We start from the raw sequence: 109,015 nt of genomic DNA on the forward strand, positions 1-109,015 counted from the left end.
CCCAGGTCCCCAGAGCATTACCATGGGTTTCTGGATTACTAGTCCAGTGACAATACCACTTCGCCACCACCTCCCCACAAGAAGAGGAAAAAGAAAATTTGAAGGGGAACAGAGAGGAGGCATGGGCCTGCCACCGGATGAAGTGCCCTTGCAGGGAGGGACACAGACAAAACAGGTCGAATGGCCTCCTTCTGTGCTGTCACCATTCTATGATTCTACGTTATTGTCTACATACAATTTTTTATAGACCGTTTGGTGTAGTGGGTTATTTCACTCCACAAACCAGATGCTAACTGATGGCCTCCACTTTCAAAGTCTGTACGAGCCTTGGGACTCTTAAAACTGTGAACTCTTTACTTTCTGTTCAAATTGGCACTTTCCTGTGGTATTTGTCTGGAGTTTCAGTTAGTTCGCGTCCTTGACGGGCAGATGGTTGTTTTTGGCGCCAAAAAGCTGAAGCATGATAGGTGCGGGCGGGCGCGCGGACATTGGAACCTCGCCCGGGGCTCGCGCGCTTAACGGTTGAGGAAGAAGCGCGAGCGCAGCTCGGGGAACCGGTGTAAGGCAACGCCATTTCATCCAGCCGGCTGCGGAAACTGTTCCCCATGGCTGCAGCAGAGTCCGGCTCCTTACACACCGGGCCCGGTGGAGCCGTGTTCTGGGTGCTGGCGGTGGAACGGTATCTTCTGGGCGAGCCCGGATCCAGCCGTTATGACTTGACCCTTTGCAGGGAAGGGAACGGGGAGCGGGCCCCGCTGAAATGTTTACTGTCTCCGCAACTGAACCGTTTGGTGCAGAGAAACTTGCTGCGCTCGGGCTGCCAGCTCAGGGCGAGCCGCTTCTTGGTGTTGACGGACGGGCTGAGGGTGCTGGAGAGAACTGAGGTGCTGAGGGGAGCCGCTCCTCCACCCGCTTGTGTCGCCGTCCTGCCCGTCCCGCGCCCTTTGCTCTGCTGCACCAAGTACTACCTGCCTCTCTGGGAGGAGAGTGACTATTATGGGGAGGAGTGGATTGGGCAAACCTGCAGTCAGGAGCTTGTCAACCTGGAAGGTGTGGTGTTCCATCACGATTTAAAATCCAGAACTTGGTCAGTGTAAGGTTAACAAGTCTCCTGGATGTAAAGATTAATAAATAGGCTGATCACGCAACCCAGGAGAAAGACCAGAAGGGCAGTAAATATGATATGTCCTTTTTTGTCATTGAACACTTCAGTTTCTTGATTATAAAAATATCACAGATGGTGGGGTGAAGGCTGTTTGACTTAAGCATTGTGGTTGGAGACACACCAGTTCATGTGATGAAACCTGCAGGAATACATCCAACTAGAGTGGGCAACCTTGTGTTGGTATTAACTAACTAACTATTCTCATGTAATTTACTGATTATTCAATAAACCTGCTATGGTTAATACACAAAGTAGTGTTATCCAATACGCTTGCCAGTCGCTACATGTGGTGAATTGACCACAGACATGGCGAATTGATGCTGGCAATTTTTAGAGCTGCACAATACTCGGTTGTGTTTAAATTGCAGTGGCGGGTATGAATCACTCGCTCAACCACTATTTGTCATTAGTCCCTAATTGAGCAAGGTAGAATGAGCCACGTTGCTGTTAGACAGGAGTCACATATTGGTCAGACCACACCTATGTTTATTTGATTATCATTCCTGTGTCAGATTTCTAGTGACCTGAAGCTGAAGGGCCACTTGCTCAATGAAACATGAACAACCGTCTACTGTTTGCTATCTTCTCTGTTCCTGTTATCTCTGGGTGCCTCTAAATCACAATCTATTTAGACCTGTGGGACTGCTGTGAAGCACTGAAAGCAGGGCAGCCTCTGGAAGGACAACATAGTGGTTGCTCTATTTTCTTGCGAATCCAGTGACTTGGGAATGCTAACTGAACGGGTTTTGTTCAGCTGATAGTAGGCGGTCACAAAACAGTTGAGGCGTGTGAGTGCCACAAAGTGTTGAAATGTACCATTTTGGCAAATGGGCGGTGCAGCGACATCCAAATATATTCAGCCTTTATCTTAATAGAGCTGTTGATATTAATGATTGGAAGGAATAGGGTGCTATTGATGTGAAAGAAGGGATTACTGGAGGTTGGCCATGAGCCAAAGATCTGTTAAATAGCTGGACACTGTGTTTGGAAAGGCAGGTGATAGAGCATAAGCAAGGCAAGTTTCAGATCGCAGAAGCCAATATGCAGAAATTTGCCAATTCTTCCCTTGCCCTGAGTCTCCTAATATATATCAATTTTGATAAAATTGAGACCAGTTTACTCTTGAAGAAATTTATTTTTTTGAAATAACTGGAGCACACTGTCAAAAACAACATTTCAGTTAACAGATTGTGTGACAACCAGTACAGTGAGGAAATTTTGTAATTTCTTTAAAAGGTTTGTGGAATCTAATTGTTTTAAAAATATTTGAAAAGGACTTTTAAGAGTTTGCATCAATTGTAAAGGGGTCAATTGTAATTTTCTTGGATAATAAGATATACTGGTCCATGTGACCTGGTGACCTTTGACCTGGAAGAATTCCAACAGAAAGGGAGTTAAAGAAACCATGTATACGCAGACAAAAAGGAGAGTAGCAGAACTGAAGCAAAAGAGCTGGAGGGTGAAGGCGATCAGTGCACAGATGCAGACACAAAGAGAAAGCAGACAGAGAAGAGGAACACAGAGAATTCTTGTGAGGAGAAAACACAAATCATTCTCAGGAAAAGGTCAATTTTTCTGTTTGGCAGAAAAGAGGACAGGAGCCCTTGGAACTACCATGTGAGCTGGCTGAAAATGCCTAAAACCTGGAAAGCTGCGAATAGCTTGGAGATGCTAAAGAGCTGGGTGTTTTCCGAGAATTGGCCAAACTGTGAACCAGGATGTTATTGATTGGTCAGTTGAAAAGGAATTCTGGAAAGCTGCACCATCAAGACTGCCGTGACCTGAGGAACAGAGGGTTAATAGAAGCGTGACGGCCTGATGATGATAATCATACCCGTGAAATTCGAAGATGAAAGCTGTTGTTGGATGAGACTCCTGACCTACCCTGCATGAATAAAGAACAGCATTTTGTGGCACTGTGCAACTGTGTAGTGCCACATTTATGCAGGGAGTGATGCGGGCGCTTGTGGTCCTGCAGGATGTATCTTGTATCACCTATTTAAAGTGAAATTTACTTCTTTATTTGAAGTATCATTCGCCTGTTAATTCATGTTTAATTTATGCTGATTCTGATTCGTGTTAAAGTAGAAGTTACAAAAAATGAAATCTTTTTGTTAATTTCATCTTAGGGGGCCATTTGGTTATTTTGGATTGTGGTTTCCCCATGGGGATTGTAACAATTGACATCACCCTTTCAAATTGTATACAGCAGGCTTGCTTTGCTAATAGTTGGATTGCAAAACCTCTTTGAAGCTGTTTTCCCTGTTCTGGCACGGAATGTATCAGTCTTGAATATTGACCGTTTAAAACCTCAAACCTACTTTCTAAAGATTATACATTAGTTTTGTTAATACTCTATACATTTTGTAATGTGGCAAATATGCTGACCCGATCAGCTCTATTTTGGTGAGCATCGAAATCCTATTGGACAACACTGACATAGAGCCATATTTGCTGTGAGTGGGACTTGCCCATAGACTTTCTGTGGGGCTTTGCAAGGTAAGCTGCAGCTAATGGGACATCTGAAAAGTTATGTCCTCTACAGGACATTTGGGACCTACATGAATTGGGTATCTCCATAACCAATCAAACTGGCAAATTGTTGATGAGCAGCGCAGGAAGTATATGTTAGAATCGTGAATTCAATGTCAAATCAGGTACAGAAAACACAATGAGGGAAAGTTTGTATTAAGAGAGAGTACAGGAGCTTAATGCCATTTGGAACTTTTGAGTGGGGAGCCAGATGGCAAGGTGATGTCTTCACATAGCTTCACAGAGGAGCAGCACTTGGACAGTAACTTCTGCGTGTTCCTGTTTCACTGCGTTTTTCCACTTGGCAGGAATTGCTGTCCAGTTAATGCCTAAATAATGGTGAACCACCATTTGCTTCACTGTTATTTCCACAGTTATATCTGGGCCATCGTCTTTTTTGTTAAAAGTTTGGACGTGGAGGTTTAGAAACAACTCAGCCATCGGCAGTGGGCTCAGTAATTTAATACTAGAGCTAAGTATGCCTACAATATTCCGGGGCACTGATGGTGATTTACTAGTCAGTCTAGCTCACTGAGAGAACTTGAAGGGAAGACCTACCTACTTAGCCCCAGATAATGAACACTGCGAGGAAATGTTCTAATGTGCGACCTGTGGACAAAGCGCAGGAATAGGTTGTAATGGTTAGGCCAGTTAGATTCCAGCAAAAACCTCCCCTACTCCTTCACAGTTACACTGTGGGGGGAGTGGTGTTGGGGGAGTGGGGTGACAGTGACAGTTCTAAAGCCTTGGCCCTATTGAGCTGTGCCTGAATATTCTGGATTTAGGGAAGTGCTGTGTGTGGACTCTACATTCAGCACACACAAACTCTGATTGTGTGGAGTTATTTAGTAATTTTTTTAGTAGACTCTTGGATAATAATGGTAATTGATTTCAGTGTATGTCAGACAGCCAGCAGACAACAAAAAAAAATGCACATTATGACATGAAGCAGTGGAGCAGATATTCAAATATTTCTTTCAGGTGCTTATGTTTGGCTATTTGCAAGTCAGTGCTGATTCCAGCATAGGAAAGAAGTTGCATTTCCATAGTTCCTTATCCTGTCTCAGAAACATTGTACCTATAATGAATTCCATTGTACGGTTGTACAGTTTACTATTATGTGGATGAATGTGACAACTATCTTGCATAAAGCAGTTTTTCTGCACCTAAAAACAGAAATACTGGAAATGCTCAGCAGGTCTGGCAGCATCTGTGGAGAGAGAAACTATTAACATTCCAGGTTGATGACCCTTTGCCGGAACTGCAAGTGCTTAGTGATGTAACGGTTTTAAACCAGGCAAGGAAAGGAGTAGGGTGGAAAGAACAAATGGCAAGGTCTGTGATAAGGTGGAAGGTAGGAGAGATTTGTTGACAAAAGAGATGATGGTGAAAAGCAAAACGAGATAATGGGATAGTTTCTCTGCATATTGATTGAGCGAGGAATGTTGGCCAAGTTATCAGAGCAAAGTTTTCTTGCTTTCCGTTGAATAGTGCTATTTAACATCCAGTTATCTGGTGAAACAAGCAGATGGGCACTTGGTTTAAAACCTTGCCCTGTTTTAGCATTCCCTCAGACTGCACTAAGTGCCACCCTAGAGTCATAGGCTATTTGCCTGGGATTTTTTTCATTCTTTCGTGGGACGTGGGCATCACTGGCTAGGCCAGCATTTATTGCCCATCCCACTTACCTTTGAGAAGGTGCTGGTGAGCCGCCTTCTTGAACTGCTGCAGTATATGTGGTATAGGTACACCCAAAATGCTATTAGGAAGGAAGTTCCAGGATTTTGACCCAGTGACAGTGAAGGAATGGCAGTATAGTTTCAAGTCAGGAAGGATAGTGTGTGGTTTGGAGAGGAAGTTGCGGGTGGGTGGTGCTCTCATGCATCTGCTGCCCTTGTCCTAGGTGGTAGAGGTTGCGGGTTTGGAAGGTGCTGTTGAAGGAGCCTTGGTGAGTTGTTGCAGTGCATCTTGTAGATGGTACACACTGCTGCCACTGTACATTGGTGGTGGAGGAAGTGAATGTTGAAGGTGGTGGATAGGTTGACAAAGTGGGCTGCTTTGTCTTGGATGATGTAGAACTTCTTGTGGTGTTAGAGCTGCACTCATTCAGACAAGTGGGGAGTATTCCATCACACTTTTAACTTGTGCCTTGTAGATGGTGGACGGGCTTTGTGGAGTCAGGAGATGAGTTACTTGGTGCAGAATTCCCAGCCTCTAACCTGCTCTTGTTGCCACATTATTTATAATACTGGTCCAGTTCTGTTTCTGGTCAATGTTAAACCTCAGGGTGTTGTTAGTGGGGGATTCAGTGATGGTAATGACATCGAATGTAAAGGGAGATGGTTGGATTCTCTCTTGTTGGAGCTGACCATTGCCTGATACTTGTGTGGCATGAATGTTACTTGCCACTTATCAGCCCAAGCCTGAATGTTGTCCAGATCTTGCTGCATATGGGCATGGGCTGCTTCAGTATCTGAGGAGTCGCAAATGATGCTGAGCATTGTGCAATCATCAGCGAACATCCCCACTCATGATGGAGGGAAGGTCATTGATGAAGCAGCTGAAGATAGTTGGGCCTAGGACACTACCCTGAGGAATTCCTGCAGTGATGCCCTGGGACTGAGATGATTGACCTCCAACAACCACAACCACCTTCCTTTGTGCTAGGTATGACTCCAACCAGTGGAGAATTTTCCCCCTTATCCCCATTGACTCCAGTTTTGCTAGGGCTCCTTGATGCTTTGGAGAGAAATTTGAATCTATAACCTCCTGGCTCAAGAGAGGAGGGTGATAGCAATGGTAGATTTTAAAGTTAACCAGAAATTTTCAGGGAACAACATTTTTGAAATTTTACTTCAGCCTCCCACTGAGGCTGTAAGCTGAAATTTGTGGTTCAACCAGGCAGAATCCTGTTTACACTGCTTGGTTCCAGGAAGCTGGAACTTTAACCTGTTCAAGAGAGTTCGCCAGCTCCTTGGGTAGGTACATGGGCGGACCGCCCTTGCAATAGTTGGAAACTTAATTGTTTAGAGAACGGAATTTGCAGATTTACATTATTAATTAGATTTGATACCTCTCTGGATTTTCAGCTTTTACATGCTCTCACCAACATTTTGGTTTGACTATGGTGAAACAAGCAGGGAGATCAGAGTGGGAAGAGCAGCATCAAGAGTAAGAACACCACGAGATGAGCGGGAGGTTAAAAAAGTGATGGCAGAGCAGCACTGAAAGCAAGTGCACAGTGAGATCATTGGGGAGATAAAGGAGCGGTGGCGGCAGCGCCAAGAGCTGGAGCACAGTAAGACTAGTGGAGGATAAAAGATAGAAGCAACATGAACACAGTGAGATCAGCAGAAGGTTAAAAGAGTGGCTACAAAGCAGCACTCAAAGTGAAAGCACAGCAAAACCAGTGGGAGGATAAAGGAGCTGTTGAGGGCAGGGGTGGGTGTGGATTCAGAGCTGATTGACCACATTCAAAAAATAAATCAAAGTGTGATGCCACAGGGAAGCAGTTAAGTCTTTGGTTGATGAGTATTATTCTCTTTTCTCTTTCTAAACTAGGGTATTTGTTCAAATTAGGAACTGGGAGGTTAAAAATTTCAATCAGGGTAAAAATAACAGTAGGTTAATTAATAAGAATATAAACAGAGAAGGTCTAGAGGCATTGATTAAAATTAATAGTTTAAATAAGATACTAACTAAATTGTTAAAGAGGAAATACGATGTTTTATTTTTAAGATTATGGATGGCTGTCTGAGACCCAGTGCTTGCAATTCCTGTGGTACTTGGGAACTTCAGGACACTTCACATGTCATGGGGTACCACGAGTACGATGTGTCTCCAGTTGCTTCAGCTCGGGCTCAGGATTTCTGTTCTTTAGTGGCAGTTGAAGTCACTGTGAAGCATCAGGGAGGATGAGAGTTTCCTGCGTTCAGGTGGCAGCCACCCAACAGACAACAGAAGTTTAGGATAGTAGATGGTAGCCATCAAGAAGCAGAAAGTTTGGGGTGTGTGCCACACTCAAAAAGATACTCAGCATTGGAGACAGCTGGGAGTGGCAACAACTGGAAGAAACAAGATAAGCAGACAATCACATTGAAGTATTCTCACAGCAGCAATTAGTAGTAAAAACCATTGATTTCGTTCACTTTTAATCCTTAAATTCTATAAAGAAAAATAAATAGGACATGGATTAAGGTGGAAGCTAAAATATCAAACTAAAGACTATTTGTTATAATGGAAAAATTTAACATTCAAATGTAAAATTACTTTCAGTGCCAGTGAGGCTGTTTAGCAATAATTATCAATGTTGGACTCCGTATAAAAACCCAGTTACATTTCATTCTACAAGGAATTTTTCCACGGGTTTTTACAGTGAGACTAACAGTGTAAGAGTGGAAATGCTCATCAGTTCAATGTTTTTCAGTTGACTGCAATCTGGGGAGACCTCAACTGGAGAGGCATAGAATCACTGACAGCAACTTCTGTTTTCTGTGTTTAACTGCATGAGAGCATGCCAGAAGTTACTCTCAGTTTGAGAGGTGTAACAACTGTGAATATGGCAGTTTTGCCGTCATTACCACTGCAACATCTGAGCTGGTATGTCAGTATGATGTATTTTAGCACTATTCTGCTATACCATTGATTGAATTAATGTTCCCACATACTGTTCCCACTCATGAAAGGATCGAGAATGAGAGGACACTGATTTAAAGTAATTGCCCAAAGAAACAAAAGCGACATGAGGAAAACTTTTTCATGCAATGCGTGGTAGGGGTCTGGAATGCACTGCCTGAGAGTGTGGTGGAGGCAGGTTCAATCGAGTCATTCAAAAGAAAATTTGGCTGTTATCTGTGAACAAAGAATGTGCAGGGTGCCAGGGAGAAGGTGCAGGAATGGCACTAGCTCAGTTGCTCATTTGGAGAGCAGGTGCAGACACAATTGTCTGAATGCCCTCCTTCTGCATTTGACAATTCTGTGAAGTGCAATTCAGACCATGGCACTAATGGGCAACGGACTGCACAGGAAGGAGCAGCACATCTAGGGGTGCATGTGCATAGATCTTTGAAGTTGGCAGAACATATTGAAAGAGAGTGATAAGTAGACGCACTGAATACAAAAGCAGGAACCTTATACTAATCCTTTGTAAAGCTTTGGTTAGGCCACAATTGGAGTATTGTGTCTAGTTCTGGTCACTATACCTTAGGAAGGATGGTGAGGGTCCAAAGAAGATTTACCAGAATGGTTCTAGAGATGAGGGATTTTTACTACAAGGTTAGTTTGGAGAAGCTGGCTTTGTTCCTGTTGGAGCAAAGAAGATTGAAGGGAGACAGAGGTGTACAGGATTATGACAGGCTTGAATAAGGTAGACAGGAAAAGTTGTTCTCATAAGCTGATGGTACAAGGCCTCGGAGACACAGATTTAAGGTTTTGGTCAAGAGATGTGGGGGAATGTGAGAGAGAACTTTTACGCACCAAGTAGTAATGACCTGGAACTTGTTGCCCACAAGGCTGCAGAAAGTAGAGATGGTCAATGGTTTCAAAAGGAAATTGGATTGGCACTTGAAAGAAATTAACTTGCAGGGCTGTGGGGATTGAACCAGGGAATGGGACTCATTGGATTGCTCCACGGAAAGCAGGCATGGGCTCGATGGCCAAATGGCCTCCTTCTGTGGCGTATATGACTTTGACTACCTGCAAGGAAATCAAGCCCCTTTTCAATTTACATTGCCAGTTCAGCATCTGTGCAAAACAAAAATTGCTTTGTACTAAGTACACCCTAAGTGCCACTCAAAGGATACCTCTTTCAAAGAGATGCACAGGCAGAATCTACTGAACAACCTCCTTTGTGCTCATCATTTTATGATAAATATTTACTGTTGATATAGTTTATGGAAGAGATTTTCTGTCAAAAATGCAAGTTTTATTTGACCAATAATTAGTGTGCAAGAAACAAAGCTACTGTTTGCAGCAACTCCCAGTTAACTGACATGAATACAACAGTGTGCATTTATATAGCTTCTTTCATACAGAAAAATGTCCCAATGCATTCACAGAGGTTTAATCAGACAAAGATGGGCACGAGACCAAGAGTAGTAACTAAAAGCTTGGTTGAAAAGATGGAGAGGGAGGCTGAAAGGTTTAGGCAAGGATTTGCAGTGTGGTGCCAAAAAGGCCGAAGACATGGATGCACAAGGCCAGAACAGGAGGAATGTAGAGTTTGTGGGATCTGGAGGAAGGATTGTAGCGCTGGATGGTTATACCGGTAGGAACAGGCAAGACCAAAAAGAAACTTAAACATGGGGATGAGAATTTTACACTTTTTGCATTGGGAGATGGAAAGTCAATATAGTTTGATGAGTGAAGGGTTGATGAATGAGCAGGACTTAGTGCAGGATGAATATAGGTAGCAGAGTTTTGGATAAGTTGAAAGTTAGTGTGGAGGATGGGAGGCAAACAAGGCAAACTTTGGAACAGTTGAGTTTGGAGATGGCATAGGCATGGATGAGCATTTCAGCAGCAGAGAGAATGAGGCAGAGACAGATGATGTTATGGAAAAAGAAGTTGGTGGTCTGTGTGATGGAGGCAATATAAGGTGGGAAGCTCAGATTGCAGACAAATATTTTGCAGCCTCTGCATCCAGTCTTGCTCAGTCTGATGCAGTGGCCATGGAAGCAGATGGAATCAGTGGCAAGGTTACAAAGTTTGTAGCATGGGCCAAAGACTGGCATTGGTCTTCCCAATGTTTAACTGAAGAAAATTGTAGTTGAACCAGGGCTGGATGTTGGACAAGCGGTATGACAGCACAGAGAGGGGCTGATATGGGTAAAGGCGACATAGAGCTGGATATCATCAGCACAAATGTGGAATGTTTTTAGATGATTTGACTGATTTCTACATTTTAACCACTCAGTATGCACATGCGTGTGTGTGTGTTGGGGGGGCAAGGTGTGGGAGGCAGCTGGAAGTGTTGTTCACATCAAGATCTTAGACTTTGATTAACCCACTTACAAACAGAAATTAAGGAATCAAGCTTGCATGGATGCATTCTGTATTTATCAGTTGCAACACTGACATAAACCAGCATTTATTTATGTAAATTTTCAAATTTGTCGTAGGTCTGAGGATAATTACACTAAAGGAGTTAGAAAATACCTGGAGAGGAAGGTTGAAATTGGCTCCACTGTTGGTGAGAATAATGTATAAATCCAGATTACGGCATTATGGACGAGCTGGCAAGAACGTTGATTGGCCCTATCAGGCAAGGCCCTATTAAGTATGCTGCTCCAGAAAAAATTGTTGAAACGGCTACCTTGTGATAGGACCAGTTGAGGATTTCAATTGGCTGGAAATAATATTGAACATTCTGGCTAAGAAACAAATGGTTTATAGTAATATATAAAATAAATTATATTAAACAAAAATTTTATTGTAGAATGAGATACATAACATCTTGTATTAGAATGACTACCCCTTAATTAACTACCATGCTATCATTCACGTGCTGTGGCTTGAGCTTTTTGCATTCAATTCGTGCTTACTGCTTGGTCAGGACCTATAAAACTATAATTGCACAAAATGGAAAATATTATTTCAGTAAATGATGTGTCTTTATGTTTTAGTATATGAAGTAAAATAAACTGGCCTGTGTATGTGTTCCAAATTATAACAATTTTAGGTAGTGATGGTGTGTTCAAGAACAAATGAAATTATCTGTAAGTGTTTTCATCAAATTCAGCAATTAAACATTTTTTTTGCATAAATTTCACCAAAAGTTTACAGATACCAGGGTAGAAACATGACATAACTACAGCAACTTGCATTTATATATATTTAATGTCATAAAATGTCCCAAGGCTCTTCAAAGGCGCATTGTCAAATTTGTTTGGTAATGAGTCACATAACCTATTAGGACACATGAGGAAAAAAAAGAATGATTTGTGCTTATATAGCTCTTTTCATGACCACTAAACACTTCAAAGCACTTAACAACCAAGTGGAGTCACAGTTGCAGGAAATGTGGCAGCAGATTTGTGCACAGCAAGCTCTGTCAAACAGCAATGACCAGATAATCTGTTTGGTGATGACGTTTGAGGGATAGATTTTTTTTTCATCCAGGACATGAAGGATAACTCCCCTGTTCTTGTTCAACTAGTGCCATGCAATCTTACATCCACCTGAGAGGGCAAATGGGGCTTTGGTTTAATGTCTCATCCAAAAGTTACAGCATACAGAATGAGGGCTTCTCTTTAAGACAATGTTAAAGTATTACCCTGAGGATAGTACTTTGTTCTAGTTTGTTTATAGATAGTTTGTTCATTTTTGTTTATGTAACACTTTTTAAAATTGCATACCACTGATCCCATTTTTGCGTTTCAGATGGTGCAAGCATTTTCCATTAACAAATTAAATATAAAACCAAATTAAGGTGGATTCTTATGCTTCCCCACTCCCTTTGCCCTACCATTGCACAGATGTGCCAGAAGCTCTAAAGGTCTGTAATTAGAAACATAGACAGATTTACAGCACAGAAGGTGGCCACATATCTCATTGTGTCCATGCTGGCCAAGAAAGAGCCATCCAGCCCTAATCTCAGCTCTTGGTCAGTAGCCCAGAAGGTTACGCCACCTCGTGTTTTTTTTTAAATGCAACGAGGGTTTTGGCCCCTACTACTTTTTCAGGCAGTGAATTCCAGGTTCCCATTATCCGCAGGATGAAAAGATTACTCCTCAAATACCCTCTAATCCTTCTACCAATTACTTTAAATCTATGCCCCCTGATTATTGACCTCTTTGATAATGGAAATAGGCCCTTCCTAGCCACTCTATCTAGGCCCCCTTATAATTTTATGCACCTGAATCAAATCTCCCCTCAGCCTTCTTTGCTCCAAAGCAAACAACCCAGCCTATCCAATCTTTCCTCTTAGCTAAGTTCTCCGTCCTTGGTGACATCCTCATAAATTATCTCTGTACCATCTCTGGTGCAATTGCTTCTTCCCTGTAATGCGGTGATCAGAACGGTATGTAGTATTTTCGCTGCGGCCTAAGTAGCCTTTTATACAGCATATCCTCCCTGCTGTTATACTGTAGGCCTCGGCCAATAGAGGAAATTATCCCATATGCCTTCTTGACCACCTGATCTACCTATTCTGCTATCTTCAGAGATCTATAGACATGCACAACAAGGTTCCTCTGTTCCTCTGCACTTCTCTGAATTCCACCATTTACTGTGTGTGCCCTCGACTTGTTTGTCCTCCTCAAGTACATTTCTTCACACTTCTTTGGGTTAAATTCAATTTGCTATTTTTCTGTTCACCTGGCCAGTCCAGTGATCTCTTCCTGAGGTTTAGTTTTCTTCCTCACTGTCAACCGCATGGCCAATTTTTGTATTATCTGCAAACTTCTAATTTGTGCCCCCTATATCTCAGTTTAAATCATGATATCTACCATGAACATTAAGGGACCCAATATTGAGCCCTGTGGAACCTCACTGGAAGCAGCCTTTCAGTCTTAAAAATGGCTGTTGACCATAACCCTTAGCTTCCTGCCACAAAGCCAATTTTGGTCCTAATTGCCACTTTCCGTTGGATCCCATGAACTGTCAATTTTCTGACCAGTCTGCCATGTGGACCTAGACAAGCCTTGCTATGTAGACTACATCAAATGTGCTACTCTCATCAAGCTTTCTTGTTACCCCCTCAAAAATTCAATTGTTAGACATTAAATTCATGCTGGCTGTCCTTGACTAATCCATGTCTTTCTAAATGACAATTTATAATATATCTCAGAATTTTTTCCAATAACTTGCCCACCGCTGAGGTTAAACTGATTGGCTTGTAATTACTTGGCCTATCCCCATTTCTTAAATAACAGTACAACTTTACCAGATTTCTGGCACCATGCCTGTAGCCAGAGGGGATTGGAAAATTATAGAGCTTCCTCTATTTCTTCCCTTGTTTCCCTTCGCAGCCTGGGATACACTTTATCTGGGCCTGGTGACTTATCCACTTTCAAGGCTGCAGAACATCTTAATAGCTCCTCCCTTGTTATCTTTATTGTATCTAACATTTCACATTCCTCCTCCTTAACTACAATGTCTGCTTTGTCCCTCTCTTTTGTGAAAACAGACGGCAAGTATTCAGTAAGAACCATGCCGACATCTTCTGCCTCTACAAACATCGACTCTAATCGGCCCTACACTTTCCTTAGTTATCCTCTTGCTCTTTATGTATTTATGAAACATTTGAGTTTTCCTGTATTTTACTTGCCAATATTTTTTCATGCCTTCTCTTTGCTTTCTGTATTTTTCTTTTTAATTTCATCCCTGCACTTTGAGTACTCCAGGCTTTCTGAAGTATTGAGCTTTTGGCATCTGGCATAAGGGGTGAAATTTAATGCTTGCTCTGTATGCAGCTGGAAAACGGTGGGGGGCGGGGAGCATATAATAGGGTGGGAAGGTGTGGGTTGGAGGCCCCATTGCCTTTCTGACTCCCTCTGAAGGGTTGAGGATGGCTGAAGGCCAATTGAAACCCTTAAGTGGCTACTTAAGGACCTCATCTGCAAGGGCAAGGCCATGCGGAAAACCTGCCTGTGATATGCCTGCAGCCTGGCAGAGGATTACTCTTACTTGGGCAGCCTGTGCCCAATGGAGAAACCTTCTGGGGCAAGGGCCACACATGCAGGAAAATCCCCGCCTGTTCTTTAAACTGAACTTCCTTCTCCCCCTCAGTGAGATCTCCCTGACTGGCCCCAGTGACCGCGCCTCACTTGCCTTTCCCCTAGGGCTCCAGCGATGATCTTCAGCTTGGGCTTACTGCACTACCGGCAGTGGTCACCGCTCCTGGTGGTGTTGCTGATATTGGAGACCTTCAGGTCTCTGGCCAGCAGCTTTTGGAGGCTGTACATCCACCATTAAGACCCCAAGGACCCCATCACCATCCAGGTAAGTGACTGATTGACATTAAATTAGGTCATGGGAGGGGGGGAGGCAGGAATGGCTGCAGTGGGACTGCCATCCCAATAAATTCTGCCCGCGCTTTTTTTTGTCTTATTCTACTCTGTATGCTCTTTGGTAGCTAGAGGCGATCTAGATTTGGGAGTTTCACCCTTTTTCTTGGAGGGAACGTATTCCCTCTCTAAACTTTTCTGTCTCTCTACCTTCCTTAAAACTTACCTCTTTGACCTAATAAATCCTTCCTTTGCTTGGTGTCATTTTTTTGACTTCCAATGCTCCTGTGAAGTGTCTTGGGACATTACTGCCTTAAAGGCACCTTTAAATGCAAGTTGTTGCTTTTGCTATATTTCTGATCAAGCTTTACATCATATTTTTTTTTCTAGGCTTACTTTGAAGTTGGTGACTGTTCAGGTATGATGTCAGTGGTTCTATGGAACTCCTTATGCCCAAGATTCTTTAGGAGATTAGAGGTTGGGACAGTAATAGTTATACAGCAGTACGTTGTGAAGGATGCATTTCGGATGAGAACACATCCTGTTTCGTACTACCCCAACTTAAAAATCTATAAAGAACAAGGTAAAGTGATAGTTTTCCATATGTTTGTAAATAGTATAACATTAAAGGAGGATTCTGTTTATTAAAAGGGGCATATAAACGTTTATTTCTTTGTTTACAAGTCTATGACACAATGATGCAAAAAAAATGCTTGAATGTGACATAATCATTATAGAACTACGCCAGAGGCCATTTTCCCATCATAAATAATGTTTGTCGATATTTTTTCATGATGCCAGTGATCTGACAGATTGGAGATCTGTCTTTTTAATTATATTTTGATACACTTTTTATGGAATTTTGGTAGTTGGTAGCCACTTTAATTTGTTTACTGCTGGCTGGAAGCAAATTGCTTCGATGGACACCTTAAATTGAATCTTCTGTATTAATATCGCTTAAAGGAGAGCAAATGGGTCGCCTCCAGTTGGATTGCTGAACAAATGTCAGTTGCCACATAGAAATACTTGAATAGGTTAGCCACTTAATCAGCCTATATGTTCTTGATTATTACACTCACAAGGCCATATTCTATAACTTCCTTTTATCTCCCATGAGCCATATTCTGTCATTCTTGCTTCAACCACCATCTCATTCAGCACCTGACTTTGGAGGGGAAGAAAACTCTCCCTAGTCACATTACAATGTTTTAATTAAGACATTAAAAGGATAGAAAAGACAATTCAGTTGATAAATTTAATCAATATGCATTTCTTCAATTTGGATAAACCTTACTTTTGGCCACTCAAAATTTCAGTTATTGAGGGGGAGACAATGGGAGATGAAGAAAATAAATTCAGTATCCATAACTTATGTCAGCTTTTTTCCATGATAAATTGTCATAGAATTTATAACAGAAAAGTGACATGATAATGGGACGAAAATGTAACAATATGAAGTCAAATGGCGCTGGCAGAAAATGTGGGGCATACCTGGGATTTTTTAATAGATAAGAAAATAAGAAATAGGAGCAGGAGTAGACCAAATGGTCCTTTGAGCCTGCTCTACCGTTCAACATGATCATTGCTGATCTTCTGCCTCAACTCCATTTTCCTGCCTGCTCCCCATTTCCCTTGATTCTCTGAGAGACCCAAAATCTGCCTATCTCAGACTTAAATATATTCAACAATGGAGCATCTGCAACCCATGAGGGTAGAGAATTCCACAGATTCACAACCCTTTGAGTGAAGAAATTTCTCCATCTCAACTCCAAATTATCGGCCTCTTATCTTGAGATTGTGCCTGTGTTCTAGATTCCCCTTCAGAGTCTTGTATATTTCAATGAAATTACCTCTCATTCTTCTAAACTCCAAACACTACTCAGCAGATTGTGACCCTGAGGTTACTCTAGAACTAGGTCCCACCAAGTTGTGTGTTTCTGGAGGGTGTGGGTGAGTGCTGTGACGAGTCTTCAATGAGGGTGTCGTGAGATTCTTCTTCCGAGGTGTCTTCAGGGCTTGAATTGAGGACCTGAGTTGTGGACCCACTCAGCTGCTTCCCAGATGTGCCTGCAAAAGCAAGGAGAGATAATTAGTGCATGGCAGGGGACTTAAGAACAGGGGAACTGACTCACAGCATAGTTGTCTGATGGATGTTGCACTGCTGGGCCCTCACTTAGTTGAGCACCGCCGACCTTACCGTTAGCACAGGAATGGTCCAGATTGTCGCTGGCCAGCTGGATGACTCTATTTTCAAAGTCTGTGAAGACCTTGATGTCAGGCATTCCTCCACCAATCTGTGACCTTTCCCTTTTGTTGTGTGCCATCTTGTCATGCATGAATACAAATGGAGAAAATGTAAGCAGGATGCCTGCCAGGCCGGATGATAAGGATGCCTGACATGTGTGCATGGTGAGTGGTGCCATGGATGGGATGAGGACATGATCTGCAGGGCAGATGAAGGTGTGTGCAGGAGAGTGAATGGTGATGTGCGTTGAACTGGCAATGAGTGACATCCCTGTGGATGCGTGATGGGTTTGTGAGTATGTGAGTTGAGAGTGATTAGAAGAGTGATCTACCCTGGTGATACGGAAGAGATCATTCATCCTCTTTCATCACTGGATGGCTGTCCTCTTTTGCAGGGCGTTGGCGCTGACCACTCTGCCACTGCCTCCCAAGCTGGACTTGTCACCATGTTTGCTGGTCTTCACCCAGAATGGGGGTAGAGGGCTTCGTGGCGGGCCTTCACTGAGTCCAGTAGGCGCTCAAGGGAGGCATGCTAAATTTGGGGGAACATGTTCCCTCCCTTTGACAGCCATGAGTTCTAGTAGCTTCAGATGCCTTAGAGAGAGCTAGCTCTGTGCAGGGATGTGCTTTAAATATGGCGCCCAGATTACTGAAGGCCTGGGGTCACAGCAGGGCGGGCAAATCAGAGGCTGCCCCGCCAACGACCCGGCGCGTTTCCCAGGAATGCATTATTCATGAGATGGGGCGTGCCGGGAATGGGACGATACAGCACGAAAACCCGCCATTGCGGCCACAGCGTAAAATGTCCTTTTTCTCCCCCACTACCGCACTTGGTGCAAATCTGGGACGATTTCCCCCCACTATCTCTGAAGTTATGTCTTTTAGGACCCTAGATGTAGGCCATCACGTCCTGGGAATTTGTTCGATTTTAGTTCCTTAAGTTTTTCCAAAACTTTGCTGATATTAATTACCTTAAGTTCCTCATTCTTATTAACTCCTCCGTTACCCTGTATTTCTGGTATGTAAATTGTATCTTCTACTGTAAAGACAGACATAAAATATTTGTTCAATGTCTGTCAATTCCTCATTCTCCATGATAATTTCTCCTGTCTCTGCCTCTAAGATGCATATTGTGAATGTTTTCAGTGACTGGCTCATAAGAAGGACACACTTAATTACATAACTGCAATATATTAGCATAAATTTATTTTGACCATCCGCAATGAATGAGGAGCACCACATTTTTCCACTTATATTAATTTGTGAGCAATGCTGCATTTCAGTATATTAACATTAAGTAGATGAATACCACATATATTCTAGTTGTAGCTATTCTGTTTGCATTTCAGATATTTCTTTGAACCCTTGGAAACCTGCAGCCGCTATTAAGATTATTCCACCAAAACAAGTTCAGCCTGAGTGGAGGCTTCCTGATATTAAGTATCGTTTTATTACAAGGTAGCCTATCAGTACAATGCTTCTCTAAATGTGTACTCTCTCACTCATTTGTAGGATAAGAAGTCATTTTGGTTGAACTAAAATATGGGGTAGAATTTTATGCTCCCCGGGGGTGGGTTGGCAGGCAAGGGACATTAAATTTAGCTTAATGCCATGGGTGCCTTTATCAGCACCTACCCACCTTCCCCTGAACCCACTGCAATTTTACACATAGCGGGGAAGGCATTGGGCAACCCACCTGCCCTTAGGCCAGTTGAGTTGGCACTGACCAATTAATGGCCACTTAACGGCCTCTACCCACTCCTCCACAATTTTTCCCATGCCAGGCGGAGGCCAAGTTTGAAGCCTGCCAGGTACCACTTGGACTAGCGGTGGTAAGGTTGTCGGGGAGGGTTCCTCCATTAAGGCCCATCTGAGGCCTCCCCACCTTCAAGGTCTGCACCCCCCGCACTCCCGGGTTTGTACCCACCAAATTTCATCAGAGAAAAAGCCTGTGCAAATTTACATCTGTAACATGTCTTTCTACATATGTATATATCTGCATTTTTAATTAATACTCTTTCAATCTTGGCCTGATTATTATCAATACATATGGAAATTTTCATTTTCTTTAAATTCTGATTGAGAATATTCCAGACATACATGAAACTGAAAGTATTGACAATGAATGAAGGTATCCGTTTTTTATGTGAATATAACTTTAAACTTTAATACTTTAAACTTTAAAATTTAAAAGAACTTAACAGCTTTCAGCCATCAGCTGTTCCCTGTTGGCTAATGCAGCTTGGTTTCAGGCTGCACAACCCATAGGCATTGACATGAAGTTCTGGGAAAAGAAGATGTGAACATTAATCCAAAGTAACAGGATCTGTAACCAATAACTCTTTCAGGGAAGATGTTTTATTCAGCTGAAAAAGGGATTTTACTGGGTTTTTTAAAAACCCTGTCTTGCAGCAGACTCAGGTGCTTCTCTTTATCTCCACAATTTTGCTCAAATTGTGATAAAGGTAGATTCTTTATTTAACAAACATTCATGTTGTGAATTTTCCAGTTTTATGTTTCAAATTTGTGCTTTGTTCTTAAAACGACACTCAAATTGAATGGTTCTGGTATTGAAGACAGCACTGCTTAGGTTGTTATGATGGGCAGTAAACCCATTGTCTCAGCACAGCTATACATGTTCAATGATTTTTTTTATGTTCCTGCGTCACTTTAGATCCTGCAAAATTTGGCTGGAATTGCATTCCCCATGGCCTTGTAACAGTCCCACTAGGCCCCACCCATTCCCTGTGATGCCGCAGTGGCCCTGAGCAGATTGCTCTTCCTTCCCAAGCTGTTGTAGAAGCCTCATCCACACCTTTCCGCTCTTAAGTAGCATATTCCCACCCTCTTTTTCTGTTGTTTCGTTCACTCAGTTTGCCTTATTGCCACCTTGGTCAGTGGCTTTCAGCTTCACTGATTTGATATCTGACTTGCATGCTCAGCCCTCTTTCTCCCCAGCCTGCAGTTTATATGAGCAGAGAGATAAGAAGATGAAAGAGAGAAGTATATGTCGTGGTAGATGGTAATATCACATTATCTACCAATTAAGACAATGAGTCTTACTGCTACAACCCTGGGTAATGCTATCATTTAATGATATATTGGGCAGTAACGGCACAATTAATATGGGACATAAGTTCCACTTACGTGAGTGATTTATGATACTGAACTTGAGAGAATACCTTGTACAGATCCAAAATTTGCAACGGTCTTTATAAGGAAGATATTTTGGAAGCCTTTGTTAGTTTATCATTCCCTTTGTGGAACTGGGACTCCTGAATTTAATGTTTTGCCTTCTTAATATTTTTGAAAATCAACTACCAGTTGTCTGAAAAGGTCGAAAAAAATAGGTTGAACAACACTCAATGCTTTAATAATATATACACTATATAGATGTTAATTATTTAGTTTCAAGTGTGAAAACAGATTTAGTTAACAAAAATCATTTTTCATTAAGGACAACTTTAGTTATTGTTATAGTTTGCAAAAGTCATACTTATAAAGTACTTGTAAAGCACTTCAGTAAATTAACTTCATAATTTTGTAAGCATTGAATTAGAATTTAAAATAAATTACAAGGATTCTGAGAATTTCTTGACATTGTCCATTTAATAAGTAGCTTATATTTTGTTATATACATGACCGTGGGCAGGATTTTTAGGTCGGCGAATGGGGGGGGTGGTGGGGCCCGCTTGCCAATGCGTAAAATGACGCGGGATGACGTCAGGCGGGGACGCAGCCAAATCAGCTGCGCGCTCACCGACCTGTCAAAGGCCTATCGAGGCCATTGACAAAGTCATTAGCCTCATTAATGGACCTGCCCATTCAACCTTAGGGTTGGCAGGTAGGCCGGCAGCCCTGGCGAGCTTCAGAAAAAGCATGAAACCTCACCCACGGGCGGGATGAGGTTTCATGAGGGTTTTTAAAAATTTAATAAATGTTTGATTTAAAGTGATGGACATGTGACACTGTCACATGAGTTGGGACATGAGGGGACGTGTCAGGGAAATTTTGTTTTGGTACCTTTACCATTTTTACATTTGGAGCCGATCTCCCTGAGGCAGCACTTAGTGTCAGGGAGATGAGTGCGCTCTTTCGCGCACATGTGCAAAAGAGCACACTCTTGGCTGAGGGAATCCCCCCGGCCGCACAGGGTGCGCATTGCGCTTCCTGATGGACGTCACGCTGGGCGGGCCTTAATTGGCCCGCCCATGTCAAATGGCGGCGTGCCCCCGATTGAGAGCGCTGATTGGCGGGGCACCTGCCCACGCCCGCTCCTGCACAACCCCCCCCACATGGGGGGAAAATTCTTTCCCATATACTTTACCAGGAACTGAAGAAATGGAAAATTTTGTGCTATTGAAATAGGCATCGGTGTTTAACATTCCCTTGGGTATTTAAGTAATAAAGTACAAAATATATTGTCTGTTTAAGAACTCTTATTCTTAAATATAAAACAACATCTTTTATTTTCAGGAATCTATTGGATACTGTCCCTGACACCTATGTTTGTGATGTCATAGGCCTTGTCACTTTTGTTGGCAGATGTGAAAGAATCAGAAAAAAGGGTAAAAAAAAGTTCCTACTTGAACAGGTTCACTGTTTACTGGCATCTTCTAGACACTGTGGAAGTATAGCTTACATTCTAGCATGATTTGTTGAAACTGCGTGTGAGGACTTATTAAAATATTATGACATTAATGATAGATGGCTCTGCACATGCTCTCCTACAGTTATATTGTATGACTCTGATTGTTGTTATAATACTAGGCTGTTTTTTAGGAGAAGCGTATATCACTATGTCTGCATCAACATCTGCCAAGATTTTCAATATGTGCAGGATGCAACAATTCATTCATATTTACACTATTGTAAATTGCTTGTCAGCTAAAATTGACACTGTGACTTGCTAAGTTTATCTTGAGTTCACAGAAGTAAGAAATAGCTGCACTGTGTTTCTAATGTTTGAAACAAAATACGCGAGCACAGTAAGCTTAAGAAATTCAGGCACGCTGGTTGATCATCTCTGAGCACACATCAGCGCCAAAATATCCATGACTTTAGCTGACGATGAAATGCGCCAACATCAGTCAACATGGATCTCCTTGTACCTTTTGTACCAAGAGTTCACAAATTATGTCTATAAAGGTATCATCAGCAGCACTGACCAGTGCCTTTCTCTGTACGTCCAAAATTAGACATAGTCCACTAGCGTCTGTAGGCATCTTTTCCCTGTTTAGAGAGAGGCAAGTGGTTATGACTTAGGGGCACCACTCCATACCAAGCATGGCTGATCAGGAATCTCTCCTACTCTTACCACCTGCCATGGGTGTGTTGGAAGGATTAGCATATTGATTATCAACCTGTTTGGCCACATCATGAACACTCCTTCCATGGCCAGCAAGCCCTGAAGTAGGACTTGAACCTGGAGCTTCTGGCTCAGAGGCAGGAGCGCTACCCTCTCAGCCACAAGACCGCTTCCTTACTCTCCATGAATCAAAATTAAGCATCCAATCCCTCCAAGGAAGTAATGAAAGGTCTAGTGATATAGAGCTCCCTCAGAGGAAACTTGAAGCTTCGTGGTCTTGGCAACATTCGCGACAGTTTTGCTGAAGCAGTCCCAATGCTTCACTAGTGATGCTTTAGACTCTTCTTTCTCAAGGCAGTAAAAATTAAGAGCAAATAGCCTTCTCAGTGCATTAAAAAGACTCTTAACAACACAATAAAGCAACTTGAATGGTTTTGAACTATTTACTTGCAGCCTCTTACCTAGAAAAAATGGGTAAGCCTGACATGATTCCTGCCTGCACAATTAATTTCGGCAAAAAGTGAAGCCTGACAGCAGCAGCTAGGGGAGGCAATGGCGTAGTGATATTGTCACTGAACCAATAATCCACAGACCCAGGGTAATATTCTGGGGACCGGGGCAGAATTTTTCTCTCGCGGGCAGGCGTGCGCCCGACTTGAAAGAGAATAAAATAGTGCGTGATGATGTTGGGCGAGCGTCCTGACGTCTACACGCACTCTCACGATATTTCACTTGGCGGGCACACTGCGGCTCTCAGCCTATTATTAAATTGAATTTTTCGCTGCCCGTCCAACCGTTCGATTCACGGGCGGGCAAATAGGCCAAGCAGCCTTTGCAATTTTTTGCAAAACCTCATCCACAGGCAGGATGAGGTTTCGAGTAGTGATTGGAAAAACAATAAAAACTTTTAAAACTTATTTTTAACTTGTCCCTGCTCATGTGACAGAGTCACATGAGGGGACATGTTACCCTTATTTCTTAATTCTTTATTTTTAATGTTAAAAAACTTCAACTCCCTGAGGCAACTTTGTGCCTCCAGGGAGCTTTCACTGCGCGCACTCCCGCACGTGCACGTACTTCAGTGCTTGCGCATCTCCCTCCCCCACTCCGGCAGCACTGAGGCTCCCAGCACGCTTTTAACACTGGATGGCCATTAATTGGCCAGTCAGTGTGAAATCGTGGTCGGGGCCCAATCCTGGGCAGCAGTCGGTTTTTTGCGGCCGCTCCCAGCCTGCCCGCCCAATGAGGTAAAAATCCTATCCCAGGGCTCGAATCCCATCACAGCAGATGGTGGAATTTGAATTCAATAAACATCTGGTATTAAAAGTCTAGTGATGACCATGAAACTATTGACAATTGTAAAAACCCATCTGGTCCACTAATGCCCTTTAGGGAAGCAAATCTGCTGTCCTTACCTGGTCTGGCCTACATGTGACTCGAGATCCACAGCAATGTGGTTGACTTTTAAATGCCCTCTGAAATGGCCTAGCAAACCACTCAGTTGTATCAAGCCACTACAGAAAATTGGATAAGGAATGAAACCAGATGGACCACCCAGCATTGACTTAGACACCAGAAACAACATTGGCAAACTTAGTCCTGTCAACCCTGTGAAGCCCTCCTTACTAATATCTGGGGGCTTGTGCCAAAATTGGGATAGCTGACTCACAGACTAGTCAAGCAATAGCCTGACATAATCATACTCTCAGAATCATACCTGACAGATAATATCCCAGACACCACTATCACCATCCCTGGGTATGTCCTGTCCCAGTGTCAGGACAGACCAAGCAAGGGTGGCAGCACAGTGGTATACGTTCGGGAGGGAGTTGCTGTGCGAGCCCTCGACATCGAGTCTGGGCCCCATGAAGTCACATGGTATCAAGTCAAATGTGGGCAAGAAAACCTCCTGCTGATTACCACGTACTGCCCTCCCTCAGCTGATGAATCAGCACTCCTCCATGTTGAACACCACTTGGAGGAAGCACTGAGGGTGGCAAGGGCGCAGAATATACTCTGGGTAGGTGACTTCAATGTCCATCACCAAGAGTGGCTTGGTAGCACCGGTACAGACTGAGCTGGCCGAGTCCTAAAGGACATAGCTGCTAGGCTGGGCCTATGGCAGGTGGTGAGGGAAAAACATATTTGGCCTCATCCTTACCAACTTGCCTACCACAAATGTGTCTGTCCACGACAGATCGGTAGAAGTGACCACTGTATAGCCGTTGTGGAGACGAAGTCCCGTCTTCGCATTGAGGATACACTCCATCGTGTTGTGTGGCACTACGACCATGCTGAATGGGACAGATTTTGAACAGATCTAGCAGCTCAAGACTGGGCATGTATGAGACGCTGTGGGCCATCAGCAGCAGCAGAATGGTACTCAACCATGATCTGTAACCTCATGGCCCAGCATATCCCCCACTCTACCATTACCACCAAGCCAGGGGATCAACCCTGGTTCAATGAGGAGTGCAGGAGGGCATGCCAGAAGGAGCACCAGGCACACGTAAAAATGAGGTGTCAACCTGGTGAAACAACAATACAGGACTATTTGCGTGCCAAACAGAATAAGCAGCAAGCGATCAACAAAGCTAAAGGATTCCACAATCAACTGATCAGATTTAGGCTCTGCAGTCCTGCCACATCCAGTCTTGAATGGTGGTGGACACTTAAACAACTCATTGGAGGAGGAGGCTCCACAAATATCCCCATCCTTAATGATGGGGGAGCCTAGCACACCAATGGAAAAGATAAGGCCGAAGCATTTGCAACTGAAGGGTAACTAGGGATGGGCAATAAATGCTGGCTCAGTCAGCAAAGCCCACATCCTGTGAATGAATAAAAAAACACCCATCTTCAGCCAGAAGTGCCGAATGAATGATACATCTCGGCCTCCTCCCGAGGTCCCCAGTATCACAGATGTCTTTAGCCAATTCAATTCATTCCATGTGGTATCAAGAAATAGCTGAAGGCGCTGGATACTGCAAAGACTGTGGGTCTTGACAATATTGCGGCAGCAGTACTGAATATTTGTGCTCCAGAACTTGCCGAGCCCGTAGCCAAGCTGTTCCAGTACAGCTACAACAGTGGCATCTACCTGGCTATGTGGAAAATTTCTCAGGTACGTCCTGTATACAGGAGAAATCCAACCCGGCCAAATAACTGCCCCATCAGTCTACTCTTGATCATCAGCAAAGTAATGGAAGGAATCATCAACAGTGCTATCAAATGACACTTGCTTAGTGATAACCTGCTCACTGATTGTCAGTTTGGGCTCTGCCAGGGTCACTAAGCTCCTGACCTCATTATAGCCTTGGTTCAAACATTGATAAAAGTGTTGAACTCCAGAGGTGAGGTGAGATTGACTGCCCTTGACATCTAGGCTGCGTTTGACGGAGTGTGGCATCAAGGAGCCCTAGCAAAACTGGAGTCAGTGGGAATCAGGGCGAAAACTCTTTGGTTGGTGTCAAACCTAGCACAAAGAAAGATGGTTATGGCTGTTGGAGGTCAATCATCTCAGTTCCAGGACATCACTGCAGGAGTTCCTCAGGGTAATGTCCTAGGCCCAACCATCTTCAGCTGCTTCATCAATGACCTTCGTCCCATCATAAGGTCAGAAGTGGGGATGTTCGCTGATGATAGCACAATGTTCAGCACCATTCGCGACTCCCCAGATACTGAGGCAGTCCATGTACAAATACAGCAAGACCTGGGCAATATCTAGGCTTGGGCTGACATGTGCCAATAACTTTCACACCACACAAGTGCCAGGCAATGACCATCTCCAACAGAAGAGAATCTAACCGTCACCCCTCGACATTCAAGTGTTGTGGCAGGTGCTGAAGTACTTTTTGATAACTTCAGGCTTCTACACCAACCAGTTGCTCCCAGGCATGGGTGCACTAATAATAATTTCCTTTGGAATGATTGGAAGAATGATAGAAGCCACGCAGAGCAGGATAAAAAGGGGAAGAAGCTGGAGAAAAGCTCTCTGCAGGCGGTCATATGTACCCAGGATATTTAGGGAGCAATTGTCCTACTTGAACCATAATGAAGAAAAATATTGGAGCAGTCTATGCTTCACCAGGGAGATAGTCACTGAAATCTGCCAACCACTGCAGCCACAACAGCAAGCTTGGAGCAGGGCAAGGGCCAAGTTTCCAATGAATGTGAAGGTGGCTGTGCTATGAACTTTTGCATCTGACTCTTTCCAGGTTTGTGGTGGAGATATTAGAAACCAAGCTACATTTTGTTCTCTTTTACCAGGTAAGGCACATGGAACGAGCATGAGAGTTTGTCCGTATTGCAGGCTTCCCTGTGGTGCACTTGCTTTGCAGATGCCAGATGTCAACTTTGCCATATGCTGCAACTGAAAAATTTTACTCCCTCAACATCCAGCTGGTGTGTGACCATAAGCAACACATCATGCAGGTCAATGCCTGGTATACTGGGAGTAGTCATAATGCCTTCAATCTGTAACAGTCCATCTGTTGTGCCAGTGGTATTTCCGCCATTATTGCAAACCAAAGGCTGGCTCTGCTTGATGAGGGCTATATGCTGACGAAAGTGCTCTTGACTCTGGTTCACAATCTTTGCACATGTGCAAAGCACACAAACAATGAGAGACATTTGTGTCTCCCTAATTGTGCCTTTGCCTGTTCCTAGTCCTCTTGTGCATTGTTTACCCCATTAGCTACAGCATGGTGGTGGAAGGCTGCTGACTTTAAGTGGAGAAGACTACAGATGGCCTTGGATGATGATCTCAATAAGCTATGGTCTCAGAAGGCTGGCTGACAGGCAACAGCAAGGGCACTGGAGGAATGACAAGTGGGAGGATAAAGGTTGTCAGCCTGAGCGAGAACAGCAGGCCTGTGCTCCATGTAGCCACTGCTATGTCCTTGGGGTGGCCCCTCAGCAACCCTAGTAATCTGTTGGAAGACAGATTGCTGAACTGCTGTGACACTCTGCAAGTCCTTTTGAACACTGTTATCCACAGTCATGAACTTGCATAACTTCAGCCGGAGCTTCCCTTGCAGCACTCATTCTTTTGCTGCTTATGCCATAAAGGAAGCTGTGGCGTAGGCCACAGCTGTGTTAGTTGATTAGTCACTATTTCTATGCTGGAAAAGATGGATTCCAAGCTCTGCACAAAGCCTAATATGAAGTTGGTGCTGGAACGCTCCCTTCTCCTTGACATTGAACGCAGACTTTCTGGTAGGCTTCCCAAAGCACCAAGCATTTTATTCTGCATACCAATCAGCCATCTTCTGTAGTTTGGCCCACCCAAGGGCTTACCTGAGTCCCCTGCATCAGAAATAATTTGTGACCTTGCCCTCTGGAGAGGTGACATTTGTGATATCCTTGCCACCTGCCTGGCTGAAGTGCACTTGTGCATCTCACCACATTCAGATCCTGCCTCCATGGTATCCTTTAAGTTATACATAATGTCAGTATCTGAGCTGGTGGCTGCATGTGTGAAATCAAGTTATGGTGTGCTGTCATCACCGCTCTGTTCCAGGAGTTCCTCCATTGACTGGCCAGGTTGCACTTCTTATGCATTGGGAAGCAAAAACGTACAAGGGTAAGATGGTGGTGAGGGGAGGGAGAGAAATTAAGAGCTGCATACTTACACTATCTGCAGCTTGTAAGTCTTGAAGGGGAAGGGGGATGTGAGAAGAAGGAGTAGGACTGATTATACCATCATCTTCAATGGTTTCAGCATTGCTGCTGACCATGGCCTTAGCAATGGCCCTTTTGATAATTGCCTACATCATCTCCTCTTTGGGGGTTAGAGCATATAAATGTGTTTCTCCCCCAACATTTAATTCCTGCTGTCTTCAGTTTTGTGTTTTTCTCCTGCAAGAAGGAAATGTGCCAGTAAATGTTGTGCAATCTGTTTGGCTGATGTGGTTGGCATAGAAAATAGGAGCAGGAGTAGATGATTCAGCCCTTCGAGCCAGCTCCGCCATTCAATATGAACATGGCTGATCCTCCATCTCAACGCCATACTCCCGCTCTCTCCCCATACTCCTTGACGCCTTTAGAGTCTAGAAATCTATTTCCTTCTTAACTATATTCAGTGACTTAGCCTCCACAGCCTTCTGTGGTAGAGAATTCCATGGGTTCACCACCCTCTGAGTGAAGAAGTTTCTCCTCATCTCAGTCCTAAACGGCCTACCCTATATCCTGAGACTGTGGCCCCTTGTTCTAGACCCCAAAGCTGTCAGTGTGCGCAGACTGCGAGCTGTGAATATGAGATCTGCAACAGTGTTAAGTGCATGGAATGAGATGAAGCAAACGGGACATTCTCAGCACATTCTCCAACTATAATGCACCTCCCTGCAATGCAATGTAACTTTAAATAGTGCTGGCAAGTATCGATTTTGGGCCTCCTGCTGATGTATGCATGCAATCAACAGCATGTTTAATGCTGGCTGCATACAGAAATCATGAAAATGAGCAGGCAGAATGAAGACGAAGTGCTGTCTGCATTAAAGGAACGGATACATGTTAATCATGGTATTGCAATTCCACTCCCATTTTAGGGGCTGTCCAATTTAAAACTTCCCCTGTATTCAGGGCCACATTGCAGCTGATTCAGTCATGTATTTGCATATGGGTTGTCAAGTTTTTGTAAAAGAACCTTTCACAGGATTCTTTGAACATATGAATGAAAAACTGCAATTTTAGCATTAAATTTGGCACAGCTTCCAAACTGCAAGCCTATATATTGTAACTTAAAATATAGATCACTTCTATTTGATTTGCCATATTAACTTTGTGGTCAATAGGACTTCCAGAGTAAATGCCAGAAGTTGTTTAATTTGGATCAAGAAATTATTGTTGCATAATTTATTTTGCCACATAACTCATAACTGGGATTTAGCTTCTACCATGTAAATACTCAAAAGGTCTAAATCATTATATACCATGGCATTGATAAGCCATACCTTTTCAGTGGGGCAAGAACCCAGGCCAAACCACTGACAACAAGTAGCAAATAGCCAATTGCATACTGTGCATGGATACATTCTACACTGCTGCCATGTTGCAGGGAAGAAGACCAGGGTATAAGTGAAGGGTTACTCCCCCAGTATCTCTCAGCCAGGTTCCAGTTAATCAGAAACACAATGCTGCATATAGATTAATCTTGACACATTGATTGAACGTTACTGTCTAAATTTAATTCCAGCACACAAGACACCTTTAGCTGAACAATTCTGTGCCTCTGGTGTATAAGATCTTGACCTTCCTAAATTAGGACTACTTTCTACTTACAATCTTCCTACAGTGTGTTCAGGATGCAAAATGAAGAATAGTTGCTGTAACATTTTCTTCAATCTTCAAATACTGTATGTTTCTAACATTATAATCCTGTCCATCTGTCCTTGAAGAGGTATTGTTTTCATTAGGGATAATTATTTGCTTACGTTGAGTTTAGTTTCAAGCCAGAATAGATTGGCACAATATAATGGCCCTTGGAGCTTTATGTGGCATAGGAACACATTGCCCATCATGACATTTCATGCATTTTTTAAACTTACATAGTATGTGAAAGATGGTTATCAGTTAAAGGATGAAGAAAATCCTACAAAATTGCCTATTCTTCTGGAAGTACTGACATTTTAAAAGTTTCTAATCATTTATCTTTTCTAATATATGTAGAAGACGGTGATGATTTTTGGGTTCGACGATTTGTTGAGATGGTAGATGAAACTAGTGCAAAACCATTTATTCTGGAACTTTATTGCACTTCCCAACCAGAAATTTACAATCAACTTCATCCAGGTAATGAACCTTGGAAGAGTTTGTCACAACTTAATATTTCTTATTTGTTGTGCTGTAACCATACAGGATAAATTTCCAGGGCCAGTGCAGTTTTGACAAATGGCCATCTGATACTTCCCAAGATATATTGGCATCAAACCTGGGATACTACTTCATTTCTTTTCTTCTGCTGATATCAAAGCTTTCTTCTGCTGAGAACTAATTTTAGTTATTTAGTGCATAAATTCCTGATTTATTTCATTAACTTTTTTAAGCCACTTCATTATTATTTGTTAAACTTTTAACATGTTCCCCCATGGTTGCTAATAATGCTTCCCTCTTCTTACTTCCCTCTGCCCCTTTGCTTACAAAATTGTCATCATGAACACCTAACTTGAAAAAAGTATCCTTCACTCTTGCGGTCACCAAACAATTTTTTCTCCATGGTCCTTGAATATGTTGAGACCTTCCTAATTAGTGCCATTCTCCCCAGTTTGAATCTTCCCACACTATTTAAAACTTTCTGTCCCATTTAGTGCCATCAGCTGAGTTTCCAACCCCATATATTCTCCATCAGAAAACCCACCTCCAGAACACTGCCTTCCTGCACTCCACTTCTGTGAAGCATTTTGGGATTTTTTTTTCCCACATTTAAGGCGCAACTCAGTTAGTTCCACTTGCCTTGGCTTTTCCTTGCAGCCCTTCAAATCTTTCTCTTCAGATAATTATCCAATTCCTTTTTGAAAGCCATGATTGAGTATGCCTCCACTATACTCTCAGGCCATTCCAGATATGAACCACACGTCATCTTTGATTCTTTTGCCATTCACCTAAATCAGTGTCCTCCACTAATGAGAACAGTTTCTCCCTATGTACTCTGCAAAGTTTGAAATTGTGCCCTGCGCATTCAAGTCTAGGTCATTAATATAGATCAAGAAAAAAAGTGGGTTAAATCTTCCATTGGTGGCAAGGAGTCTCACCTGCTGGCTGGAGAGCCGGTGAAAGACGCACCCTGCCTCTTCCATGGAAGGTCTGCTGGACCTTATGCCAATCAGGCAGATCTGGGGACACCAGTGGGCCTTCCTCCAAAATCAAGTCCCCAGAGGCAAATGTCCCACACACCAAGAGCTGCTGGCCAATCAGAGGCTGGCAGTTTCTGTGATCGACAGTGCCACAGAGGAGGCTTTGGCTGTTGGAACAGCAACCCCAGGACCTAGGAGAAAGGTAAGAAATAGAGATTGTGGAGGGGGATTATGTGGGTTCCAGGGTGGGAGCACTGGGGAGAGGGGGGCGGGGGTGTCAGAAGCAAGGGGGTGATTCTCAGCGGGTACCCTCCTGCCCATGCCCTTGATCAGGCACTGTGCCTTTAATTGAGGTACCCCCCCCCACCTCACAGGTGACAGGCAGCCCACACTCTTTCACCAGTTGTGCATGCCACACGTTGGCAGGCCCACCTGGAGCTGGGTTAATCCCAGCAACAGTGGGAAGAGACCTGTAAGTGGTCATTAATTGGCCATTTAAGGTTTTTAATTTGTGGTGGAGCATGAAGGTCAACTATGGGCCTTCCTGACCAAAACTTAATTCCAGCAGAGGTGGGAAAATGGTAAGGTTTAGGTATGCCATCAGTCCTCCTAAATAAGTGCCCTTCCTGCCTCCGAGCTCACCACCTCCGGGAGTAGAAGATCCCACGCAGTGGTCCTAATACAGGCCTATGGGGAACCCCACAGTATATCCTCCTCCAGTCCAAAAAACAATCGTTCACCAGTACTCTCTGTTTTCTGTCAGTCAGCTAACTATGTATTCATGTTGTCACTGTCCTTTTATTCCATGAGCTTTAAATTAGCTGACAAGCTTGTTACGTGACATTTTATCAAATGCTGTTTGGAAATCCCAGGATGCCAGATAATCCACATTATCTTCACTTACTCTCTGTTACCTCAAAAAATTTCAATCAGGTTGGTTAAACAAATCCATGCTGGCTTTCCTCAAGTAATACACGTTTGTCCAAGTGACTGTTAATTTTGTCCCGATTATCATTTCTAAAAGCTTTTCCACCACTGAGGTTAAACTGACTGGCCTTTAGTAGCTAGATTTACCCTTACACCCTTTTTGAACAGTGGTCTAACCTTTGCAATTCTCCAGTCCTCTGACACCTCTCCATGCCTAAGGAGGATTGGAAGATCATAGCCAGTGCCTCCACAGTTTCCATCTTTCCCTCAGTATCCCCGGATGTATCTCATCTGGTCCTGGTGACCTACCAACTTTGAGTAGAGCCAGTTTTCCTAATACATACTCTTTATCAATTTTAAATACATCCACTATGTCAACTACTTCATCTTTCACTATACTTCATCTTTCACTATGACTTTGGCAATGCCTTCTTGGTGAAGAAAGATGTCAAGTACTCATTTAGTACCTCAGCCATGCCCTCTGCCTCCATGTGTAAATTCTCTTTTTGGTCCCTAATCGTCCCCACCCCTTTCTTTACTCCCCTTATACCATTTATACACCTGTGAAGGCTTGTATTCCCTTTTATGTTGGCTGCCATCTATTCTCATACTCCCAACCTGACATCTGCCATGCAGCCCCTTTTTCTGCTTCATCATACCCTCTTATCTTTTTCATCATCCATGGACCTCTGGGTTTGGTTGCCCTACCTTTCCCTGTACCTGAACCCATCTCCTCTTTCAAGACAGCCCATTGTTCCATTACAGTTTTGCCTGCCAACCTTTGATTCCAATTTACTTCAGACAAATCCGTTCTCACCCCACTATATTTTTACTCTAGATTGCTGTTTGTCATTTTCCATGACCAACATAAACTTTATGATGCTATAATCATTGCGCCCTAAATGTTCCCTTACTGACACTTGATCCACTTGACCCATCTCATTCCCCAGAACCAGCTCCAGCAATGCTGGGCCAGAAACAGGCTGATCTTGAAAATTCTCCTGAACACACTGCACAATCCTTTCCCATCCTTCTTTTGTACCACTCAAATTTCCTTGCAGATTTGTTCTTCTATATCTTTCCCATCACTTTGGTGGTCTGCAGAAACCACCTGGGAGTGTAATGGTACTCTGTTGTTTCTTAGCTCAAACAAAATTGATCTATTCCTTGACCCCTCGAGGCCACCCTCTCTTTCCAGCACCCTCATACTCTGCTTAATCAATACTGCCATGTCTCCTTCATCCTTTCTTTCCCTATTTTTCCTGAATGTCTTGAACAGAATTTTCGTCTGGTTATGGAGGCACATTTTGGTGCATGAATGGCCACACTTTTTTTGAGAAAATCCAACTTTCCACTGTATGCCATTTTCCCCTGGCCTTTTTGTGGATTGGGACTACCTAGGCCCATATTTTTGCTCCTGAGTTGGGTGCACTGAGATAAGAGAATTCCTGGCTCTGCGAACTCGACATTTTAAAAATGGCCACCTGCAGGTCGGATTTTCGTTCCGGATGGGCTTGGGAGGACGGGGTTTGGCGGGGGTATGGGGTGGGCTGGATTAGATTGGAAGTTGGGCCCGCTACCCTCAGAACAAGTGCAGGGGCTGCCATTTGCGTAGGTGAGCTGGGCAGAAGGCCCAGTTCGGGCATTGTGTTGAATTAAATTTTTTAAAAATGAAAAAACAGCTCACTCCCCACACATTTACATGCCATGCTAACCTATTGCCACCTCATTCCTCCACCCACTCCCATAGCCCTTTACCCCCATGCCCTTCTACCCAACCCCATGGCCTTTCATACCTCTTATGCCAACCCATGCCCCCCACTTGACCCCCCCGTCACCCCTCATATTCTCTATGCCAGCCCATGCGCCTCTACCACCCCACGGCCATTTATAACCCTGATGTGAACTTAATGCCAACCCATGGCCCCCACCCACCACCCTTTGCCCTAACCACCTCTGTGCCAACTCGCCTAGTATCCTTTGACAGTCCTTGACAGCTTTACAGTTCTCCGACAGCTTAACAATTGCTTAACAGTCCCTTGACAGACTGACAATTCCAGTGAGTTTATGCACAATCATGTTTACTTTTAACAATCCCAAAGGGTGACTTAGCTCTTCCAAAGGTGTGCTGGGACCAGATCTAAAGGAGTACCTTACTTCTTCAAAAGGGCACCCTGGCTATCTAAACGAATCCACCAAGTTCAGACCTCCTCTTACCTGGCCTAATCTGCGCACTTTGAGTTTCACACTCTTGGCCTACCAAAATTCCACTTCAGTAAAGGCAGCTGGCGATTTAAATGGCCAGCTTCCACCGTAAACTGCTCATATGCGAACCTGGGCTTGATTTCACCCCCGCGAAAATAGGAAATGCTGTGTTTGGGAGCAGGACTTAGGATTTCAGGTCGTTTCTGGGATTTTCACCATGACAGAGAGGCTTTCTGTCATGATGAAAATCTGGGTTCTGGGCCAGAATTTTCCAGCCCCTCACACTGGTGGGATCTTCCGGTCCCGCCGATGTGAACAGAGATTTCAATGGCTTGCCTGCCCCACTGCGGGGGTCTGGAAAATTCCGGTCCTAGTGTGCAAAATGCATTAACCTGCTCCCTGCTGTTGTCAGCAAGTTGGATTTCCTCCCACACACCACATTTGTCTGGTGGTGCAGGGTTTTGGAAGCCCATTAAAAGCATGCCAGGTTTGAGAGTTTGTGAAGAAAATGGAAAAACCTTCTGAGGAGTTGGGAACATTCTGAAAGGTAAGTGTAAAATGTTTTCACACCTTCAAATGTCACTAATAGACGCTGTAGTGTAATGTAGTTGTGTTTTAAAGCAGTGATTCGTCATGGGGATCTGTCCTTTAAAGATAAATTGACCCTTATGTAAGACTCTTAAACGGGGGTCTCACTTACCTCTAAGGTCTGGACCCCACAATAAGTATCAATGACACAAAGCAACTTTGGATACAGTTTCCACTTTATATGGAAAACCTTTATTAACCCACTAAGCAATAGTGTATACTTACAAAATCAGTTGCCTATGAAGACCCGTGTGCAAGAGCTTGTTCCCAGGTGGTCAGTCTGCTGAACGAATTCTTCCTCATGTCTTCCCATGACTGACCAAGTCACACTTCCTGCAGCAACAATGTCGTTTTAGGCCCTGGCCCACTTTCTGACTCCCCTTTCTGACCCTGGTCCCTGGACATATAAGGTAATACCTCGAATTGGGTCATCCGATTGGGTTTCAGTGCCTTATCAATCCCACCATGGCTGTGCAAGACCACCTGCATGTGACCATTTCCTGCTCTCAGCAATGGGGGCATCTCCAACAATGTATGTAATATATGCATCTTGATAAGGCAGGAAGAAAGCCATTCACATATATCCAGAGAGGCCATTGTCTATGAAAGCTATTGTAGACAGAGTGATCCACTGCCTCAAATATATGTCCTGACATGTCTGTGTGTGTGCCCCTGTTCATTTAAACTGTCTTTTAAAAAAAAGTTTTAATAAGTTCACTCTGAGCCCCAGCGACGATGTCTTTGGTCAGAATTCTTCTCTGTTCGTCCTGATATCCTCCTCACTCCATGTTCCCACCACCTGGTGAGCTCCACATGCTGGTACACACCACAAATGGGTTACATTTTACTTACGAACAGAAATACAGGGGATATTAAAAATGCCTTGCAGCATAACAGAAATACATGATGTATCAAATTGCCTTACAGCATCCACCCTTAAGTATATGATTTCGCCTATGAACATTACTAAACTTGCGAATCTAATCCATTCACCTTATTCCGTCACCCTGTAATATTCAGCTGTCCATGAGCACAAACATTCAATAATACCTGCACACCCAGTCTAACAGGACGAGCTGGGGTTAATCAAAACGTCCTATCCAGGATAGGACAGATCAGATCCTCGACTTGGTATTCCCAGTATATGGTTGTGGCAATATTTCCCCTTTCTTTTATATACCGCATATGTAGCGAATTCTACTCCCCGTTCACCATGATTGTGCAATTGGGTCCTCCCTGATCCCAAGTGAATCCGCAAGTTGGTACTGCATTTTCAGTTAGATCAAACAAAAGTATCCCCTTTCTGAGCATACCCAGACAAATCCGAGGCTACCCATGTAATCCTATCCACTTGTGCCACATACCTAGCGTGTTGGTCGTAACGTGACACATGACCCTGATTTTCGACCCCAATGTTTTCAACCCTGGAAAGAGGATTAGGCTTCTACCCTTCCTCTAGGATAGGATAATACAAAACTAATCCTAGCCTGCCTATGCTACTGTTCCCAAGATGGTACTCATGTTTCATGTATACCTGCACCACTCCTATGATTTTACAGAAATCAGTGGTAAATTGGTAAGTGGACATAGCTCTAAGATGTTTATTAGTAACCCAGGAGGGCAATCTCCTATCCACAGTCCTTTGGGCATTTTCACGGGACTGTTTCACCAACCAAGAGCCATATGTTGTGGAAGCATCATTTTCAGCAGCTTGCACAGAGACATTTTTATCCCCCTTTAGAATTTCATTCATGCGTTGGGCATGCTCTTCCTATTCCTCCACCACATCTTGGAAATGAACAGTCATTATTTGATCTTCCTCTAAATCATTCTGTTCCATATCATTCATTTCATTTAATATTTTCCTTAACCTGTTTCTAACAGTTTTTACCAATTCTTCTTAAGTAGCTAAATCTAAACTGTTTATGAGTCATGCCCTGGTGTTATTATTCAAGCTACGTCTTACCCACCCGTGAGTGAGATTTTGTTTGACTCTCTCAACCCCCATAGAGCCTAGTGAGTTCATCATCATCTGTTGCAGTGCTGGTTCGTCCCCAGAATTCTCTCAAAACTGGATGCAACATTCATTGTTACAATGTTCAGTTTTATGTTTACACCATGGGGGTAATTTCACATTCACTGAATTAATCATCACCAGCAGTACCTCATGGTGCACGTCATGATATAGTACCTTTCATGTGGGTATACCAGTCAATTCTTTGTGCCTGGGATATGTTTGGGGCATCTTGCATTACCATTTGTGCAAGGAAAAGCTGGGATCTTCCTAGGCAGTGTCACACTGATGCCCCGCGCTCTGCTCATCCTGCTACTTAAGCAGCATTTTCCTGATCTTTATCCTTGCACGTTTAGATGCTTACCTTAAGCTGCAAATTGCTTCCAACAAAACATCTTGTTGACTCCCCTGGTGTCGCCAAAAGCACCCACTGTTTCATAATCTATCAGTCTCTACATTCCTGACTATATTACTCTCAGACCTGAGGACATTTTTCCCTCCCCAAAATATTACCTCAGGCCTACATCTATCTTCTGTATATGAGGAGCACTGTATGCAAAATGGTTTTCCCATTCCACCTCTACGTCAATTAGACTCAACCGTATTCTTGGAACAAGTGTTTATTATTCCCCCTCCTAACCACATCCCTTGTGACTGTCACTTGGGATTCTCCCTTCCCCTTTCCTGAGGCACAAGAGATGTAACTTTCGCACAACAGACCAGGAGTTGTGGGTTTCAAACCTGACTTGCTCCCCTCTCTTCAATGGTTGTTGTGCCGGTTCCTTCCCTTTGCTGTTTGTTCTGGCCATCTCTTTGTCGCCTTGAGCCACAAGGGACCCGTTTACAGAGAGTCTCAGATTTGTTGGGTTAGGATCACCACATGTGCAACAGGGGAGCAACTGAAGCCAGATAATCACGCACCATGGGGTCACTACTGGGTATTTGCAACCATCCCTCCGGATCACAACAAGCATATACTGTTGTGGTTCAATATCTTTCACCTCCTTCTCCAAATGCAACTATTGTTAAGATTAACTTCCATCATGTTTTCAGTAAAACAGAAAACAAAACAAAATTTTGCTCTGTGAGCAGATTTGGTCACAGGCATATTATAGTTACTTATTACTTCATACAGTTTTGCTCATATATACATACATATTCGAACTTCCTCACTGATTTTCTTTGTACTTGCCCACTCCTCGCTCTGGGGGCACCAGAGCGGTTCACTACTGGCTCCTCTCTCTGGCAGTACCAGAGTGGGGATCTTGACCAGAAGCTCTCAGGGTCTAATTCCCTCAGATCCTCTGCTTCTTGTTCATCTTACCTGCTGCAGGGGTCTCACAGGTGGTAGTGAGTTTGCATTTGCATCATTTACACCATCACCACCGTTATCATTATCACTCTTGTGTTGTGAGATTTGTAGGGGCTCCTCACAATCCCACATTATTGGCATGATTTGATCCACCATGCACATAACAGTCTGCTGTAGGCAAGATGCCTTGGATTGTGGATTCAAGTTGTTTCCTTCTGAACAAAGAAAGACTTTTTAAACTTGTACGAATTCCTTTTCCCAACCATTTCAGAGCAAGAATTCCAATGGTTCCCTCAAAAAACTTCTGTAAAAAGTCTCTAACCCGAATTCCAATTTACACCATCAAACATTAAAAATTACCCTGTTCTCACATGTGTGAATTTGTATCCGGATTAGAATTTCCACACTTTTATCAAAATACTCTGGAATCATGATTCTGGCCAGTAACCAAGGCTCCAGGTTCATAACTTGAAAATTTGACTTTATTAGTTACCCTTCTTCTGTTGTTGCCATGGCATCTTATTTTTGAGTGGGTATCTGGGCCTGCAGCTCACCAACCTTTTCTTACCATGCTCCCATGTGTTCACATATGTGCACTGTAAACCTCAATTAGACCTTATCTTCACTTAGCATGATCCTACCTATCGCCTTACAATTTCTTACTCTAGTGCTATCCGTCTCTCCCAATCCTTTGTGCATCATGTTTTTCCTTTCTAACAGTGCAACCTAGTTCCCATACTCCTGCCAAGTTAGTTTGACTCCACCAACCCCCCCCCTCCCACCAGTGGCATTAACAAATTACCCCACCATGGCATTGGTCCCAGCCCCATTGATATGCAACCCTTTGGCCTAGAACTGACCCCAATGACCCAGGAATCTAAAGTCCTCCCTCTTGCACCATCATTTCAGCCACACATTAATTTATTCTGTGCTCCTACTCACTAGCGTGTGGGACTGGGAGTAATCCAGAGATTATTACCTTTAAGATTCCTGCTTGCTCGTCTCCTTCCTAGCTCCCTAAAACCTGCCAGCAACATCTCATCCCTCTTTCTCCCTGAGTTGTTGGTACCGATATGGACCACAGCCACTGGCTGTACAACTACTCCTCCTCCCCCTCCCAATCTCTGCAGCTGCTCATGACATCCTTAACACTGGCAATAGGAGGCAACCTACAATCCTGCATTCATATTTGTGGCCACAGAAGCATATGTCTGTTCCCCTAACTATAGAATCTGCCATTACTACTGCTTTCCAAACCTTCCTCCTTCCTCCCTGTCCAGCTGAACTAGCCATCGAGTCATGGTCTTGGCTCTGGCTGCACTGCCTGAAGGAACCATCACTCTCACCAGTGTTAAGAACTGAATATGGATTGAAAAGTGGGATTCATTCAGCGACTTACTGCACTACTGGTCGTCTTTGACTGTTGGTCATTCGTTCCCTCTCTGCACGTCCTTAAGCTGCGGAGTGACCACCTTTCAAACAAGCTATTCATGAAACTCTCAGCCTCGTGGACATCAGCTTTGCCCAAACTCCAAAGCCTGGAGCTCAAGTTCCTCCAGCTGACAACACTTTCTGTATATGTAGTTGCCCCGAGCACAAGAAACATCCTGGAGTTTCAACATAGAACATGTGTGTGTGTTGTTGTCATTGGATTCTTGTGTATCTTGACAGTTAAATTAACAGTTTAGCTTTTGATAAACTCCTTCATTGCCTTCCAGGAATAGTTTAGGTTTTGTGTCTTTTTCCATTTCCTATTTAAATATTTCTTACTGCTGATACATGGTTCTGTTTTGCAATTTTTCCATTGATTTTACCTATACAAGGTCTCCCTTTATCTTGCTTTGTGTTACTTTTCCCAGTCAAATATCCCTGTCAACAATGATAACTTATAAAGTGCCTTTAACATAATGAAACATCCCAAGACGCTCCAAAGGAGTATCACAGATTCACAGAGTTGGTACGTCGCAGAAGGAGGCCATTTGGCCCATCATGTCTGCACTGGCTCTCCGAATGAGCAACTTAGCGAGTTCCATTCTCCTGCCTTCTCCCCGTAACACTGCACATTCTTCCTTTTCAGATAACAGTTTAATTCTCTTTTGAATGCTTCAATTGAACCTGCCTCCACCACACTCTCAGGCAGAGCATTTCAGACCCTAACCACTCGCTGCATGAAATAGTTTTTCCTCATATCACTGTTCCTTCTTTTACTTTAAAGCTGTGCTCTCTTGTTCTCGATCCTTTCATGAGTGGGAATAGTTTGTCCCTATATACTCTGTCCAGACCCCTCACTGAGCCACATAAGGAGATATTAACTCTTATGACCAAAAGCTTGGTCAAAGAGGTAGGTGTCATAAAGGAGGAAAGCAAGGTAGAGAGATTTATGGAGGGAATTCCAGAACTTGGAGCCTGGGCAATTGAAGGCATGGCCATCAAATGTGGAGCAATTATAATTGGGATTGCATAAGAGGCTAGAATTAGAGGAGCAGAGATCTCTTGGAGGGCTGTGGAGTTGGAAGAGATTACAGGGATAGGGGCAAGTCCATAAAGAAATTTGTCAACAAGGATGAGAATTTTAAAATCAAGATGTTGCTTGACCGGGCGCCATTGGAGATCAGTGAGTCCATGGGTGATGGGGGCAGGACTTGAATTTCCTCTTTTCTGTATTGTACTGAATCTAATTATATTGTGGGTATTGTTTCACATTTAGCGGCCTACCTGCTCTACTTCATTTCCCAGAACCAGGTCAGGTTGTATCTTCCTTGATAGAGCAGCAATTTATTATCTGAGAAGACACTCCCAAGCACTGGTGCAAAAGTAAAGCCCCCCTTTTCATCAGAGTGCATCTTCTTAACCCCAGTCTATTTTTGGTTAATTGAAACCTCTTAAAATTTGTGATTTTATTAATAAACAACTCTACTTTCTCTGCACACTTCATCCTCGATTTCCTTTCTAATTTTTGACAGTCTTTTAAACACTACAGTATTGTGATTAACCCCATTACTATTCCTCATCAGAATCCAGGAAGAATTTGGAGCAGTTCAATTTCAATTTAATTCCTCATGCTTTATTGCTATGCTATTATCTCTAATTAATGCTACCATGGCTCCATTTCTTCCTTCCCTGCCCTTTCTGAAGGAATACATCTATGGTGGCTTAAGTTTTTGTTTTAATCAATGATTTAGGTTCCTCAGTTTTTTCCTTGGAGCCTGAGCATTGATGTACATGCATAGGAACAGGAGTAGGCCATTTAGATCTTGAGCCTGTTCCACCATTCTCTTTGCCCCATATTCCTTTACATCTTTGATTAACAGAAATCCATCACTCTCAGATTTAAAATTGACGATTGACCTAGCATCAATTGCTTTTTGTGGAAGAGAGTTACCACCCTTCGCAGGTGGAGGTTTTTCCTAACTTCACTTCTCAAAGGCATGGGTTTAGTCCCCTGCCACCCCTGAGCCCTAGACTCCCCGATCAGCAAAAAGGTTTCTCTTCATCTATCCTGTCTGTTGCCTTTAAATCCTGAAACTTCAATCAAGTCAGTCCTGAACCTTCAAAATTCCAGAGATTACAACCCTAATTTGAGCAATCACTCTTCTGAGTTTAGGTATCATTTTGGTAAATCTACACTGCGCCCCCCCTTCCAAGGGCAAGATTCCTTCCTAAGGTATGGCCTAACCAAGGCTTAGTATCTGCAGCACGACTTCTACTCCCTTGTATTCTAGTTCTCTAGATATACAGTCGTTTTCATTATTTTCTGTACCTGTTCATGACATTTTAAGGATTCCCAAGTCTCATTGGACCTACACTGTTTCCAGCTTTTCACCATTTAGAAAGTACTCTTTCAATCCAAAGCGAATTTCCTCCATTTGCCGCAGTTTTGCCCATTCTGTTAACCTGTTACTATCTCCATGAATTTTTATGTTTCCATCTGCTTATAATGCTGCCGATCTTTGTGGTGTCAGCAAACTTAAATGTGATTTTCTATCCTATCATCTAAGATAGAGGTGAAGATGAAAAGGAAGAATTGTGATTATGGCAGGTGTCAGGTAGAAAATACAATGGAAAATCAAGCTGAATATAGAAGGACCATAGGGGAAGTGAAAAAAGCTTATAAGAAAAGCAAGGAGAGAGCATGAAAAGACACTGGCAGCTAACATGAAAGGAAATCCCAAGGTCTTCTATAAGCATATTAATAATAAAAGGGTGGTAAAAGAAAGAGTAGGGCTGATTAGGGATAAAAAGGGGGACTTGCATGTGGAGGCAGGAGAAATGGCAAAGATATTGAACAAAAACTTTGCATCTGACTCTAGAAAGGAAGAAGATGCAACCCAGGCTGAGGTGAGAGAGGAGGTAACTGGTACACTCAAAGAATTTACAGCTGAGAAGGAGGAGGTTTCAGAAAGGCTATATTTTCTTAAAAAAGAAAAATACCAGGACCAGATGAAATGCATTTTTAAAAATTCATTCATGGGATGTGGGTTTCGCTGGCTGGGCCAGCATTTAATGCCCAACCCTAGATGTCCTTGAGAAGGTGGTGGTCAGCTGCCTTCTTGAAACGCTGCAGTCCATGTGGTGTGGGTATACCAACACTGTTGTTCGGAAGGGAGTCACAGGATTTTGACCCAGCGACAGTGAAAGAACGGCAATGTATTTCCAAGTCAGGATAGTGAGTGACTTGGAGGGGAACTTCTAGGTGGTGGCGTTCTCATCTGTCTGCTGCCCTTGTCCTTCTAGATTGTAATGGTCATGGGTTTGGAAGGTGTTGTTGAATGAGCCTTGGCGAATTCCTGCAGTGTATCTTGTAGATGGTACACACTGCTGCTACTGTGTGTTGGTGGTGGAGGGAGTGAAGGTTTGTGGATGCGGTGCCAATCAAGCAGGCTGCTTTGTCCTGGATGGTGTCAAGCTTCTTGAGTGTTGTGGGAGCTGCACTCATCTAGGCAAGTGGGGAGTATTCCATCACACTCCTGACTTGTGCCTTGTAGATGGTGGACAAGCTTTGGGGAGTCAGGAGGTGGGTTACTTGTCCTACTATTCCTAACCTCTGACCTGCTCTTGTAGCCACAGTATTTATATGGCTAGTCCAGTTCAGTTTCTGGTCAATGGTAACCCTCAGGATGTTGATAGTTGGGGATTCAGTGATGGTAATGCCATTGAACATCAAGGGGCGATGGGTGGATTCTCTCTTGTTGGAGATGGTCATTGCCTGACATTTGCATGGTTTAAATGTTACTTGCCACTTGTCAGCCCAAGTTTGGATATTGTTCAGGTCTTGCTGCATTTGGACATAGACTGCGTCAGTATCTGAGGAGTTGTGAATGGCGCTGAACATTGTGTAATCATCCCCACTTCTGATCTTATGATGGAAGGAAGGTCAATGATGAAGCAGCTGAAGATGGTTGGGCCAAGGAGACTACCCTGAGGAACTCCTGCAGTGATGTCCTGGAACTGAGATGACTGACCTCCAACAACCACAACCATCTCCCTTTGTGCTAGGTATGATTCCAACCAGCAGAGAATTTTCCCCCTGATTCCCATTGACTCCAGTTTTCCCAGGGCTCCTTGATGCCACACTCAGTCAAATGCTGCCTTGGTGTCAAGTGCAGTCACTCTCACTTCACCTTGGGAGTTCAGGTCTTTTGTCCATGTTTGAACCAAGGCTGTAATGAGGACAGGAGCTGAGTGGCCCTGCTGGAACCCAAACTGGGCATCAGTGAGCAGATTATTGCTAAGCAAGTGCTGCTTGATAGCACTGTTGATGACCCCATCCATTACTTTACTGATGTCCAAGGGTACTGAGGGAAATGAGAGTGGAAATTGCAGAGGCATTACTGATAATCTTCCAGTCTTCTTTAGGCCCCGGGGTGGTGCCAGAGGATTGGAGAATTGCGAATGTTACACCCTTGTTCAAAAAGGAGAGCAAGGATAAAGCCGGCAACTACAGACCAGTCAGTTTGACTTCAGTGGTAGGAAAACTTCTGGAAACTATAGTCTGGGACGAAATCGGTAATCACTTAGGCAACTGCTGGATAATTAAGAAAAGTCAGAATGGATTCATGAAGGGAAAATCACATTTAACTGACCTGCTGGAGTTTTTTTGAGGAGGTAACAGAGAAGATTGATGAGGGCTGTTGATGTGGTATATATGGATTTTCAAAAGGCATTTGATACAGTGCCACACAACAGACCTTTGAGCAAAATTCTAGCTCATGGAATAAAAGGGAAAGTAGGCACTTGGATGAGAAATTAGCTGAGTGACAAGAAACAGAGTAGTGATAGATGGGATTTTTCACATTGGAGGAAGGTTTGTAGTGGAGTTCCCCAGGGGTCAGTGTTGGGACCCTTGCTCTTCCTGACATATATTAATGGCCTAGGCTGTGGTGTTCAGGGCATGATTTCAAAATTTGCAGATGATACAAAGATTGGAAACATTATTAACTATGATGAGGATTGTCTTGAACTTCAAAAGGACATGGACATGTTGGTGGATCGGGCAGACAAATGGCAGATGAAGTTCAACGCAGAGAACTGTGAGGTGATTCATTTTGGCAGGAAGAATATGGAGAGACAGTATAAAATGAAGGGAGAAACTCTAAAGGAGGTGCAGGAACAGAGGGATCTCAGTGTATATGTACATAAGTCATTGAAGATGACGGCATGTTGAGAAAGCAGTTAATAAGGCAAATAGTATCTTGGGCTTTATTAATAGGGCATTGAGTACAAGAGTAAGGAGGTCACATTGTACTTGTATAAGACACTAGTTAGGCCTCATCTGGTCCAGTTCTGGGCGCAATACTTGAAGACATTGTAGAGAGTACAGTGGAAATTCACAAGAATGATTCCAGGGATAAAGAGCGGTAGCTGTGAGGATAGATTGTAGAGGCTGGGGCTGTTTTCCTTGGAGAAAAGAAGGCTGAGAGAAGACTTGATGGAGGTATTCAAGGTCCTGAGAGGTATGGACAGGATAAATAGTGAAAAACTGTTCCCACCCAAGAGAACATCAAGAACTAGAGGGCGCAGATTCAAAATAATTGGCAAAAAGGAGTAAAAGTGATGTGAGGAAAAATCTTTTCACCCAGAGGGTGGTTGGAGTCTGGAACGAACTTCCTGAGAGGGTGGTGAGGGCAGGTTCGATTGAGGTATTCAAAAGGAAGTTGGATTGCGATCTGAAAAGAAAGAATGTGCAATGTTACAGGGATAAGGCATGGGAGTGGGACTAGGCCGAATGTTCTTTCAGAGAGCCAGTGCAGACACGATGGGCCAAATGACCTCCTCCTGCACTGTAAGGATTCTGTGAAGTCATTAATAAATACGGAGAAGAGTTGAGAACCTAACACAGATCCTTGTGGTACACCACTAGTCAACCTGCCAAATAAGGCACCTGCCTTTAATCCCTACTCTCTGTCTCCTGCCACTCAGCCAATTTCCTAACCAAGTCAATAATTTTCCTTCAATTCCATGAGCTTCAATTTTTGCTAGCTGTCTCTTCTCGGGGACTTTATCCAAATGCCTCCTGGAAGTCCATATAAATAACACCATGGACATTCTCCTGTCTACTAGTTTAGCTGTGCCTTTAGAAAATTCAATCATGTTTGTCAGGTAAGACCTACCATTTACCAATCCATGTTGGCTCTTTAATCAGCTGAAAATTTTCAATGTATTCAGTCATCCTATCTTTACTTTCGGACTCTAATAATTTCCGGACACAAATCTTAGGCAACTCATCTATAGTTCCCTGGTTCCCCCTCTCACCTTTCTTAAGTCATGAAGTGATATACACAATTTTCCAACACAAGGGCGGAATCGCCCATGCCTGCTGATGTCGGGCATGCTCAGCGGTGTGAGCGGACAATATGGTGAGAAGGCCAAAAATCCGTTTTACAACATCTTGAAACCAGTGTGCGATTGTCTGCTCAGCCTGTCAATGGCGGACCGCACTCCCCGCCATCGGATGTCAGGAACCAGCTTGTAATAAATCTACATATCATTATAAGGCCTGTCCTCAGGAATCATCCCTCCCACTGGATTGTCCGTCCACGTCAGTGTGATTGCACGCTGGTGCAGAACATGTCTTGGCAAGTGTGACGTTCAAAAGCCAGGACTTACCGCCAGGACCTTGTTCACATTGCGTATGTCCAAGGAGTAGAAGATGGTGGAGCCCGACAGCAACGGCACACTGGATGAACGTCCATGGCATGCTTGGTGGATTCCCTTGGACATGGCTCTGCTGCGAAGCAGCCCATGGAAGTTGGAAAGTCACCATTGAGGATCTCCTCAGAATGGCTGATGGTCAAGGGGGTAGAGGGAAAGATCCAGCTGTGCTTGGGAGAGGAAGATGTACCGGGGGGGGTGGCAGAGGAAGGTCTAGGAACGACTGGGAGAGGAAGAGGTGTCAGGATGGGGTGAGGTTGGGATAGGGGGAAATGAAGGTGCCTGGGGTGGGAGGGAGGGAGCAGGGCTTAATGGGGAGAAGATGGCAACTAGGGAGGTAGGTGTAAGGGAGGTGGAAGTTGTAAGGAAGGGGTTTGGAGGGGTGAAGGAGTGTGGAGAGGGGAGGGAGTAAGGCTGGAGGAAGGATCCAGGAAGGGGTAAGGACTAAGGTGGAGGAAGAAATAAGGTTGGAGTATTATGACACAGCTGATGGTAAAGGCTGAGTTGTTCAAATTCCAGAGGGAATCTTGAAACAACTGTCATAACCCATTTTTGCAATTTGTATGTTTCCAGATGCAGTGGTAGTAATTCAGTAGTAATAAGACCACTGAGTCTCGAGAGGTTTTTTATAAAACTAAATTAAACATTTATTAATACAAAAGAAGTTGTAAGCACATACATATGTCTACAAAATTACTATTGTTATAACTGCAAAAATCCACTACTTAATCTGACTTTGTTACACCCCCATTAAGGCAACAGTAGATCTTATAGATTTGAAGAGACACCTGGCAGAGCACACCCTGGACAGTCGCATTCAAAATGAGTTTCTTTCAGCTCTGTGCGCTTGCAGACACCAGCTTGAGGCTTCTCACACTTGTTGGATCTTAAAATGCCTCTGCTTTACCCACAATCTCCTTTATACATATCTTTCTCTTTGAATGTAAATTTTCCATTGTATCACTAGGCTTTTAATTTTACTGCTTCTAACAATAACATCCTTTCATTCCACCAATTTTATTAGTAAGATGAAAAAAAATAAACATATTGCTTGGTGTCTTCGAGCTAGGTTCAAGATTTCACCCATTCTTTTGAATGGTTTATTTAAAAATGCAAATTGCACCCTTGATACCTATGCTTCTGAACTTCCCCATGTTTTTCTAATTACCATTTCAAACCTACTTATTTCTACACATCAAAGCCTCTAGACCAGCTGGCTTTAATCCAGTTAAGACACACACATAGACACAGACACCACTAAACCTTTATTTAAAAAAATAATTTTCAATAACATAATAGACGTTAATGACTTTTCATGACAGGAGGAAAAAGTAAGGCTGGAGGAAAGAGTGTGGGGAGGGGAGGGGGAAGGGACTAAGGGTGGTAGAAGAAGTAAGGGTGTCTGAAGGGGGAAGGACTAAGTGTGGGTGGAGTCCGGGTGGGTGTGGTGAAGGACCAAAGGGGTAGGAGTCCAGGGCAGGAAAGGGTACCAAGGGGGAAAGAGGTCCAGAGGGGGGGATGTCCAGTTGAACGTGCAGAGAGGGCTCTGATGAGCCCATGACTGCTTCCTGGGGAGCGAACTGAGGGTGGGTGTGCAACGAGGGAATGGTGAGAATGACCGAAGGCAGAGTGAGGCAGTAGAGTGGGAGGGTGGGGGTTCGACTGGAGCAGTAGAAGGTGGTTGGTGGGGACTTGGAGGCAGACACGGACCCTGGGAGTGGGAAGGAGGTCGAGAGGTGAATGGGGGTGGGATTTTCAGGAAGGATGGGAACGTGCACGTTCACCTGGACATCGCTGAAGGAAAAGGGTTGTGGCTGGTAGGTCACAGAGGGGAGGTGGAAAGTGATGCTAGCTGTGGTGGGGTTGGGGGTTGTGAGGTCAACACTGATTGGGATAAGGAAATGGGAGACTGCGAAGGGGAAAAGACGGGATTTACGAAAAAGTGAATCAAGACCATGCTGTCTAAATCGAAAGTAAAATAACAGTCATGGTGGGTGAGATCAGGTGCTGCATGGGAGTGTGATCATTGGGTGGGCAGTGATGCAGGTCAGCTCGGGTGGACAACTGAAAGTGAACCCCAGTAGGCAGCATTCAAAATGCTCAGGACATTGAGGTTAGTATGATATGCGAAGGATCGGTGTACATGGGAGACTGCTTGCCCGAGGCTCTGAAAGGCCCTGCCACACACACACACTTCTCCCTCCAGAATCACTCACTGGCCAGCTACTCCCTCTGCGCTGACAAGGTTAAGGGGCTCACAGGCAAAGGGGACTCGGAGGGAGAGGACAGCCTCTGAGATTCATGAGTGGGTGACCCAGGGGTGTCCAACTGCTGCTCCTCTTCCTCCCTTCGGGTGCCTGCAGGCACCGGCCTGTCTCATCAAGTGGAAGGAGCACTTGGAGGGACGCTGAGGTGCCCAGTTCCCCCTCGTGTTGCCACTGCAGGAACTCACCTATGGCTCCCGCGATGGAATGCAGGTCTGTACACATCTCTGTGTTCTGCTGGACCAGGGCCTCCATGGTGTCTGCCAATCTCCCCATGGAGACCTCCATACATGCTGATGTGGGCACCACTTCAGAGAGCAAGCGGACGCACCCTTCCGACTCACGGGCAACTCTGTTGAGGGCTTCCAACAGCTCTGCGTGATGTTCCCATGCTTTCTGATGACTCTTCAGGATGACTTGGATGGCCAATTGCAGAGGCTCATCATCTGACTTGGACCTCATAGATGCCGGTTCCCCAGCAGTCCTCCGACTACCGGGGAGTTCGGCTGAACCTGCCTCCTTCTGTTGCAGACTCGTGTCTGTGCGGTGACCACCAGATTGTGAACCCGAGCCTGCTCTGGATCTAGGTCCCACCGAGGTGTGTCTCTGCACTGGTGCAGGGTGTGTGTAAGTGCTGTGACAGGTCTTCCAGGCTGCTTATTTCTAGCTCTTCAATGGAGGAGTACTCCTCTTGGTTGGAGGTGAGGACCTGGATGGAGCTGAGCAACTGACTGGCCGAGGGTGTCAGTCGCTTGGCAGATCTCCCTGTGAACCAAAGTAGAGGTAAATAGTGCATGGCAGCACAGTTAAAAGCAGGAGAGAGAGAACTCACATTTGCGTTGAGAGAGGGATGATGTGGTGTAGGATCCTTACCATTGCTGCAGACATGGTCCATGATCTCACCAGTCAGCGCAATGGCACACCCCTCAAAGTGAGTGAGGAGCCTAACGTGGGCCACTCCACCCCAGGCCTGGAACGTTTTCTTACTGATGTGAGCAGGCTTCCCCTGCATGAAAACAGATGGAGAGTGTGAGAGCAGGACACATGACACTGGTGGAATGTTTGTGTGGTGAGTGAAGCCATGGACAGGATGAGGACACGAGCTTGAGAGGGTATGAGCCTGATGGAAATGTGAGCATGTGTGAGAGAGTTAGTTGTGTTGTCCCTTGAGGTGTGAGATCCCTGTGGATGTGTGATGGACTTGTAAGTTTGTGAATTAAGAGTGATGAGTGAGTTACCCTGGCAAAATGGATAAGACCATTCATCCTGTGTGGCACTGGGTGGCTGTCCTCTTTTGCAGGGCATTGGCAGTGACCACCGCTGCCACCGGCTCCCATGCTGGATTGCTGATGCAGCTGCCCATCCTGCGGCCAGAGCAGGGATAGAGGACATCATGGCAGACCCCCACGGCGTTCATAAGACGCTCAAGGGACGCAGCACTGAAGCAGGAGGCTGCAGCCTTTTTGCTTTTCAGGCCCATCCTGTCTTCCGGCTTTCTGCTGGAAGCACTTGAGAAATGTGCGCGTGACTGCACTTTAAATATGGCACCCGGCGTGATGAAGCAGCAAGATGGCAGCGTGGTGGGTGAATCAGAACCTGCCCACAATGGAAACAGCATGTTTCCTGGGAATGCATAATTAATGCGGCGAATTTGGGACGATACGGTGTGAAAAGCTGCCATTGGAGCCGGTGATGGCACTTAGTGCAAATCTGGGACAATTCCGCCCCAAAGGAATGCTTTCCAAATTGAGAGAACTTCAGAAGATTATAGTGAGGACATCTGCAATGAAACCATCTGGTCCCGTGGCCTTGTCACTCTTCAGTGTCATTATTTCCTTCATTACTGTTGTTTCGTGTGCATTAATTTTGGAGAGTCCTTGTCCCTGATTAAATATAAGTTTCTTTGGGATTCTGGCATGCTGAGTTCTTCCTCTGCTGTAAACACTGATGCAAAGTAATTATTCAACATGTCTGCCATTTCCTTATTTTCATTGACAACATCACAATTGTCAGTTTTCTGGGGGCCCACATTGCCCCTGACTGCCTCCTTTTTCCTAATATAATTGTAACAATTTTTTGTTGATTTTGATACCCTTGCAAGTTTCTTTTCATACTTAATTTTGTAGCTTCTACTTTCTTTTTTGCCACCTATTGCTTTTCTTTGTATTTTCCCCAAGCACCAGGACTTGTGCTAACTTTTTGCATTTTTGCATGATTTTTTCTTTAGTTTTATATTGTCTCTTAACTTTGTCCATGGCCGTCTTTTTTGGCAAGTGGACCTCTTGCCCCTTAGGGTATAAACTGATTCCGTATTGCATTATGTCATGTCAGTGCAGTCATGAAAATATTAGATTTTTTAAATAACTATTCCTTTTAAAATGGATCTTGATGAACTGTAATGAAAGCAAAATACTGCAGATGCTGGAGATCTGAAATAAAAACAGTGCGTAAAAAATTCAGCAGGTCTGACAGCACCTGTAGAGAGAGAAACAGAAATGCTTCGAGTCCAAATGTGACTGTTCTCCGGAACTTGGGAGTTAGGAATTTAGGAACACACATCAGCCTTATCAAAATTGAACTACACTGATTACGGGCAGAAGGGAAAGGGAATTGGGGGCTTCAGTCTATCTCTCACTCCTGCCTGTACCAATTAAATTCTTTGTTGAACACCTCCCACTGATCTTCTGTCACTTTACCCATTGACAAATTTGACTAATTTACTATGGCCAGTTTCTGTCTCATCACATTGAAGTCAGCCATACCTGAATCTAGAGTCTCAGTAGCTGTTTTGTGTTTATCTCTTTCAAACATTATGTTGAACTTGACCAAATTATAGTTGCTATTGTTTTTATTTTGTTCTTACATCTTTAGTAATTCATGGCTGTTCTTTTGTAGCAAGAAGAGCGCTTGACCATTAGGAGTACAGACTGATTCTGTGGGCGGAATTTCCCATGCCTGCTGGCATTGGGTGTGTTCGGTGGTGTGAGTGGACAATATGGCGAGAAGGCCAAAAATCATGAAACCAGTTTGTGATCGTCTGCTCAACCCGACAATGGCGGGCCGCGTTTCCCGCTATCGGACGTCGGGAACCTCATTGTAATACATTTGCATACCATTATAAGGCCAGCCCACCGGATTCATCCCCCCATGCTGGATTGCCTGTCCATGTTGGTAGGAAAACACAATGGTGCAGAACACGTCTTGACAAGTATGACGTGCAGAAGTCGGGACTTACTGCCAGGGCCTTGCTCACATTGCGGTCATCTGAGGAGCAGAAGATGCTGGAGCCCCACAGCAGCGGGACCCTGTAGGAATGTCCATGGCATGCTGAGTGGATTCTCATGGACATGGCTCCACTGCGAAGCAGCTCACAGAAAATGGAAAGTCACCCTTGAGGGCCTGCTCACAACGGATGATGGTTGAGATGGTGGAGAGGAATATCCAGCAGCATTTGGGAGAGGAAATGTACCAGGGGGTGGGAGAGGAATTCTAGGATCGACTGGGAGAGGAAGAGGTGTCGGGGGGGTGAGGTTGGGAGGGGGGGAACAAATGTGTCAGGTGGGGAGGGGGGGAAATGAATGTGTCAGGGGAGGTTGAGTGAGGACTACGAGGGGAGGAAGGGGTAACGGGAGAAGATGGCAACTGGGGAGGTAGGTGTAAGGGAGATGGAAGGTGTAAGGGAAGGAGTTCGGAGAGGGGAAGGAGTCCAGGGGGAGGAAAAAGTGTGGAGAGAGAAGGAGTCCACTGGGTGGCAGGAGTCTGGGGGGAGGGAGGAAGGAGTGCAGAGAAGGGAGGAAGGAGTGCAGGGGGGGGACGCGGAGTATGGGTGGAGGAAGAAGTAAGGGCGTCTGAAGGAGAAAGAAAGGGGGAAGGAGTCTGGAGGTGGGGGGCATTTCCAGGTGAATATGCAAGGGAGACTTCTGATGACTCCATAATTGAGGGAGGGCGTGGTATGAGGGAATGGTGAGAATTACCCCGGGCAGAATGAGGTGGAGGGTGAAGGTTCGATGGGATTGGAAGAAGGGACGGTGAGGGTGGTTGGTGGGGACTCGGAGGCAGACACGGACCCAGGGGGTGGGTAGGAGGAGGTCCAGCAGGTTAATGTGGAAGAGGGTGGGATTTTCGTCAAGGAAGGGAGCTTGCACGTTCCCCGAGACACCCCGAAAGAAAACGGTTGTTCAGGACAACGGTTGTTCAGGCCGAAGGCTATTTGGGGAGACAGGGGTGGAATGCAGTGGGTGGACTCGCTAAGCCTGTCAATGAAGCTGAAAGACACCATTACACATTATTTAGTGAAAGTGAATATATTTCCAGATTGTAAGGTGACAAAATGTTTTCACCCATGCAAACAACTGTGCTCAGAATTTCTTAACTTTTGAACGCCTTAGACTTCTAGTTGCTACCCTGACATCCACAGCAGGCATGGAGACAGCCTGTGCAATGATTGGCTCTGATGCCTTCGGCGAGGGTCACCTGGAGAGTCAAGGCCTTGCGTGCCCTGGCTTGCTTTGGCTGTCCTCCCGTGCATCAGCTGCTCCTTCTGCAGTGACAGATGATGAGGTTGAGGGGATCACGGGCAAGGGGGACTTGGAGGGTGAAGGCAGCCTCTGAGATTCCTGAGTGGATGGACCAGGGTTGTCCAGCTGCCGTTCCTCCTCCCTTTGGGTGCCTAGGGGCTCCAGCCTGATTCCTCAAGAGGAAGGAGCACCAGGGGGGATGTTGTGGTGCCCCATTTCTCTCTCGTGACGTCCTGCAGGAACTCACCCATGGCTCCCGCGATGGAGTGCAGATCTGCACACATCTCTGCATTCTGCTGGACCAGGGTCTCCATGGCATCCGCCATCCTGCCCTGGAGACCTCCATATGAGCACATGTAGGCACCACTTCATCAGAGAGCAGGTGGACGTACTCTGGGACTCCTCACCATCTTGAGGCCATGCACAGATCAACATGTGTCCCCACACACACCCTGGGTTACCCTCCTTCCCCAGTATAGCCCTCGCCCTGCAGCCTCTTCCCTTGCCTGAGGCCACTTCTCCCCATTCGCCAAGCAAGCCTTAGCCCCTGCAGCCATACAAAGCCACCCCTGGCCTTATGGCTGGCGTGACACCTGCCTGTGAGCCCCCCTAAAAATGATGTGGTGCTGCCTGTGAAGCCTGGTGCTGAAGACTGAGTGCTGCCTGAAACAAGATAGGCAAACAAACCTGAAGTGCAGCTCACCAAGTGTGCATCGCTTGTGTGCTGTTGTGAAACACGTCGGTGTGTTATCACGTGAGTCTGGCGGGCTAGCCTTATAATGATATGCAGATGAATCACAATGAGGTCCTGACGTCCGATGACGAGCTGAGCAGACGATTGTAAACTGGTTTCATGACATCGTGAAACTAATTTTTGGCCTTCTTGCCATATTGTCTCCTCACTCCACTAAACATGTCCACGCTAGCGGGTACAGAAAATTCTGCTCTTAAGTTCTTTTTGAATGCCTTCTACTATTTATTTGGTTTCACAGCTTTTCTTTTTATTGTCTTCCACATCATAACTTTATGTTTATTAATTTCTCCTGGTTAACTTTCCAATTGTTCTACGTCTTTATTTTGACAAATGAAAATTGTATATTTAATTCATATTTTATTGGGCTGTGGTAAATCTTGTAGCAGTTCACAGGAAAGCAAGAATGATATGTGTAACAAGGTACAATATAACACGAATGTAGAATCAACAATGCTGAGCAGTGAAATAAACAATCCTCTAGCACTAAGATGCTACCTCATTCACAGAACCCTTCCCTCATTTTTTGCCCCCATGATATGCTGCTCCATGTTATATACTGTTGTTTTGAATATAATCTACTGATTAAAGATGGTGGGGCTCTTGTTGCCTTGGGTGCAATGGATAATTCAGACGCAACTTGCACCCGTTGTAAAATACAGCCAGGATTATACGGCCCCGCCGTGGCATGTCTCCCCCCAGCGGATGCGGCGAGCCATTTAAATCTCCATTCAGTTCGGCAGGACCATAATATCCCACCGGGCGGGAGGGGCCGTAAAATTCTGGCTATGTTTTTTTTAACCCTGAGTTTTCACCCAGTGTTTTAAAAAAATTTTTTTAGAAAAAATACTTTTCCAAGAAATTTCTTGATACATTTAGAAGTGAGAAAATTGATTTATTATCAATAAGTTACATTTTAAATCACAGTGTCAGTTCACCACCTGTGAGTAACCTGATTTTAAATCACTAAAAATGATTTTTAAATAATATACAAATCTGTTTTCTCTTTAGATTGTGGACTGCAGTAAGGTCCTTAGTAAATTAAAGAAAAATAATTCAAAATCTTTCAAAACGTGTCTATTACTGTCCTCCCATGCAAATGTTCCATCTTAATTTTTGGAGCCTTTCCAAAGTTCCGATATTAGTAGAAACTTCCAATGTTGATTTAATTCACTGCAGTATTGAGGGAGTGCTGCACTCTCGAATGTGCCTTCTTTCAAATGAGATGTTAAGATGTTTCAATTGAGGCCCAATGTCTTCTCAGGATCCCATGATTGTATTTCAAAGAAAGGCAGGGGAGTTATCCCTGGTGCCCTGGCCAATATTTAACCCTCAATCAACATCACAAAAACATATTATCTGGTCATTAGCACATTGCTGTTTGTGGGAGCTTGCTGTGTGCAAATTGCTGGCTGTGTTTCTTAAATGAAAACAGTGACTGCACTTCAAAATACTTCATCGCTTGTAAAACACTTTGGAATGTCCTGTGGTCATGAAAGACACTATATAAATACAAGTCTTTATTTTTAATCAACCTGGGGTATGGTTAGTTTTGTGGGAAGCGCTGATTTCTAATGTAATATTTTTAAAACTAGTGTAAGAGATTGTGAAAACTAGAGTTCCACTAAACACAGTTTGAGTTTAAAATTCCGCAACCTTTTGGAACTGGTTACACTGATGTTGGGGGAGTTGCTGTCATAAACCAGAACAGTCAAGCAGAAATTCTACGCCAGTATATTTATGAACTCCTTAGTGTGGTTTTGTTTTGGAATGTTTGTACAGTAATAAAGCAATTTAAATAAGAGAATGTAATAATGTCTGAAGTCAACTGCATACGTCATTCAAACTGGAATAACCTGATAGTTTGTGATCGAATTGAAGTGATGTGGAGCTGTTTTTTGTCATTTCAGACTGGGGAATGCAGCCTCTTGAATGTTTATGTCATGAATGTTTATTCTAGAATAGACCTAAGGTTTATACCAGTTGTTCACTTCTTTTTGTGAATGTTCTTTTAGTGACTTTCTTAGTGTGCACTCAGATGAGGGTTGTCAGGAACAAATTCCATAACGGATGTAGCATTGCATATTTGACTTCATCCAGTGAGACTCAGATCTATACCACAGGTAAACAATAGCCAAACAAAACTGTGTTTCATATTGTTTGATTTGATTATATTCATTGGAATAATAGCACTTAACAACAAAATATGTGCTTTATAAGTGTGTTTAGGGCAATGTACCTTTATAATGAAAATACATTAGATGTCAGTCACCACCAAGTATTTACATTTAAAGGTGTAATGGAGTTATTGCATCAGGTTTGCCAGTAATATTTCACAAAATAGTTGTGCATCCATCAGTATAACCTTGCAATGTTTTATTTATCAAGTATCGGCCTTAACATTTATGTAGGAATTCCCATAGTACCTTCTCCAATTTCTATTTATATAACTGACATGTGAATGTTATGTTAATTATACAAGTTTTTATAAATAATTTCCTTTCAGGAATTTTTGTGCATTAATTCATTATAAGATCAGCCAGCTAAGTTAGCAGCTTTATTTCTTTTTCTGCCATGCTAATTTTGAAGGAAAGCACTCTGATCCTGTTTCAATTGAAGTTTTATATATTTTATGAAAGAAAATGGTACATTTTAAAAATTCATTCAAAGGATGTAGACTTCGCTGGCTAGGCCAGCATATATTGCCCATCCCTAATTGCCCTTGGGAAGGTGGTGGTGAGCTGCCTTCTTGAACCGCTGCAGCCCATGTGGTGTAAGGTACACCCACAGTGCTGTTGGGGAAAGAGTTCCAGGATTTTGAACCAGCGGAAGTGAAGCAACAACGATATATTTCCAAGTCAGGATGGTGAGTGGCTTGGAGGGGAACATCCAGGTGGTGGTGTTTTCATGTATCTGCTGCCCTTGTCCTTCTACATGCTAGAGACCGCGGGTTTGGAAGGTGCTGTCTAAGGAATCTTTGTGTGTTTCTGCAGTGAACCTTGTAGATGGTACACATTTCTGCCATTGTGTGTTGGTGGTGGAGGAAGTGAATGTTTGTGGATGGGGTGCCAATCAAACGGGCTGCTTTGTCCTGGATGATGTCAACCTTGAGTGTTGTTGGAGCTGCACTCATCCAGCAAGTGGAGAGTACTCCATCACACACTTGACTTGTACATTGTGAACAGGCTTTGGGGAGTCAGGAGGTGAGTTACTCACCGCAGGATTCCTAGCCTCTGACCTACTGTCATAGTCACAGTATTTATATGTCTAGTCCAGTTCAGTTTCTGGTCAATGGTAACCCCCAGGATTTTGATAGTGGGGGATTCAGCAATGGTAATGCCATTGAATGTCAAGGAGCGATGGTTAGATTCTCTCCTGTTGCAGATAGTCATTACCTAGCAGCTGTGTGGTGCGAATGTTACTTGCCACTTGTCAGTCCAAGTCTGGATATTGTCCGAGTCTTGCTGCATTTTCCCATGGACTGCTTCAGTATCTGAGGAGTCATGAATGGTGCTGAACACCAGCGAACATCCCTACTTCTGATCTTATGATGGAAGGAAGGTCATTGATGAAGCAGCTGAAGATGGTTGGGCCTAGGACACTACCCTGAGGAACTCCTGCAGTGATGCCATGGAGCAGAGATGACTGACCTCCAACAACCATAACCATCTTATTTTGTGCTGGAATGACTCTAACCAGCGGAGAGTTTTCCCCCAATTTCCATTGACTCCAGTTTTGCTAGGGCTCCTTGATACCACACTTGGTCAAATGTGGCCTTGATGTCAAGGGCAGTCACTCTCACCTCATCTCTGGAGTTCAGCTCTTTTGTTCATGTTTGAACCAAGCCTGTAATGAGGTCAGGAGCTGAGTTGCCCCCCCCGAAACCAAACTGAGCATCAGTGAATGGGTTACAGGTAAGCAAGTGCTGCTTGATAGCACTGTTGATGACCCCTTCCATCACTTTACTGATGATTGAGAGTGGACTGATGGGGTGGTATTTGGCCAGGTTGGATTTGTCCTGCTTTTTGTGTAAAGGACATACCTGGGCAACTTTCCACATAGCCGGGTAGATTCCAGTGTTGTAGCTGTACTTAAACAGCTCGGCTGGGGATGCGGCAAATTCTGGAGCACGAGTCTTCAGTACTATTCAAAAACAAAAATAACTGGAAAAACTCAGCAGGTCTGACAGCATCTGCGGAGAGGAACACAGTTAACGTTTCGAGTCCGTATGACTCTTCAACAGAACTAAGGAAAAATAGAAAAGCAGTGAAATATAAACTGGTTTAAGGTGGGGTGGGACAAGTAGAGCTGGATAGCGGGCCAGTGATAGGTGGAGATAACCAAAAGATGTCATAGACAAAAGGACAAAGAGGTGTTGAGGCTGGTGATATCATCTAAGGAATGTGATAATAAAGGTACAGATAGCCCTAGTCGGGTGAGGGGAAGGGATCGAAATAGGCTAAAAGGCAAAGATAAAACAATGGTTGGAAATACATTTAAAAATAATAGAAATAGGTGGGAAAAGAAAAATCTATATAAATTATTGGAAAAAAGGGGTATCGGAAAGGGGGTGGGATGGAGGAGAGAGTTCATGATCTAAAATTGTTTAGATTTAAAGTCTAAAACTCAATATTCAGTCCGGAAGGCTGTAAAGTGCCTAGTCGGAAGATGAGGTGCTGTTCCTCCAGTTTGCGTTGAGCTTCACTGGAACAATGCGGCAGGCCAAGGACGGACATGTGGGCATGAGAGCAGGGCGGAGTGTTGAAATGGCAAGCGACAGGGAGGTCTGGGTCATGCTTGCGGACAGACCAAAGTCTGCGTTTGGTCTCTCCAATGTAGAGGAAACCGCATTGGGAGCAGCGAATGCAGTAGACTAAATTGACGGAAGTGCAAGTGAAATGCTGCTTCACTTGAAAGGAGTGTTTGGGCCCTTGGACGGTGAAGAGAGGGGAAGTAAAGGGGCAGGTGTTGCACCTTCTGCGGTTGCACAGGAAGGTGCCATGGGAGGGGGTTGAGGTGTAGGGGGTGATGGAGGAGTGGACCAGGGTGTCCCGGAGGGAACGATCACTGTGGAATGCTGCCGGAGGGGGTGAAGGGAAGATGTGTTTGGTGGTGGCATCATGCTGGAGTTGACGGAAATGGTGGAGGATGATCCTTTGAATGAGGAGGCTGGTGGGGTGATAAGTGAGGACAAGGGGGACCCTATCATGGTTCCGGGAGGGAGAGGAAGGTGTGAGGGCGGATGCGCGGGAGATGGGCCGGACATGGTTGAGGGCCCTGTCAACCACCGTGGGTGAAAAACCTCGGTTAAGGAAGAAGGAAGACATGTCAGAGGAACTGTTTTTGAAAGTGGCATCATCAGAACAGATGCGACTGAGGCGAAGAAACTGAGAGAATGGGATGGAGTCCTTACAGGAAGCGGGGTGTGAGGAGCTGCAGTTGAGGTAGCTGTGGGAGTCGGTAGGCTTGTAATTAATATTGGTGGACAGTCTATCACCAGAAATTGAGATAGAGAGGTCAAGGAAGGGAAAGGAGGTGTCAGAGCTGGACCATGTGAAAATGATGGAGGGGTGGAAATTGGAAGCAAAAGGTGTTCTGCAAAGCGGTCACCCAGTCTGCGTTTGGTCCCTCCAATGTAGAGGAAACCGCATTGGGAGCAGCGAATGCAGTAGACTAAATTGAGGGAAGTGCAAGTGAAATGCTGCTTCACTTGAAAATTCACTACCGACTCGCACAGTTACCTCGACTACAGCTCCTCACACCCCGCTTCCTGTAAGAGTCCATCCCATTCTCTCAGTTTCTTCGCCTCAGTCGCATCTGTTCTGATGATGTCACTTTCAAAAACAGTTCCTCTGACATGACATAGGAGTGCCTACCTTGAAGAAGTATTGCTCATCTCTCCGACAGGATTTCCATCTCTCTTTTGCCTTGTTCACCTTCATTGCTTTCCATTTCTCTCCTGGTGTTTGACAAGGTGTTTACTAAAACTCGCTTTCACAGGCATATTTCCTTCCTCAGTGACTGTCTCCGTCTCCGACTAACCCCATGTGGATTTCAACTGAAGTTCTATCCCTCATGTTTCAAACCCTCCCAGGATTACAGGTATCTCCGGGACGTACAACGCTCCTCGGACTGCTGTTCTCATCGCATCCTGAGATCCACACTCAGTGCCATGCGCCGCCATATGAACACACTCGAACTCTCCCTCCAGCAGCATCGCCGCATCCTATTTCTAAGCTGTCCGTGCCCCCAATTTCATTTTATTCTTCTCTCATCTGACGCCTCAACAAAAAACTTTGTCTCTTTCTTTCAGGTACAAAGGAACGCAAGCTCCAACAACTCATCAACACCAATGCCCATCCAGGACCCTCCACCCCTGCCTGTCCCTCTGTCCCCATCCTGTCTTTCAATCTCAGCTCCGGCCGTGTATTCATCATACCCGCTGACCTTCCCCTCTCCGATGCTGAACGTTCAGTGCTCAGCAAAGGACTTAGTTTCATACCCTTGCGCCCTCATCTCAATGAATTTCGGGCTCGGCACGATGCGGAACTCTTCTTCCGCTGCCTTCGTCTCCGTGCTCACTTCTTTGGGCAGGAGTCCTCTCCCCGTTCAAAGGATCCTTTTACCCGCCTCCAATATTCTCCCTCCACCTGGACCCCTCCCTCTGGATTCTTACCTTCTCTTGATCTTTTCATTGAGAACTGTCGGCGTGACATCAGTCGTCTCAATTTCTCTGCTCCTCTCACCCACTCTAACCTGTCTCTCACTGAACTTGCTGCACTCCGTTCTCTCAGGTCCAACCCTGACATTGTCATCAAACCTGCTGACAAGGGTGGTGCTGTTGTTGTCTGGTGCACTGACCTCTACCTCGCAGAGGCTGAGCGTCAACTCGCAGGCACTTCCTCCTACCTCCCCCTGGACCATGACCCCACCACTGAACATCAAGCCATTGTTTCCAGGACTGTTACTGACCTCATCTCCTCTGGAGATCTTCCTTCCACAGCTTCCAAACTCATAATCTCCCAACCTCGGACGGCCCACTTCTACCTCCTACCCAAAATCCACAAACAGGACTGTCCCGGCAGATCGATTCTGTCAGCCTGTTCCTGCCCCACGGAACTCATTTCTTGCTATCTTGACTCCATTCTCTCTCCCCTTCCCACCTACGTCCGTGATTCCTCTGACACCCTACATCATATCAACAATTTCCAGTTCCCTGGCCCCAACCGCCTCCTCTTCACCATGGACGTCCAATCCCTCTACACCTCCATCCCCCACCAGGATGGTCTGATCGCTCTCCGTTTCTTCCTTGAATAGAGGCCCGAACAATCCCCATCCACCACTACTCTCCTCCGTCTGGCTGAACTTGTTCTCACACTGAACAATTTATCTTTAAACTCCTCTCACTTCCTTCAAATAAAAGGTGTGGCTATGGGTACCCACATGGGCCCCAGTTATGCCTGTCTCTTTATGGGGTATGTGGAACATTCCTTGTTCCAGTCCTACTCCGGCTCCCTCCCACACCTCTCCGGTACATTGATGATTGCTTCGGTTCTGCTTCATGCTTTCGTCTGGACCTGGAAAAATTTATTAATTTTGCTTCCAATCTCCACCCCTCCATCATTTTCACATGGTCCATCTCTGACACTTCCCTTCCCTTCCTTGACCTCTCTGTCTCAATTTCTGGTGATAGACTGTCCACCAATATTAATTACAAGCCTACCGACTCCCACAGCTACCTCAACTACAGCTCCTCACACCCCGCTTCCTGGAAGGAGTCCATCCCATTCTCTCAGTTTCTTCGCCTCCGTCGCATCTGCTCTGATGATGCCACTTTCAAAAACAGTTCCTCTGACATGTCTTCCTTCTTCCTTAACCGAGGTTTTTCACCCACGGTGGTTGACAGGGCCCTCAACTGTGCCCGGCCCATCTCCCGTGCATCCGCCCTCACACCTTCCTCTCTCTCCCAGAACCATGATAGCGTCCCCCTTGTCCTCACTTATCACCCCACCAGCCTCCGTATTCAAAGGATCAGCCTCTGCTATTTCCGTCAACTCCAGCATGATGCCACCACCAAACACATCTTCCCTTCACCCGCCCGGCGGCATTCCACAGTGATCGTTCCCTCCGGGACACCCGGGTCCACTCCTCCATTACCCCCTACACCTCAACCCCCTCCCACGACACCTTCCCATGCAACCGCAGAAGGTGCAACACCTGCCCCTTTACTTCTCTTCTCCTCACTGTCTAAGGGCCCAAACACTCCTTTCAAGTGAAGCAGCATTTCACTTGCACTTCCGTCAATTTAGTCTACTGCATTCGCTGCTCCCAATGCGGTTTCCTCTACATTGGAGAGACTAAAGGCAGACTGGGTGACCGCTTTGCGGAACACCTTCGGTCTGTCCACAAGCATGACCCAGACCTCCCTGTCGCTTGCCATTTCAACACTGCGCTCCGCTCTCATGCCCACATGTACGCCCTTGGCCTGCTGCATTGTTCTGGTGAAGCTCAACGCAAACTGGAGGAACAGCACCTCATCTTCCGACTAGGCACTTTACAGCCTTCCGGACTGAATATTGAGTTCGACAATTTTAGATCATGAACTCTCTCCTCCATCCCACCCCCTTTCCGATACCTCTTTTTTCCAATAATTTATATAGATTTTTCTTTTCCCACCTATTTCCATTATTTTTAAATGTATTTCCATCCATTGTTTTATCTTTGCCTTTTAGCCTATTTCGATCCCTTCCCACCACCCCGTCCCCACTAGGGCTATCTGTACCTTTATTATCACATTCCTTAGATGATATCACCAGCCTCAACACCTCTTTGTCCTTTTGTCTATGACATCTCTTGGTTATCTCCACCTATCACTGGCCCTCTATCCAGCTCTACTTGTCCCACCCCCCCTTAAACCAGCTTATATTTCACCTTTTTTCTATTTTTCCTTAGTTCTGTTGAAGAGTCATACGGACTCGAAACATTAACTGTGTTCCTCTCCACAGATGCTGTCAGACCTGCTGAGTTTTTCCCAGGTATTTTTGTTTTTGTTTTGGATTTCCAGCATCCGCGGTTTTTTGTTTTTATCTCCAGTACTATTGCCAGAATGTTGTCAGGGCCCATAGCCTTTGCAGTATCCAGTGCCTTCAGCCGTTTCTTGTTATCACGTGGACTGAATCGAATTGGCTGAAGACTGGTACCTGTGATGCTGGGGACCTCCGGAGGAGGCCGAGATGGATTATACACTTGGCACTTCTGGCTGAAGATTGATGCGAATGCTTCAGCCTTATCTTTTGCACTGCTGTGCTGGGCTCCTCCATCATTGAGGATGGGGATATTTGTGGAGCCTCCTCCTCCGGTGGGTTGGTTAATTGTCGACTACCATTCACATCTGGATGTGGCAGGACTGCAGAGCTTAGATCTGATCCGTTGGTTGTGGGATCGCTTAGCTCTATCACTTGCTGCTTATGCTGTTTGGCACGCAAGTAGCCCTTTTTTATAGCTTCACCTCATTTTTAGGTTTGCCTGTTGCTGCTCCTGGCATGCCTTCCTGCACTCTTCATTGAACCAGGGTTGATCCCCTGGCTTGATGGTAATGGTAGAGTGGGGGATATGCCAGGCCATGAGGTTACAGATTGTGTTTCTGCTGCTGCCGATGGCCCACAGCGCCTCATGGATGCCCAGTGTTTAGTTGCTAGATCTGTTCGAAATCTATCCCATTTAGCATGGTGGTAGTGCCACCCAACACGATGAAGGGTATCCTCAATGTGAAGGTGGGACTTCGTCTCCACAATGACTGTGCAGTGGTTACTCCTACCGATACTGTCTTGGACAAATACAACTGCGGCAGGCAGATTGGTAAGGATGAGGTCAAGTATGTTTTTCCCTCTTGTTGGTTCCCTCACCACCTGCCACAGACCCAATCGAGCAGCTATATCATTTAGGACGCTTCAGCTCATTTTAGCTACTCTTTCCTTTTTTAAATACATGTAGAATTTCTTACTATCTTTTTTATATTTCAAGCTAGCTTTCTCTCATACTCTAATTTTTCCTTTTTCTTAGTCATTTTTTTCTGGTTTCTAAAACCTTCTGACCCACTACAAATCTTCACAGTACTGTATACTTTTTCTCTCAATTTGGTGCTATCCTTTGCTTCCTTTGTTAGCCACTGATGGAACGTCCTTCTCATAGAGTCTTTCTTAATGGAATGTATCTTTCTTGAGAATTATGAAATATCCTCTTAAATGCCTGCCACTGATTCTGTACTGTCTTACCTTTTAACCTATTTTCCCAGTTCACTTTAGACAACTCTGTCCTTATAGGGCTGGATTTTCAGCTCGACATGCAGGCATGCGCCCGACATGCACGAGCGTGAAATAGTACGTGATGACGTCGGGTGAGCGTCCCGATGTCATCACGCACTCACACGATATTTCGGCCGGCAGTTGCGCGCAGCTGACAATTAAGAGGGCTGTTAAGCCCATTAATAAATTAATTAAACTGAGTTTTTCCTTGCCCATCCAACCTCACAGCTAGCGGGCGGGCAAAAAGGCCAAGCAGCCTTTGGATTTTTGAGGAAACCTCGTCCACGGGCGGGATGAGGTTTCCGATGTTAATGAAAAATGAAATAAAAATTTTTAAATCTCATTTTTAACATGTCCCTGGTCATGTCACATGAGGGGACATGTTTACCTTAATTTTTAAATCTTTATTTCGGATGCTAGAAATCTTCAGCTCCCTGAGGCAGCTCTCTGCCTTCAGGGAGCTTTCACTGCGCGCTCCCCTGTGCTTGCGCTGACTTCCGAGCTCGCCCTCCTTCCGCACCCAGGCAGTGCTGAGTATTTCAGCACGCGATTCTTGCTGGCTGGTCATTAATTGGCCAGCCAACGTGAAATCGCAGTCGGGGCCCAACTGCGGTAGCAGACTGTTGCGCAGCCACTCCCCAGCCCGCCGCTGCGCCTGCCTGATAAGGTGAAAATCCTCCTCATACTTTTTATTTAGGTTTAAGACAATAGTCTTAGACCTACATTTCTCATCCTCAAACTGAATGTGAAATTCTATCATGTTCTGATCAGTGTTACCTAGAGGCTCCTTCACTATGAGGTCATTAATTAATCCTGTCTTTTTGCACATTACCAGATCTAAAACAGCCTGCTCCCTGGTTGGCACTAGAATGTACTGCTCTAAGAAATTGTCCCAAATTCACTCCATGAACTTATCTTCCAGGCTACCTTTGCCAACCTGATTGTCCAATCTACATGAAGATTAAAATCACCCATGATTATCGCTGTACTTTTCTTACAAGTCCCATTATTTCTTCCTGTATATTCTGTCCTATAGTGTAACGGCTGTTAGGGGACCTATAAGTTCCTCCCACATTTGACTTTTCCTCTTCACCATTTCTTATCTCTACCTAAACTGATTCTACATCTTGATCTTCTGAACTAAGGTCATCTCTCTCTACTGTACTAATGTCATCCTTAATTAACAGAGTTACCCACTACCTTTTCCCATTTTCGTGTCCTTCCAAAATGTTAAATACCCATGAATATTTAGGTCCCTACCTTGGTCAACTTCCAACCATATGTCCGAAATAGCTACCAGGTCTTGCATATTTATTTCAATTTGGGCCACCTTTTCTTCCATTTTATTACAAATGTTGCGTGCATTCAGATACAGAGCCTTTAATTCTGTCTTTTTTACCATTCTTGCAAACTCTGGCCTTATCTTCCGGTGCACAAATTTTAAATGCTGTGTCCCTTCCTGCCACACTCTGGTTATCATTACCTATATCACTCTATTGCCTTCTCCTTTCCCTTTAATTTACCACATCTCCCCACATGTGATCCCTCACCTCCACTATTTAGTTTAAAGCCCTCTCTACCGTCCTATTTATACGACTCACTTAGAACACTTGTCCCAGCACAGTTCAAGTGAAGACCTTTCCAGTGGTACAGCTCCCACTATCCCCAGTACTGATGTCAATGCCCTATGAAACTCGTTTCTCCAATCTTTGAACCACACATTCAACCCTCTAATCTTCTTTACCCTATGCTAATTCGCTAGTGACTCAGGTAGTAATCCAGAAATTATTACCTTTGTTGTTCTGCTTTTTAATTTAGCCCCTAGCTGCTCATAATTCCTAAGCAGAACCTTTTTCCTAGTCCTATCTATATTGTTGGTACCCATGTGGACCACGACAACTGTATCCTTTTACTGCCACTGCAAGTTCCTCTCTAGCCCCGAGCAGCTACCAAACCCTGACACTAGCCCAGGCAACATAACCTTCTGGACTCAAGCTCTTGGCTGAGGGGAACTGTGTCTATCTCCCACAGACTATACTGTCCCATACTACTACTACATTTCTATTTATTCTCCTGACTTGAATGGCTCCCTGCACCACTGTGCTAAGGACCGTTTGCTCATCCACTTTGCAGTCCATACTCTCATCCATGCAAGCTACAAGAACCTCAACCTGTTGGACAATTGCAAGGCCCAAGGCTCCTACACTTCTACCTTCTCAATCCCCATACCTGCCTCACTCGCAGTCACAACCTCCTGTCCCTGAACACAGACCAAATCAGAAAATCCTAGCTTGAAGGAATGCAACTGCCTTCTGGAACAAAGTGTCCAGGTAACTTTCCACTTTTCGGATGCATCACAGTGTCTGAAGCTCAGCCTCCAGCTTATCAACTTTGAGTCAGAGTTCATCAAGCCACAAAAACTTACTGCAGACATGGTTGTCATAGATCACATTGGCGTCCACCAGTCCCACATACTACAGCTGCAACACATCACCTGCCCCACCATTCTTATTGTGTTTTAATTAACTAATTAATTATTTTCTTAATTAAATTTTATTTAATGCCTCTAGCCTTGCTTGTGCTTGTGTTATTATTATTTTAATTACTATTATACTTATCCCGATTAAAATTCCCTAGTTTAGATGAAAGAAAACGCTCACCAACCAATCAATTACTTACCATCTTTCCTATTATGTTACATTTCAAATTTCTTCAGTATGCTCTGAACCCAAAGATTCAACACCACCCCGCTGCCCCGCCCACCATCCCATCCCTGAGACCTTCAAACTCTCACCACTGTTTCTAGGTTACCTCTATTTCTGGTAAGAGACCTGTGTTTTCTACAGCTACTGCAGGCTGAACCAAATTCCCAACATCATTCTTGGTATAAGTCCCAATTGGGTGTAGTCTCCTCTCCACTTGCCCTTTTACTTCTTATAATCTTATCATGTCAAATCAGCATTTAAAAAATGACACCATGACACATGTTACTCCAGTGATGGAAACATCAAGCATCTATTTTTTGTGGTTATTAGTTGGGAATTATTATACTTCACCTTTCAAACAGTTTTTTTTATCTCAGATTTCATAAAGACCAGTATCACCAACTCTTACAATCTTTCCAAATTCAAATGTCAGCTTGTACATGTAACATTCATCACAGAAATATTTGTAGTGATAGGAGATAATGCAAGAAATATTAAATAAATTAAACTTTAATCGTATCCCATTGTAATCAACTGAATGGAAATGCTATCAAAAGGATCACCAGAGATAGAAACATAGAAAATAGGAGCAGGAGTAGGTCATTCGGCCCTTCGAGCCTGCTCCGCTATTCAACATGATCATGGCTGTTCCTCTATCACAACGCTGTACTCCTGCACTCTCCCCATACCCTTGATGCCTTTAGAGCCCAGAAACCTATTTTCTTCTTAAATATATTCAGTGGCCTGGCCTCCACAGCCTTCTGTAGGTTCACCACTCTCCGAGTGAAGACGTTTCTCCTAATCTCAGTCCTAAATGGTCTACCCTGTATCCTGAGACTGTGATCCCTTGTTCTTGAACCCCCAGCCAGAGGAAATATCATCCTTGCATCCAGTCTGTCCATCCCTGTCAGAATTTTATGTTTCATTCTTCTAATCTCCAGTGAATACAGGTCTAATCGGCCCAATCTCTCCTTATACGATGATCCTGCCATCCCAGGAATCAGCCTGGTGAACCTTCGCTGCACTTCCTCTATGGCAAGTATATCCTTTCTTAGGTAAGGAGTCCAAAACTGCACACAATACTACAGGTGTGGTCTCACCAAGGCCCTGTACAGCTGCAGGAAGACATCCTTGCTCCTGTACTCAAGTCCTTTCGCAATGAAGACCAACATACTATTTGCTCCACCCTGTTCTCTTGCCCACATGTCTGTCCTTGGCTTGCTGCATTGTTCCAGTGAAGCCCAACGCAAACTGGAGGAACAGCACCTCATCTTCCGACTAGGCACTTTACAGCCTTCCGGGTTGAATATTGAATTCAACAACTTTAGATCTTAAACTCCCCCTCCCCCCATCCCCACCCCGTTTCTCTCCCCCCCCCCCCCCCCCCCCCCCCCCCCCGTTTTTTTTTCAATAATTTATATAGATTCTTCTTTCCCCATCTATTTCCATAATTTTTAAATCTAAAACTAAAACCTTGTTAGTCTTTCCACCCCACCCCCACTAGAGCTGTACTTTGAATATCCTGTCTTCCATTCTTAATTAGCACTTTTCTTAGACAAATATCACCACCTTCAACACCTCTCTGACCCTTTTGTCTGTGATATCTTTTGATTATCTGCTCATCTCCACAATCACCACACCCTCAATGTCTCTCTCCCCCCCCCACCCCCCCACCCACCTTAAACCAGTTTATATTTCTCCCTTCTTCTAACTATGCTTCAGTTCTGCCGAAGGGCCATGAAGGCTCGAAACGTTAACTGATTTCTTCTCCGCCGATGCTGCCAGACCTGCTGAGTTTTTCCAGGTAATTCTGTTTTTGTTTTGGATTTCCAGCATCCGCAGTAGCTTTTAGCTTTTTGATTTTATATTTGCCTTCTTAACTGCTTGTTGCACTAGCTTGCTTGCTTTTGGTGATTGGTGTACAAGGACACCCAAGTCCCTTTGTACATCAACATTTTCCAATCCATCACTATTTAATTAAACTCTGCCATTCTGTTTTTCCTACCAAATTGGATAACTTCACATGTATCCACATTATACTGCATCTACCATGTATTTGCCCACTCACTCAACCTGTCTAAGTTGTCTTGAAGCCTCTTAACACCCTCCCCATTGCTCACATTCCCACCAAGTTTGGTGTCGTCAGCAAAATTGGAAACGTTACATTTGGTTCCCTCATCTAAATCACTGATATATATTATGAATAGCTGGGACCCAAGCACTGAGCCCTGCAATATCTCACTAGTCACTGCCTGCTACTCCGAAAAATACCTATTTATTCCTGTCTGCTGTTTCCTGTCTGCTAACCAATTCTCAATCAATGCCAATATATTACCCCAATCCCATGTGCTTTAATTTTACACACTAACCTCTTATGTGGGACTTTATCAAACGCTTTCTGAAAATCCAAATACACCACATCCACAGGTTCTCCCTCATCTATTCTGCTAGTTACGTCCTCAAAGAACTCCAGTAGGTTTGTCAAACATGATTTCCCTTTCATAAATTCATGTTGACTTTGTCTAATCCTGTTGATGTTTTCTAAGTATCCTGTTATCACATCCTTTATAATAGACTCTAGCATTTTTTCAACGACTGAGGTTAGGCTAACTGGTCTGTAATTCACTGTTTTCTCCTTCCCTCCTTTTTTAAATAGTGGGATTACTTTTGCCACCCCCCAATCTGTTGGGACTGTTCCAGAATCTATAAAATTTTGGAAGATGACAACCAACGCATCCACTATTTCCATGGCCACCTCCTTTAGTACCCTGGGATGTAGATTATCAGGCCCTGGGGATTTATAGGCTTTCAGTTCCATTAACTTCTCCAGCACTATTGTTTTAGTAATATTAATTTCCTTCAATTCCTCCTTCTCACTAGACCATTGGTTCCCTAGTATTTCTGGGAAGTTACTTGTGTCTTCCTCTATGAAGACAGAGCTAAAGTAGTTGCTTAATTTCCCTGCCATTTGCTTGTTTTCTATTATAAATTCTCCAATTTCAGACTGTAAGGGGCCTACATTTGTCTTCACTAATCTACTTCAAAAGAGAAATAAAGAGGAGCAGTCATGAATTCACTTTCATTTCTAGCCAATCGTGACAACAGGCCTTACATTCTAGGACATCATCCCCAACAACCATTTTCATGGTTTTGCTCATCTTGTATCTTGTCAGCCTTTTGTGAAACATTCATATCTTTTTTCAGGGTCATTGGCTACAGTCTGATCACCCTGTTTTCCTATCAGATTGTTTGTTTTAACTGCCTGCTAATGAATTATCTTAATTGCCTTGAAGTTCATTTTTAACTGTCACATTTTGGTGTCCATCTTTGATGAAAACTAGAGCGTAATTGAATAATCACAAAAAGAATATTGCTTTATCATATATATTCTATCAAATGATAAAACAACTTTAATGTTCTTTACTCCAACATTCATATCAAGTCAATTTTAAATGCAACCCCAAAAACCTCTCCAGTATTGAAAAAATACTCATATGCAAATTAAAACTAATGGTTGAATCATTTTTTTAAGGTCATGTATGTCCATCTGATTTTTCAATTCCAAATAACACTTTAAATAATTTGTGAAAAATATTGCATGCAGGTTATCACAAGGGAAGACCATACACAACTGACACTAGAGTCAAAAGATTTATTCAGTGGGCAAAAGCACAACATGAGAGAGATTTTCAGAAAATATCTGTGGTTGGAGGATATTATTCATTTCCCCCCTTGCCTTCAAGCTTCAAGGCCTACAGTCAAAACATGAAAGGTATGGTTTGAAAGCTGATGCTGTGGAATACAATTAATTAATTAATTGGCCCAGATCTTCTGTTCCCCAGGGTAACGGTAACTCTATCCACCCGCAGACTAGGTGACCGCTTTGCAGAACACCTTCGGTCTGTCCGCAAGCATGACCCAGACCTCCCTGTCGCTTGCCATTTTAACACTTCACCCTGCTCTCTTGCCCACATGTCTGGCCTTGGCTTGCTGCATTGTTCCAGTGAAGCTCAACGCAAACTGGAGGAACAGCACCTCATCTTCCGAATAGGCACTTTACAGCCTTCCGGACTGAATATTGAGTTCAACAACTTTAGATCTTGAACTCCCTCCTCCATCCCCACCCCCTTTCCGTTTCTTCCCCCTCCCTTTTGTTTTTTCCAGTAATTTATATAGATTTTTCTTTTCCCGCCTATTTCCATTATTTTTAAATGTATTCCACCCATGGTTTATTTCACCCCACCCCCACTAGAGCTACCTTGCTTGTCCTGCTCTCCACTCTTAATTAGCACATTCTTTTAGATAATATCACTACATTCAACACCTCTTTGTTCTCATGTCTGTGACATCTTTTGGTTATCTCCTCCTATCACTGCTTGCTTGTCCCAACAACGCCACCCCCCCCTTCTCCCCCCCACCCCCTCTTAAACCAGCTTATATTTCACCCCTTTCCTATTTCTACTTAGTTCTGTTGAAGGGTCATGAGGACTCGAAACGTCAACTTTGCTCTTCTCCGCCGATGCTGCCAGACCTGCTGAGTTTTTCCAGGTATTTCTGTTTTTGTTTTGGATTTCCAGCATCCGCAGTTTTTTGTTTTTATTTCTATCCACCCCTCCCCTCCCTTCTCCCCTCTCCACTGGACTCCCAACTACTCCCCCAATTCCTCCAACCTCTACCCTCCCAATTACCACTTGACCCTCCAACTACCCCCAAACCCAGACTACCCTTCTGAACCCATCCCTCCTGACCACCAGACCCCACACTCCCCCCAACTATCCCCCAACTACCCACCCCTCCTATTCGACTGTCGCATGTCACGTTCCCCCCACCCCGACTACCCACCCCCACTTTCCTGGCTACTCTCCCTTGCCCCCAACCAGCATACCAGCATTTGAATTCTCTGAAGGAGGGGGAGATGAATTGCAGTGTTGTGAGTGAAAATTCTGGATTAAGGAGCCTGCGCAGATTCAATGGGCAAATGATCTCATCTGTGGTATGTTATTCTATGATTCCGTGAAAGGTGATTAGAGCTTGAAACATTTCAGCTTTGATAATAGATTGTGACATCTTAAAATTGATAATACTATTTAAAGGCCTGCTTTAGGGAGCCCAAGTACTGTTTGTGACACGTAACTTTAAAAAAAAATGTTGCTGAGCTAAAATATTTCCTTTCTTGCAGTCCAAGAGCAGTGGCTCTGCAGGGAGGGACATATGTTGTCACTATTTTAAAAATATATTACTGAACCCAAATTTCCCATTTAAAACAATCAAATGTTTCATTGCAAATAGCAATGCAATACTATACTTTCTATTGTTAGTGGTATTTCATTGTGAATTACGCTACATGCTATTATTATTGCTCGTAGTAGTTTCTTTGTAATTGCCATTGTTGAATTTTTATTAATTATTGATATTATTGCATTTTTGGGGGAAACTAATAACATTTCATTTTAAATAATGGCAGGCAATCATGTAACAATTCTGCTCAACAAAAAACATGCACCAGAGGTTAAACAGAAAATATAAAAGTTGTATATAGTTTTTTTTCTTTACAATTTAAGGCATTTTTACTGTAATGCACTGTCATGCATAGTTTTCAAATTGATGATGTCACATTTGAACATAAATGACCTGATCTCTAAAAAGTCATTGGCTGTGAAGGTTCACTTTGGATAATGGTCTCCCAAGACTAGATCTAAAAATTTTTAAAGCCTGAATATTTGCAGCTCTTTGCCAAATATATATTTTTATTTTAAACTCTGAAAGGTTGGCCATTTTTTGGTATGTATTTTAATTATATAGTTTTGAACTTGGGTATGAATCTTATTATGCATTAAAGGCCATCATTAAGATCTAGAATAACAATTTATGTAATGTTTCACTGTTGGTAAACTGTGCAAATACTTTGTTTTTTGGTTTATTCCATTTACCCATGTGCAATGTAGTAATGAATTGCATTTTCTTTTCATTCAACATAACAGAGGTCACTCTCACATCACTGCAGGAGTTCAAGGAAAAAGTAGAAAGTTTGCATTATAGGGAGCATAAGCATATAGTTATTCAAGGAATCATTACTGCTGTCAAATATACTATGCACACCACTTCCATTGGATATTTAATAGACAAGAAACCCATTCAGGTATGAACTATATTTATATCCATCCTCTAGTGTATCTCCTTTCAAATTGGCTTTTCATGTGATTAGGAGAGAAAATCCCATTCAAATTTCCTTGTCACTCATGTTGTCTCTAACCATTTTCCCGACGCATTTCATCATGTCTTTGTTTCCCAGTTAAAATAGAAAAATGTTACTGAGATGCAGCCAAGTAGAATACTCAAAATAATGAAAATTTCATGGATTGTTGTATGAATGTTTCAACTACTTATCAGTGATGATGTCAGGTTTTTGTGCTCTTGGTCAGAATTTAAACTACGAACATACGAATTAGGAGCGGGAGTAGGCTACTCGGCCCCTTGAGCCTACTCCACCATTAAATAAAATCATGGCTGGTCTGAATGTAACATCAACTCCACATTCCTGCCTACCCGATAACTTTTCATCCCCTTGTTAATCAAGAATCTATCTAGCTCTGCCTTAGAAATGTCCAAAGACTGCTTCCACTGCCTTTTGAGGAAGAGAGTTCCAAAGACTCACAACCCTTTGAGAGAAAAAAATTTCTCCTCATCCCTGTCTTAAATGAGCGACACCTTATTTTTAAACAGTGACCCCTAGTTCTAGATTCTCCCACAAGAGGAAAAACTCTTTTTTAAAAAATTCATTTTTACGGGATGTGGGCTTCGCTGGCTGGGCCAGCATTTATTGCCTGTCCCTTGTTGCCCTTTAGAAGGTGGTGGTGAGCTGTCTTCTTGAACCGCTGCAGTCCATGTGGTGTAGGTACACTCACAGTGGTGTTAGGAAGGGAGTTCCAGGATTTTGACCCAGCAACAGTGAAGGAACGGCGATATATTTCTACGTCAGGATGGTGAGTGACTTGGAGGGGAACTTCCAGGTGGTGGTTTTCCCATGCATCAAAATCCTGGAACTCCCTTCCTAACAACACTGTGGGTGTACCTACACCACATGGACTGCAGTGGTTCAAGAAGGCAGCTCACCACCACTTTCTCAAGGGCAACTAGGCATGGACAATAAATACAGGCCCAGCCAGCGAAGCCCACATCCCATGAATGAATAAAAAAAATAATCTGCTGCCCTTGTTCTTCTAGATGGTATTGGTCGTGGGTTGGGAAAATGCTGTCTAAGGAGCCTTGGTGAATTCCTGCAGTGCATCTTTTAGATGGTACACATTGCTGCTACTGTGCATCGGTGGTGGATGGAGTGAATGTTTGTGGATGTGGTGCCAGTCAAGCGGGCTGCTTTGTCCTGGATGATGTCAAGCTTCTTGAGTGTTGTGGGAGCTGCACTTATCCAGCAAGTGGGGAGTATTCCATCACACTCCTGACTTGTGCCTTGTAGATGTGGGCAGGCTTTTGGGGAGTCAGGAGGTGAGTTACTTGTCACAGGATTCCTAGCCTCTGACCTGCTCTTGTAGCCACAGTATTTATGTGGCTAGTCCAATAAAGTTTCTGGTCATTGGTAACCCCCAGGATGTTGATAGTGGGGGATTCAGTGATGGTAATGCAATTGAATGTCAAGGGGTGATGGTTAGATTCTCTCTTGTTGGAGATGATCATTGCCTGGCACTTGCATGACGCGAATGTTACTTGCCACTTGTCAGCCCAAGACTCCACATCCACCTTGTCAAGACCCCTAAGGACCTTAAAGGCCTCAGTTAAGTTGCCTCTTCCTCTTCTAAACTCCAGTGGATACAAGCCTAATCTGTCCAGGCTTTCCTCGTAAGACAACCCGCCTATTCCTGTTATTAGTCGAGTAAACCTTCTCTGAACTGCTTCTAACACATTTACATCTTTCTTTAAATAAGGAGACCAGTACTGTACACAATACTCCAGATGTGGTCTCACCAATGCCCTGTGCAACTGGAGCATAACCTCCCTACTTTTGAAATCAATTCCCCTCACAATAAATGATCACATTCTATTAGCTTTTCTAATTACCTGCTGTACCTGCACAATAAAGAGACTTCCATTCTCCACTTTAAGGGGAGGCAATGGCGCAGTGATATTGTCACTGGACTGGTAATCCAGAGACCCAGGGTAATGCTCGCGGGACCCGAGTTCGAACCACACTACAGCAGATGGTGGATTTTGAATTCAATAAAAAGGCTGGAATTAAGGACAGAATTTTGCCCTTGGTGGGCAGGGGCGGTTGGGAAGCCGCCGCCATCCACGATCGGCACTGGACTGCGATTTCACGTTGGTGGGCCAATTAAGGCCCGCCCAACCTGAAACGCGAGTGGCAGCTCCAAGCGCTGCCTGTGGCGTGGGGGGGAGTGTGAACTTCGCGCATGTGCCTCAGGGAGATTATGAAGCACTCACTCACGCACTCTTTCCACGGATGACGTTTCCAAAAAAATTCAAAGGCCAACCGTTAGGTTGGACGGGCAGTGGAAAATTTAAGTGAATTGATTACTTAATGGCCTTTACAGGCCTTTTAATTGTCGGTGGGTGCGGTGCCGGCTCTGGCGCGCACACCCGCTGACCAAACTATCACGCGACTGCGTGTTGACGTCAGCACGTTCGGCCGATGTCAACGCACGCCATTTCACGCTCGAGAGGGTCAGGCACATGCCCGCTCACTGAGCGAAAATTTCTGCTCTAAATGTCTAATGAGGACCATGAAACCACTGTCAATTATTGTAAAAACCCATCTGGTTCACTAATGTCCTTTAGGGAAGGAAATCTGCCATCCTTATCTGGTCTGGACTAAATGTGACTCCAGACCCACAGCAATGTGGTTGACTCTTAAAATACTCTGTGAACAAGGGCAATTAAGGATAGGCAATAAATGCTGTCCGAGCCAGTGACACCCACATTGAACAAAAAAAGAAAAACTTCTAAAGAAATATAAATGCATTTGACTTGCAGCATGCTGGAATAATCTGACCTACAGTTCCAGGTAAACCAGGCTGACTAGAAGTAAGAAAAACAGAAAATGTTGGCAAAACTCAGCAGGCCTGATAGCATCTGTGGAGAGAAAAATAAAGTTGACGTTTCAAGTCCCTGTGACCCTTCTTCAGAGGAAGTAGAAATGTGATGAAATTTATACTGCTTAAGGTGGGTAGAGCATGTGAATCTGGATAGAAGGCCAGCGATAGGTGGGGGCAAAACAGAGATTGACAAATTTCATCACATTTCTACTTCTCTGTAGCTCTGAAGAAGGTTCATATGGACTTGAAACGTCAACTCTGTTTCTCTTTCCATAGATGCTATCAGACCTGCTGCCTTTTTCCAGCACACCTCAATTTTTGAATGTCACTTCTACCCTCAGCACCTTTCTTTTTATTCTGAGGAAAAGCTTCCTGTGAATTTCCACCTACTCCTTCAATTCCCTGACTACCCATCTTCCTTTCACCTTCCCACTTTCTATCTTTTCTGCTTTAAAAGACTAACAAAAAGGTTCAGCTCTATGAACTAACTCATAATCATCAGCTATCTCTGCTGCTAGTCTTACCATTTAAACCCTCTGATCCTCCACATGAGTTCTCACTACCGAAAGGATTGAATCTTTAAATTTTTCCAAAAGAATTACTTCCCTAAGAGCTGCATATGTTGTCTCTAACTTTAATGCCCATATCCACTCATCAAAATTACTTTGTTTTACTCTTTCAAACTCAATATAAGTTTGCCCAGGCTGTTTTAAGGCTGGTATTCACCCCACAGTGGGCAATGCAGGAAGCTCAAAAAGCAAACCCTGTTGAGCTTGCTTGCGGGCTTCCAGGGGCGGGTCACTCATTCAAAGGCACTCAATGTCTGATCAAGGGACCCGGCATAAGGAAGGAGGCAGTCTGCTGAAAACCACCCCCCTTCCCTTGCTGCTGACCCTCCTCCCCCTTGACCCCCATCCCACCATCACCTCATCTGCCTCTCTGCGATCCTGGGCCTCAGGTGGGTGCACTGCTGGCAGCTACCACTGCTTCCACATGGCGCTGCTGAGAAATGGACAGCTGTCGGTCTCTGATTGACCAGCAGCTCTCAGGAAATGGATTTCTGCGCCCTGGGCCCTTGATCCCCAGGAACGCCTACCGTTGCTGAGTTAAGTGCCTGATTGGCACTTAATTCGGCAGGTCTTACCAAAAGGAGGTGACAAGAGGCTCCCACCGGCTCTCCAGCTAGCGGACAAGACCCCTCTCACCTCCAGTTAGTACCACTCAATGTGTCCAATCTAGTTATTTAATTGAATTTCTTAAATTTCGACCATCTACTTTGCTTGACTCTTGAAATTTGTGAATTACACACAGCCCGTACAGACTGAAAAAGCCGATAATGAGCTAGACAGATACTCATCTAATGAATATAAAGCCAAAGTGACTAATAACCAGTCATCAAGACAGGATTATTTACATAACTTCAGTAAGACCTTTCAAAGTTTCGGACAAATATTGGAGCCTGAAGAAGAAGTTATGTGCCTTGCAAGAGATCATTACAACCTTAGGTAATTTATTTTTATTTCCCTCAAATTATGTTGAAAATAAACGTTATCTAATGGCCAGTTAACTTCAGACATTTTTGCACATAATTAACTACAAAAGGCCTTTTTTAAGGGTCTGACAAAGATTACACACCCAAGATCACATATCATTGAACTTTCCTTTTCAGGTTTTCTAACCAGTTTGTATAATGTCTCTACATGTTATCAATGAGTATTTTAGAAGCTGCTTATTTTTGTGGTGTGGTTTCTTGTGATGTGACCAGGAGATTTGGTTTATAACATGTGCAATGTCATGGAACAGGAAGGGATAGTTTAATAAAAAATACACTGACACCATATTTACAGCGATGCATGGAGGCTGAAAACAGCCAAGGAATCCGTGAGGGCACACTGAGGTCCTGATGAACTTAATGGCAAGACTACTTTATCACTTTTTGTTGTATGTGTATCTAGCATAAAGAGAAAAGGCAGTGGATGGATGCATGAATGGCATGTTGGGGTGAGTTTCCCATATTTAAGTCTCTACTAGAGACCTAAAAGGTAACCTGTGTGTTGTTGGAGAAGATGTGGGCATTGTTCTTCATGAATATGGACAAAGAAATAGACAAGTTGCAAAAAAATGTTTTGGATTGGGGGAGAGTGGATTTTAGTAAAGTAAGGCAGGTAGACTGGGAACAGCTACTTGTGGGGAAATCTACAGAGGAGCAGTGGGGGGTGTTCAAAAAGGAAATGGGGAGGGTACAGGCTCAACATGTTCCCTCTAGGGTGATAGGAAGGAGTAACAAGTCCAGAGAACCATGGAGGACCAGGGATATTCAGGATAAGATGAGAAAGAAAAGAGAAGCTTTTAGCAGGTACAAGGGGAGCAAATCAGCGGAGGCATTAGTGGAGTACAGAAAGTGCAGGGTGGAGATTAAAAAAGCAATTAGGAGAGCAAAGAGGGGAAATGAGAAAGTTCTGGCTGGTAAAAGTAGAGAAAATCCCAAGTTATTCTGTAAGTATATCAATGGGAAGAGGATAACCAGGGAAAGAGTAGGGCCCATTAGGGACCAAGGGGGCAATCTATGGGTGGAGCCAGAGGACATTGGTAGGGAGTTGAACGAATACTTCTCATCCGTCTTCACCCAAGAGAATGAGGATGAAGGTATCGAACTCAGGGAGAGAGACTGCGAGGTTCTTGAGCAAATTGATATAGGGAGTGACAAGGTATTGGAGGTGTTGGCAGGCTTAAAAGTGGACACATTTCCAGGTCCTGATGATTTGTGTCCCAGACTGCTGAGGGAGGCAAGGGAGGAGATCGCAGGGGCTCTGATCCAAATTTTTAATTCCTGTATAGCCACGGGGGAGGTGCCAGAGGACTGGAGAACAGCTGATGTGCTTCTGCTATTTAAGAAGGGTTGTAGAGATAAGCCAGGAAACTACAGACCAGTGAGTCTCACGTCAGTGGTAGGGAAACTATTGGAGGAAATTCTGAAGGAGAGATAAGGTTTGATCAGTGATAGTCAGCATAGCTTTGTCAGAGGGAGGTCATGCCTAACAAATTTGATTGAATTTTTTGAGGAGGTGACCAGGTGTGTAGATGAGAGTAGCACAGTTGATTTAGTTTATATGGATTTCAGCAAAGCTTTCGACAAGGTCCCACATGGGAGACTTATAAAGAAGGCAAATGCACATGGGATACAGGGTAATTTGATAAGGTGGATTCAGAATTGGCTTAGTTGTAGGAGACAGAGGGTGATGACAGAAGGATGCTTTAGTGACTGGAAGCCAGTGTCCAGTGGCGTACCACAGGGATCTGTGCTGGATCCCCTATTATTTGTCATTTATATAAACGACATAGATGATTATGTGGGGGGTAGGATTAGTAAGTTTGCGGATGACACAAAGATTGGTCGGGTGGTTAACAGTGAGGTTGAGTGTCTTAGGCTACAGGAAAATATAGACGGTATGGTCAAATGGGCAGATAAGTGGCAAATGGAATTTAACCCTGAACAGTGTGAGGTGATACACTTTGGAAGGAGTAATTTGATGAGGAAGTATTCAATGAACGGTATGATACTAGGAAGCTCTGAGGAACAAAGGGACCTTGGCATATGTGTCCATAGATTCCTGAAGGCGGAGGGGCATGTTAGTAGGGTGGTGAAAAAGGCATATGGGCCTTTATCAGTCGAGGCATAGATTACAAAAGTAGGGAGGTCATGTTGGAGTTGTATAGAACCTTGGTGAGGCCACAACTGGAGTACTGTGTGCAGTTCCGGTTGCCACATTATAGGAAGGATGTGATTGCACTGGAGAGGGTGCAGAGGAGATTCACCAGGATGTTGCCTGGGATGAAACATTTAAGTTATGAAGAAAGGTTGGATAGACTTGGGTTGTTTCCGTTGGAGCAAAGAAGACTGAGGAGCAACTTGATCGAGGTGTACAAGATTATGAGCGGCATGGACAGGGTGGATAGGGAGCAGCTGTTCCCCTTTGTTGAAGGGTCAGTGACTGACCCTCATGACAAGGGGACACAAGTTCAAAGTGAGGGGCAGGAGGTTTAGGGGGGATGTGAGGAAACGCTTCTTTACCCAGGTGACAGTCTGGAATGCGCTGCCTGGGAGGGTGGTGGAGGCGGGTTGCCTCACATCCTTTAAAAAGCACCTGGTTGAGCACTTGGCACGTCATAACATTCAAGGCTGGTATTCAGGTGTTCCTCACGTGTCGATGCAGACTCGATGGGCCGAAGAGCCTCTTCTGCACTGTGATTCTGTAAATTCTTTGCTCCTGTCTTCACAAAATTGGGGACAATGCAGACATTGGGCAGAATTTTCCGAGCCCGCTGGCAACTGGCGTGATGGGTGACGTGCGTAGAAAATATGGCGCGACTTGCTTCACAATGGCGTGAAGGCAGGTCATGATTGTCCACTTAGCCCGTCAACGATGGGCCGCTTTTCCAGCCATCAGTCAGCAGGGTGCTAATTGTAATACACCAGCGTGTAACTAAGAGGTCATCCCACCAGGCTCTTGGAACATCGCCATATCATCCGTCCACATTAGCGGGAAAGCACGTCAACGTGTTTCACAACAGCACACAGGCGACGTGCATTTGGCAGCCTTCACCTTGGGGGAACTGAGGTGAGTGAGCAACAGCGTTCTCCACAGCTCGCCTGTCATTTACAGGCCTCAGGGGCGCCAGGGGGTGGACGCAACTGATGCTTGGCCTGGAGGCAACTGCTGGGGGGAGAGGAGGGTTAGTGGGGGGGGGTGGTGTCTGGGGGCAAGTGCTGGCCAGCCTCAGAGGTGACCATAGTTGGTTGGGGAGGGTGGTGGGTCAAGTGCTGCCCTGCGCTGCCTCCTGTATACAGGCAATCGAGGAGGAGGTGCAGGGTAAGCAAGGGAAGTGGCCACGCAAAAGGAAACCTGTAAAAACTGACGATGCCTCTGCAACTGAGACAGATCAGGTGCAGCCACAGTGATATGATTGGGGTTGAACACCTAGCCTGCCCGCCTATGCAAGCACCGCGGAGGTACCAAAAGGCCACCAAGCACTCCATGCCTTACTCCACTGCCCCCTCCGGCACAGACTTCAAGTCCGCCACCACTTTATTGGACCGCAGAGCAGTTGGACTGCACACGTACAATCTCCTTGCCAACACTGGCCATGTAGCAATCACTGCTGGAGGCACTTACAGCCCCTTGCAATCTCAGCATCCCGGTTTGGATCAGTGACCCCCATGTTGTAGGTTGACAGGGCAGCAATGGAGTGCACTCATCGCTGGCCATCCAAGGGGTGACCAGCACTCTTTGGGAAGTGTTAAGGGGCGATCACACAGGGCCAGGAAAGGCGCTAAGTACAGCCATGCTAACCATGTCTCTCTCTCTCTCTTTTATGCTGCAGGAGGACCACGTCAGGATCATGGATCCTGGTGACCTAGCTGTATGCCTGATGGCCTACAGAGACCGTAGAAGACGGAGGAGAGAGTGACTGAGGCGCCTGGCCACGCAAAGGCAGGAGCAGCAACCTCATGAAGAAGAGCAGCAGGGGTTGCCGTGCACACTGCCCAGGAGCGACAGCAAGCCGTGGCTGGTTGGTGCCTAGCGGCACTCAGGGCCTATAGACTCCACTTGCCATTCCTGCAGATGACTGAGAACCAGTGTGGCCAACGACTGCGCATGTCTAGGGACCTGGTGGCTCACATCTGCCACTTACTGCAGGACTTGGCGCCAAGAGGACATGGAGGGCATTCACTGCCAGTGGCTGTGAAAGTGACCGTGGCACTCAAGTTCTATGCCAGTGGATCCTTTCAGGGCTCCACATGTGACCTCTGTGGGATTTCACAATCCGCTAGCCACAAATGCATCCATGAGGTCACGGATGTCATCTTCTCCACGGCACACAACTTTGTACATTTCGCCCGGGACTGGGACAACCAGGATGCAACAGCCAATGTATTCGCCCTGATCCCGGGATTCCCACACGCGCAGGGTGCGATTGACTGCACTCACATGGCACTCAGGTCTCCGTTGCTGCACTCGGTGGACTTCATCAACCGCAAGGGCTTCCACTCACTGAATGTGCAGCTGGTATGCAACCACCAGAAACGCATCCTGCAGGTGTGCGCACAGTTTCCAGGGTGTGTGCACAATGCCTACATCCTGAGTTGCTCGCAGATCCCTTTAGTCTTCTAGGGTCCACGGAGGCTGCGAGGTTGGTTCCTTGGGGACAAGGGCTACCCGCAGAGGCTGTGCTGGTGACACCCGTGTGGCGGCCTCAGACTGCAGCAGAACGATGCTATAATGATGCGCATGCAGCAGCTCACAACTTGGCGGAGGAGACCATTGGGATGCTGAAGATGAGGTTCCAGGTCTGGACCGGTCTGGTGGAGCCCTGTACAGCCCGCAGAGGGTGTCATACATCGTTGTCGTCTGTTGCACCCTTTGAATGTGTGAATAAACTAAACTTCTGATTTAATCCCAAGAGAGTTTGTTGTGAGTTACTTTAAAAATTAACTACACAAACTAAGGGTTTTTGGAAAAAGCGCCATGCCTATTTTAAACATCTCTGCTTACAGACAGATGGCGAGAGAATAAAGGAATCCAGTTTTGCCCCTCTCTCATGGGGGCAAATAACAATCTATTCATCTTTAAATCCCAAGTGCAACTAGGTGCTCTTCTTAAATTCCTTACGTCTGCCCCTACCTGGTGCTCCCCTGCACCCACTGTTGACTTTGCTGCCCTGCGGTCTGGCATGACCTAGGCAGTCGTCCTCTGGCTGCCTAAAGCATGGATGGCCTCGGCATACTGATGACCCCTGCACAGCTGCAGGACCCTCCTCTGTTGTCGGGGCTTCATGGAGCACTGGTAACACTGGCAGAGAGGCTCAGGAGCCACCTTCCACTCCAGAAGCAACCTGACCAGTGTCCCCAGATGTGGAAGGCAGCCACTCCTCCTCCCTGCTGACCTGAGAAATGCAAGGATGTGGTGAATACTCCAGGCATCGTCCCCTTCTCGTCTTGTCATTGCTCATGGACAAGGTGATGGCATGCACATCTGCACACATCTCCGGCATCCACTGACTGGCTGCCCTTGAGGGTTGCCAGTCTCTCAAAAGAAGAAGCCAAGTGTGCATATGCCAGAGATGTGGCAGCACTTGAGGCCTAGATGGACCCCTCCTTTATCCTCAGAGGCGCAAAGCCTCTGAAAGCTCTGCCAGATGTTCTCTTATCATACGGTGCACCTGCAGTATTTACCGTCATGCCAATAACTTTAAAGGCACATTATCAGCCTGGGGCTTGGCATCAGTTTGGCCTACCACAGTCCTTCATTACTGTTCGGCTGTGTCCATGCTGTGCTTACTAGGTTGTGTGTCCAAATCTACGTGCGAAAGGATTCCCACCGATCTGACATTATCTGCACTAGTGAAGTGGAGGGTGTGGGAGTGCAATGTGGCAGTGCACTTCTCCTCCTCAGAGATGGCCAGAGGTCCCCCGGTCTCTCCAACTCTCTAATGTCCGACCTGACTCTGACCAGCATGAGAGAACAGGTAGATTGAAGGGTTATGGGTTTCCCATTACATCTTTCCAACTATCCCTACTGTGGAGCTCCATGTGTCCAGCAATGGGCACATGATCACTATACCTCATGTGTGCCAGATTTACCCTTGTGCCTCTGCACTTTTCCACTCACCCTCTTGGGTTGGTACTCCTGCCTCACCATCAGTGATGAAGTGGTCACCATGCTGCCCTGCAAGTTCTAAGGCTTTCTCTTCTGCTGCGGTCTGGATGGACAGAAATAGTACTGAGCAGTCCTGAAGAAGAGTCATATTGGACTCAAAACATTAACTCTGTTTCTCTTTCCACAGATGTTGCCAGACCTGCTGAGTTTTTCAAGCATTTTTTATTTTCAATACCGATCTGCCTGTCTCTGCCTGTTCCTCCATTTTATGGGCTGTCTTCCTCTGCAGGTGCACAGATGATCACCATTAATTTCGCAATGAAGATGAGCACAATACCTATGTTGGTGGGCAGCCGAGCAGTCTATGATGTCATGGGGGCACATGAATGCCTCGTGCATTTAGCCACTCTCAAGGGTCCATGTGAGGTCGGCAATTACAAACGGGTGACTCTCACCAAGGTGCAGCCATGCCTTTGGCATCTTATGCTGCCTGACCCCTTGCCACAGACTAGGTGGTCACTCCCTCTCCACCAAATGCACCCTCTTATGTTGCTGTGTTCCCACATGCAAGGCCCAAAGAGAAAAGAGGTGTAGATGTGGAGTACTCAACTTGGCAGACCAAAAAGGTCTTTGACGCATTTGCAGCACTGTATCCAGGTTCTGGGGGTAACTCCACGACTGCTGACCCCCCCCTTGTGATCTCCGTCCAGGCTTGCTTCGTCAAGCAGGCCAGTCTCCTCTTCCCATCCCTGGGAAAGAGGACCTCCTGCCTTTCCCTTGCAGCCTAAAAGGAGAGTCTGCAAAGAGGCATTGCTGAAATGCCGGATCACCCAGGGCCTTCCTTCTGCCATTATGGCTGCAAGTTTCCTTAAAAAGCTCAGCTTTCAAGGCAGGTCGTCACCATTAAATGCAGTGCTGGCAAACCTTTAAATATGGTACCAGCACCTGCCACCGTCTCGCATCCAGCCTCCACACTCTCAGTGGATGCCCCACGCCACCTCATTCTTAATTGTCAGAAGATCGTGTGCAGCCAACTGATCACTGACCGAATGGATGCAGCACCATTTCTGGTCCTAACGTCAGGACCTGCAGCCTAGCTGCAAAATTCAGCCCACTATTTAGGTTCATGCATGAAGAATTGATCCTTAAATAGGGTAACCAGGTTTTTCAAAAGACAAAACCAGATCACATTGCAAAGCCTTGGGAGGGTGGGTCTCCATGACGATGCGTATGTTGGGTGACCAATGGCAGGAGTCTGGAGGAGGAGCAGTTGAAGGTAGAAGGTCATGTGATGACATCTCCTGGAAACTCTTTCGAGTTATCAACAGTCACAGATTACAACTCTTTCGAGTACAATCACAGTTCTTGGTTTCCGGGAGTGGGACATGAACCCACAACCCTCTGATTCAAAGGCGAGGGTGCTATGAACTGAGCCACAGCTGACACCTCTTAATATGCCCAGCCAGAGTTAGCAACCCTATTAAGGCACCCAATTGGTGAAGATAGTTAGGACATGTCATGTCGTCTCATTTCCTTAAAAAATCTGAACAAAGCCTTTATTTGTCACAAGATCCCAGCCAGAATCCTCTACTCCACTCTAGTCTTACTGTGCAATGCATAATGGTAAGACCAAACTCCTTTTAAAACCTTCTTTGTTTTCATTTGCGACTTAGGTTCTAAAAATAGATGTTTTCAACCAGAAGCTGGAATTTAAACCAGCAAATGTATCAAGTATGGGAGATTTTGTTTGCACCCAGAGCCAGAAGCAGGAAAGCACACAACCTTTTAATGAGAAGTTTGGTTGAATGTCCCACAGCTTAACTGAACTTGTCTGCCACCTTCTTCAGTGGTGATTGGTGGTTTACCAATGGGAATCAGTGTGGCTTGCAGTTGGCAGACACCGCTGTCAATCTTCTGTTATCACCCAGAGGCTGATTCCCTCCCGGCTCCCAGGTGGTCATGGGGCTAATTTTTAGGAGGTTGAGGGTAATTTATGGGAGGTCACTGTGTTAATTTACAGGAGGTTATGGGGGTAAATTACCAACCCAAGCTCTACTGTCTGTTGATTTCCCTGGCAGGCTTCATTACCTTACAATACTATATTTGCAGCATTTCAAAATCATCATTTTAATTTGGTTTGCCAACTGCTATAAGACTTTGTTTCTAGATATCTTGACGCAAGTCTGAATTGTAAAGAGGCACTTATTTCAGCTCTTCCTGTTCTGCTGAAGTCTTGGAAATGTTTCAATTAATGTCAGTTTTTGGGTGAATTTACAGACAAATCAAGTATTTAGATTCCACATGAGTACATCACTTGAGTAATTTTTCTTAAATTGAACATTTTTTTTCATTAAAATGCCAACAAGCGATATTAATGTTTTGTAAAACTGGAAAATAAAAATGGCTAAATAGCTTGGGATCAAGAGTTGCATTGTCAATAGACCCACACCAGAAGGGCAAAGTGTGGTTCAATCCTCCTGTAGGCAAACCGGAAACTACTGCCAACTTTGTTTAAATGGATTGCAATATTTAAGGAAACCTTTGGCCCACTTACAGCAAGCCCACTTTAGGCATGTCTAAAAGGGCAGACCTGAAGATTGTTCAAATGCAGCAGATCAAATTATATAGATCCAAACCAGATTTTCAGACCTTCCAGTGCATGTTCTGCAAGAACATAGAACATAAGAAATAGGAGCAGGAGTAGGCCATTTGGCACCTTAAGCCTGCCCCACCATTCAATAAGATCATGGTTGATCTGCCCCAGGCCTCAACTCCTCTTATGTGCCAGCTCCTCATAGCCTTCACCTCCCCAGGAATCAGAAAATAAACTCTTTGATATCTCCTGTGGTAGCCTGATAGGAGGCAGGAGGAGTGGGAGAATATTGAAGACTGTGGTTACCTTGATGGCTGCAATCAATGCCATCCCTGTTCAAGGATTTCTCTGCAGCACTTACTGAAATAGATGTTGCAGCTCTGTAACTGCCTCCTTGCTAAGTCTAAGGAGGCAAAGATCTTCAGTCATTGCCAAGTAGCTATCTTTTGGACTATCATTGTCAGGAGGAGGGCAGAGCAGTTATGGAGCATCAGCAGCGCTAGGCTAGTAATCCAGAGCCCCAGGCTAATGCCCCTGGGGAAATTGATTCAAATCCCATCCTGGCAGTTGGTGGAATTTAAATTCAATTAATCTGGAATATAAAGCTATATATTGATTGTTGTAAAAACCCATCTGGTTCACTAATGCCCTTGAGGAAAGGAAAAGTTCCATCCTTACCAGGTCTGGCCTGCATGTGACTCCAGACCCACAGCAATGTCATTGATTCTTAACTTCCCTCTGTAATGGCTTAGCAAGCCACTCAGTTCAGGCAATTAGATATGGGCAACAAACGCAGGGCTTGCCAGAGACATCCACATCCCATGAAAGAATCAAGCAAGTTCAATTGAGTAGCGCATACCATGACTTCAGACGAGCCAGGTTGGGCACCACGTGGACATTTAAAAGGCATCATCAGCAATGGCGCTATTGGCACCAAAAAACAAAATCACTAGAATAAGTTAATGACCTGTATATGATTTTTTAAAAACCAATGGAAGGTGGGAGAATTTTGCAGTTTTTCAGTTGGTACCGCATGGTTAATGAACCATGCAGACTGGGAAGACCTCAGGTTTGATCGGTGGTCTGTCATAAGTTAGCCAGTCTTATGAAGGACAATAATGGTGGCATGCGTAGTATTTATATCATGAAAACTTATGCATTATATAAGCAGTTGATTTGAAAATTCACAAAATATATATTTTAATTCTCTCATTAATCTGCATAACTCTGGCATTCTTAGCAAAGTAACTGGGATATATTACTGATTGTAGATCCAGAAAATATGAGCCCATTCAGACATCCACCATGAAAACCTCTGCTCCTGATCTTGATCCAAGTTTATTGCCTGATAGTGAAGAAACAGAAGATGAATATTTCACTGCTGATGAAGGTTTGTTTTAACATGGACTTCTCTTCTGGTGTTGCTGCTCATAACAGTTACATGTGGAAGTTCCCGACAGATAAAATATCCTCTTCATTTAAACAAAATTAACCCACTTTGAATTACTTTCTCAGTAGCAAACTAAAGAAAGAAATCAACCCCAACTTTGAACTTGGTCAAACAAGACTTAATTTAATTATATTTGAGTTCCAGATAGTTGGTGTATTTGTCTCTGATGACTTTATCAGCTATGGTTTCTATTTAAAGATTTTGATGCCTATGCAAAACTACAAATTCCAAGGGTTCCTTCTGGTTTTATTGCACTCTCAGCCTTCCTATTGCCTCGTGTAGCCAAAGGAGTTGAGAACGTATCCAAAACTAGGCCTTGTATTGAACTGGGCGGCACTGGTGGTGGTGACCATATTTGCAAAATCATCAAAGGGATGTTATCTCAAGATCTCGAGCTAACTTTGTCCTGTGAACCAATAAATTACGTTCACATATGGAAATTGGAACAATGTTTGAAGATGAGGAAGATAATATCTATAGTAGGTAATCTGGCATTTCATATAAAATAAAAAATTGATTTAAAAAATTGTAACTGCGCTATTTACTGGAGTTTGGTAAATATCCATAGTTGTAGATAAACAGTAAAATGTACAACTCCACCAATAGGTTAAAGTAAAAGCAAAATACTGCGGATGCTGGAAATCTGAAACAAAAGCAGAAAATGCTGGAAAAACTCAGCAGGTCTAGCAGCATCTGTGGAGAGAGAAACAGAGTTAACGTTTTGAGTCTGTATGGCCCTTGTTCAGAGCTAAAGAGAAGTAGAAATGTGATGACATTTTTACTGTTAAGGAGGGTGGAGCAGGTGAAGCTGGGTAGAAGGCCAGCGATGGGTGGGGGCAAAGGAGAGATGTCATAAACAAAAGGTCAAAGGGTTGTTAATAGTGGTGGTACTGGCTGAAGAAGGTGCTAATGGTGACATTAAGAGTGGAAAGCAGAATGTGATAATGGCAGGACCAGGGTAAGCACTTTGGAAAGTGACAGATGGCCCTAGTGGGGGTGGGGTGGGGGGAGGGGATGGTGGTGGGGAAAAAGATCGAAAAGGCTAAAAACTGGGGATAAAACAATGAATAAAAATGGAAATAAATTTTTAAAATAATAATAATGAAAATAAGTGGGGAAAATAAATAAATAAGTAAAAATGAATAAGGAAAAAGGGGGGTGGGGATGGAGGAGAGAGTTAATGGTCTGAAGTTGTTGAACTCAATGTTAAGTCTGGAAAGCTGTAAAGTGCCTAATCGGAAGATGAGGTGCTGTTCCTCCAGTTTGCATTGGGCTTCAGTGGAACATTGCAGCAGGCCAAGGACAGACATTTGGGCATGAGAGCAGGATGGTGTGTTGATATGCCAAGCAACAGAAAGATCAGGGTCATGCTTGTGAACAGGCCAAAGGTGTTCCGCAAAGTGGTCACCCAGTATGCGTTTGGTATCCCCAATGTAGAGGAGACCGCAATGGGAGCAGCAAATGCAGTAGACCAAATTGAGGAAAGTGGAGGTGTAGAGGGATTGGACGTCCATGGTAAAGAAGAGGCGTTTAGGGCCAGGGAACCGGAAATTGTTGATATGACATAGGGCACCAGAGGAATTGCAGATGTAGGTGGGAAGAGACTGGACAAAGGGAGAGAGAACGGAGTCACGATAGGAAGAAAATGAGTCCTGTGGGGCAGGAACAGACTGACACGATCGGTCTACTGGGACAGTCCTGTTAGTAGATTTTGAGAACGAGGTAGAAGCAGGCTGCCTGGCTTTGGGAGACTATGAGGTTGGAAGCTGTGGAGGGAAGATTTCCAGAGGAGATGAGGTCAGTGACAGTCCTGGAAACAATAGTTTGATATTTGATGGTGGGGTCATGAGGGGGAGGTGGAAAGAAGCATCTGAGAGTTGGCACTCAGCCTCTGTGAGGTGGAGGTCAGTACGCCAGACAACAACACCACCCTTGTCGGCAGGTTTGATAACAAAGTTAGGGTTGGACCTAAGAGAACAGAATGCAGTAAGTCGCACCAATAGGTTAATCAGTGTAAAATTCTGTATAAAATTTAAGTTATTTGAATAATAGATTTGCCTATTAAGTAATAGCTCTCTGAATTGTAATTGTCTAGATTAATGATCATGTAGCACCTACACTCCTCTCATTCTTGCCTCTTGTGCATCCCCAGTTTTACTTGCTTCACGAGGGCAAGTAGGGTTGTAATCCAGGACTGGTAACGCAGACATCTTGTTAAATTGTGAAAATGACCATAAAAGTTGGCAGATCATTTTAAAATCCAACTGGTTTACTAATACTAATAAAGGAAGGGATCTCCAGTTTACATTATGTAATTGACTCGGAATGCCCTCTGAAATGGCCTGTAAAGCATTCAGTTGTACCTCACAACAAAAACTCATATTTATATAGTGCCTTAATGTTATGAAATGTTCCAGGGTGCTTCAAGAAACATTTTGTCATGTTCCAGAACATTCTGAACTTCAAACTAATTTTCATATTTTTTATTTATAAACATTTATTTATTTTGGAAGTAAATCAGCAGTGTGGCAGCCTGGACACATAAAAGAGTACTCTTGGTTCACCAAGAAACCAACAGGGGTAGCTGCGGTCAGAACCATCTCCATAGCCTTGAAAGTACCGAGCCCATACTCAAATGGGATGGGAGTAGGACAAGTACCTACCAAGGCTTCTTGGATCAGAGTCCACTTGCCAACCAATCAGCACTCTCTTCTCACACAATATAAATTGTTGTTCCCTTTACTATTAGTATTCTTGTGAAGTGTCCTGATGAGTGCAAGACAAAAAGCTTCAACAACTTGTCTCTTTTTCAGCAATACTCAAAAAATAGTACTGGTAGAGAAGTTTAAAAACTGCCTCCCATACAGCCTTATTAGTCCCATTTATCTGTATCTAATGCTTGTGTGCGTGATAGTGTGTGTGAGATGGGTGAGTAAGGCATTGCATTTTAAACTTCTAGAGTAAGTGTATGATAATAAATAAACTTCTTTATTTTAAAACTCTCAAAAATGCTTGTTTCTGGAATCGTTTAATTAGGACAATCACTCTGTGGGTAAGAAAACATACATCCCTTACATACAAACATATTAGACTGAATAATATGCTTCCAAATTGGGAGCGTTCCCCACCTGCGCCGATATACATTGGGCATAATGATGTCAGGTTGCATTCCTGACGTCATTACACCAGTTTTTAATAATATGGCAGGCGGGCAGGGTTAAAAATCGGGAGCCCGTCTGCGTTATTCAAATATTATTTAAGTAGGTATTTAAGGTCGTTAACAATCCAATTGACTGTAACAATATGTTGTGTCTGCAATAATATGCTTGCAGAGTCTGTTTGATGTCATTTGGGGTTCCTGTGTTTTTTATGAGGCAGCTTGTTAGGGTGATTTTAAAAAGTTTAGCTGAGCCCTGAATCTCATCTTAGCAGTTCAGAGTTCTGTTTCTGCTGGGAATGCTTCATTGAAGAAGCAGAGTTTCCATTTAAAACTTGTATTAATTACAGGCATTTCACCCACCTGCTGAGTGCTTTATTTAGTTCTTGTCCATCACCCCTGGCTTTAAAGTAACTGAGAAAAATGGGCATTGTGGTATCAGTGGGAGACAGAACCTCCAGTGAGGAGGAGGAGAGTGAAAGGAAGAAGGGCAGGTTGGGAGGTCCAAGATGCCTTTGTTGTGCATGAAGAGGCCACAGCTGCTCCAGACCCAGAGGGTAATGAAATCATCATACCTCCTCAGCGGAGACGTAGAAGGACTTATGCAGCCCCTCGAGTATACAGGAAAGGACTGAACTGTCTGCAGATGTCAGAGACACAATACAAGAGAAGGTTGAAGCTTTCAAGAGGCGCAGTCACATCACTCTGTGATGTGTTTGAAGGGGAGATCTCCTCCAACTGCATTGGGGGGCATCCAATGCCTGTAGCTCTGAAGGTCAATGTCACGCTCAACTTCTTTGCAACAGGCTCCTTTCAGGCAGCATGTGGCGACCTCAGTGGAATAATGTAGCCTGCTGCACACCACGGCATGAAGGTCTTCACTGATGCTATGCTTCAAAGGGCAGGGAATTACATCTCCTTTACACTGGACGACGGCTTTGAGTCTTTACCCATGGCTCCAGTGGGGATTTAAGCTTGATTTAAATCCAAAAGGGCTGGGCAGGAGGACAGGAGTGGACTGCCATTCCGCCATATCGGGAGACTCAAAGTCTCAAAGACACCCTTTGCAGGATAAACGAGCGCCACGTGACCCTTCGGCTCACCCTAGCCCAGAACCAATGCGCTACAGTCCTCAGCACGTACCCCCCAACACTGGATGCTACAGACGAGTCCAAAGAGGAATTTTACTCTAGCCTCGAACAATCCCTGGCCCGAGTTCCAACAGCGATAAGCTGACCCTCCTTGGCGACCTCAGTGCCAAAGCTGGGAAGAACACAGACCTCTGGGGAGATGTAATCGGCAGAGAGGGGGTGGGGAAGTCCAACACCAAAGGGTACCCTGCTCCTAACAAAATGCCTAGAACATGGCCTTGTCATAACCAACATCTTGTTCCGTCAGAGAGACAAGTACAAGGCCTCCTGGGAACACCCTCGCTCCAAGCACTTGCACCTGCTCGACTATGTCATTGTCCGAGCAAGGGACCACAGGTACGAGCGTATCACCCATGCCATGATAGGAGCCGATGACTGCTGGATGGACCACCACATAATTCACTCTGCCATCAACATCAATGTAGCCCCAAAGCAGTAATGGCAACAGAAACAATGCCACAGGAAAATCAACACTGAGGCGTTCAAGGACCCTGATAATAGAGCCCTATTCAGCCAGCGTCTCACTGCCAACCTGGCAACTCCTGGTGACCCAGAGATCCAGAGTGTCCACAGTGCCTGGCCTGCCCTCAAGGCCTCCATCAGCACCTGCGAAGAGACGCTTGGTCACTTGACCAGGAAACACCAAGACTGGTTTGATGAGAACGACCAGGAGATCCAGGAGCTGATAAGTTGCAAGTGCAAGGCATTTCTGAATCTGAAACAGCAACCCAACTTGAGAGTAAGTAAGCAGTTCTATAGATGGCTGAAGGCTGAGGTCCAGCATAAAACCCATGACCTAAATAACAGATGGTCGGTGGAGAAAGCATAGGAGATCTAACAGTTAGCCGACAAGCATGACAGCACAGCCATTTAGTGCAGTGCAGTCAAGACCACCTATGGCCCAAGCACCCCAGGCCCCATTCCACTGCTGGCCAAGAACTGAGAGATGCTCATCAAGGACAGAGAGGCAGTCAGCACCCGCTGGAAGGAGCACTTCGAAGATCTTCTTAACAGAGACCCTGTCTTCAACATGAGTGTCATCAACTCCACCCCGCAGCATGCTACCCGCCACTTTCTCAGCATAACCCCAACCTAGCACAACGTAGAAAAGGCCATTTGACAGCTAAAGAGCAACAAGGCATGAGGAGTAGATGGAATCCCTGCCAAAGCACTAAAGCATGGTGGAGAAGCATTGTTGGCTCAAATACATGGCCTCATCTCCCTTATCTGGAAGAAGGAGAGCATGCCAGGAGATCTCAGAGACGACATAATCGTGACCATCTTCGAGAAAGGTGACAAGTCCAACTGTGTTAGCTATAGAGGAACCTCCCTGCTGTCGGCCACAGGAAAGGTCACTGCAAGAATCCTTCTCAGTTGCCTTCTCCCTGTGGTTGAAGAGCTCCTCCCAGAGTCGCAATGCGGATTCTGCCCACAAGGGGGCACAACAAACATCTTCACCTTACGGCAACTGCAAAACAAATGTAGGGAACAGCACCAGTACTTGGCCTTCTTTGACCTCACAAAAGCCTTCGACACTGTCAACCGCGAAGGATTATGGAGCATCCTCCTCTGTTTTGGTTGCTCCCAAAGGTTTGTCACCATGCTCCGCCTGCTGCATGATGACATGCAAGCCGTGATCCTGTCCAACAGATCCACCAAAGACGCAATACACGTTCGGACCGGGGTCAAGCAAGGCTGTGTCATCACACTCTTCTCGATATTCTTTGCCACAATGCTCCATCCCACCCTCAGCAAGCTCCCCATTGAAGTGGAGTTAAACTACAGAACAAGTGGGAACCTGTTCAACTTCCGCCACCTCCAGGCCAGATCCAAGGTCGTCCTATTCTCTGTCATTGAACTACAGCATGCAGACGATGCTTGTGTCTGCGCACACTTGGAGTCCGAGCTCCAAGCCATCATCAACACCTTCACTGAGGCGTACAAGAGCATGGGCCTTACACTAAACATCCGCAAGACAAAGATCCTCTACCAACCTACCCCTAGCACACCACACTGCCCCCGGTTATCAAAATCCACAATGAGGCCTTGGACAACGTGGACCACTTTCCATACCTTGGAAGCCTAATGTCAACAAGGGCAGACATCGAAGACGAGGTTCAACATTGCCTTCAATGTGCCAGCACAGCCTTCAGCCACCTGAGGAAGAGAGTGTTTGAAGATCAGGACCTCAAACCCGGCACCAAGCTTAAGGTCTACAGACTAGTAGTGATATCTGCCCTCCTATATGGCTCAGAGACGTGGACTATGTACAGCAGGCACCTCAAAACTCTGGAGAAGTACCACCAGTGCTGCCTCTGCAAGAACTTGCAAATCCATTGGCAGGATAGGCACACCAACATCAGTGTTCTCACTCAGGCCAACATCCCCAGCATCGAAGCATTGACCATGCTGAATCAACTCTGCTGGGTGGGCCACATCGTCTGCATGCCTGACACAAGACTCCTGAAACAAACACTCGACCTGGAGCTTCAACACAGCAAGCGAGCCACAGGAGGGCAGAGGAAAAACTTCAAGGCCACCCTCAAAGCCTCTTTGAAAAGGTGCAACATCCCCACCGACATCTGGGAATCCTTGGCACAAGACTGTCTGAAGTGGAGGGAAAGCATCTGGGAAGGAGCGGAACACCTCGAATCTCATCGCCAAGAGCTAGCTGAAGCCATGCATCGACCAGCAAAAGGAGTATGTGGCAGCCTGGACACCCCACCCGCCTGTTCCCCCTACCTCCCTCAGCCCCACCTGTGACACTGTAGGTCACACATTGGACTCTTCAGTCACCTGAGAACTCATTTGTACTGTGGAAGCAAGTCATCCTCGACCCCGAGGGACTGCCTAAGAAGAAGACACTGGACGAGCAGAGTCAATTGGTAGAACCAGAGGGTTTGTGGTGATTCAGGTTTCCTCAGGGTACAGGGAGCCATTGATTGTACACACATCACAATAAAGGCTCCTGCTGGACAGCCCTGCACCTTCATCAACAGGAAGGACTTTCACCCGTTGAATGGCCAGCTGGTCTGTGGTCAACATCGACAGATGCAGGTACCCGGATAGCAGCCAAGACTCCTTCATTCTTGGAAACCCACAGGTGCCAGTCCTATTCAGTGGCCCTGGGTGGATGGCTTATAGGTGGCAAGGGGTACCCATTGAAGAGATGGCTAATGACGCCTGTGAGGGTGCCCAGAACAGAGCATAGAGGAGATACAATGACAGCCACAGAAGCACCAGGGCCATCGTTGGGTAGAACATCGGCCTCTTGAAATTGAGGTTCAGGTGGCTTGACAGATCAAGAGGGGCATTACAGTACGCTCCTGCACGTGTATCACTGATGAAGAGGGGATTCCCAAAGAGGATGATCAATAGATAGGGGCCATTCATCAGAGGATGCGGGCGGGGATAAAGTGAGGGAAGACGGGCGACATTCAAGTCAAAGACCCTGGCCGTGATCGCATGGTAGGCCCTGACACCAGGGATGCCTTGCTAAGGCAGAGTTTTAAGTACTTTCAAAAGCACCAACCTCAGAGATGCATGTCCAAATACTTTTCCCTGTGCAACATGTGACCCATGTCACCATTATGTCAACACTTACCCTTTCCAAACATTTACACATGAAGCATCCTATCCTATATTGAAATTATAAAGCTTTCTTTTGTCTCCTGAGACAAGTTCCATGGCCACAACATACTACAAATGCATCAGAATGAGGGACTATGAAGTGTGGGTTTATTTACCAACTTACAATGATTAGGAACATTCACAGTTAAGCTTCTCATCCAGGTGCCCCTCTTGGTGACTACTGTGGAGTTTTTCTGATGCGTTTACGAACACTCCGGCACAGCGCTCCCCCCTCGCTTACAGCTGCACTGGAGAGAGGTAGCTGATCTGCCGTCTCCCTTGCCCTGGATGACTTTGGCGGGCGTACTCTGAGTGGCTGTGGCCTTGAGCAGCCCGCTACATTAGAAGACTCCGGCTGAGAGTTAGGAGGATCTTCTGTCGCTGCAGCACTGCACAAGGACAGTATCAATGGTGGGTGGACGAGTGATTACTGCCTCCGTCAGAAGTACACTGAGAGGTGCTTCCAGATGGCGGTAGCTACTGCTCATCCTCAGCCATTAGGACCATTTGGTCCTCCCTGCTTTCCAGTGAGGTCCTAGGAGTTGGGCTTGTGCCTGTGCTCCCAGTCCCCCTGTTGCCTTGGCTCTGGGACCCTGAGCTCAGGGGCAGGGTGATGGTGTGCAGGCCAGAGCATATACCAACAATTGCATCTGCAATACGCTCAGTTTGTCCCTCCAGGACAGCCGTCAGCCTGTCCATGGAGGAAGCTTGGAGCTCCGAAGAGTGGGTGATCGTAGTGCACATGGCCTGGATCGACATCTCCACAGTCCGGGCCAGAGCACGCAGCCCCTCTGGTGTACCTGCTAAATCTTCACGAACCTCGCACTGGACATCCAGCACCTGCCACCTTATAGTTGACTCCAGAGGCTCATCATCTGAGTTGAAATCAGTCTTTGGATCACCCTGGACATTCCTCTGACTGCCCGAGGCCTGCTCCACCACAATCTCCGGCAGCTGACGTGCAACTGTGAAGTGCCCTCACCAGACTGTGTATGCCCTGTTCCGACGCACAAATCCCTGCTGAGGTGCCAGTGCCTGTGCTGTTGCTAGGGGCAGAGAGAGGATGTGGCGCTCCATCATCAGAGGGTTCTTCCTCCTCCTCCTCGGAGGGGAGTGGTGGCCCGGCATCCGGAGGATGGTCGATGGAAGAGGCTTCACCTGTGACAGAGAGACATAAGTTTCATCGCATCATGCCAAACATCCATCCACCTCCAACTTGCCACTTCCCCTTTTCTATTAGTTTGTGCCATTTGCCATCTCACCAGACCCACGCCTTTCTCCAATCTCACCTCTGTCAATGGACCTGGATGACTCTGAATCAGTGAGCATCAAAACCTCTTCCTAAAATGGAGTCAGGACCACAAGGTTTGGCACACCCCATCAATTTAGCCTCACTCTAGGGAATTGTGGGCATGCTTCCCCTGAAAAGATAGTAACTTTGCAATCAGTAGCACTGTCATCTTATTTGATGGCATGCCACCGAAGCATTATTAACAGAGGGCTTGGCACCCTAGATGCTGTGCATATCCCTCATCTGCACACTCTTGCCAACCCCCACCCTCCAACTGGGCCAAACTTATAAGAGCACACTGACATCGGTGCAGACAGCCATGTCTTTGTTGCATCATGCTGCCTTGGATCTCCAGCCAATGTCACATTACTCCTGCATTTGCAACGGCACCCTATAGCATACTGGCACAAGGTAACACATACTGAGGACTTACGCACCCTGGCTGCCCTTATGAGGTTATCGAGCCTCTTCTGACTTTGAGACCAGGTTTGCCTCACCAGCCCAACACTGCTGACCTCCGTAGCTACCTACTCCCAGACAGCATGTGCTTTGGTCAGGTTTCTCCTCTTCCTGCCGGATGGCATGAACTGCTCAAATCGGTTCAACACTAGAGAGGAGTGCTCTTGGGGATTCATCACTAAATCAAGGGATTGGTTTGGCCCTTCTCCCTTGCCTGTACCCTCGCTTGAATGGCACTGACATCTCTGGAGGGAAACATTCAATAACTAGAAATTCCTCTATGTAAAGATGTGGAAAACTTGTTCAAGTCCAAAAATAAAACCTCTTCTGCTCAGCGGCAAAGTTTGGACACATTAGTTCTCAAAAAACTGCACACTTACCTTAAAAACTTGCAAATTCCTGAAGTCCCAATGAGCTTCACGAGTCCTTACACTTGCTGGGTCCCCTGACACTGTCCCATGGCAAGGGGCCCTTTAAATTACTGGCCATGACCTTGTTCCGGGTCATGGCCAATGAGCTCGGCAGCTGGACATCCCACCCTCCAACACAGATTGGCATGATAGTCCTAAAGGCTTCAAAACTGGCCTCTGAAGTCAATTGATCCAATTTGCACTTTATTGGCTGTGTTTTAACGACGGGCCCAGAAGTCGGAAGGCTGCCCATTTCCGGGTGAGGGACCTGCCCTCCGCGCCGGATGTATTATTTATCCTGTTTTTATCATGGACAATAAAAAGGAACACATAAATTCTGTCCTTGACAATTATCAAACAAAGTATCCCTCCAAGGCACTCAAGGAGATATTGGGTCAGATGACCAGAGTTTGGTCAAAAAGGTAGGTTTTAAGCAGTGTCTTCAAAGAGAAAAATGAGGTAGAGAGGCAAAGTGGTAAAGGAACGGTATTCCAGAGCTTGGGGCCCAGGCAACTGAAGAAATTACCACCAATGATCAAAAAATTAAAATTGGGAATGCACAAGAAGCCAGAATTAGGGGAGTGCAGATATCTCAGAGGGTTGTGGGGCTGGAGAAGATTACAGAGACAGGGAGGGGCAAGTCCATGGAGGAATTGAAAGGATGAGAGTTTTAAAACCAGGGTGTTGCTTGACCATGAGCTAATGTAGGTCAGCAAGCACGGGGCGATAGGGGAACAGGACTTGTTACAAGTTAAGATACGGGCAGCAGAGTTTTGGATGACCTCAAGTTTACAGAGGGTAGAATGTGGGAGACCACCCAGGAGTGGGTTGAAATAGTCAAGTCTAGAGGTAACAAAGACATGAATGAGTTTTCAGCAGCAAATGAGTTGATATAGGAGCGAAGTTGGACAATGTTATGGAAATGAAAATAGACACCTTTAGTGATGGCACAAACATAAAATTGGAAACTCAACTTGTGACACCAATAACCTCAGACTGTTGCCAGGGAGAAGGATGAGGTTGGTATCTAGGAAACGAAGTTTGGAGGAGGGACCATAAACAATAGCTTAAGTCTTCCCAGTATTTAATACCACCTTCTTAGGGAAGCTAATGATGAGCAATGAATGTGGCTTTGCTATTGTTGCCCACATCATGAGAATAAATATGAAAAGTAAAAAAAAACAAGGCTTTACTGAATGTAATTATTCATGTGAAACATATATTCATACTAATTGAAAAAAAACTAAAGTCATATGTTATCAGCATAGTTGGTATGTAAACTAGCAAATTAACAGGGGCAGTTATGAGATGTTGAGGCTGAATTCCCATGGATGGAGGCAGTTATACCACAAAATGGTCTTTGTCTTAGCCCATATTTGTGAGTCCAGACCTCAGTTTGTAGGCAGAATTAATCCTGCAATGTTACATTAAATGCTATAGTGTGTGGTAGTTTCGTTCGAGAAGGAAGTTTATTTACTAATTTTATTTTATTTTGGTGTTGATTAGCATATTTTAAATGAACTTAAATTGCTTTCAAGTTCGATAGTAACTTTTTTTTAAAGTTAATGATCGGTACAATTTACTGTTATAATGTACCCATAAAATTTGCTTACTTCTAAAAGTGGAATAAATTTGCACTAACATTGCAGATGTTTTGCTGTGCCACATAAGCAAAGCAAAACATGTTGTAATGCTACATTACCTATCAAGATTAAAAATTTACTAATTATTGTTACTAAAGAAAAGAAATTTTAACATTCTCTTTCAGATATCTACGAAATGGATGGAGTTGCAAAACCCAAACCTTTGCATTGCTCGTGGGAAAGTTCGAAGTGGTCAGAGACTAAAAGTCATGTGAAAGAATTCTTGTCATTTGGCCACCTGCTTCCTGAAAGTTATCCCCAAAAGTTTGAGTATGCAAAAAAGGAAGCAATAATGAGCCAGCATAACCTTCATCCTTCGAGATATGACTCATATCTGCTTGATTCCTCCAATAATGCTAGAGATGTTGCCAGTGCTTGGAGTGATGGTTATTATACATTGACCATCGTTGGTATGTATTTATAGTTTTGATCAATAACAACTATTTGTACCTGGTTCTATTCAACACCATCTTGTCACCTTTGACAGATCTAAATCAAGAAATTGCTATGGATGTTGTATTTGTACCATTGACAACTGACAAGATCTTCATCACTTCCGCAAATGACACGACATTTATTTCCATCTTGTCTGGTGGTTGCACTTCTGAAACTTCAATCTTAAATGGTAATATAAATGTTTACATCTCAACTTAAAATGAATATAATCAAGTGACAATTATAAGATCTGAGATAAAAGTTTGTTTCACAACTCTAACCACTGTCAAAAGAGAGAATTTGACTTTCAAAGATGTTGATAAGAATCATCACCCCAACCATATAGTTCAGGAAATTAGTAGATAATGGTAGATCCCTATCTGCAAAGATCAATTGTACCATGTTTGTAAAATATATAATAAATTTCTGTGCAACACATAATCAATACTAATCTTAGGAGTTAATTTCATTTTTGAAATTAAATCTTCAGTTACAGCTTCTACTCTAGCTTAGCAGTGGGGTGGGAACCTGACTGTTGGTTAAGAAGGAAGAAAAGTAAAGCTGAAAATAGAAGGAAGAAAATTAGTAAGCAATTATGGAAAGCTAAGGAAACAAGGGCTCGAAATTAGACAGCAAAGGGCTTGCTCAGTGATTAGTGATACATACTTAACTGCAAGGAGTCCAGAGTATAAGGCAGATGAGCTGAGGACACAGATTTTTTTAAAATTTCATTCATGGGATGTGGCATCACTGGATGTGGCATCATTTATTGCCCATCTCTAATTGCCCTCATTCAGAGGGCATTTTTAAGAGTCAACGACATTGCTGTGGGTCTGAAGTCACATGTAAGCTAGACCAGATAAGGAGGGCAGATTTCCTTCCTTAAAGGACATTAGTGAACCTGATGGGTTTTTACAACACTCAGCAATGGTTTCATGGTCATCACTAGACTTTTAATTCCAGATTTTTATTGAATTTAAATTTCACCATCTACTGTGATGGGATTCAAACCCAGGTTCCCAGGGCATTACACTGCGTCTTTGGAATACTAGTCTAGTGGCAATACCACTATGCCACTGCCTCCCCTTATAGAATAATAGATAATAGAATCATAGATTTGTTACAGCACAGAAGTAGACCATTCAACCCATTGTGTCCATGTCGGCTCTTTGGGAGCAATGCAGTTGGTCCCACTCCCCACCCTTTGTCTGTAACGTTGCAAATTTTTTCTCTTCAAGTTTCCCTTTTGAAAGTCCTGATTGTATCTACATCCACCATGATCTCAGGTAGTGCATTCCAGATCCTAGCCACTCACTGCATAAAGAGGTTTTTCCTCATGTCACCATTGGTTCTTTGGCCAATCACCTTAAATCAGTGTGCCCTGGTTATTGACTCTTGTGCTAAAGAGAACAATTTCTATCTCCTCTGGTCAGACCCCTCATGATGTTGTCCCAGATTATCATCTCTAACAGCTTTCTCACCACTGATGTTAAACTCACTGGCCTATATTTGCTTACTTTATCCTTACACTCTTTTTTGAACAAGAGTGTAACATTTGCAATTCTCCAGTCCTCTGGCACCACCCCTATATCTCGGATAGATTGGAAGATTATGGCCAATACTTATGCAGTTTCCTCCCTTACTTTTGCCCAGGATCTTCTGATGCATCCTGTCCTGTCCTGCTGACATATCGGCTGGGGTTTTCCATGCCTGCTGGCATTGGGCGTGCTCAGTGGCGTGAGCAGACAATATGGCGCGATTGGTTTCATGACGTTGGGAAACTAGTTTGCATTCGTCTGCTCAGCCTGCCATTAGATGTCGGGAACCGTGTTGTAATACATCTGTATATCAGTATCAGGCCAGCCCACCGGAATTGTTCCCACCCCACCACACACATAACCCTGCCCCCACCTTTGCTGGATCATCCACCCACGTCGGTAGGAAAACACATAGATATGTTTCACAACAGCACATAAACGATGTTCACCTGGCGGGCTGCACTTCGTTTGGGACTTCGAGGTTTGTTTGCCTACCTTGCTTCGGTCAGCACTCACAGACATCAATGTCAGGCTTCACAGACAGCACCGCATCACTTTTAGAGTTGCTCATGGGCAGGTCTCTATCTACCAGATCAGCCATATGTGAGTGGCTTTTCAATGGCTGCAGAACTAGGGCTTGCTCAGCGAAGGGGGAAAAGTGGCCTCAGGCAAGGGAAGAGGTTGCAGGACGAGGGCTACACTGGGGAAGGAGGGTAACCCAGAGTGTGTGTGGGGGCACATGTTGATCTGTGCAAGTGGCCTAAGGATGGTGAGGGCTGAGGAGGCAGTCTCCAGAGGAGATGAGGCCAGATGGACAAATGTGTGAGAATGGGTGGTGATATCCCTTAAGCTGGCAGCGAATGAGATGCCAGTGAATGTCTGATGGGCTTGAATGTGTGAGGTTAGAGTGATGAGATTGCCATACCCTGGCCTCACGGATGAGATCATTTATCGTCTATCTGCATTGGATTGCCAACCTCTTCTGTGTAGCATTGGCACTGATCACCACTGCCACTGCCTCCCAAGCCTGGTTGGTCACACTGCTGCCCATCCAGTATCCAGAGCGGAGATAGAGGACATTGCAGCAGGCCTCCACGGCGTCCAAAAGGCGTTCCAGTGATGCATCACTAAACCTGGGGGCTGCAGTCTTTTTGCCTTTCATGGACATCTTCCCTGCAGTAGTCCTGGGTTGGAAGCACTGAGATGTGTACGCGCATCTGGACTTTAAACATGGCGCCTAGCGTGATGAAGCAGCGTGAAGAGAGGCAAATGAGAGCCAGCCCGCCATTGAAACAGCATGTTTCCCAGGAATGCATAACTAATGCGGTGGGTTTGGGATGATACGGCATGAAAACCTGCCATTGCGGCTGGCGGATAAAACATCATTTTACTCGCCTGCTACCGCACTTAGTGCAAACCTGGGACAATTCCAGCCATCAACTTTTAAGTACTGCCACGCTTTCTAATACCTCTTCTTTATCAAATTTTAGCCTCAACTACCTCGTCTTTCACATGACTGATAAAGACAGAGGCAAAATATTCATTTAGTACCTCTGCCTCCTTGCATAGATCCCTTTTTTGGTCCCTAATCAGCCCCACCCCTGACCTTGCTACCTTTATACTATTTATATGTTTATCAAAGATTTTATGAACTCCCTTTTATGTTAGCCACCGGTCTTTTCTCATATCTCTCTTTGGCTCTCTGATTTCCATTTTCACTCCCCCTCTGAATTATCTGTATTCAGCCTATGTCTCACTTGTATTATTAGCCTGACATGTGTCATACACTCTCTTTTTCTGCTTCACCTTACTCTTTGTTCCTCTTGTCATCCAGGGAGCTTTGGTTTTGGTTGTTCTCCATTTACCCCTTATGGGAATGCATTCCCACTGTACATGAGCCATCTCCTCTTTAAAGGCAGCTTATTGCTCCTTTACAGTTTTCCTGCCAATTTTTGATTCCAAAATGACCTGGGACAGATCTATTCTCACCCACTGAAAATTGACCTCCTCCAATTAAATATTTTTACTTCTGATTGCTCCTTGTCCTTTTCAATGGCTAACTAAACCTTATGATGCTGTGCTCATTGTTCCCTAAAAGTTCCCCGACTGACACCTGCTCCACTTAACCCACCATATTCCCCAGAACCAAATCCAGCAAATTCAGAAACTCTTCCTCCTCGCTGCCCTTTACACTTATCATCCCTGTCTATATTAGGATAATTAAAGTCCACCATTATCACTACTCTATAGTTTTGCACCTCCCTGTAATTTTCCTGCAAATTTGCTCCTCTATATTTTTCCCACTAGTTGGTGGCCTATAGAATACACCCAGTAGTGCAGTGATAACTCTAATGTTTCTGATCTGTAACTAAATAAATTCATTCCTTGGCCCCTTGAGGACATCCTTTCTCTTGAGCACTTTAATATTCTTCTTAGTCATTATAGCCACTGTTCCGCTGACTTTTCCTTTCCTACCTTTCCCAAGGGGCAGAATTTTTCCCTCGTTGGGTGGGCGCGCGCCCGACCCGAACGAGAGTAAAATAGTACGTGATGACATCGGGCGACGTCATCGCACACTTCCGATATTTCGCTCAGCAGGCATGCGCAAGAGGCGGCAACATGCCCGCCGACAATTAAGCGGCCTATTAAGGCCCTTAATTAATTAAAGAAATCAAAATTTTCGCTGCCCTTCTGATTGGTGGGCGGCCAAATAGGCCAAGCGGCCTTTGCATTTTTGGCGAAACTTCATCCACTGAGGGAATGAGGTTTCGACCAGTGATAAAAAAATAAAAACTTTTAAAACTCATTTTTAATGACAGAGTCACATGAGGGGACATGTTTTCCTTATTTTTTAATTCTTTATTTTTATTGTTCAAAATCTTCAGCTCCCTGAGGCAGCTCTGGCCCTCAGGGAGCTTTCGCTGCACGCACCCTTGCACATGCGCACGTTTCTCCTCCTGCCCCCACCCTGGCAGTGCTGAGGCTCCCAGCGCGTGTTTCACACTGGCTGGCCATTAATTGGCCAGGCAGCGTGTAATTGATGTCAGAGCCCGATTGCGGGCAGTGGTCGGCTTCGCAACCGCTTCTGGGCCCCCCCGCTGCACCTGCCCGACAAGGGCAAAATGAGCCCCTGTATCCATGAATATTTTGTACCTAGTCTGCCCTTTTTTGAGCCAAGTTCCTGTTAAAGCCACATCATATTCCCACGTGGCTATTTGCACCTTTAGCTCACCTACCTTATTTACCACGATCTTTGCATTCACATTCAAACACTGTAAACCTAATTTAGAACTTGTTGCATTACATTCACCTGACCCTACTATTTCTTTCTCCAGTCTGACCTGTGTAATCCTTTGTGCACCTTCTTTATCCTTCCTCATGCTATACCATGGCTCCCAATCCCCTTGGAATTACTTGCAAATATGATATCATAGCTATCACTGAACCGTAGCTTAAAGGAGGAAGGCAGGGAATTGGCACCAGGTGAATTGCCCCTATGGAGAGCCTGCGCATACATGATAGACTGAATGGCCTCCTGTGATGTCACAATTCTATAATTCTGAATACACCTGGGCGGGTGGGAGGGTTATCAGTGGGAAAGCATTTCATTGGTAGTTCAGTTAGATTTAAAGTAGTTATGGAAAAGGATAAAGGTAGACCAAGAGAAGTTTTAAATTGTGAAAAGCTGAACATTATGTGAATTATCTACCTTGTAAATGTTTTTTGTATCTTTGAATTGTAATTTGTAACAAACAAATTAATTATTTCTCTCTCAGATATAATCATGGCAACAGTATCAGAGCTAAATGGAAAACATTTCCTGTGCACTTTGGATCTTTACCATCATGGGAATGATCAAACAGAGGTTATTTTAAGCAGAGCTTATGAAAAGAGCTAAGTTTTGAAGCAACTAACAGCCTACATTTCTATAGTGCTCATCATCTGCAGGAAGACATCTCAAAGTGTTTTATGCTAACAGTGACAAAACAATGTATGCCACAAGTGATCTATTGTTAAAATTGTATCCTCTCCCCTTCAGTATTCATTTTAAAAATCAGAACAGTGGAAAATATATGATTTACTGTCACATTTATCTTATGTGGGTATTTGTGGTTCTTGGGTTTGACCATTCTTCCCATACAAGAGCACCAGACAGGGTATGTTGATAGGCATTACAATTGACCCAGCTCCTGTGCTTAATCATCTACTGGTGTTGGTTTACTGATCAGGAACACAAATCCTAGCTAATATTTATCCTCCCTAGCCCAGGGTTACTGAGGCCAATTGTACCACCTTAATCTTTTAACAGCTAAGGCCAATTAAGTCACCATTGATTGTGGCTCAAAACTAGAACATTTTGGTCTTGTATAAGACCACAGCATCTTGTATGCTTACCCACTAAGCCAGCTGGTGGCTAATAAGTTTGTACATAGCACTACCAGCAAGATTTCCATTTCAATATTAAACATATAACCTGACAAACAGCAAAACCTGTACTTAATTTGCATTTCAAAAACATTGTCATTGAATACAAGCCTCATAGTTTTTGTCTTATTTGCATAAGTCTCATAGCAGAGTGAGGTCTGTGCCTTAATATTTTGTTTCTAATTGTAAATTTCAGAGCAAAAACATTTTTACATGTTGTTTACTTTGTAAATCTCTTGCACACTGTGTTTCTTGGAAAATATAACTGCTTAAGTACCAGGATCCAAACAGAATTCTTTTGTTTAGAAAAAATTTTGAATCACTATATGCTCCCATTTCTTGATTGGGAACATGTGAATGTGAGTGAATACAGGATTGGGGAGCTCCATAATGGAGTAAGTTTCCTAGCGGTCACTGTCTTAAATTTGTAAGCAAAGAATGACCATGAAAATGGTACTGGAAAACTACCAGTTACATGGAACCATAATTCATACATCATAGGTTTCAAAGGTGACCGGAATAGAAATTAACTTAGTGCAATGAGGGAATTATGCTCACCTATTTAATTAAAGAAAAGAAAGTAATATCCTACTCTTGTGGCTAATAACTTCAGTTTACTTGGTTATTTTCCTTTCCTTAGAATGTTGCTATTTTGAATTTCTTGCACCCAGAACTCTTTCATGATTGAAGAATATACTGGGACATCTGAGATGTCTTATTGATTCTATTCACTTATGTGGAAGTTGATACTTTGATAATATGAGATGCCAAGCCAAGGATGCCCAAGCTGCAGTGAATCAGTGACTTGCAAATGAGTGAATGGAATGACTTTAGGACATTAGGACAGTGCTGTAACATCTGTATGCCTCCTGATGTTAGTAATTGCCCAAAGTGAAAATTCATGGGAAGGAAAGTAATTAAACATAAGTCATCTTTTACATTAAGAAATATTCCATCTGCGTGAAAATTCAGGCTTTATCTTAAAGGTTTATCCCCTTAACTTTCTTTCTTTTAACATGAACAATGAATATTAAAGATATGTACACATTCAAATCAAATATTTTATACAGTAATATAATCAGACAATATATTGAAAAAACATGGTGCGTATATTTTTTTATAATCATGCTTATCAGCTAGTGTCTGTCCTTCAGTGATTTAGCTAAATATGAAACTTTATTTCAAACAACTTTTGAAACTGAAAGAAAGGTTCTGTTTAATATGTCATCATTGCAGAAGAAATATGATTGAAAAAAGCAGATTGTTTTGAGAGATCTCCTTTTATATATCCAATCTTCCTAAGCCATATATCTCCTGCAACAAAGAAATTGTGAGAACAAAGCTTCTGACTATACTGCTATGAGATGACAAAGGCAATCCGATTTTATATAGATTTTTTCCCATTCCCCCGCCCAAAAAAACATTGGCAGGTGGCTGCCTGTTGCATGATATTTCCACACAGAAGCAAAGTTCAGATATGGCAACATTTCAAAAATATTTCTCAGCTATTTTTTGTCAGTCTTTAAATCTAACCTTTTTGAGACTACCCTATTTAGCTTTTTATAGGCATGAGTTACTTTTATTTTTATAGCGTAAATATTTGTGAAAATACCATGGGTTGATGAATATGATAAAGTTTGCTTTATTTATTGCTTGCATATTTGATATAAAAATATATAGTTGTTATGGACAGGGGGAGAGTTAATTTAAACAGCACTAACTTCTCCTCTCACCACCCATCCATAAACAAAAAGGTGTTTTGATTTGGTTCCCTCTTTATTTGCAGCGGCGTATTCCTCAACCCCTCAATTTTGGTGCGCTTCAATTTTCTCTTAATACCACCGCAGCAAACTCAAGATAGGATGAACTCAAAGGGTTAGCCTATTTGCACACACTCAAAACGTGGGAGCAGGGTCGCATTGTCATCTCCACACTCAGCCAGTAAAGAGAGGGATAGAGACAAGATGGATTTACAGTACAGAAGCCACAGAAAAAGTAAATATTGGTTCATATGGGTTCCAGAGTCCAGAATCAAAGTCCAATAAGGTATTCCTTCACAGAGGTGGGCGGGTTGAAAACTGATGCTGCATAATTCACTTTTCCCGTGGTGTTGACTTCACACAATGAGATAGGCATGGAGAGATGAATCAGTCTTGTAGGTGATGATACAGAATTTCTAGCAGAAACAGTGTAGATGGGGCCAGGTGTCCAACTTGGGCCAGAGCTCCTTGTCTGTGAGACTGTTAGTCGATGATAAAAAGCAGACTGAGACTTTGAAGTTCAGCAAGGCAATATTACTGGTTCCACAAGCCAGAGGCCCATGTCATATGACTCCCACCTCTTCACACTGTATTTGACAAAGGACGTGTATCCCTCATCTGGGTCCCGGAGACTGTTAAATGTCTCAAACATTAAGAATTGAAAGGAAGATTATGGGGCCTTTTGTCTTGGCAGACTCCTATTGGCTTGCTTGGGTTATGAGATGCAGATGGCCTTTGTCTAGCTCTCTTTGAATTTAGTCTGTGCGGCCCACAGGGTGTCTTCAATGGCTCTTCAGGGATAACAATGTGTGAGTTTCCCCAATACTGCCAGGTAGCTTCTTTTGTTCGGGGTCACAGACAAATATAAATTCAGCCATTTTAGGTTTTTGTCCAGTTTAAAATTTTTAGAGATAGCAATGAGCCTATCTTTATATATATTTTGCAGAACAAAAATGTACAGAGTGAGGTCTTAGCCCTCACATCGTTTACAACAGTTTTCATATATTGTATTTGTACCACAATATATAATGCATATTAACACATGGTACATTAAACATTGTGAAATTTTAACCTATTAAATGAATATATTTAAATCTTTAAGTGTTAAGTATGGGTCATTAATATTTAACTTCATTTTATTTATATTTAAAAATAAACTTGTTTTTAGTCTTAGCAATATATTTGGATTATCATTTTCATCTAAAATGTTTCATTCATGGCTATAAAAATTGTTCATTTTGTATTCCATTTTGTTGTAATGTGCAACTATTGATTGCAATAAATTTAGTAGAATCAGACAGTAAATTAGTATATTTATGATATCCATTTTCTTCTCAAAGTTTTTGCTTAAAATATAGGAAATTAATGCCATGCTCTTTTCCTTCCTCAAACTAATTAATTACAGCACTGCACCATGAGCTGTTATTTTGCACTGTAACCTTTGATGTGGCACCTTGTTAAATGCCTTCTGGAAATCTAAGTACAGCACATCCACAGGTCCTTCTTTATCCATGTTGCTTGTTACTTCCTCAAGGAATTCCAATAATTTAGTCAAACATGATTTCCCTTTCACAAAACAATGTTGACTCTGCCTGATTGTATTGAGATTTTCTAAGTGCCCTGCT

The 109,015-nt window shown here is 44.4% G+C and overlaps 1 protein-coding gene across 1 annotated transcript; it reads left to right on the forward strand.

Moving 5' to 3' along the window:
* The first annotated feature begins 472 nt into the window (after positions 1-472).
* LOC144682411 (RPA-related protein RADX-like) lies at positions 473-108,665 on the forward strand. The gene is made up of 14 exons (XM_078544821.1): positions 473-1,050; positions 10,816-10,958; positions 15,034-15,226; positions 18,237-18,345; positions 21,364-21,455; positions 29,864-29,986; positions 55,732-55,839; positions 70,330-70,497; positions 72,707-72,864; positions 77,102-77,295; positions 87,313-87,431; positions 99,358-99,642; positions 99,720-99,857; positions 104,982-108,665. Exons 1-14 carry the CDS (start codon positions 606-608, stop codon positions 105,101-105,103), a joined length of 2,397 nt encoding a protein of 798 aa, XP_078400947.1. The 5' UTR covers positions 473-605; the 3' UTR covers positions 105,104-108,665.
* Positions 108,666-109,015: the final 350 nt, after the last annotated feature.

This window comes from Cetorhinus maximus, chromosome 7, assembly GCF_964194155.1.
Source record: "Cetorhinus maximus chromosome 7, sCetMax3.hap1.1, whole genome shotgun sequence".
Classification (NCBI taxonomy): domain Eukaryota; kingdom Metazoa; phylum Chordata; class Chondrichthyes; order Lamniformes; family Cetorhinidae; genus Cetorhinus; species Cetorhinus maximus.

Excerpts from the sequence above, each read along its gene's own strand:
- LOC144682411 (XM_078544821.1), top strand. The coding sequence starts at position 606 with ATGGCTGCAGCAGAGTCCGGCTCCTTACACACCGGGCCCGGTGGAGCC. Across the intron at positions 21,456-29,863 it reads TGAAAGAATCAGAAAAAAGG|AAGACGGTGATGATTTTTGG; the intron begins GTAAAAAAAAGT and ends TAATATATGTAG. Across the intron at positions 87,432-99,357 it reads ATATTTCACTGCTGATGAAG|ATATCTACGAAATGGATGGA; the intron begins GTTTGTTTTAAC and ends ATTCTCTTTCAG.